Source organism: Budorcas taxicolor, chromosome 5 (genome assembly GCF_023091745.1).
Source record: "Budorcas taxicolor isolate Tak-1 chromosome 5, Takin1.1, whole genome shotgun sequence".
Classification (NCBI taxonomy): Eukaryota; Metazoa; Chordata; class Mammalia; order Artiodactyla; family Bovidae; genus Budorcas; species Budorcas taxicolor.
Genome location: NC_068914.1, coordinates 132256604 through 132400782, shown reverse-complemented (window position 1 = coordinate 132400782; position 144179 = coordinate 132256604). Strand labels below are relative to the sequence as shown.

The 144179-nt window shown below is 38.8% G+C and overlaps 4 protein-coding genes and 1 non-coding gene across 5 annotated transcripts; 4 read left to right on the top strand and 1 right to left on the bottom strand.

The window, feature by feature from the left end:
• Positions 1–14497: 14497 nt before the first annotated feature.
• On the top strand, positions 14498–21750 carry IAPP (islet amyloid polypeptide). The gene is made up of 2 exons (XM_052641548.1): positions 14498–14583; positions 21561–21750. The coding sequence occupies exons 1-2, from the start codon at positions 14498–14500 to the stop codon at positions 21748–21750; spliced, it is 276 nt and encodes a 91-aa protein (XP_052497508.1).
• A 38497-nt stretch (positions 21751–60247) lies between these two features.
• Positions 60248–85721, top strand: PYROXD1 (pyridine nucleotide-disulphide oxidoreductase domain 1). Its single transcript, XM_052640210.1, has 12 exons — positions 60248–60331; positions 63230–63310; positions 67866–67985; positions 70454–70582; positions 73976–74049; positions 77112–77272; positions 78383–78483; positions 79761–79896; positions 80761–80873; positions 81739–81861; positions 83794–83931; positions 85111–85721. Exons 1-12 carry the CDS (start codon positions 60248–60250, stop codon positions 85357–85359), a joined length of 1509 nt encoding a protein of 502 aa, XP_052496170.1. The 3' UTR covers positions 85360–85721.
• A 329-nt stretch (positions 85722–86050) lies between these two features.
• RECQL (RecQ like helicase) lies at positions 86051–121021 on the bottom strand. The gene is made up of 15 exons (XM_052640209.1): positions 120970–121021; positions 117279–117326; positions 108909–109106; positions 107863–108042; positions 101445–101551; positions 97502–97700; positions 95488–95654; positions 94071–94152; positions 92838–92986; positions 92633–92750; positions 91982–92120; positions 88601–88692; positions 87251–87470; positions 86805–86934; positions 86051–86203 (listed from the first exon to the last, which is right to left on the bottom strand). Exons 2-15 carry the CDS (start codon positions 117292–117294, stop codon positions 86051–86053), a joined length of 1950 nt encoding a protein of 649 aa, XP_052496169.1. The 5' UTR covers positions 117295–117326; positions 120970–121021.
• LOC128049176 (U6atac minor spliceosomal RNA) lies at positions 116154–116279 on the top strand. The gene has a single exon (XR_008199536.1). It is a non-coding gene; the product is annotated as a U6atac minor spliceosomal RNA (small nuclear RNA).
• A 202-nt stretch (positions 121022–121223) lies between the features above and the next one.
• Positions 121224–134139, top strand: GOLT1B (golgi transport 1B). Its single transcript, XM_052640840.1, has 5 exons — positions 121224–121352; positions 128551–128642; positions 130238–130416; positions 131188–131269; positions 133387–134139. The coding sequence occupies exons 1-5, from the start codon at positions 121328–121330 to the stop codon at positions 133423–133425; spliced, it is 417 nt and encodes a 138-aa protein (XP_052496800.1). The 5' UTR covers positions 121224–121327; the 3' UTR covers positions 133426–134139.
• The last annotated feature ends 10040 nt before the right edge of the window (positions 134140–144179 follow it).

The window sequence follows — 144179 nt, the reverse complement described above, 5'->3', positions numbered from 1 at the left end:
AAGTAATATTATTTATAAAGTGTTCCTAAATATAAAACAAAAAATGTAAATAAGGCTCCAAAGAGCTAATAATCTCTTGAACCAAAATGAACAGTAATATTGTACAGAGGGAAACAAGCTTGGTCTTAAAGCTTCTACAGTGTGGCTGGTTCCACAGCCTCTTTCTGTACTTGCCGGTTGTTTCTCAGGAAAGAATAAAGTAACAACAAAAACAAAATCAAACCTGGGTGGCTTTAGTAGGAAATAACACACGATTGCTCTGATGAATCTATAATGTTCTCTTTGTTCTCCCTTTCCATTTAGCTCATACTTGAAAATCTCTAAACAACTTGGCTCCTTCTCAGAGGTTTCCATCAGTCCCAGCTTCCATGCTGTCAGACCTGAAGGAGGGCAGGGTGCAGGACCCAGGGGCTGCAGGACTATGTGACTTTTCTTTAGGAATCAAAGGGACAGTGCTGAAAAGTCAGTAGAGAGGAGTAAGCCAAGCTAATGGTCATTCCCACTGGATCATTCTGTCATTTGTAAGCAGCTCCTCTCAGAAGGCCCATTGTCTTGTGGCTTTAGTAAAGTTATAGTTTAACTTAACCTTTACATTGGGTGCCTCCATGCTTCACCAAACTCCCACCCAAGCACTCCTCTCAAGTCTTTTGATCACACAATGTCTTGTCTAACCTGCTGAATTTTTTCTTAGATTGAAGAAGTAGGAATGAAGAATAAATCACGAATGATTAAAACTTTTCGCCAGCTTCCCCTTGCGAGCTGACTGCATGAACAAGATAGCATCTGAAGAAAGATTCCAAGTCAACAAACCTGCACACAGTGGGAGATAGTGAAGAATCTGACCTTTTACCTCAATGATTAACTAAGATTATCTCTTCTTTTTTCCCTTTAAAAAGTTTCATGGCCAAGCAGAATCTTTGAAGTTGGTTCCGGGCTCAGCAGTAAAGAGCCACTGCATCTGCCTGCAGTGCAGGAGACACAGGTTATCTCCCTGGGTCAAGAATATTCCCTGGAGAAGGAAATGGTAACTCACTCCAGTATTCTTGCCTGGAGAATCCCATGGACAGAGGAGCCTGGCAGGCTACAGTCCACAGGTCACAAAGAGTCAGACACACTGAGCATGAGCACTGGGACTCAAGTTTGCCTTCTCCCCAGGTTGCCAGCCTCCTGAATCAAATAACCTTTCCTTTTCATGACAAATAGATGGGGAAACAGTGGAAACAGTAACAGACTTTATTTTGGGCGGCTCCAAAATCACTGCAGATGGTGACTGCAGCCATGAAATTAAAGACACTTGCTCCTTGGAAGAAAAGCTATGACAAACCTAGAAGACATACTAAAAAGCAGAGACATTACTTTACCAATGAAAGTCCATATAGTCAAACTTATGGTTTTTCCAGTAGTCATGTATGGATATGAGAGTTGAACCATAAGGAATGCTGAGCACCGAAGAATTCATGCTTTTGAGCTGTGGTGTTGGAGAAGACTCTTGAGAGTCCCTTGGATGGCAAGGAGATCCAACCAGTCAATCATAAAGGAAATCAGTCCTGGATATTCATTGGAAGGACTGCGATTGAAGCTGAAGCTCCAATACTTTGGCCACCTGATGTGAAGAACTGACTCACTGAAAAAGACCCTGAATCTGGGAAAGATTAGAGGCAGGAGGAGATGGGGACGACAGAGGACAAAATGGCTAGATGGCATCACTGACTCAATGGACGTGAGTTTGAGCCAGCTCCAGGAGATAGTGAAGGACAGGGAAGGCTGGCGTGCTGTAGTCCAAGGGGTCACAAAGAGTCAGACACGACTGAACTTTCTTTTTCGACCAACACTCATCTCTTAAATATTGGCTTTCTAGCTGAAAACAGCTGAACCTCCATTTTTGGTAACAATGTGACAGTGAAAACAGAAACTCAAATTTCCCTCCTCTCAAATTCCAGCCTTAACTATATGAGTTAACTCCTTTACCTCTGTATAACTGTCCCAGGTGTGGCAGCTTTGCTGTGTGATGAGTAGAGGTTAGACTCTTCCCCTTGCCACTTTTAAGGTGAACCTGAAAGAGCTGTTCAACAACAGACTGGTTCCAAATAGGAAAAGGAGGACGTCAAGGCTGTATATTGCCACCCTGCTTATTTAACTTACATGCAGAGTACACCATGAGAAACGCTGGGCTGGAAGAAGCACAAGCTGGAATCAAGATTGCTGGGAGAAATATCAATAACCTCAGATATGCAGATGACACCACCCTTACGGCAAAAGTAAAGAGGAGATAAAAAGCCTCTTGATGAAAGTGAAAGAGGAGAGTGAAAAAGTTGGCTTAAAGCTCAACATTCAGAAAATGAAGATCATGGCAACCAGTCCCATCACTTCATGGGAAATAGATGGGGAAACAGTGGAAACAGTGTCAGACTTTATTTTTCTGGGCTCCCAAATCACTGCAGATGGTGACTTCAGCCATGAAATTAAAAGACACTTACTCCTTGGAAGAAAAGTTATGACCAACCTAGATAGCATATTGAAAAGCAGAGACATTACTTTGCCAACAAAGGTCTGTCTAGTCAAGGCTATGGTTTTTCCAGTGATCATGTATGGATGTGAGAGTTGAACTGTGAAGAAAGTTGAATGCCGAAGAATTGATGCTTTTGAACTGTGGTGATGGAGAAGACTCTTGAGAGTCCCTTGGACTGCAATGAGATCCAACCGGCCCATTCTGAAGGAAATCAACCCTGGGATTTCTTTGGAAGGAATGATGCTAAAGCTGAAACTCCAGTACTTTGCCCACCTCATGCGAAGAGTTGACTCATTGGAAAAGACTCTGATGCTGGGAGGGATTGAGGGCAGGAGGAGAAGGGGACGACCGAGAATGAGATGGCTAGATGGCATCACTGAGTCAATGGACGTGAGTCTGAGTGAACTCCGGGAGTTGGTGATGGACAGGGAGGCCTGGCATGCTGCGATTCATGGGTTGCAAAGAGTCAGACACGACTGAGCAACTGAACTGAACTGAACTGAAAGATTCAAATGCTCATCTGTGAAAGCTAATGTTCTCTACTTCACAGGGTTCTCTGAAGATGAAGTTATGTATTGGACAAACATATTGGAACACAATGCCTGACTCGAAACAGTTTCTGAAAGACACACATTTCTAGTGACTACTTCCCTCTTCCCCATGGACTCACCTCTCCATTATGTTCATGACCTCATGGCCTCCCAGTCCTTCGCGGACATGATACCAACATATCTTATCTTTTCTCTCTCCTGTCTCACCAAACTCTCCTTTCCTGATGAAAAGTCGATAAACATTCATTGATTATATAGTTAGTAAGTGCCAGGCATTTTTTTACATGTTATCTTAACCTAACCCTAACCTCTCCTGGAGCTATCAGTCTGTCTCTCTTCCCTTCATGATGAATCCTCTGCCATGAGACTACAATAAGGGAATCCATATAAAGGACTATAACTGGGGGGTGCTCAGTGCTTGGTTTGGACAGGCATAGTGTAATGGGATAGCATGACAGTCCTGAAATGTTACTGACATAGATCAATGGATCTTAACATATTGAGAATCAAGTGTTTTTTAAGACTCTGATAGAGGAAAATGGCCTCTATTTTCTCAAAAATGTGAATTTGAACATGCAATCTAAATTTCAAGCACAGTATCTAGACAACCTCCTTTATACAAGACAAGATTCAGGAGCTAGACTAAATCTGAATCCCAGTTCTATCACTAAATCCCTCTCTAGTCTAAAAGAGGCCGGGGGGGAAGGGGGGTGTGCACGGCAGGTGTGTGTGTAAGGATTAAACAAGATAATATACATAAAGTGCTTGGATCAATGTCTGATAAAATTGAGCACTGAAAAATATATTTCATTATTAATATGACAGAACGAAGCCCAAACATATCTATTACATCAAGAAATTCATGGGCTTAACTTGCTTATTAAAGCAAAGATATTTTTCCATGTAATTCTTGAAACAAATCTCAATATAGGCTGTGTATAAAAGACACACTAAATACAAAGAGTAAAATTAAAGAATGAGCAATGATATTCCTAACATATGCAAAAAAAAAAGAAAAGAGGGGAAAAAAAGCAAAAGTCATGATCATAGTATCTGACAAGGTAAAATTCAGAGTTAAATGCAGTATACAAGACATTGAAAGGTACTTTAAAGGTACTAAAGAAAACAACTTAAAGTGAAAACACAAGTGTTACACATTTTTATGCACCCAGTGGAAGTAAGGAAATTTCATAAAACAGAAAATGCAGGAGGTGCAAAGATAAACAGGTAGAGGGGATTCAAGTAATAGGAATTCATTTCTTTCCCCAGTTCAAGATAGAGAAAGATGAAAAGCATAAGAAAGGATTTAGAAGATTTAAATAATGTTTTCAATAAGGTAGATGGTATGGATATGTATTGAATTTTATACCTGAATTGAAGGTATGACTCTTTCTAAGTGCTTATGGAAGTTCTACTAAAGCTAATTATGTATTACATCACAAAAATATTAATAAAGTCTAAAATATAAGTAGCACAGAAAACATTGCTTGACCGCAAAATAATAAAAGAAATTCCTTTACTGAGAAAACGTTTTAAAAAACAGAATTAAAGGAGAGAATATAAGACATACTCTTGCTGAGAACTACCTGCAGAACCATGCTTCTACAGCCAAGACTGTAAAGAATAAACCATGTGGAATTTGGTAGGAGGGAAAGAGAAGAGAGTTGATCCAGGCCTGCACCCTTAGTGGAGGACCCAGGAGAGGGAGGGACATTACAGGGAGCAGGGGGCTTAAGCTACATGTTAGGAACCCCAGTCCTTGGGACTGACAGTGGGAAGACGAGCACTTTTGATGGTTTGAAAATCAATGGGGTGTTGTTGTTCAGTCACCAAGTCGTGTCCAACTCTTTGCAACCCCATGGACTGCAACATGCAGTACAGGGAGGGCTATAGGAAACCAAAACTCCATTCTTGACCAAAACTCCATTCAAGCAAACATACTTGCTCTGAGTCCCAGCACAGAGGCAGCAGATTGAAAGCTGCCAGGGGTTTTGGCCAGCCTGCCAGAACTACCCCAGTGTGCATTTCAGCCTGCACTGAACTCCAGCGCCAGCCCCTTTTGCTCCAACCCTTCTCCCCACAAGGCAAGGATCACCATTGCAGATGCAGATGCACACCCCAGGGAGGAAGCAGAGCCAGCTCAGGACCATCTCTGCCTACAGCCAGGACAGAAGTGTGGCTCAAATTCCTTGGGCCCTGATTCTGCCTCTGACCAAGGCAGAGACCCAGAGCCAGCTAAAAAAAGCAGCGTCAGTCCCTCAGGGAACCAGCCCCTCCCGCAATAGGACAGTGACTGCCATTGAACCTAGGACATATCCTGGCTGGTACCTGCCTCCAGCTCCAGCCTGTCTGATGCAAGCCCTGGTAGGAAATAAGAAGAGAATGTTGGAAAAGTCATTTTTCACTTAGGGACTTCAAAAAGGATGTCAAGAAAAAATGACTACTATGTATAGCAATTCTAGATTGCTCTGCAGCAGAATGATTCTGTAGTACAAAGCAGTAAAAGTGTTTGTGTGTCAGAAAATCACCCAACTTGCTAATTTGTACCTTTTTGCCTAGAGAATAACTCACTTATGTCTTCGTGGTTGAGTGTGTCAACTACAAACAGCCACTTGCCAAGAGCATTTGCCATCTGCCTCTGCAGAGATTCAATCTGTGCTACTGTCACTGTTGACCTTTGACATGCCCTGAAGAGAGTCCAGGGTGAAGAATGAGGCACTCTGTGCTCCAGGGAAACAGGTGAAACAGGTGTTTAGATAGTGAGATATCATCAGGAACTGATTTCATAATCCCAATCCTTTGTTGGAGAAGGGAATGATAAACCACGTCAGTATTCTTGCCTTGAGAAACCCACGAACATATGAAAAGGCAAAAAGATAGGACACTGAAAGATGAACTCCCCAGGTAGGTAGGTGCCCAATATGCTACTGGAGATCAGTGGACAAATAACTCCAGAAAGAACGAAGAGACAGAGCCAAAGAAAAACAACACCCAGTTTTGGATGTGACTGATGACCGAAGCAAAGTCTGGTGTTCTAAAGTGCAATATTGCATAGGAACCTGGAATGTTAGGTCCATGAATCAAGGCAAGTTGGCAATGGTCAAACAGGAGATAGCAAGAGTGAGCATCGACATTTTAGGAATCAGTAAACTAAAATGGACTGGAATGGGTGAATTTAACTCAGAGGACCATTATATATACTACTGCGGGCAAGAATTCCTTAGAAGAAATAGAGTAGCCATACTAGTCAACAAAAGAGTGTGAAATGCAGTACTTGGATGCAATCTCAAAAATGATACAATGATCTCTGTTCGTTTCCAAGGAAAACCATTCAATATCACAGTAGTGCAAGTCTATGCCCCGACCAGTAAAGCTGAAGAAGCTGAAGTTGAATGGTTCTATGAAGATCTTACAAGAATTTCTAGAACTAACACCCAAAAAAAAAGATGTCCTTTTCATTATAGGGGACTGGAATACAAAAGTAGGAAGTTACGAAACACCTGGAGTAACAGGCAAATTTGGCCTTGGAGTATAGAATGAAGCAGGGCAAAGGCTAATAGAGCTTTGCCAAGAGAATGCACTGGTCATACCAAACACCCTCTTCCAACAGCACAAGAGAAGACTCTATACATGGACATCACCAGATGGTCAATACTGAAATCAGATTGATTATATTCTTTGCAGCCAAAGATGGAGAAGCACTATAGAGTCAGCAAAAACAAGACTGGGAGCTGACTGTGTATCAGATCATGAACTCATTGCCAAATTCAGACTTAAATTGAAGAAAGTAGGGAAAACCACTAGACCATTCAGGTATGACCTAAATCAAAGCCCTTACAATTATAGAGTGGAAGTGACAAATAGATTAAAGGAATTAGATCTGATAAAGTGCCTGAAGAACTATGGACAGGGGTTCATGACATCATACAGGAGGCAGGGATCAAGACCATCCCCAAGAAAAAGAAATGCAAAAAAGCAAAATGGTTGTCTGAGGATGACTTACAAATAGCTGTGAAAAGAAGAGAAGCAAAAGGCTAAGGATAAAAGAAAAGATATACCCACTTGAATAGCAAGGAGATATACCCAAAGAATAGCAACAAGAGATAAGAAAGCCTTCCTCAGTGATCATTGCAAAGAAATAGAGGAAAACAATAGAATGGGAAAGACTAGAGATCTCTTCAAGAAAATTAGAGATACAAAGGGAGATAAAGTTAGAGATACCAAGGGAAAATTAGAGATACCAACATTTCATGCAAAGAAGAGCACAATAAAGGACAGAAATGGTATGGACTTAAGAGAAGCAGAAGATATTAAGAAGAGGTGGCAAGAATACACAGAAACTCTATACAAAACAGATCTTCATGACCCAGACAACCGTGATGGTGTGATCACTCACCTAGAGCCAGACATCCTAAATGCAAAGTCAAGTGGGCCTTAGAAAGCATCACTACGAACAAAGCTAGTGGAGTTGATGGAATTCCAGTTGAGCTATTTCAAGTCCTAGAAGATGATGCAGGGAAAGTGCTGCACTCAATATGCCAGCACATTTGGAAAACTCAGCAGTGGCCACAGGACTAGAAAAGGTCAGCTTTCATTCCAATCCCAAAGAAAGGCAATGCCAACAAATGCTCACACTACCACACAATTGCACTCATCTCACACCCTAGTAAAGTAATGCTCAAAATTCTCCAAGCCAGGCTTCAACAGTACGTGAACTGTGAAGTTCCAGATGTTCAAGCTGGTTTTAGAAAAGGCAGAGGAACCGGAGATCAAATTGCCAACATCCATTGGATCACCAAAAAAGCAAGAGAGTTCCAGGGAAATATCTATTTCTGCTTTATTGACTATGCCAAAGCCTTTGACTGTGTGGATCACAATAAACTGTGGAAAATTCTGAAAGAGATGGGAATACTAGACCACCTGACCTGCCTCTTGAGAAATCTGTATGTGGGTCAGGAAGCAACAGTTAGAACTGGACATAGAACAACAGACTGGGGTCAAATAGGGAAAGGAGTACATCAAGGCTGTATATTGTCACCCTGCTTATTTAACTTATATGTAGAATACATTATGCAAAATGCTGGACTGGATGAAACACAAGCTGGAATCAAGATTGTCGGGAGAAATGTCAATAACCTCAGATATGCAGATGACACCACCCTTTGGCAGAAAGTGAAGAAGAACTAAAGAGCCTCTTGATGAAAGTCAAAGAGGACAGTGAAAAAGTTGGCTCAAAGCTCAACATTCAGAAAACTAAAATCATGGCATCCGGTACCATCACCTCATGTCAAATAGATGGGGAAACAGTGGAAACAGTGGCAGACTTTATTTTTTTCAGGCTCCAAAATCATTGCAGATGGTGACTGCAACCATGAAATTAAAAGATGCTTAGTCCTTGGAAGAAAAGTTATGACCAACCTAGACAGCATATTAAAAAGCAGAGACGTTACTTTGCCAACAAATGTCCATCTAGTAAAGGCTATGGTTTTTCCAGTGGTCGTGTATGGATGTGAGAGTTGGACTATAAAGAAAGCTGAGTGCCGAAGAATTGATGCTTTGAACTGTGGTGTTGGAGAAGACTTCTGAGAGTCCCTTGGACTGCAAGGAGATCCAACCAGTCCATCCTAAAAGAGATCAGTACTGGGTGTTCATTGGAAGGACTGATGTTGAAGCTGAAACTTCAATATTTTGGCCACCTGATGCAAAAAGCTGACTCAATTGAAAAGACCCTGATGTTGGGAAAGTTTGAAGGCAGGAGGACAAGGGGACGACAGAGGATGAAATGGTTGGATGGCATCACGGACTCAATGGACATGAGTTTGAGTAAACTCTGGGAGTTGGTGATGGACAGGGAGACCTGGTGTGCTCCAATCCATGGGGTCGCAAAGAGTCCGACATGACTGAGCAACCGAACTAAACTGTACTGAATCCTTTGTTGTTTAGTTGCTCAGCCGTGTCCAACTCTGCCACCCCCATGGACTGCAGCATGCCAGGCTTCCTTGTCCTTCACCATTTCTGGCAGCTTGTTCAATCTCATGTCCATTGAGCTGATGATACCATCCAACATCTCATCCTCCATCACCCCCTTCTCCTCATGCCCTCAATATTTCCCAACATCAAGGTCTTTTCCAACGAGTCAGCTCTTTGCATCAGGTGGCCAAAGTATTGGAGCTTCAGCTTTTGTATCAGTCCTTCAAATGAATATTCAAGTTTAATTTCCCTTAGGATTGACTGGTTTGATCTCCTTGCTGTCCAAGGAACTCTCAAGGGTCTTCTCTAGCACCACAGTTCGAGAGCATCAGTTTGGCAGTGCTCAGCCTTTTTTATTGCCCATAGCTTTGAGTATATGAACCTTTGCAGGCAAAGTAATGTCTCTGCTTTTTAATACTCTGTCTAGGTGTGTCATTGCTTTTCTTCCAAGGAGCAAAACTAATCCTTGCATCTCCTTATAACTAGAAAAGCACTAAATCCTTTCACGGTGACATCAGCTCCTCGTCATGATTCTGTTTAACTCCCCCTTCAGCAAAATCATATACATTGACCTTCCCCAACTACATCTTTGGAGCAGTTTCTCAGAGGTATTTGAGGTGCTGTTTTCTGGGCTGCTGTCCTCATTTTTCCCTCAAATAAAACTTAACACATTGTGCATTTTTTTAGTCAACAAGCAGGATAACATAAGTATCATTTGACACCATATAGCATAGATTTACAGAGAAGGCAATGGCACCCCACTCCAGTACTCTTGCCTGGAAAATCCATGGACGGAGGAGCCTGGTAGGCTGCAGTCCATGGGGTCGCTAAGAGTCGACAGGGCTGAGCAACTTCACTTTCACTTTTCACTTTCATGCATTAGAGAAGGAAATGGCAACCCACTCCTGTGTTCTTGCCTGGAGAATCCCAGGGAGAGGGGAGCCTGGTGGGCTGCCATCTATGGGGTCGCACAGAGTTGGACACGACTGAAGTGACTTAGCAGCAGCAGCAGCATAGATTTAAAACACATTTCTGAGACTGTTTTTGGTGGCTGAAGTGGTACAGAATCTGCCTGCAATGTAGGAGATGTGGGTTTGATACACGGGTCAGGAAGATCTCCTGGAGCAGAAAATGGCATCCTACCTCAGTATTCTTGCCTGGGAAATTCCATGGACAGAGGAACCTGACAGGCTATTATTCATGGGGTTGGACACGATTGAGTGACTAAATAACAACCATCTTTACACTATGTGTGGCAATCTGTTAACAACATACTTTTAAAACTATATAACAACATAAAAAATGTTTAGAGAAAAGTAAGTCATAACCTAGTATTCTAACACAGAAACTTGTGTTCTATTTTCATAAGCAAATATTGTATATAAGAACAATTTTGTTTCTTTTATTTTATTTATCACTAATTTGTATCTTCTGGTGTTTGACTCCTTTTAAAATTTTTATAATCAGAAAGATAATCAGTAAACAAGACATTTTGAAAATTAAAAATATATGATTGTCAAAGTTTTTTCAATTGTGAGCACACACAAATTTGGTCAAAATAGAGATTATTTTTAAAGACATTTAAAAAATCTTTTACTTTTTAAAAATGTTATACAAAGCCCATGCATTCATATTATCCTCACCTGGCATTCATCTTTGTGCTCAATTATCCTTCATTTGTTCCCCATACATGATCCTTTCCACATCGTGCATGACTGTGAATGTGATTTGTATTTGTTTATTTCTCTCTCTTAAGACTAAGCTTTCATCGTCTCTCAACTGGAATACCGCCTAGTCTCCCAACAGATGTTCTATTTTCACTCTTGCCACTCTCTGAGCCATTCCATACACAGCAGTCAGGCTGATGTTTTAAAGATGAAGAAGAAAGCAAGTCACAGCCCTGCTTGGACCCCTTCAATAGCTTCAGATTGCTCTCTGAATAAATCCAAGTCTTAAACTCAGCCTCTGAGCCCTGCATCTTCAAGCTTCCATTATGTCTTCGGCATCTTTCCACCCCTCGCTCATCCTTCCCTTGGATTTGCACACGCTGCTTCTCTTTTTCCCAGCACTCTCTTCTTGGTTCTGTCTCACCGTTTAGGATTCCACTTAAATGCCGCCATTTTTCTTTCTCTCACCACCATATTCATTCTCTCCACAGTACTTATCATTTGTAATTGCATATATACTTATTCACTTGCCTGTCTTTGTTTCCTCCCCAGGCTCTAAGCTGCATGAGATCAGGACCTTTGCTGTGCTAGAACGTTCCCTTTCACAGAACAGGCCCTTGACCAATCCTGACTGAATCAATGAATGAGTGGAATGTACAGTAGGGCAGTTTTTCTCAAAAGCTTGCAGATAGCCACAGAAGAGATCTGTTTTTCAACTCATGTTCTGATTCAGTAGATCTGGGATCTGGCCTGAGATTTGGTGTTTCTCACAGACTCTTTCAGTTGAGTTCAGTTCAGTCACTCAGTCGTGTCTGACTCTTTGCGACCCCATGAATCGCAGCACGCCAGGCCTCCCTGTCCATCACCAACTTCCGGAGTTCACTCAGACTCATGTCCCTCGAGTCCGTGATGCCATCCAGCCATCTCATCCTGGGTCGTCCCCTTCTCCTCCTGCCCCCAATCCCTCCCAGCATCAAAGTCTTTTCCAATGCTCAGCTCTTGGGTGATGTCAAAGCTGCCAGTGCCTTATTCACATTTTGACTAGCAAGGTCAGAGGGATTATAAACATGAGTGATAGTGGTGTTTGTCCTTATGATCTGGTAAAGAAGTTGCCTCAGAAAAATTATCTAAAACACCACGACTACCATGACTTTCATTGGTACAGGAAACTGTTTGAAACTGGTGTCAACGTTGACCTTACCCCGACAGTACACAAAACCAACATAAAGAAATGTCTAGCTATAATAAAATCATTCAGAGTTATAATAAAACAAAAAATTTACAAGAAGCAATTGGTAATTCAGTCTATAGGAACAGAGATGCTTTTTTCACAAAGCAATAAATATCATGGGACAGACAGATGGAAATTTGAATTTCATTTTGCCCTTGAGTAGTTGTGCAACCTTAAGTAATTTATATTCTCTGGATCTCAGTCTCATGACTTATCAATCAGGGCAAATGATATCCACCTTAGAGGTGAGCAGATGAAGTGGGTCTCTCATATCAATTAAATAACTGTGCCTAATATCTGGTAGTCCTTATTAGGCTCCTGTCCCTTTCTTAGGTAGAACATTTTCCTTATAACATTAATTTCCCACGGGGAGAGAGAATCCATTTTTGAGTGTATGTTTGACACATTTACCATCTCAGAGGGAAAAAAAGAGTTAGGAAAACAAATAACTATGTAGGTTAAAAGCAAACATTTTGGTTTAAATGAACACTACACTGTGAATTAGAAAAGCAAAGATCTGGTCCAGGATTCAACACAAACTAAATGTGAGACATCAGACCATATTATTTGACACCCCTGGGCCTCTGTATTATTTCTAAATCATTGTATGTGCATACATGCCTGCTCAGTTGCGTCCATCTCTTTGTGAGCCCACCGATTGCAGCCCACAGTCCGTGTCCGTGGAATTTTCCAAGAATACTGGGGTGGGTTGCCATTTCCCACTCCAGTGGATCTTCCTGACACAGGGATCAAACCCACATCTCCTGAGTCTCTTGCATTGGCATGCAGACTCTACCACTGTACCATTTGAGAATCTCCAACAGTTTCTAGCAAAGAATTGGTAAAAAGAGGTGATTAAAAATATCAACAAATATATTTATTTGCAAAGAATGAAGCTAGGGACATTGAAGCATCTACTTGAATTCAAATAACCCCAAGGGCTTAATTCCATGAATATTCAATAGTATATTAAGGTATAAAGGCAAGGTATATAGAAAAAAAGACACAGAAGAGGATTGAAAGCCATTTATAATGAAGCAGGAGGGTTTGGGTTTGAAGCATAAAAGCAATCATTTCCAATACACAAATTCATTTGTCAGCATTTAAATAGAGACAGATAACTTCACAACCCTAGTCAAGCAGTTTTTTCACTCACTTTTTTCATTATTACATAGAAATATTATAATTATTTTAAAAGATTTATTTTTTATTTTCTCCAAATTGTTCCTGTTTTCTGTATTTCTAAGACATATTTAAGTTAATATTCTAAGTTATGACAACTTAAGAACATATATAACAACTAAAATTCTGTCAGTGAAAATTGGCATGTCTGTATAATCTAGAAAAGATGGAAGTTTTCCAAATAAATTTTAAGTTCTCTGATTTCATATATTTCTTTAAAACTGAGTAATATAGTCTGAGGGTGTTTATGAAGATCTTAGGAGGAAAGAAACTGTTTTCCAATCTTTGTTCTAGTTACCAATGAATCTGAAATTTCAGTATTTTTTTTTTTTAATTCTGAAAGGGAATGTAAAAATCACATGATTTAGAAGACTAATGATTTCCCGTAAGAAAATAACCAATGTATTTTACAAAGTGTACACAATGATTTGGGGCTTCCCAAGCGGCACAATGGTAAAGTATCTGCTTGCCAATGTGGAAGACAGAAAGAGATGGGGGTTCAATCCCTAGGTCCGGAAGACCCCCTGGAGGAGGAAATGGCAACCCATTCCAGTATTCTTGCCTGGAAAATTGCATGGAAGAGGAGCCTGGTGGGCTACAGTCCATGGGGTTGCAAAGAGTCGGACACGACTGAACATGCCACTCACACTACTAGAAACTTCTCTTTAATCCTTGAAAATTCACTCTGGTATTTTACAAAGATGGCAAATTCAAACTTCTGCTGTGTGCGACACACCATTAACTCCACCAAGATACGTTGTATCTGCTAAGTTAACATTCACTGATGTGTTAGTTTAATAATGACCCACCTGCTATTCCTATCTATAAGGCTCTTTCTCTCTGTAGGGATGGAAATTAATGACAGAGTCTCTCTGAACTGTCTGATGTCAGAGCTAGAAAAAGTGTGAAGGGTATATATGAGCTGGACTACTGGCTAGCAGGTTGTGGGGTAAATGCTCCAGTGGATGCAAGCTTGGGGTTTTATTTGAAGCTTCCTTGCTAACAAAGGCATTTTCTGATATTGCTGACACTGAGACACTAAAAGGTAAGGAATTTTCTGTGTCTAGAATACTATTATTTATTTAGCATTAGAACAAATTTGGGATTAAATGTATGGCTTATTTCAAAGGAAGACTAAAGAGATAATGTATAATGATATCAATTTTCTAGATTGTTTTTAGAAGGAAACTGGGTAAAGGAAAATTTTGAAAATATTTGAAAATTGCATGAGCAGTCTGAGCTGTATCAATAAAATTATGATCCTTGGAAATTATGTTTTTAAAAGATGTTTTAAAGTAGGCTCTAGTTTAATATGTCATTAAACAAAGCTACAATAGATTTCTTGATTTTAGAGCTGAATTATTCTTTTCAGAAAATTTGAGAAGCAATGGGCATTTTGAAGCTGCCAGTGGTTCTCATTGTGCTCTTCATTGCGTTAAACCATCTGGAAGGTGGTGGTAAACCCACTAAAAGGTTAGTAACTTGAAAATCCTAGTTTCTTTTGAAAGTATGAAAAAATTATAATCAAATACTGCTATGTAATTAACAGCCCTTGTGCCATTAGATTTCTAAGTCATATTTAAGAATAGAACATTAAGCTCTTCCACTGTTTCTTAAATTATATGTTCTTTAAAGAATAAAGTCAGTCTGATAAATCTCTCTGATGAAATTTCTGACAGACAGGAATGGATAGTTTCAGCTTTGCCAAGAAATATGCTATTGGAACTTAAAGGAGCAGAACCAGAACACGAAGCAAGAAAACCCAAAAGGTAGTAACTTCTACTCTACTAATTCGATTCTCAAGCAAACTAGGAGAAACTCAAAGTATATATTTTATATGAGGTGGAATTTTGCTGTGTGCTTATATAGACATTTTTCTCAATTCTGGCAATATCCTGAACTTTCACATCTCTTTCTGGAAATCTAACTAGGAAATAATCAAGTGGCAAATTAAATCTGGTAAGAAGTTAAATTTAGAAGATCCAGTTAAAAAGTCATTAGTCTTTAGGGGATTCTTTCTATATTGCTAACTGCTCTGCTAATGAAACAGAATTATAATTAAAATATTATTCTTCATGAGACTATTTCCAATATGCTGTAAATATAAAATAATATTACTTGAAAATGTTTTCAACAAGTAGCATGTGCATCAGGATTTTTTTTTAAAAAGCTTATTTTGAAAGGTGTCATTTTATTTGAATGGTAATTTTAAGGAATTTTAAAAACTGTGAAGGGTGAAAATGTTTGCAGTATTTACAACTTTCAAGGGGAAAGTTTTTAAAACTGTTATTATCCATTTATTAAAAGAGTCTTAAGTCCATAGGTATACATATATTCCCTCCTTTTTGAAACTCCCTCCCATCTGCCTTCCCATCCCACCCCTGTAAGCTGATTCATGTTGAGGTTTGACAGAAAACAGCAAAATTCTGTAAAGCAATTATCCTCCAGTAAAAAATAAATTTATTTTAAAATGCTATATTTAAAAAGTCTTAAGTCCAAATTCATGTATATGTCATAAATAATATGATTTGCTTGTGTCTAAATTGGTTTTGACTCTATATGGTTTAATAAAACTGAATTTAAACTCTCTTGAAGACCAAGGAGAATAAGTTTATTCATGAAAAATCTTTGCTTTAAGTCATGTTAGAACTCTTCCCATAGAATTATTGGCATTTTGTCTCTTTTCCTTCTGGGTGTTTTTTGTTGAGGTGGAGGTCCTTTGGTGATACATACAGGTTTCTAAAGCACCTATGTGTAACAGATTGTACACATAGTTTTTTTCCCTTTCCTTTCAAGGCTTACCTAGTTTACAGGACATTCTTCTCAGAACTGACTGTAATGTTCAATTGGTTTTCTCCTAGATAAAAGCAATTTTAAACCTGCCATGAAGTTTCTGGTAAACTAGCAGAACATTTGAACAATGACAGAAAAATTAGTGATATTATGTCTATTTCTGTAGTAGTCTATAGTATTTCTGTCTATATCTTGATCTTTTCTTTCATTAGATATATTCATCTGCTAAATATTTTTACCCAATATGTTTTTAAGGAAATTCATTAATTATGAGGTGAGTTTCACTGAGAAATAGAATAACACATAATGTTATTTATCAACGATTATATTTTCATGCTGGTCTCACAACCTTCCTGAATTATTAGAAATATTTATAAAACATTCATCAATTACTTTTCAGGAAATTGAATTTCCTGGAATCAGTATATTTGGTCAGTTTTTTGAGGAGAGAGGAAGAATTTAACATTTTGAGCCATTCAATCATATAATATTCTATACAGCTCATAAAAAGCTGAGAAAGCCTATGTAGAAAATATCTCAAACTATGAACACCTTTAAAAAATAAAGCTGATGAAGATTTATTCTTCAGTATTGTGTTTTCACAAAAATCAGTCATCTCATCTGAGATCTTTTTCAACTTTTATACTTGCATGGGATGGGATTAAGAAGTAACAGACTTTACAAACTATACCAAAACGTGGTTATATCACTTGACACTCATGAGTGAGGCAGAAAGATCCCACACTTGCCCACCAACTTTTTAAGACTCAGTAGTAAATAAGGTTCAGTGGTATCTGCCTGGCAGATAGTAAGAGAGCAACCAAAAGGATAATTACATGAGTTTCAAGCTAGAGTCACTGAACGCTCCCTTTAGAAACTCACACACTTCTAGAGACAGCTATTAAGAGCTGGGATAAGGGACCCATTTAAAAGCTGTTTCAAAAGCCCCTGAAACTGAGATGTTTTTAAAGAGAGACAATTTAAGTGTTACAATTTGGCCTATAGTTATCACTGTTTATATTCTCTTCTTATTGAACTATAGTTGATTTACAATGTTGTGCTAGTTTTTCATGTATAGCAAAGTGATTCAGTTATATATATACATATATACATATTCTCTATATATATTGTTTTCTTTTTTGTGTTCTTTTCCATTATGGTTTATTACAGGATATTAAACTTATTTATGAAACAGAAACAGATTCAGACATAGAAAACAATCTTATATTGTGAGTGAGGGATAAACTGGTTTGAGATTAGCAGATACACACTACTATATATAAAATAGATAAAGAACCAAGTCCTACTGTATAGCACAGGCAACTATATTCAAGATCATATAATAAGTTATCTTAAAGCCAAGAATTTCCATGTGTGTGAATGGTCATAGCTTTAAACTAGTGTTTGTTATTAGCTGGTGGGTAGGCTGGTAGGCCATGTCTGCCTGGTAGTCAATGAGGGAAAATACATAAAAGTTGGGGTGTTGGGCCTTTCACTAACCAACTCAGTCAACTTTCTTCATCTTAATGATAATTTAGGGTGTATCCTGACTATCACATTTACAGAAAAATTCCTGTTTGGGAAAGCAGTTTCACAGGTATGAAACCAAAAAACATAAAAGTTCTTCATATTTCTTTAAAGTAGAATCATGATCCTCCTAGTTAACTCAAATTAGAGAATATTTTAGTGAGAATAATTTTAAATCCTATTACAGACCTTGAGACCAATTATCAAACATTCACCAGTTATCACTGAGCACAAAGAGTATTTCACATTCTGTTCAAGGCATTCACCAAATATATCCTGGAAAAGAAATCCCTTTGAACCTTCTCAATTTGACCCACGTTTCTTTTATTACTTTAAATTTATTAGTTTGAAGTGTTTGGGTCAAATTCTGATTACTACTGTTTTTCAGAAAAAGTTTATCACCTTTTAGAATTGAATGTTCAGTGTATGAATTGCTGGTTCAATCTTTATAGGAGCATTAAACCGTTCTTTGAAAATGCACATCGGCCATGCTTACCACACATGAAAAAGAAAGAGTTAAACAGATAATATGAATAAGACTGATATATAAGCCAGGGAGTTAGGTTTCTGTGGGCTTCCCTCGTGGCTCAGTCGATAAAGAATCCTCTTGCAGTGTAAGAGACCTGGGTTCAATCCCTGGGTCAAGAATAATATCCCCTGGCAAAGGGAATGGCAACACACTCCAATATTCTTGCCTGGAGATTCCATGGACAGAGGAGCCTAGCGGGCGACAACCCGTGGGGTTGCAAAGAGTCAGATATGACTGAATGAATAACATAAACAAATTAAGCTTCTAGGTGTGTTTCCTTTGCCTGAGTAATTGGTTTGTCAGCATATACTCACACTCAACAGATACTCAGTTCATGTAATTCTGTAAGAAAAATTTTCTGTGGAGAATATCTGAGAGTATAAACCATAAAGTTTCACACGAGTTTTTAAAATATTTACTCTTAGGCTATCTCTATACAAAGATACAGACAATGAAGTACTTCCCATACAAAATAAACACATTGAGATAAAAGCCATCACATAGTGCTTCAAATTATGTATATACACTGGCTTCTGGACATTGAGTTTTTAGCCTCCTACCAGTATCTCTCTCCCACTTTACACTTAATTAAAATTTAACCAAGATTTTGGTTTTTATAGGAGCTGAAATTTCCCTAGAACTCCTAATAATCAGCAAAAAAGCAATTATTGTGTCTGTTTCCAGTACACTAAAACAAAAGATGGTACAAAAATATAGGATTGATATCCTACCTAAAGAAACTAAAGACCTATATATAGAAAACTATAAAACACTGATGAAAGAAATCAAAGAGGACACTAATAGATGGAGAAATATACTATGTTCATGGATCGGAAGAATCAATATAGTGAAAATGAGTATACTACCCAAAGCAATTTACAAATTCAATGCAATCCCTATCAAGCTACCAGCCATATTTTTCACAGAACTAGAACAAATAATTTCAAGATTTGTATGGAAATACAAAAAACCTCGAATTGCCAAAGCAATCTTGAGAAATAAGAATGGAACTGGAGGAATCAACCTGCCTGACTTCAGGCTCTACTACAAAGCCACAGTCATCAAAACAGTATGGTACTGGCACAAAGACCGACATATAGATCAATGGAACAAAATAGAAAGCCCAGAGATAAATCCACACAGATATGGACACCTTATCTTTGACAAAGGAGGCAAGAATATACAATGGAGTAAAGACAATCTCTTTAACAAGTGGTGCTGGGAAAACTGGTCAACCACTTGTAAAAGAATGAAACTAGATCACTTTCTAACACCCCACACAAAAATAAACTCAAAATGGATTAAAGATCTAAATGTAAGACCAGAAACTATAAAACTCCTAGAGGAGAACATAGGCAAAACACTCTCAGACATAAATCACAGCAGGATCCTCTATGATCCACCTCCCAGAATTCTGGAAATAAAAGCAAAAATAAACAAATGGGATCTAATTAAAATTAAAAGCTTCTGCACAACAAAGGAAACTATAAGCAAGGTGAAAAGACAGCCTTCTGAATGGGAGAAAATAATAGCAAATGAAGCAACTGACAAACAACTAATCTCAAAAATATGCAAGCAACTCCTGCAGCTCAATTCCAGAAAAATAAACGACCCAATCAAAAAATGGGCCAAAGAACTAAATAGACATTTCTCCAAAGAAGACATATGGATGGCTAACAAACACATGAAAAGATGCTCAACATCACTCATTATCAGAGAAATGCAAATCAAAACCACAATGAGGCACCACTTCACACCAGTCAGAATGGCTGCGATCCAAAAATCTGCAAGCAATAAATGCTGGAGAGGGTGTGGAGAAAAGGGAACCCTCCTACACTGTTGGTGGGAATGCAAACTAGTACAGCCACTATGGAGAGCAGTGTGGAGATTCCTTTAAAAATTGCAAATAGAACTACTGTATGACCCAGCAATCCCACTGCTGGGCATACACACCGAGGAAACCAGAATTGAAAGAGATACATGTACCCCAATGTTTATCGCAGCACTGTTTATAATAGCCAGGACATGGAAACAACCTAGATGTCCATCAGCAGATGAATGGATAAGAAAACTGTGGTACATATACACAATGGAGTATTACTCAGCCATTAAAAAGAATTCATTTGAATCAGTTCTGATGAGATGGATGAAACTGGAGCCAATTATACAGAGTGAAGTAAGCCAGAAAGAAAAACACCAATACGGTATACTAACACATATATATGGAATTTAGAAAGATGGCAATGACGACCCTGTATGCAAGACAGGAAAAAAGACACAGATGTGTATAACGGACTTTTGGACTCAGAGGGAGAGGGAGAGGGTGGGATGATTTGGGAGAATGGCATTCTAACATGTATACTATCATGTAAGTATTGAATCGCCAGTCTATGTCTGATGCAGGATACAGCATGCTTGGGGCTGGTGCATGGGGTTGACCCACAGAGATGTTATGGGGAGGGAGGTGGGAGGGGGGTTCATGTTTGGGAACGCATGTAAGAATTAAAGATTTTAAAATTAAAAAAATAAAAAACTAAAAAGAAATATATGGGATTGATATAAATAAATTCTATAAATACTAAGAAGTTAAGATACAAATGAATTATTTACAGTTTCATTTATGACTTATCCTTAATATTATTATGCAATTTTTCTAGGTGAATGAAGGAACATGATGAATACTAATACCATTGACACAAAAAGCCTTTTGGTTTTAACATTTAACCTATCATTTAAATTGTTGAAAATATAGGAACATAGTACATAGCAGGGACATAGTAATCTTCATGTATTTATGCTCATAGTAATAGAATTCCCACACTACAGTAGTTAGAGTGCCTGAATAGGTGATAAGTTTTATTCCCTTGAAATAATACCTGACATCTCTCAACACTGTCAATTCAGTGAAATCAGGAAACTTAAAAATTAACTAACACTGCTTAATTCTTGTTTGAAAGGTATGAGAAATGAATATATATATATATATAAATTCACATATTCCAGATTACATGCATAATTTCCAATTCAAGACCTTTTTTATAAATTTGGGAACTAGATTGGTGGTGACGGTTTAGTCACTAAGTCATGTCCAGCTCTTGAGACCCCATGGACTGTAGCCTGCCAGACTCCTCTGTCCATGGGATTCTCCAGGCAGGAATACTGGAGTGGATTGCCCTTTCCTTCTCCAGGGGATCTTCCCAACCCAGGGATCAAACCCAGGTCTCCTGCATTGCAGGCAGATTCTTTACCAACTGAGCTATGAAGGAAATAGATTAATCAACATTTAAAAGAATATAAGACAAAAAACTTTTATTATCATTATCTGGAATATATTCTGAATTGCCAAAGAAAAAGATTACACTGGGAAATTCAACATTAACTATAACGGAGGGTTTGCTATCTGATTTGTAAGCTGCATCTTCAAGGTGTCCAGAAACTCGATCAAATCATCCAAGTATTTTGCAAACCAAAACACTGAGTTACTGACGTGAAGACGTTTCCTTTCATTTTCATCAACATGAGATATTTGATGTCACAGAGATAGTTGTATCCAATCCTAACTCTAAGTTTCTAACCTTTCATATTTGTTCAGTGTCACCAGTCATCAGATGGAAAAGCGGAAATGCGGCACTGCCACTTGCGCGACTCAACGCCTGGCAAATTTTCTAGCTCCATCCGGCAACAAACTTGGCGCCATTTTCTCACCTACGAAGGTGGGATCCAATGCACACGGCAAGAGGAAAAAAGTTGAGATCTTAAAGAGAGAGCCACTGAGTTACTTAGCCATTTAGAGGTCCGTGCTCCTCTACAGCTCTTGTTGCTTTAATGTATTATATAACTACTCCAGTGATTTCCTTTGTTATTTAACAGTACCTCTTCCGTTAGTAGAATGAATATATGAATCTCTGCATCCCATGTTTGTTGCTAACGCATATAAAATGCCATGTTAAGAATTGCTTATATTAATACTGATTAAGATCCCATAATAAAAAGGCAGTGTCTTTAAAAATGAAATGTTCTTGCTGTAGTGTTTATTTTTAAAATACTTATTAAACGTTGTTTCTTTTGCCTGTGTCTTTATGACCTACCTGAGTTTGAGAAAATGGTTGTTGGAAACCTCATAAATTGATAAACTTGATACTTGATCATTGAAACTTGATAAACTCGATAAATTATTAGACAGCTAAAAATAAAGTTATGATTATAAACATTAGAAAACTAGCAATTGTAAGTATCCTTGTTAAGCAATCCTTTTTTGCATTAGATTTCTGAAATGATGTAAAATGCCATTTTGAAAAATAAAAGCCTACTGCTGACTCAGTCAAAATATTTTTTTTAACTCTGTTTTTTGTTGCATTTGCTGGTATGAAGAGTTTACTTACAAAATAAATTAAAGCATTCTCCTAACTCAGTCAAAATACTCTTTTTTAATTCTGTTTTTTTGTTGTACTTGCTGGTACTAAGAAGTTGCTTCAAAATTTAAAAAGAAATGTCTCTGTACACACTGCTATATTTAAAATGGATAACTAACAAGGACCTACTGTATAGCACATGGAACTCTGCTCAATATTATGTGGTAGCCTGGATGGGAGGGGAGTTTGGAGGAGAACGGATACATATATATGAATGGCTGAGTCCCTTCGCTGTTCACCTGAAACTGTCACAACATTGTTAATCAGCTATACCCCAAAACAAAATTAGAAGTTTAAAAATAAATAACTAAGACAAAAAAAGAAACAATGTCCCTGAGAGTTTTATTGTCTGCTATTATCAGTGAGCTTATATTAAATGTATATGCCCTTTATTCTGTTTAAGTGGCTTTCAGCAAATCTTAGCCACATTTTTATACAGAGTACTACAAAATCAATATGTATTCCTGTTAATTCTGTCTTCATTTAAAAGACTATAGACTTCTGGAAATTATGTACTGTATAGCAACTTACTGTCTTTGTTTAATTAATTGGACTTTTCTGGCAGAGGTTCCATGTGTGTGATGCCCCCCCCTGACTTTTTTTGAAGGAACATGCGATGGCACCCCACTCCAGTACTCTTGCCTGGAAAATCCCATGGACAGAGGAGCATGGTAGGCTGCAGTTCATGGGGTCGCTGAGGGTCTGACACGACTGAGCGACTTCGCTTTCACTTTTCACTTTCATGCCTTGGAGAAGGGAATGGCAACCCACTCCAGTGTTGTTGCCTGGAGAATCCCAGGGACGGGGGAGCCTGATGGGCTGCCGTCTATGGGGTCGCACAGAGTCAAACACGACTGACGCGACTTAGCAGCAGCAGCAGCAGTACTAGAAATGAAATGAAATATTATGCTCTAAGTCAAATCCTACAGGGTATCTGCTTTTCCCTGACTGTGAGTTCCATAATTTTGGAAGCATCATTAACTCATATCAATGGCTATTATGCTGCATTATGCATTGCTCAGGGCTCAGCTTTTATTTTAAAAAACTAAAAAAAAAAAAAAAAAAAAATTTCAGTCTTAGTGAGAATCCAGCTCACTGACTTAACTGCTACATTAAAATTGCTCCTCATAAAATTTACCTTAGATTATCATCTTTAGAGTTTGTTATTGTTGTTTGGTTGGTTGGTTTTTTCTCAGAGGGGAGGTATAGAGAAAACAGATGTTAGTTATAATGATTTTATGTCATGAATCGCATATTGAAATGAGTGATTGAATTCTATTTGTGATATTCAACTATTAGCCCCCTTTCAGAGTGGCTATAAGCTCAACATTTTGAGAATTCCATGGACAGAGGAGCTTGGCAGGCTATGGTCCATAGGGTCTCAAAGAGTTGGACACCACTGAAGCAACTTAGCACACATGCAAGGTACAATTAAATTAATCTCTTAAACTTAGTCAGTTAAAAATTTTCCCATAATAGTCTACATTAAATAACAGCATTGCATCTCACATCTATATCAACTCCCCAGTCAAGCCTGGTGGTCTGCAGACCATGGGGTCACAAAGAGTCGGATACAACTTCACTTTCACTTTCACTTTCAACTTATCTTTTAAGAGTTAATTAAATTTTAATGAGCTCATATAATAATCAAGGACATTGTATATAGCAGTACACAATTCCCAGGTATAAGACAAGAAGAATTAACATATAGTAACCTAATGACTTCTGGTGCTAAGGAATAGGATAGAGTTAGGGTTACTATGTCACTTCTCCAACCAGGAGACTTTTGAGAAGGAAAGAGTTTATTACATTGATACAATAAATATAAATAGTTGATGTTATTATAAAGTTTACTCATTATATTTATTAACAAAGTGAAACATTTGAGCACATTCAGCATTCTTTCCATCGTTGGTATTCATAGACCAATAGAAATCTTCATATATAAAGGTTGGGAATGCCTTATGCCCTGGAATGTAAAAAATACTTCCCCCGGCCTCTCATAATTACCCTGTGAAAATAATTAGTTTTTCTTTATTGATGTAACTGGTGATATCAACAGTAAATATTTGTGACTAAGCTTATTCCAACTCTTCTTATTGTGGCTGTGGCACATGAAATCATAGGTGCTACTGAGTAGCCTTCCAAATACTTATGTACATGCTACAAATTAAATTTTATTGAAGATTTAGAAATACAAATGATCCTATGTTCCCTGTTGCAATACTGACCCAGAACAAAGAATTTACTTTCTAAAACTTCCAGAAATTCTCTTAAGCATTGTGAGAGAACATTCTGCAATAAGCCTCTTACTCCTCTGAAGCCTGAATACCATTGTTATTCAGTCACTAAGTCATGTCCACCTCTTAAAGACCCCATGAACTATAGCACACAAGGCTCCTCTGTCCTCCACTATCTCCTGAAGTTTGCTGAAATTCATGTCCATTGAATCAGTGACTCTATCAAACCATCTCATCCTCTGTCCCACCCCCTTCTCCTCCTACCCTCAATATTTCCCAGCATTAGGGTCTTTCTTTTCCAATGAGTCAGTTCTTTGCATCAGGTAGCCAAAGTATTGGAGCTTTAGCTTTAGCAGTAGTCCTTCCAATGAATATTCAAGGTTGATTTCCTTTAGGACTGACTGGCTTGGTCAAACCAGTCAATCTTGAATATCATTACCTGGTAATATTATGCTGAAATGAAAGAATCAGTTCAGTTCAGTTCAGTTGCTCAGTCGTGTTAAGAGTAGAAATGCCTGTGAGTCTAAACCTCCTTTGGCTAAGTGCAGGGAGAGCTTTTCATATAAAGCAGGAGAAAGTTTTCTTTTTCTATCCATTATCCTCCCTTTTACACACACAGAACCCACAGTGATGGAAAAATCCATCTTCCTTACACTCACTGAATGTGTAATAGATACTGTTAGTGTTCACCAACATCCTCTTCTTCCTGAGCATACAAGGGTATGTAGTTCTCAGCTCCCTCATATTCAGGGCTCATTCTGGCCAATGAAATATTAGCAGAAATGATGTGTTTCACACCTAGACTGACACAATATGTTAAAAAAATCTATGGGAAAATTTTCAGTCTTTCTCTTTCCTTTGCTACTGCAGTTCCTGATGAGTGTCCCTCTAGCTGGGACTCTAAATGGCTTCATGGAGAAAAAGATTCCCTCTCATCTGTCTTGGACATGGAGTGTGACCAAGAAATAAACTTATGTGACATTATCTACCGCCTACCAAAACACACACACACAAGAACCAAAATCAATCAGCTAGGTAACCTTCATGATACCTAACTTCCCTGTTAATACTTTTCTCCTGACTCCATGATATCTAATAGTAGCAGAACCATTCTTCCAGTATAATTCAGCCTTGAATCTTGAAATTATCACCAAGTGCTCTAATGCCTTGTCCCACACATTCAAATTAGTCTTCAAGACACAGGTACTCTAAAGTACCTTCCTGTTAATAAGACACGGTCCTCCTTTCTTCTCCTGGTGCCAGTAATATAGCTCCAGTCCTCTTTACTGCAAGCCAGGACTCCTGCAACAGGCTGCTAAAATAGTTCTCCAACTTCAATCGTTACTGCTATTCTATACATTGATACAGAACAAGTTCCAAATGCACATTTCTTACTGAATCAATCTTTCCATACAAAATTTTTCAAAGCCTTGTTATTATCTACAAAAAGACATCAATTCTTTTTGCCTGACATTTAAGTCCTTTCACAAAATAACCCCTGTCCTCTTTTCCAGCTTCTCCCCACATCATTTCTTTTCCTATTCCTACGCTGAACCAAATTCTCTGGTTGCTTTAGTTTCTCTTTAACTGATATCATCACATTTCCTCTTATTTCCCAGGCTCTGGCTCATTCCTCCATTCCCTCCAAATTGAACAACTATCCCGTGGTGCAACCTTTTGAAGTCCTTCAATAACAAGGTCAAGAATCTTTCATCATTGCCCTACTGAATATGATTTCCCCACTCACTGAGCTCTCCTCACACTGTGAATATTCAAAAGAAGTTTGATATTAGAGTATTATATTATTAGTATTTTATTTTCATAAAATACTGTATTATAATTATATTATTCCTGTATTATTTGTGTGAATGACACAGTACTCTGCAATACTGCTAGGTTCCTAAGGACAAGAGACTGGAACTTAGTCATTTTCTATTCCACACATTACTTCACAATCAAGAAGTTAAGCCTATCTACATAATCTGGAGAAATTTGGACTACTTGAGCACTTCCCATATTCTGTTCTTGATATTGTGCTGGCATACAGCTAAACAACCCATCTTCTGAAAATAACTTGATATTTACCACTAACATCTTTTGGTTGACAACAAATCAAGCAACTGTGCTTTCTAAACATATCATAAAGATTATAGAACACATTATATCCCAGTGGTGTTTTACCATGTAATTGATAAATTGCTGTGAAATGTATCTTCATTAACAGGTTTTCTTGATTTGAAATATGAAACCATTTATGAAATGAATACCATCTCCAAATAAACTAAATATTGTACTCTACAATATTAAATTCTATAGCATAATTATCAAAATAAAGATTCTAAATTTTCATAATAAGTAGGATTAAGTAAATTCCATAAATAAAGGGTTTTCTGGGGGAATGAGATAGGAGCAAATGGTCATGTTTCTCACTTTATTGGAAAAACAGTGCTCTTGCACTGGAAAAATTATGTATGCTAGCATACATTCCTTCCCCTTGATTGATTTACAATGCAAGTTTAATTCATGAGCAAATTTTATAAACAAAATTCAAATCTTTGCCTATTGACAAACTCTGAAAATTAATTTTTGATCTTTTTTGTGACGAGAAAGTGATACACATTGGTCAGTCATCTACATGCTGCTCTTTATACTTTTTGAGAAAGTTTCTGCTTTGAAACAGCTATTAATAGAGCACAATGAGATATCAAAAAACACAGTGAGTCACAGTTCAGCGAAATTTTCAACAGAAGAAATAAAGACACATAACACACCTGAAATTCATTTGTTATACTCAAACATGCCTTAATAATTAAGCTTAAGAGTTATGATCAAACAAGAGAGAAATGGATTAAGCAGTCATGACAAGTATATTTATCAATTTAGAAGCCAAACAAAAGCTTAGAGTTTACATATTGACAACCAAATGTTTTTCTGTGAAAAAACTTGTGAATGAGTTAAAATAGCTTTATCATTTGGCTTGCAATTAATATTCTTAAAGTTACAAAGATTGTCATACTCTATATTATCTGGAATTAGGAAAACTCTCAATTTCTTAGAAAATTAAATTATGCTGTGACAGTTATCACATAGCAACTAATATTAATAGTTTTCTTTGTATACTTAGGGAGAAATCCTTTATTATACGGTGACTTTTTTCTGCTAAAGAAATCACTGAGTAACAAGATTCAGTGGAAAACTTCATTGTGCGTTCAAGGTCTGTTCTACTTCTGGGCATCTTCTAATGGTTTGAGATACAACTTTGCTGGGATTAAGTAAACAATGGTAGCGTCTTCAAAAATTGCAGTCAAATTCTTCACCTCTTCTTTATTGTATAAGAGGTGTCAATAGCACTCTTGGTCATTTCAAATCTGCTATTTCTTCATGCGGCATCCCTAATGGCTCAGATGGTAAAGAATCTGCCTGCAATGCAGGAGATCCAGGTTCAATCCCTTTGTTGGGAAGAGTCCCTGGAGAAGAGAATAGCTACCCACTCCAGTATTCTTGCCTGGAAAATTCCATGGACAGAGGAACCTGGCAGGCTACAGTCCATGTGATCTCAAAGAGTCAGACACGACTGAGCGACTAACACTTTCACTTTCATTTCTTCATAATGACAAGCGTAGAAATGCTTATGAAGTAGAAAAAAAAAAAAACAGTATGAACCAGAGATTTGAGTTTTGATGTATCATTATTGATCCAAAGTTTTTTATATGTCTTAGGAAAGATACTATATTTCTCCTGGGATGGAGTAGAAAATCTTTTTCTTTCTCAGAGGAGGGAAGCACCATTTTGCTGTTAGTTACCATGCTTTGGCGGAGAAGGCAATGGCAACCCACTCCAGTACTCTTGCCTGGAAAATCCCATGGACAGAGGAGCCTGGTAGGCTGCAGTCCATGGGGTCGCTAAGAGTCAGGCATGACTGAGTGACTTCACTTTCATGCATTGGAGAAGGAAATGGCAACCCACTCCAGTATTCTTGCCTGGAGGGACAGAGGAGCCTAGTGGGCTGCCATCTATGGGGTCGCACAGAGTCGGACATGACTGAAGCGACTTAGCAGCAGCAGCAGCAACCATGCTTTGGAAGATGAGAGATTTGTGTTTGTTCTACAGCAAAGCGGCTTGGGAGAACCAAGCGACAGCCAGTAAAGGTGTATCCTAAATGTGTATGTAGCCTGGAGTCACATAGACTTGGGTGACTATGATCAAGTTACTCTGGACTTCTGTCTCCTCTTGCGTGACATGAACAGAATAATAACTCAGAGATTGCCTGCTGCTGCTACTTTAGTCTCTCAGTCATGTCGGACTCTTTGTGACCCTATGGACTGTAGCCCACCAGGCTCCTCTGTTCATGGGGATTCTCCAGGCAAGAATACTGGAGTGGGTTGCCATGCCCCTCTCAAGGGGATCTTCCCAACCCAGGGATCGAACCCAGGTCTCCCACATTGCAGGCAGATTCTTTACTGTCTGAGCCACCAAAGAGATTGGCAATGAGGAAGAAATGAGATTGTGTCAGTGATGAGAATAGCTAAGACTTTGGCTGCAAATTTGCCTTACAATAAATGCTGGTTCCCCCTTTCTCCTTGTAGAGGAAGGTCCCTCTTTCTCCCCGGGATGTGTTTCCCACAAGGGTCACCTTGCCACAGAACATGGCATTGGATCACACTTTGGAAGAGGGTGGTATCTGCCCACTGCAGAGCTCAGGAAGGTGTTTGAGGGAGCAGTTAATATATTCTTTTAATAATAGAGATTCTACCCTACCTTTGAATTCCCCTTTCTATTTTTCTATCTCAGCTTGTACTTGGCAGGATTCCGATGGTACCAATTAATTTCTGAGCCCCAGTGCCTTCCCATTTAGAGCTTCATTTATGGTAGTCTCACTATGTGCCAGATGCTGTTTTAAACACATTCAAATTCATATGCATTTACTCCTCATAAAACCCTGTGAAATGAAGTTATTTCCAATTATGAAATAAGCTGCGATGATGTAATGAACTGCACAGTGACTAAGTAATAATATATTGCACATTTGAAAGTTGATAAGAGGGTAGACTTTAAAAGGTCTCATCACAAGAAAATAATGTGTAACCATGTTTGGTGATAGATGTTAACTAGACTGATGGTGGTCATCTTTATCAACATATATACAAATCAAATCATTACACTGTGAAAACCTGAAACCAATTTAATGTTATATGCCGATGATTGTTCAATAAAAATACTATTATTGTCACTATCTTACAGATGAAGAAACTGAGGCTTTCTGACCTTGGGTAAATCATTGCACCTTCTTCTGCCTCAGTTTATACCAAATACAAACCAAGTCAATGGTGGAGCCAAGATATTAACCCAATTATTCATCATTCCATATGTTTGCTTAGTACCTCTTATGTGCCAGATACTGTTTAAAGTTTTGGGGATGCCTCAGTAAATGGAGAAGGAAATGGCAACCCACTCCGGTGTTCTTGCCTGGAGAATCGCAGGGACGGGGGAGCCTCGTGGGCTGCTGTCTATGGGGTCGCACAGCGGACACGACTGAAGTGACTTAGCAGCAGTAAATCAGACTGACAAAATCCTCTGTCCTCATGGAATTTACCTTCTAATTTTAGGTGGTGATAGTGTGTACCAAAAGCATACTCTTAAGTCACTATGCTATAACACTTTCCCCAGTCACAGGGATTTGTAAAAATCTCTCATCTTCCTTTCACAACACTTTGAGGAAAATGAGAAATCAGGACAGAATTAGGAGGAAAAATAAGTCGCTGTTTTCTAAGTACCATCTACATGCACTTTATATATATTCTATTGTTAATCCTCATAAAACTCCATCAAGCAGGTATTGTTACACTATTAACTGATATAAACCAAGGAATAAAAAACAGGCTGATGTAAAAATTTCATTCTGAATAGATAAGAATAAGAATAGATAAAATGACAGGGATTTCTTTGCCTTCTCATAACAAGCCATGTCTGTCAAAATAAAGGATAGCATCTATAAAAGAAAACGAGCTGATTTGTCCCAGATCACACAGTTAATAACGGTCATTCTAAGACTGGGACTAGGTTTATCAGACTCCGAAGCCCGGGCAATTTTGCCATATCATGTCCAAGCAGAAATCTTTTTTTCTTACTTCTACTGTGGCTTATTTTGTGTAGAACCCTGCCAAATCAGTTTGTCTTAGAACTGGACAAACAAGTCAGGCAAAAGAATAATGGGGTAAAAACTGTGTTCAGGATATAAAGAACTTGTGTGCTGTTGAAGATAACAATCTTTACCTAGTGTCACATTTTTTCTTGTTTTATTTTGTTTTATAAAGTTTCAACTGAAAGTCTGAAAAATCTAATACACTTATCAAAATTTTTCAATGCTGAAAGATTGCTCGAGGCTTATCTTTATTCCCCTTCCCAAATCCACTTGAGATTCTCATACTGATCTTTTTTTTTTTTTAATCAAAGTAGAGTTGTGGGCTTCCCTCGTGGCTCAGTGGTAAAGAATCCACCTGCCAGTGCTGGAAACAGGTTCAATCCCTGGGTCAGGAAGATCCCCTGGAAAAGGAAATGGCAACCCACTCCAGTATTCTTGCCTGGAGAATTGCATGGACAGAAGAGCCTGGCAAGCCATAGTCCATGGGGTTGCAAAAAATCAAACATGAATGAGCAACTAAAACAATAATAGTTGGTGTACAATGTCATGTTAATTTCAGGTATAGAGCAAAGTGATTCAGTTATACATAAATATATGTATATATATGTATTCTTTTTCAGACTTTTTTTTTACAAAATATTGAGTATAGCTCCCTGTGCTATATAGTAGGTTCTTGTTGGTTACCAATTTTACATGTAGTAGTGTGTATATGTCAGAGAAGGCAATGGCACCCCACTCCAGTACTCTTGCCTGGAAAATCCCATGGATGGAGGAGCCTGGTAGGCTGCAGTCCATGGGGTCGCTAAGAGTCAGACACGACTGAACGACTTCACTTTCACTTTTCACTTTCTTCCATTGGGGAAGGAAATGGCAACCCACTCCAGTATTCTTGCCTGGAGAATCCCAGGGACAGAGGAGCCTAGTGGGCTGCCGTCTATGGGGTCACACAGAGATGGACACGACTGAAGCGACGTAGCAGCAGCAGCAGTGTGTATATGTAAATCCCAACCTCCTAACATATTGCCTTTTCTATTGAGACTTTCATTTCTTTGTTCTGTATACCTTTAAGAAAATTTTCTTTCATGGCTCAATGAAAATTCTACCAAGTGAATAAGCCCACTTCCAGTAGCCAGTCCATGAAAGTCCTTCCCATGGAACTTTAGACTACATTTCACACCCCTCACTCGCTCACTTCCACACCTCAGCCCCTACAGTTTACTCACCTTGCAATATCCTCCCCTCACCCTGCTGGAGTTTACACCCAGGTTTTACACAAATGCCACAGTCTCCAAGGAACCTCTCCTCTTAAGTTACATAGACTTTTATCTGTATTACTCTTCCGATATCAGTTGATTAAAACATTCATTCAACACATGTCTATTAAGCTTGCATTGGTATTTGATACACTTTTAGTGGCTAGAGTTTAGAGAATATCATGAAGTTTACAGATTTACCCTGTATTTTTGGTTATGTATGCACAGGCATTATTTTCTCATCTAGCCTGTAATCTAGGACAAGGATGTGTGAGTTACCTTGGTAATCCCCACAATATTTCAATCCCAACTTTGCACATAACAGGCACTCAATCAATTTTGGCTGAATCAATATATTCTATGAATAAAGCACAAGAAAATGCGTGAGTGAACTTCAGTGTAAAGTTCTGATATCACACAATGATGATGCTGATAGAGTATGACATTTTATAATCTCTTAGTAAAAAAATAATAATAATTGTAGGGTTATATTAAAGATTAGGAAAGAAATACATGAAGTGTGGGGCATGTCTCTGGTGTTCAGTCAGTGGTAACTATTCTGGCCATAATAACTCTACACAAACAAAAAAATGATATAATATTACATGGGTACTTTTGTTATTAATAGGAAACCAGACCAGAGGATTTAAAAAGAGAGAGAAATGGGGGGAGCATAAAAGTGGGTAACAAAAGTGAGCACAAAATAGCATGGGGAAATGGTCAAAGAAACAAAAAGAGAACTAGGATAATGACAATAATCTGTCCAAATCTTAAACAGGATTGGTATCACTGGATACCTTTCCTGCTCCAATAACCAATGATGCAAAGGCATTTGTCCCACACCATCGCATCTAGAATTACAAAATCTTTGACAGGACTACACAAGATGCAGGTTCTGAAAATACCCCCTCTTTCTTCCCTGTGGGAACATTCCTTGTTACTGAGAACAACAGTTATGCTCAGTAAGAAGTGTCACACAAATCCTATAAAGGAAATCTCAGACAATGCAGAAACAGCACATCTGGTAGAGATTATCTGATTTGTAAGTAGATTAGAAGAGTAAGAGCAAATTCTGAAATGTCTAAAGGGATAGAATTTCAGCAACTGGCAATGTTACCTCCTACATAGCAAGTCATATATTGATGGATTCAATACTTTTAAAATTGAAGTCATGGATAGGCATTATAAGAAGGAAAATTAATTTTATCAAAAAAATTGTAGACAAATTTTTAAAAATCTTTCTTAAGCAACAAAAATTTACTGTATAGTACAGGGAACTGTATTCAGCATCTTATAATGACCTATAATGGAAAATTATCCTTAAAAACTACCAAAATATATTTGTTCCATACCACCTAAAACTAATGCAATATTGTAAATCAATCACACTTCAATTTAAAAAACTATCATGACCCTTTTTTTTAAAGCAGTATCTTTATTTTTTGGCCGTGATTAGAGGCTTGTGGAATTGTATTTCCCCAACCAGGGATCTAACCCAGGCCCTCTGCAGAGAAAGCAAGGAGTCCTAACAACTGGACCACTGGGGAATTCCTGTAACTGTCTTAACTTAATTAAAATTTGGAGATTTTTACATTAAAAAAAAAAATCTCTTCTTCATCTTCAAGGGTATAATGCCCTGATTATCCTATAAATGTGTGAATATAAGGCATACATAAGTGAAATGATGGAATACTGTCAGCTTACATGAAGGCTAGGAAGCTGTGGTCCCAATTATAACTGTGATAATAGTAGATTCTGTGTGTGTGTGTTCATGTGTGTGTGTACGTGTTAATCTCTCAGTTGTGTCCGACTCTTTGTGACCCCATGGACTGTAGCCCGCCAGGCTCCTCTGTCCATGGAATTCTCCAGGCAAGAATCCTGGAGTGGGTTGCCATTCCCATCTCCAGGGGAGCTTCCCCTCCCAGGGATTAAACCTGGGTCTCCCGGCAGATTCTTTACCATCTGAGCCACCAGAGAAGCCAAAAAAAGTAGATTCTGGATTGTAATAATTCAGTTTCTTTATTGAACACATACCTCCACTTTTGAAATATTAATTATCTGAATAACAAGCAGGTTTCAAGAAGAATTCATGACCCAAATTAACCTCCCAAACTTCCTACAACTTGAAATTCATTCTTCTGCATTTTAAAAACTTTGTAGTTCAAGAGTCTCTTATTGAAAGACAAATCCCTCTTGACAGGGAAATGTTTATCACTGTTACTAATGCCCTAGTTGAAATCACATAACAGGAGCTGAGAGCAAAGGCCTAGAAGAACGGAATGCACTCCTGCAGACACACACACAAAAAAATGATTAGGGAAGAAAGGAAGAGAGCTATAAGGAAAAGAAAAAGGAGCAAGGAGGAAAAAGGCATAAAGCAGCCTTGATTACCAATCAAAATACCTGTGTTCGTGCATGGGGGCCTACATACATTTGCATCCATTTCCCTGCAAACAGCTATGCCTGAACAATATTGAAAGTACCAGTTGTTCTCTGGTTATGAAAATCCTAAATGTTAACCTGGCCAACAAGGTAGAAAAGGCGAGCAGGGCAAGAGAAAAGAACAAGACAAGGGAAATCATTTGTTTCTCTGAAACGTCTTCAGACTTCCTCAGACAGTATTGCATACTCAGGAACTCTCTGTTTCCAGAGTCCCTCCTGCAGAAAGGATACTGGAAAATAAAAGAGGCTATGAAACAGAACCAAAGCCTTTGAGTTCCAGGATAATTGGAGTCTTACTTGAAAGTTTCTGGAGCTTTATTTGAATTTGAGTTTAAGAATAATAACTGTCTGTACCAGGACAGATTGTCTAAATGTGTTCAAATGTTATAATATTAAAAGTACAATTAAGCATTCTAAAAATTCCCAGTTGTGCTTTTGAGAGTAAAATATCAACAAGATGCTGAAAACTACTATGGTAAGAGTATAGTGGGAAGGGCAGGGTTTTCAAAATCAGGCTAACTGACCTTTGTTAAAATCCTAGTTCCTTTTCAAAACTTTATATATATTTCTTAACTTCTTTTAGCCTCAGTTGCTTCATTTATACATGAAAATACATATACATGCGTGTGTATATATATATATGTGTGTGTGTGTCTTCTTGGCAGAGATATGAAGATAGATGATTCATGAAAAAGTCTCAGAATATAATTACACCTGTCTCAGCCACATTTAACAAATATTAACTGTGATTATTATTCATTAAATTCTAGAGTATGGCATTGACCAAAGCATGAGATATTAAAAAAAACTATTCAACTTCACTACTGCCACATGTGGCCCCATTTTGATTCTAAGACTTCTGAGTAAAAAATAAGAAAAAAATAAACCCAGGTCAAGGCTTTAGGAGAGTCTAATAGCTACAACTGGGAAAATCTGCAGGTGTAGGATTAATCTTCTAGAGTGTATTCAAATGTAGAAAAGACCCTTCTGTACTTAATCATTGTAAACACCATAATACAACAATCTGATGCACAGAGGATCCTGGTGGGCTACAGTCCATGGGGGTCACCAAAGAGTTGGACACAACGTAGTGACTAAACGACAATGTATGCTTAAATGTGGCTGTCTTAAGACATGATGTGCCAAAGCTCTTTAAAATCTTTTAAATCTTATATATCTCTAGTACATGTTGTTCTTTTGTTACTTTTGAGTTTTTTAGGAGCTGCTGCTGCTGCTGCTGCTAAGTCGCTTCAGTCATGTCCAACTCTGTGCAACCCCAGAGATGGCAGCCCACCAGGCTCCCCCGTCCCTGGGATTCTCCAGGCAAGAACACTGGAGTAGGTTGACATTTAGGAGCTAAATCACCCAAAATGGATAATGCACTGCTTTGCCACCAGGAATGAGCTTGGGCTATGACCAGTAATCTGAGGCAGATTGTCTTCCCATCTGTAATACAGGAAGGCAATAGGATGTAACATTTACCTGTCTGAAAATAGTTATAATCATTAGAGTTACTTTTTATAATATGTTTTATCCAGAAATTTGCCCCAGAAAAACTTACATCTTAGTGTCACCTATACACTTTTCTTTCTAGCCTTTCCTAGGACTATATATTTAAAACTTAATTTACCCTTAAAATTATCCCCAAATGTGACAATAGCTTCCAGATACATTGAGACATTACTAGGCTAAGGTCCAATTTAGCAAATGATCAGCGTCCCTACCAGAAAATAGAAACTTCAAACGGAGTTTACCCTCTGCCCTCTTCCTTTCACATATGAACAACTCATTCTGCCATATAAATAAACAAAAGATAAAATAGCAGATTCAAAGATAGAGGTTCACTACTTGTATATGTTTCTGACATTTCTGAATTTATTCATTCTGAATGAATATCTGAATTCACATCGGTAGTTCAACCAACTAGCCTCATCTAGCCTGGGTTTTAACAAGATTTACAGGGTAAAGAACAGGAGCTTAGAAACCACAAATGACATAAGCTCGCTGGTAAACACAGAGATAAAAGGAAGAAAGTGGATAGAAAAAGAAACCAGAACTTTTTCAAAACGAAGTGCCTTGTATGGACTTTTCATAAATTGTTGTATTTCATATGCTGTTGGGCTTCCCTGATAGCTCAGTTAGTAATGAATCTGCCTGCAACATGGGAAACCTGGGTTTGACCCCTGAGTTGGGAAGATCCCCTGGAGAAGAGAAAGGCTACCCACTCCAATATTCTGGCATGGAGAACTCCATGGACTATATAGAGTTGGATATGACTGAGCAACTTTCACTTTTCCCATTTTAGAATGCAAATAAAAATTACACCATCTCACTAAAATCATTATATTATATTCTCATAAAAGTAGATGAAATGATAGATTATTGCTATCAAAAAATTTCTAATTTGTGAAACAAAAATGTTGGTGAACCAAGCCAATGCAGAATTCAGTCTACATTTTTTCATACTTGTCCTACATTGTCATTTACTTCGTATATTTGGAATACTGAAGCAGCTGCTGTCAGCATTTGAATTAATTCTAACACTGAAATCCAAGTGACCTAAATTTCTCTGAAGCATCAGAAACTGCCAAGAAAACATCTTGATAAGTCTTGTTAGGCTTCCTAGATCGACTAAATAGGAGATATGTAAATCTCTTGCTGGATCCTAAAAAGATTAGACTTCCACCTGGCATATAACAAAAAAATGAGATGATTGATGTAAACTGCCAGTCTGAGAGCCTGACATGTTTCAGCTGCCTCTATTGCTAACAAAGTAACTGAAAAGTGAAGTTGTCAAGCTTGAGTTTCATCTTGTCCACATCCTGCCTCTAAGTATCTAGGAGACAAGAGATGCGGGTTTGATCCCTGGGTCCGGAAGATCCTCTGGAGAAGGAAACGGCTACCTACTTCAGTACTCTTACTTGGAAAACCCATGGACAGAGGAGGGTTCTGTGGGGTCACAAAGAGTCTGACGCAACTGAAGCAACTTGGCACAAGCAAGACATTTTCTACTTTCTATCCTCATTTCAAACACAGGACATGTAATTCTATTTATTTATTGACTTCTGAGAAGTAAATGGCTATTTTGAAGATTTAAAATTCTATACTCATTGCTGAAATCATCATAAACAGGTTGCTTCTGTTTTCTATCAGCTTCTTCCAGCCTCTCCCCATCCCCATAACACCCCTCTCTTCCTCCTCAGTAGAACAAGCCTGGCTTTGTCTCCTGCAGAGTTGAAACTTGAAACTTGTAGGAGTTGGTGTGTGTGTGTGATGGGGGTCAGTGTGGTGGTTAATAAAGCAGGAAATGCCATCCTTGCCTCCTTTGGCCAGGATTCATATTTGAAATTGACGCTCTCTGGTGGCCATTTTCAGGGCTCTTGGGCGATCCCACCCCTCATTCACCATCTCTCACCTGCAGTGTCCTGGCAGGGTAAATGCACCTCCGCTAATTGATCAGGAACGATTTCTCCTTCAAATTTCGAGGAGCAGCATACACGTTTAGCCTCTTTCTACTGGGATCTCAGCATTGCTCCATATAATCCAGTCCAGATGTAAGACAGCCCCGAACTAGCTCTGGTTGACCCACAGTTGACTGGGACGTTGCTCCTTTTTGAACATAGCCCTCTCTTCTTTCCACCTCCTTGCAGGTGGATCCTCCCACAACCTTTTAAACTACTTCAGCAGGAGTTGGACACCAATCCCTGTGTCATCCAAATTGCAGAGGACAGATTAACCACTCACAGCGAATTTCTTAAAGTCATGCTTGCTCACTGGGCTTGAGTTTGAGAGAAAGACCGCCCCCATCCTGCCCTGAAATCAAAAAGGATGGTAGGAAACTGCCATGGAGATACTAAAACCATTGGTAACATTAGTCTGATTAGAACAGCACGTTCTGAGCCAAAAAACAAGCACATGGGTCACTGGTGCAAAACTGAGTCCATTACAACATCCAGTAAACCAGAAAATGTGTATACGATAGATACATTAATAATAGCTCATCAGGAAAAAATAGAGCTTATTTAATGAATGATAGTGATATCATAATTGAATCACTATCTGAAAAGAAAATGGACTGCTGCTGCTGCTGCTGCTAAGTCGCTTCAGTCGTGTCCGACTCTGTGCGACTCCATATACGGCAGCCCATAGACTGCTAGCCCTGTCTAAATATCATGTTTAAAATAAAAAAAGCAAAGGATGAAAGACTTCAATGTAAAAACATATATATATATACATATTTTTTTTTAATAGAAAAGTGCTAGGATTGGAAAAAAATTCTTCGAAAAGACCAAAGAAACTTTAAGAAACTATAATGGGAAAAGTTCTCAAAGTTGAATTCATCATAATACAAAGTAAACAAAGGCAAAAAAAATTACCATAAATAATGTTGGAAAAACAGAGATGGAAGAAATGTTTAAAATATATATAAGAAGCAGGAGGTTATATCGCTAATATGAAAAAAAAAGCTTCTACAGATTGATTTAAGAAAACAAACATGGGTATGGACTGAGGTTCATAAAAGAAGAAATGCAAATAAACAAAAAATGTATTAAAAGCCGTTTATAAAAGATGCTAAGTCTCACTAATAGACAAGGAAACACAATTCAAAACAACACAATACTCTGACTGTTTCATATAATAAGTTAACAAAATTTTAAAGAATTATAATATTCAACATAACGGGCTATAGAAACAGTAGGGTTGTGAATTACAGCACACATTGTTCTATAATTTCAGTTTTGGAAATCTGCTCTATAGAAATAGACATATTTCAAAGAAAAAAAAGTAGGCCAAGAATGACTGAGACACATGTGCTGACCTAGAGGAATACCCAGAGTACACAGTTTAAATGAATACATATCTAATGATGATCCTATTCCTGTGAATAAAAGTAGGGGAACACACGGATATAAATTCATGCCATTATATTTGTTCTATATATTTTTACATGTAAAAAGATATTCACCAAGTTGACTTTGTCTTTTTACACTTTTTTTTTTGTGCTATTTGGCTTTAAAAAACTAACTTTCTCATTTTTGAATTTTGAAAGAAAATTCCAACAAAGTGTGTGTGTGTGTGTGTGTGTACATCTGTGTAGTACAGTATAGTATAGACCACTAATGCTCTAGGATTTCATGGGAGGGAGACAGGTATATGGAAAACATATGGCTTGATCAAAACTTGAAGGATGAACTTGGAGGAACTGGATAAACAAAAAAGAAAACAAAATAGGAAATAGAAACAAAATAGAAAGAAAGCAGGAAGGAAATATTATCTGGCTCATTTAGACTCACTTCAGATATTCTAAACCACTGGTAACTACGTATTTGAAAAAAATCAATATATTTCATGATTGAAAATCAGCATCTGTATTTCCAGATTTGTCTGTGAACAAGTAATAGTGCTACTATTACACGATCCTGCATTAAATAGAATTGGTGTCACTATCAGGAAATTAAAGACAAATTAGAAAACCCAAGGAGTCTTATATTTCTCAGCATTAAGTCTACCTTTTACTTTTTGCAACCAGAAGTGATAAACTGCAACCCACAACAGCCCAAATAAATGAACTTCCTTTACCTTAGCATTCACCATCACCTTCATTCATTGCTGTCTCTATACTGTAAGATAATCAGACTTTTTAAAATTATATATTGAGTAACCAATATGAATTAACATCTGAATACATGTAAGCTGGAGCTTCTTGCTCTCCAGAGAATCAGAGCTGGAAATAAAAGAATCTCTGTTTACCTAAGTTTTAATCCTTTGGTAAAATTTCTTTGGCTCTGAAGGCTGCATGAAACAGGTGAGAGAAAAGATTAGTCAACTGGAACCAGAGGCTCCTCCTTTCTGTGTTGTTTTGTCCAAACAGTTAACCCTTACCTGGCCAGAGCTCTGACTATGACATTGTGTTCAGAAACTATAGGAAAACTCAGTTAAAGTGTTCACATTAATAAACTAGCTGAACCTCTATTCTGAGTTTTTCCTTTTGTGCTTTAAGAAGTCTTTTGTAAATCAAAGAATTACTTACTGATTTACTCATTCAGTAGGACTTACCTGATAGCTCAGTTGGTAAAGGATCTGCCTGCAGTGCAGGAGACCCCAGTTCAATTCTTGGGTTGGGAAGTTCCCCTGGAGAAGGGATATGCTACCCACTCCGTATTCTTGGGCTTCCTTGTGGCTCAGCTCGTAAAGAATCCACCTTCAATGCAGGAGGCCTGGGTTCTATCCCTGGGTTGGGAAGATCCCCTGGAGAAGGGAAAGGCTACCCACTCCAGTATTCTGTCCTGGACAATTCCATGGGGTCACAAAAAGTCAGACTTAACTGAGCAACTTTTGCTTTCACTTACTCATTCAGTAAAGTAAGACGCTAATATACTAAGCATGAGTTCAATTTCTTGTGTGACTGGAAAATGTAAGAAAAGATAATATCACAAACAGAAACTTGAAGAACAGAGTTGTTTTAGGCAGGAACATTCATTTCTACTGGGTGCCACCACTATCTTTGAACAGTTGACTGAGGTGAGAAAAACACCATTTACCAATTATTCTTATGATAACTTTCTACCTGGGCTTCCCAGGTGGCTCAGTGGTAAAGAATCCGCCTGCCAACACAGGAGATGCAAGGGGCAAGTTCAATCCCTGGGTTAGGAAGATCCCTTGGAGAAGGAAATGGCAATCTACTCCAGTATTCTTGTGTAGAGAATCCTATAGAAAGAGGAGCCTGGAGGGCTACAGTCCATGAGGTCATAAGAGTAGGACACAACCGAGCAACTGAGCACACACACAACTTGCTTGCAGAATTGGATGAGCGAAATATTAGGGACAGTGTCCGGTGCTAAGGTGGTCTTATCCAAATGGAATCTGAGATGAAGTTTGAAGCATAGTTTGGACTGATTTGTTAAAACAGGGAAACATAACACAAATGTATTGTGATGCTTAAAAGTGCCAGCTGGATCCAGCTCCAGCACTGATGAGTTGTGATCTTGAGCAAGTTCATTAACCTCAATTTTTTATCTATGCTATGGGATAGTTATAGCACTAATCAAAAAGAATTGCTGAGATCACAGTTCTTTCTTTCAACAAACACTTGTTGAGTGCCTATTCTATGCCAAGGGCTTCCCTGGAGGCTCAGCAGTAAAGAATCCGCCTGCAATGCAGGAGATGAGGGTTCAATTCCTGGGTCGGGAAGCTCCCCTAGGGGAGGGCACAGGAACCCACTCCAGTATTTTGCCTGGAAAATCCCATGGACAGAGGAGCCATGAGGGCTACCATCCATGGTGTTGCAAAGAGTCGACAAAACTGAAGCGACTTAGCACACATTCTATGTCAAACGCTATTCTAGGTACTAAGGATATAATAATAAGCAAAGTAGTTTAAAGTTCGATGCATGATACAGGATGCTCGGGGCTGGTGCACTGGGATGACCCAGAGGGATGGTACAGGGAGGGAGGTGGGAGGGGGGTTCAGGATGGGGAACACGTGTACACCGGTGGCGGATTCATGTTGATGTATGGCAAAACCAATACAATATTGTAAAGTAATTAGCCTCCAATTAAAATAAATAAATTTAAATTTTAAAAAAGAAAAAAAAAATTTCTACTTTGTTAATTCTGGTTAAAGGAAGGATGAAAATAAGCAAGTCAACATAGTAAGATTAAGAGGGACTCTTGGGACTTCTCTGGTTGTCTAGCCACCTTCCAATGCAAAGGATGTGGATTCGATCCCTGGTTGGGGAACTAAGATCCCACATACTGCGGGGAGCCCCTGGGCCGAAAGGAAGATCCCGCATGCCACAACTAAGACCCAACACAGCCAAAAATATAATAAATACATTTTTTAAGAAAAACTCCACTGAAGATGAGTTCACAATCCAAAACCGTTTAAAAAAAAAAAAAAACAAGTAGTTCTCTGTGAGATTTTTTTTTTTAAGACCAAAAAAAAATTTATTCCTTGTAATGAGAACACTTAGGATTTACTCTCAACAACTTTCATATAACATCCAGTGTTACTCAGATGAGTCATGTTTAACCTTACATCCCTAGGACTTATTTATCTTATAACTGGAAGTTTATACCTTGAACCACCTTCGTCCAATTCCCCCTCTCCCCGACTCTGAACCATTTTGAGTTCAGATCGGTAGCTCCTGTCAGCTCTGATTTTGCTCTTTAAAGCCACAAAACTACTCCAGTCTCTCTTGCAGCAGCTCTTCAAATATTGAAGAGAGCCATCTTGTCATGTCGTCCCGTTTTCTCTCACCGTATTAAAACTTTGTACTTCCTTCAGCCCCGTCACAGCAGTGTGTCAGGTCTCTTGGACATCTGGAGAGAAGCTTCGGTGGGTCAGTGACCACCCTGAGGCGGACCCAGAAGGCGCGAGGGTTCCAGGAGCGCTGTGGTCCGAGTCCGGTGAGCCAGGGCTCCATCACCTCAGGCCAGGTTATAAATCAACACAGGTTCAGCAAACCTTTCTACACAAATCATCAGCTTCTCCGCCTCCTTTCTGGAAATCAGAGACACTCTGAACAGAAACGAACAGCTTTAGTGAGATTTGGGGTGAAAACTCATCTCTTGAACTGTTGAGAGGAATCATCCTGTGCGGTGACCGCCTCAGGCCGTATCCTCCACTAACGGCTCAGGCAGAAGGCAGAGGTAAGCTCCTACCACTGAGTCAGACAACCTGACCCTGAATATAGGAGCATGGCTTTACTTTCTTTCAAAGCCTGATAACTGGCCTTACTTCCTTCAAAAACCTAATGACTTATCATTTTGAAAATAGCAGTCCAACTCTCCTTACTCTTGCCTTCCTCCAAGATTTTATTCTCCCGCTTTTTGTTTCATTTTACCTCTAAACCCAAACTTTTCCCCCACCTACAACCTTGCATTTCCCAATTGCTTTTTGGCAGCACAAAGAGCAGATGATAAAAGAAATCCACAGATCAGCTAAGTACCTCCAAAAGGATCAAATATCTGAATGTTGAGAGATCTTGAGTTCTATAAGAGGGACTCTTTTCCCTTCACTAGACCTATTTAATAAATACATTTTAAAAGGTAGAAGATGTGTATATGTGTGTGTGTAAATACTCAACAACCAAATCAATTGCAACATTTTTTTTCTACCTAAATACCATTTAGTAATTCTCAGATATTTCTTGTACTGCTCCTTAGCCTCAGAAGGTGATATTTCTGCCACTGTTTCCAACCTGTTTAAGCAGTTTGAGGAAAGATGGACACAAAAATATCTGCCCACCTGCAGCTCTGTGGACAAAAATCTGAGAACTGCTTTGAAAGTGAGAGGGGGTGGAACAGGAAGTGCTCTGATCCTTCTGGTCACCTCCATTTCCAGAGTAGAAATGGAAATTCCAGCCTTTCCTTTCTCCCAAGAAGCCCCAAGTGGCAGAGTTGTTTCCTATTGTCTGGTAATGATGGTTAATATTTATCGACTATTCCTTCTGTGCTACGAGCCATTCCCAGAATAGAAGTGTATTAACTCATTTAGTTCTCTCAACAAATTCATCAGGTCACTGGGACACATAGGCAAGCTTTAATGTCATCAAGATCAGATGGCTGGGAAACTGAAGAGGAGGGATTTAAAGCTGAGTTCTGGCTGCTGAGTTCCAGCACTTCAGCTTCAGAATCACACACTGCACTAACTTTCAAGAGCTGACATTAAGTTAGCAAACAGGTGGGAAAGAGTATTACAATAATTTTGCAGAGATTTGTATATTCTGTTTCCTTCTTACGATGCAATATGTATACACTCTTAGAGTGTTCAAAGCCTTGGAGAATCATACTTCTGAAAACATATGAGTTTTTACATTTTAACTTTTATCATATGAAAACATAATCCAATTGCCAATATTTACCAATATCCCAAGACACCCCTTTCCCCTGCCTGAACCATCCCCTTCTCCAAACATTTCGCCCATCCACTATTTCTCCATCTTCTGGCAGGATCATCCAGAGGTTTTATGAAACAATTTAACCAGATTATTTTTAAAAGGCATAAATGTCATTGTGCATGAATGCTCAATCACATCTGACTCTTTGCAGCCCCATGGATTGTAACCCACCATACTCCTCTGTCCATGGGATTTCCCAGGCAACAATACTGGAGTGGGTTTCCATTCCCTCCTCCAGGGGATCTTCCCACCCAGGGATTTAACCCCCATCTCCTGCATCTCCTGCATTGGCAAGCAGATTCCTTACCACAGAGCCACCTGGGAAGCCCTTTAAAAAATAAATATCATGAAGAGAAGCAAACAGCATGGTATATATTTGGTGGGATTATCTGGGAAAACCCTTGAGGAGATAATACTTGAGCTTAAATTCAGAGGTTCGGGGCACAATAAAGGACAGAAATAGTATGGACCTAACAAAAACAGAAGATAGTAAGAAGAGGTGGCAAGAATACAAAGCACAATACAAAAAAGACCTTCATGACCTAGATAATCATGATGGTATGATCACTCACCTCGAGCCAGACATCCTGAAAAGAGAAGTCAAGTGAGTTTTAGGAAGCATCACTACAAACAAAGCTAATGGAGGTGATGGAATTCCAGTTGAGCTATTTCAAATCCTAAAAGACGATGCTGTGAAAGTGCTGCACTGAATATGCCAACAAATTTGGAAAACTCAGCAGTGGCCACAGGACTCAAAAAGGTCAGTTTTCATTCCAATCCCAAAGAAAGACAACACCAAAGAATGTTCAAACTACCACACAACTGTGCTCATCACACATGCTAATAAAGTAATGCTCAAAATTTTCTAAGCCAGGCATCAACAGTATGTGAACTATGAACTTCCAGATGTTCAAGTTGGTTTTAGAAAAGACAGAAGAACCAGAGGTCAAATTACCAATATCCATTGGATCATAGAAAAAGCAAGAGAGTTCCAGAAAAACGTCTACTTCTGTTTAATTGATTATGCCAAAGCCTTTGACTGTGTGGATCACAACATACTGTGGAAAATTCAAGAGACAGGAATACCAAAAAATCTTACCTGCCTCCTGAGAAATCTATAAGCAGGTCAAAAGCAACAGTTAGGACTGGACATGGAACAACAGACTGGTTCCAAACTGGAAAAGGAATATATCAAGCCTGTATATTGCCACCCTGCTTATTTAACTTATATGCAGAATACATCATGTGAAATGCCAAGCTAGATGAAGCACAAGCTGGAATCAAGATTGCCAGGGAGAAATATCAATAACCTCAGATATGCAGGTGACACCATCCTTTTGGCAGAAAGTGAAGAGAAATTAAAGCGATTCTTGATGAAAGCGAAAGAAGAAAATGAAAAAGTTGGCTTAAAACTCAATACTCAGAAAGCTAAGATCATGGCATCTGTTTCCATCACTCCATGGCAAATAGATGGAGAAACAACGGAAACAGTAACAGACTTTATTTTCTTGGGCTCCAAAATCACCACAGATGGTGACTGCAGCCTTGAAATTTAAAGACTCTTGCTCCTTGGAAGAAAAGCTATGACCAGCCTAGATGCATATTAAAAAGCAGAGACATTACTTTGCCAACAAAGGTCCATCTAATCAAAGCTATGGTTTTTCCAGTAGTCATGTGAGAGTTGGACTATAAAGAAAGCTGAGCGCCGAAGAATTGATGCTTTTGAACTGTGGTGTTGGAGAAGACTCTTGAGAGTCCCTTGGACTGCAAAAAGATCCAACCAGTCCATCCTAAAGGAAATCAGTCCTGAGTATTCATTGGAAGCACTGACGCTGAAGCTGAATCTACAATACTTTGGCCACCTGATGTGAGGAACTGACTCATTGGCAAACACCTTGATGCTGGGGAAGATTGAAGGCAGGAGGTAGGAGGGGACGACAGAGGATTACATGGTTGGATGCCATCACTGACTCAATGAACTTGAGTTTGAGCAAGCTCTGGCAGTTGGTGATGGACAGGGAAGTCTGGCATGCTGCAGTGCATGGGATCTAAGAGAGTCAGACATGCATGAGCGATGAACCGAACTGACTGAAGTGACTTAAACTGCCATGAGGGTGACTCATGTGACTCAGGGACTCTCTCTCTGAGCCTGCCCATGTGTCTATTTACCCATAGTAAATAGATACTCATAGTTTCCTCTTAATAAACTACTTGCTTCACTCTTCCCTTCCTTGTGGAAATTCTTTTCTGCAAAGTCAAAGGGCCAGGGCCCTCGCCACTGACTACTGGTCTAGAGGTTAGGCTCTGGTGCTCTCACCGCCAGGACCCAGCCTCAATCTCTGAGTGGGAACCCAAGCCCAGCTCTAAGTCATTGCAGGCCAAGGCCATGGGAGATCATATCCATGTGTGGCTGGCATCCTTGGGTTTGGCAATAATTCTGAGATCACAGTTGTGTCTTTGAGCTGTATGGTACAGAAGCTTCCCTCAGAATCTATACATGCATCTTATGTCTCTTTGAATATCAAACACATTGTAACTATTCCTCTTATGCCATTGCACAAGTTCTTTCCTCATTGTGAGCTATAATGAGTCAGACATGGTTCATAATTATTTTCTGTGCTCTATTTTTTTTTTAATGTGGAAAACTACCCTATTAGGGGAAAGGGTTTCTTTTTCTTCATGTGGGAAAAAATTTTTATTTTAGGGACCTCAGAAACAGGGAATTAGATTAATCACACTCATTCTTTCACAATTTGTTCTCATCATTGTCCACACGTGGTATGTTCTTATTCATAAGATCTAGAATAAACTACATCTAACCACATGGTTTCCCCCACCAACCTACTTCCTGTTTTATCCAACCCAAGGTAACCACCCACTTGAGCCTTTGTTTTCATTGTGAATCTTTTATCCTTCTCTTGCTTTCATTTTTATATAATTTTGCATGTGTCTATAATTCTGAAGGGTGTGTGTCTGCATGTACCTGTGTAGGTATTTAATTTGTTCTAAACTTTATAAAGAGCTTCAGGCTATATGTAATTTGAGAGGACTCAAGGTTTTCACTTATTGCTATGATCCATCAATTTTATTGTATACCATATAATCCAAGTTAATTTGTTTGTATGTGTATGCATGTGTGTGTGCGTGTGCACATGTGCACACACGCGTGCATGCATATGCTCAGTCATGTCCAACTCTTGCAACCTCATGAACTATAGCCCACCAGGCTCTTCTGTCCATGGAATTTTTCATGCAAGAATACTGCAGTGGGTTGCCATTTCCTACTCCAGGGGATCTTCCCGATCTAGGTAGGGCAGAAATTTTTGTCTGTTTTATTCACCGATGTATCCAAGTGACTGGAATATGTCTGACATGAAGCAAGTGTTCAGTAAATATTTGTTGAATGAATAAATGTAACAAAAACTTTCAAATGACACTAGAATGGGCATACCAATTTGCATTTGCATAACCTAAAAAAGGCAGAGGAACCAGAGATCAAATTGCCAACATCCACTGGATCATGGAAAAAGCAAGAGAGTTCCAGAAAAATATGTATTTCTGCTGTACTGACTATGCCAAAGCCTTTGACTGTGTGGATCACAATAAACTGTGGAAAATTCTGAAAGAGATGGGAATACCAGACCATCTGACCTGCCTCTTGAGAAACCTATATGCAGGTCAGGAAGCAACAGTTAGAACTGGACATGGAACAACAAACTGGTTCCAAATAGGAAAAGGAGTATGTCAAGGCTGTATATTGTCACCCTGCTTATTTAACTTATATACAGAGTACATCATGAGAAACTGCTGGGCTGGAAGAAACACAAGCTGGAATCAAGATTGCCGGGAGAAATATCAATAACCTCAGATATGCAGATGACACCACCCTTATGGCAGAAAGTGAAGAGGAGCTAAAGAGCTTCTTGATGAAGGTGAAAGAGGAGAGTGAAAAAGTTGGCTTAAAGCTCAACATTCAGAAAACGAAGATCATGGCATCTGGTCCCATCACTTCATGGGAAATAGATGGGGAAACAGTAGAAACAGTGTCAGACTTTATTTTTTTGGGCTCCAAAATCACTGCAGATGGTGACTGCAGCCATGAAATTAAAAGACGCTTACTCCTTGGAAGAAAAGTTATGACCAACCTAGATAGCATATTCAAAAGCAGGGCCATTACTTTGCCAACAAAGGTCCATCTAGTCAAGGCTATGGCTTTTCCTGTGGTCATGTATGGATGTGAGAATTGGACTGTTAAGAAGGCTCAGTGCCGAAGAATTGATGCTTTTGAACTGTGGTTTTGGAAAAGACTTGAGAGTCCCTTGGACTGCAAGGAGATCCAACCAGTCCATTCTAAAGGAGATCAGTCCTGGGTGTTCATTGGAAGGACTGATGCTAAAGCTGAAACTCCAATACTTTGGCCACCTCATGTGGAGAGTTGACTCATTGGAAAAGACCCTGATGCTGGGAGAGATTGGGGGCAGGAGGAGAAGGGGACGACAGAGGATGAGATGGCTGGATGGCATCACCGACTCGATGGACATGAGTTTGAGTGAACTCCAGGAGTTGGTGATTGACACGGAGGCCTGGTGTGCTGCAATTCATGGGGTCTCAAAAAGTCAGACACGACTGAGCGACTGAACTGAACCTAAAAGTACTCCTCTTAATTCATTTTATTATATTTTTCATTATAAAAGTAAAACATGTTTTTCAGAGTACCTTCGGGTAATTTTGATTTATACAAACTTCTGAAACTGAAGAAATATATTCAGATTCAGAAATTGACCACATTAAATCATTAAATCGAATCCATGATAACTGGGAAGAAAACAAAGCCACCACTTGGAAACCAGTTATATTTATATAGCTACCCCAATCAGATCCAGGCATAGAGTTAAGCAGATAAGCGTCTAGAAGTAGATATACAGGTATTAGGCCTCCTGTATAGGTGGCTCAGTGGTAAAGAATCTGCCAGCAAGGTAGGAGTCAGAGGAGACTCAGGTTCAATCCCTGGGTTGGAAAGATTCCCTGGAAGGGCATGGCAACCCATTCCAGTATTCTTGCCTGTAGAATCCCATGGACAGAGGAGTCTGGCAGACTACAGTTCATAGGGTCACAAAAAGTCGGACACAACTGAAGCAACTTAGCACGCATTTATTATAAGTATTAATTATAAGTTAATCTGTTCAGTGGCCTACTTCCTGTTCACTGTTAATCAGCCTCAGTGTGAAAAGGGTAGCAAATCGAAATCTATGTCTGATAAAATATGTCAGGCCCTCTCACAAAGTAAATTTATCAAAAAGATTTATTTAAACTGGATTTGCAGGAGTGTGGTCAGGAATGGCATATGGAAATCAGGTTGTCAGCAAGGCCCCAAAATTATAAATTACATCATGCCTACAGCAAAATTTTCGAGATAAATCACAGTGAGAAATGTCACGATAAATCAGTGAACTCCTTTGAACTAAGGAGTGACTTTTACACTTACTTGATTTTGCAAATGTGAGACTCTGCACTTTCAGTGCAGCAGGTGTGTGAGTTTGATCCTTGGTTAGGGAACCAAGATCCCACATGCCTTGCAGAAAAAAAAAAAAAAAAAACACAAGATAGGATGTAACAGGAGTGAATCAAGTGTTTCTCTTCTAACATACTTAAATAACAGAGAGCCAATGGCACCCCACTCCAGTACTCTTGCCTGGAAAATCCCATGGATGGAGGAGCCTGGTAGGCTGCGGTCCATGGGGTCACAAAGAGTCGGATATGACTGAATGACTTCACTTTCCCTTTTCACTTTCCTGCATTGGAGAAGGAAATGGCAACTCACTCTAGTACTGTTGCCTGGAGAATCCCAAGGATGGAGGAGCCTGGTGGGCTGCTGTCTATGGGGTCGCACAGAGTTGGACACGACTGAAGTGACTTAGCAGCAGCAGCAGCAGGTTTAGGATTATATTCAGCAATAAGCACAAAAAACTAACAGTGACTTAAACATTTAAAGATTTGTTTGCCTCAAGAAACAAGAGAGCTGAAAGTATGCAAGCCAGAGTTTAAAAAGTGGCTCAATAAAGCTTTTAGTGAAAGATATTTCCATTTGTTCCTTACATATCATTAGCAAATATATCTTCATCTTCATACTTTTGATCTCATGGTTACAAAATGGCTTCTCTACCCCTAATCTCATATCCAGAGTCTGGAGTTTTCCAGATGGCTCAGCAATAAAGAACTCACCTGCAGTTCAGGAGACACAAGTTCAATACCTGGGTTGGGAAAATCCCCTAGAGGAGGAAAATGGCACCCAGCTCCAGTATTAATGCCTGGAAAATCCCATGGATAGAGGAAACCAGCGGGCTACAGTCCACAGGGTCCCAAAGAGTTGGACACAACTGAGCACACGTGCACATCTTCCTGATGACAAACTTTTCCTTTCATGAGTACCTTTCAAGATACAATGAGAACATTTCTTGGTGTTATGCCAAAAAACAAGTGTTTGTTTTGTTTTGTTTTTTTAATGTGGGTCATTTTTAAAGTCTTTGTCAAATCCGTAACATTATTGTTTCTGTTGTTTTTATGTTTTGGTCTTTTGGCTCCAAGGCATGTAGGATCTTAGCTCCTCAGCCAGAATGGAACCTGCATCCCCTGCATTGGAAGGTGAAGTCTCAACCACTGCACTACCAGGGAAGGCCCATAAAAATGTTTTACTCAGCTGTTCTTTCAGCTGTCATCCATACAAAAGAGACCTGGTCTGAACCAAAGGAAAAATTGGCTAACTTTCTTCTCCCAAGTCTAGACACGAGCATTTCTTTTTTCACTTTTAGCTTGATGCTTTAGGTAAGCACATTCACTGTGAATCAGTGTGGTCACAACATATGAATTTTATTAAAAATCATTTCAACAGCTAAAATTCTAAAGTTTCATAAAAACCTTCAAATGATTTCAAGACTAGAGAAATTTACGGAAACGTCATATAAATCTGCCTTTATTTAATGAATGGATAATGCAGTATTTGGAGTATTATTTAAACAACAAAGATTTGTTTTTCTTTTCAAAACAGATAAAATTAAGAGCTACAACCTTATTTCTAATGTCGGTATTTAATATTTAATGAAGTAAATTAGTCATTCACCTGATAGCATAATTTAATATGTTTTTCTCATTTGGAGGGGAAAATATACTTTACTTTCTTTATACCTTCATTTATTTTATGGGAAATACTAGTGATTTCAATAAACAAGTATAAATACAAAGTATTGTTTGTTTATAGTCCTTTAATATAATAATTGGCTATGGAATGTATGTCATTATTTTTGAGAAAACAATCAGAATTTCTCTTATCTTCAATGTAGCTGATGTTAAAATGTTCCATTGCATGCTAAAATAGAAAATAATTAAGTAATAATTCCTTCGAGTGCTGTCCAGTAATTTTATATGTGAAAAGCATAGAAATTAAATAAATTATATGGAACTTAAGTAGAAACATTTTATTCAAAAATAGCATGAAAGTTATAAGGTTGAATCATAATAATATTTGTTATTTAGAGTACATGCAAAATATATGCAAATTGTGTTATAATACCATTTCACATTCTGAAAGACATCTTTTAGAAGTTTTAATCGTGACTCAAAAAGTTTAAAAGACTAAAGAGAATTCCCAATTTTCTATAGTAGAAAAAAAGATATGGATAATAAGAAGGAATTTATATTTGACTCTGGAATTGCCTTGTGTGCTTATAATTTAAGAGTGTTTTCTGGTGATAAGGATTGAAATTGAAACTGAACCATGAGCTCCATCTTATAGCCTGAGAAGAGCTTGGAAATTTTATAAACCAATCACAGAGAGTCGGAAATCAAAAGAGAAAGGCTACCTATTTTAGTAAAGAGCCCAGTCTCACTTTCAATGTTGGACTGTAGACAGCTATCAACAGCCATGCCTTACCTATTCCCCTTCTGCCCTACAGAGAGGCAAGCTAGGGAAGTTGGGTGTGCCCATCTTTGGCAATCGGAAGAATTTTTTTTTATGTTTTTATTTTTTTAATTGGATCTTTTTTTTAATGTTATTTTGATATCTAGCAGTCCAATGCTTAAGGCTCTGTAGCACTTCCACTGCAGAGGGCGATGTTCTACTCCTGGTCAGGGAACAAGATTCACAGCCAAAAAAAAAGTCAAACAGTTTCACTTGTTAATCTATGACATCATGTCTTTGCTGAATTGCATAGTAGTTTTTGAACACTGGAATAATATTTCTTCCTATCTTTGTGCTATTCGCAATGTGCCACAAATGATCACTCAGAAACAATATTAATAAAATTTTCATTTAATGCATTATTAATACTTTTCCCACCACTTTCTTAAGTCCAAGCAATACAATAAAACAATGCCTGATTTGCATCGTTTGTCATTTTACAGGGTGTAAATCAACATGATATCACTGAACGAGTCACTGGGAAAAAGTGTGCAGTATTACGTTATATGATATCTTCACCATATGGATAAAATAGAAATAATCTCAAGAGTAGATAATGATAAAATATTGATAATTAGGAAATAATGAGCTTTGAGTATTCATTTCTTTTCACATAGTTCATTTAATTATACATTTATATAATTTAGTATTTAACAATGGTTGTATTAACAATCAGTTTATACAATTCCTGAATTTTTAACAATCAGCTCTCACAGGACAATGACCCCAGCACACCACTGATTCATAGCTGTTCCAGTGAGATAAGGTCTTTCCTCCCCTTCTCTTTGCCAAGCTTCCAATTTTAAAGCAGCTTAATACACCACCCGCTAAGTTGGAGAAGAGCTGGGTCAAGAAATCAAAAATAAACCCACTTTGACGGCCTGCAGCTAGGTGAAGCTTTAACTGGATGAGAGTCTGGAGTTTTGATGGGGCTGCCCCTATGGTTCAGGGTTAAAGAATCCACCTGCAATGCAGGAGACACAGGAGATACAGGTTCCATCCCTGGGTTGGGAAGATCCCCTGGAGGAGAAAACGGCAACTCACTCCAGTATTCTTGCCTGGAAAATCCCATGAACAGAGGAGCCCAGCAAGCTATAGCCCATAGCGTCCCAAACAGTCGGGCACGACTGGGCACACAAGCACTAGAGTTTTCATAATAAGCAGCACCGGACTTTGAACACTCAAGAATGCTCAGAAAGGCTCTGAGGCCAGACAAGGATTTAATCTGAAGGGTGAGAAAATACGTTCACAGGAAAAGTGGTGGGAAGACTTTTTCCTTTGCATCTTCTCTTGAAAGTTCAGCTTGTTCAATAAAACAAAAACAAAGAAGAGATTCTGAAAAGAAAGATGAATCTGGTTTAGATTCACCTTGGACTTGAGGACACTGGGGGAACCTCAAGAAGATATCCAAGAGCTTTTAGAGATTTCAGGTTTGACGATTCAGAGTAATAATATGATAAAAAGACATTTGAGAGTTAAAAGTATTTAATCTCAATGAAGTTAGGGATGTCAACAAAACTTTTTGATCAGAGATATAGACTGTTCAACCTCCCAAGAACAGAGAACTTAACCAGTGATCCTACTGTGGCTCCTACAGTGCTAGAAAGTTTAATACATCATCTCATCTATACTTTAAAACAACTCTACAAAGTACATCTTACGCCCACTTTGCCAACAAGTAAACTAAGGCTCAGATTCAAAAGTAACTCATTTAAGATCCCATAGCTAAGGAAATGCTAGATCCATACTTGATCTCAGGTCCTCCGATTCAAAAGCTGCTCATCATTACCTATAGCATGAAATTTCCTTGTTCTTTCCCAACATTCAGTCAGCTCAATAAATTAATCTTTATTGACTCTTTTTGACCCCATAGACTGCAGCCCACCAGGCTCCTCTGTCCATGGAATTCTCCAGGCAAGAATACTGGAATGGGTAGCCATTCCCTTCTCTAGGGAGTATTCCCCACCCAGGGATTGAACCCAGATCTCCTGCACTGTAGGCAGATTCCTTACCCTCTGAACCACCAGGGAATCCTCTTATTTTAGACTTTTTTTAAAAAAATTAGTGTGGTGAAGAATGGGTAGCTAGGTTTTCACTTCAGTTCAATTCAGTTCAGTTGCTCAGTCGTGTCCAACTCTTTGCAACCCCATGGACTGCAGCACACCAGGCCTCCCTGTCCATCACCAAATCCCAGAATTTACACAAACTCATGTCCATAGAGTCAGTGATGCCATCTAACCATCTCATCCTCTGTCATCCCCTTCTTCTCCTGCCCTCAATCTTTCCCAGCCAACGAGCCAGTTCTTCGCATCAGGTGGCCAAAATATTGGAATTTCAGCTTCAGCATCAGTCCTTCCAATGAATATTCAGGACTGATCTCCTTTAGGATTGACTGGATGGATCTCTTTGCAGTCCAACGGACTCTCAAGAGTCTTCTCCGACACCACAGTTCAAAAGCATCAATACTTGGGTGCTCAGCTTTCTTTATAGTCCAACTCTCACATCCAAACATGACTACTGGAAAAACCATAGCTTTGACTAGATGGACCTTTGTTGGCAAAATAATGTCTCTGCTTTTTAATATGCTGTCTAGGTTGGTCATAACTTTTCTTCCAGGGAACAAGTACCTTTTAATTTCATGGCTGCAGTCACCATTTGCAGTGATTTTGGAGTCCCCATATATAAAGGTTTAATATGCTTTAAAAGTTAGAAATGACCTTTATGAAAATTTAATAAAGTAGTAGTAAGATAAAGAATGTTTTATTTCCTTCAGTTTTTCAGATTAATCTTGACGTCCCCAGGTATTTTTTTTTTCCTTTTTTATCATCTCTTTCATTTACCATGCTCACTTCTGCCCTGAAACTTTTTGTACTTCAGATATTTCCCACTTAAGTTGCCAGATCATTCCTTTTAACTTGTTCAAATTCTAGTGGTTTCTTTGAGGTTCAGTATAAATCCTACCTACTTTATGAAGCTGTCCTTGTCTGCTTCACAGCCCTCTATTCTTTTCTACCTTTAAGCACACACCATAATATTTAGTAACAAACTGGTATTTCTTTCACTCCTCCAAACAGCCACCAAATTGGTTTGCCATTTACTCCTAAGCTTCCCAAAGAGAGTTAAAAAGGAACTGACTGTCTTCTCTGCTCCTCTCCTACCCCTTGGCATTGCTACTGCTTAGTCGCTTCAGTCGTGTCCAACTCTGTGTGACCCCATAGACGGCAGCCCACTAGGCTCCTCTGTCTCTGGGATTCTCCAGGCAAGAATATTGGAGTGTAGTGCCATTGCCTTCTCCCCTCTTGGCATTAAGCTTCCCTAATTTCTAAACTATTTTTCTCAACAGTTACCTCTTCTCCAGCCTCTACATATTCCTGCCTTCTCTGAGGAATCCATGTTCCAAAGTTATCTATATCTTAATTTAAACCATTCCACACACAGAGAGCATTTATGCCTACATCAATCAGCAATGACTAGAGACTAGATCTATAACTGGACCAGATCTATTAGGGTTTAAAGCACAATTTCCTCCTTCTAGAAATGCTTTGTTTGGTTGTCTAAGTTAGTAATAGGACTTAGAATCACTTAACTGCCTACAATTTGATTAAATCAAAGCACAATCATTAGAGATACCAGTAAACAGCTGTAACTACACACATTAGGTTTTCCTGTTTATATAGGTTGTTTATTTCCAGAGTTTAATGAATTAAAGGAGGATTGATAATTGCCAGTTTTGGAGTGAGCTGTTTAGAGACATAGTTCCTTCTTAATATTATAATTTAATTCAACCCCCAAGGGAAGTATTACATGAGACAGCAAAGGTAATAGTAAATAGTATAACAATGTAAATAGTGAATAATAATGTGAATATAGTAAAAGAAGTTTTTTAAAATTACATTGTGAATATTTAATTCAGCCTTTATGCCCCAACCAGTAATGCTGAAGAAGCTGAACTTGAACGGTTCTATGAAGACCTACAGACCTTGTAGAACAAACACCCCCAAAAGATGTCCTTTTCATTATAGGGGACTGGAATGCTAAAGTAGGAAGTCAAGAAACACCTGGAGTAACAGGCAAATTTGGCCTTGGAATGTGGAATGAAGCAGGGCAAAGACTAATAGAGTTTTGCCAAGAAAATGCACTGGTCATAGCAAACACCCTCTTCCAACAACACAAGAGAAGACTCTACACATGGACATCACCAGATGGTCAACACCGAAATCAGATTGATTATATTCTTTGCAGCCAAAGATGGAGAAGCTCTATACAGTCAGCAAAAACAAGACCGGGAGCTGACTGTGGCTCAGATCATGAACTCCTTATTGCCAAATTCAGACTTAAATTAAAGAAAGTAGGGAAAACCACTAGACCATTCAGGTATGACCTAAATCAAATCCCTTATGATTATACAGTGGAAGTGAGAAATAGATTTAAGGGCCTAGATCTGATAGATAGAGTACCTGATGAACTATGGAATGAGGTTCGTGACATTGTACAGGAGACAGGGATCAAGACCATCCCCATGGAAAAGAAATGCAAACAAGCAAAATGGCTCTCTGGGGAGGCCTTATGAATAGCTGTGAAAAGGAGAGAGGCAAAAAGCAAAGGAGAAAAGGAAAGATATAGGCATCTGAATGCAGAGTTCCAAAGAATAGCAAGAAGAGATAAGAAAGCCTTCTTCAGCGATCAATGCAAAGAAATAGAGGAAAACAACAGAATGGGAAAGACTAGAGATCTCTTCAAGAAAAGTAGAGATACCAAGGGAACATTTCATGCAAAGATGGGCTCGATAAAGGACAGAAATGGTATGGACCTAACAGAAGCAGAAGATATTCAGAAGAGGTGGCAAGAATACACAGAAGAACTGTACAAAAAAGATCTTCACGACCCGGATAATCACAATGGTGTGATCACTCATCTAGAGCCAGACATCCTGGAATGTGAAGTGAAGTGGGCCTTAGAAAGCAGCACTATGAACAAAGCTAGTGGAGGTGATGGAATTCCAGTTGATCTGTTTCAAATCCTGAAAGATGACGCTGTGAAAGTGCTCCACTCAATATGCCAGCAAATTTGGAAAACTCAGCAGTGGCCACAAGACTGGAAAAGATCAGTTTTCATTCCAATCCCAAAGAAAAGCAATGCAAAAGAATGCTCAAACTACCACACAATTGCACTCATCTCACATGCTAGTCAAGTAATGCTCAAAATTCTCCAAGCCACGCTTCAGCAATATGTGAACTGTGGACTTCCTGATGTTCAAGCTGGTTTGAGAAAAGGCAGAGGAACCAGAGATCAAATTGCCAACATCCGCTGGCTCATGGAAATAGCAAGAGAGTTCCAGAAAAACATCTATTTCTGCTTTATTGACTATGCCAAAGCCTTTGACTGTGTGGATCACAATAAACTGTGGAAAATTCTGAAAGACATGGGAATACCAGATCACCTGACCTGCCTCTTGAGAAATCTGTATGCAGGTCAGGAAGCAACAGTTAGAACTGGACATGGAACAACAGACTGGGGTCAAATAGGGAAAGGAGTACATCAAGGCTGTATATTGCCACCCTGCTTATTTAACTTCTATGCAGAGTACATCATGAGAAATGCTGGACTGGAAGAAACACAAGCTGGAATCAAGATTGCCAGGAGAAATATCAATAACCCCAGATATGCAGATGACACCACCCTTATGGCAGAAAGTGAAGAGGAGCTAAAAAGCCTCTTGATGAAAGTGAAAGAGGAGAGTGAAAAAGTTGGCTTAAAGCTCAACATTCAGAAAATGAAGATCCTGGCATCTGGTCCCATCACTTCATGGGAAATAGATGGGGAAACAGTGGAAACAGTGTCAGACTTTATTTTTGGGGGCTCCAAAATCACTGCAGATGGTGACTGCAGCCATGAAATTAAAAGACGCTTACTCCTTGGAAGAAAAGTTATGACCAACCTAGATAGCATATTGAAAAGCAGAGACATTATTTTGCCGACTAAGGTCCGTCTAGTCAAGGCTATGGTTTTTCCTGTGGTCATGTATGGATGTGAGAGTTGGACTGTGAAGAAGGGTGACCGCCGAAGAACTGATGCTTTTAAACTGTGGTGTTGGAGAAGACTCTTGAGAGTCCTTTGGACTGCAAGGAGATCCAACCAGTCCATTCTGAAGGAGATCAGCCCTGGGATTTCTTTGGAAGGAGTGATGCTAAAGCTGAAACTCCAGTACTTTGGCCACCTCATGCAAAGAGTTGACTCATTGGAAAAGACTCTGATGCTGGGAGGGATTGGGGGCAGGAGGAGAAGGGGACGACAGAGAATGAGATGGCTGGATGGCATCACTGACTCGATGGACGTGAATCTGAGTGAACTCCAGGAGTTGGTGATGGACAGGGAGGCCTGGCGTGCTGCAGTTCATGGGGTTGCAAAGAGTCAGACACGACTGAGTGACTGAACTGAACTGAACTGAACTTACACTTATTATTTACTGAAAACTTGGGAAGAATGTTATTTTGCCAACATGATGACCAACTCTATGTGCAAGCATGCTAAGTGGCTTTAGTCTGCCACCCAGTGGACTGTAGCCCACCAGTCTTCTCTCCATAGGATTCTCCAGGCAAGAATACTGGAGTGGGTTGCCCTGTTCTCCTCCAGGGGATCTTCCCAGTCTCATGTCTCCTGCATTGGCAGGTAGATTCTCTAGCACTAGCACCACCTGGGAAGCCCAGAGAAACTTTCTGCTGCTGCTGCTAAGTCGCTTCAGTCGTGTCCGACTCTGTGCGACCCCATAGACGGCAGCCCGCCAGGCTCCCCCGTCCCTGGGGTTCTCCAGGCAAGAACACTGGAGTGGGTTGCCATTTCCTTCTCCAATGCATGAAAGTGAAAAGTGAAAGTGAAGTTGCTCAGTCGTGTCCGACCCTCAGCGACCCGTTGTACTGCAGCCGTCCAGGTTCCTCTGTCCATGGGATTTTCCAGGCAAGAGTACTGGAGTGGGGTGCCATTGCCTTCTATACTAGAGGAAATCTTTTCTGAGGTCAAAATTGTAAATGGAAATGACAGCTTCTCAAAGAACAATTCAGTAGTGTTGTTTTTGTCTTGATCAACGTGTGTATGAAGAATGTGATTCCAAAGTACACAATCTTAGCTTGCTAGGGAAAGGGTAGGGAAGCACTATATTCCCTCTACCAGGAAGAGTTTAAGAACTGAAAAGTGAAAGTGAAGTCGCTCAGTCGTGTCCGACTCTTTGTGACCCGGTGGATTGTAGCCCACCAAGCTCCTCCGTCCATGGGATTCTCCAGGCAAGAATACTGGAGTGGGTTGCCATTTCCTTCTCCAGGGGATCTTCCCTGATCTTCCCGATCCAGGGATCAAACCCAGGTCTCCCGCATTGCGGGCAGACGCTTTAACCTCTGAGCCACCAGGGAAGCCCACTTAAGAACTGAGGGTATACTTAACTTCTGGCGGGAAGGAACAGTGAGAACTTCAGAGCAGTTCATTTATTCGAAGAACCCTCTGACCTGCAAGAACACTAGTCTATAGACAATAGGTCAAGAGATGGGTTCTCTTGGCAACCCATCTACTTTACTGTGGCTTTTGTTTTATCTTTATAAAATCTACACATAAATGCTACATTCAGCTGTGGTGACAGGAAGGCAAAGCCCTGCAATCGATGAGCTGCGTTTTGGCTTGGGCAAGAAACCACAGCCGATACGCGAAGAGACTAAATATGAGCTCCCCGGGCACCTGTAGCTCGACTTTTCAAAAAGTGCGAAAAAGCTAAGTGTGAATTCCCAGGCATCCGTAGCTCGGCTTGTTAAGAGCGCGGAGGGACTAAGTGTGAGTTCCCAGGCACCCGTAGCTCGAATTCGCAGGAGCATGCGCCGAAAGCGGACGTCCTGAGCCGGTCCCTTTCCGGGAGGGCAAACATTTCCGGCTTCCCATTGTAGTTCTCAAACCACTAAGAGGATGGAGGGTCCGTGCTCGCCCCCGACGGCGGGGAAGTTCGTGGTGGTCGGCGGTGGCATCGCGGGTGTTACCTGTGCGGAGCAGGTAAGGCGGGCGCGGAAGCGATTTCGTCTCTCCGAGACCCTGGAGGCGCTGGCGCTCGAGGCTCCCTCCTGCGCCCTTTCCCCTAGTGTTTCTTCCAGGTTGCTTTCACTGTTTCCCTTTTCCCTACCCACCACTTCCGTTTCCTAGGTATTAGAGACTCTGTCTTGGCTCTCAGAGGATGTCCTTAGTACCCGGCAGGCTTCGGCTCCGGTGCAGGGACGAGGAATGGCGAGCAAGTCATTAGGGGAAACCCAAAGCCGACTGAACCTGGCTGTGGTCCTGGTGATGCCAGAGCAGATGCGAGAAGAGGGATGGGTTACGACTAGGAAGTACTTGGCCAGAAAATTCCCCCTTCTTAATGACGTGATTGAATCCAGCTTCTTCATAGGTGTCCACGTCCTCAGTGCATCGTAAACAGATTATAAAGAAGTCCTTACGTAAGTTTTGTATACTTTGGACTCCCAAGATAGAAGAGATGTCATCTCCAGTAATATCTTGTAAAACAGCCGACAAGGGCTTAAGTGAAGCGAGGTGATGCTTTTTTGATTTATAGTACACAATCAGACTACATACACACGTATGGAATTTTTACATGTATTTTACATGAATACATGTATTCCAAAAGGGTCTAGGTTATTGTGTTGGTAAAAAGTAAATATAAGCAATCGTTGAAGTCATGAGAAATTAAGTTTTTTTCCTTAACTTTTAGCCTTTGGATGTGTGTGAAAGTGAAGTCGTTCAGTCGTGTCTGACTCTTTGCGACCCCGTGGACTGTAGCCCACCAGGCTCCTCTGTCCATGGGATTCTCCAGGCAAGAATACTGGAGTGGGTTGCCATTTCCTTCTCCAGAGGAACCTTCCCGACCCAGGGATCGAACCCAGGTCTCCCGCATTGCGGGCAGACGCTTTAACCTCTGAGCCACCAGGGATGTGTGTAGATTTCATTTATTCATCAAGTAAACACCTATAATCCAGATACTGTACTAAGGACTGATTAGACTGGTACTAACAGAACATGGTGCCTCCTTTTTGGAGACTCAAAGCCTAGTGAGTAATGTAAATAAATAAGTAAATCATTTCATCAGTGTGTTCACTACCTTAGGGGTGCCTGTGGAGTTAGTAAGGAGTGAATTAGGGAAGAAGTGCGCTTTCTCACAGGAGATATCCCTTTGTCTTAGTACAGTCATATCTCATTTTATTGCCCTTTGATTTATTGTACTTCACATAAATAACTTGTTTACAAATTGAAGGTCTTCAGCAGGCCTGTGGAGCAAGCCTTATTGGCACCCTTTTCCAACATCATTTGCTCATTCGTGTCTCTCTGTCTTATTTTGGTAACTACCACAAAATTTCAAACTTCTAAATTATTACTCTATTTTTTATGGTAATCTTTGATCAGTGATTTTTGATGTTACTGTTGCAAAAAAGATTGCAAAAAGATTAACACTCACTGAAGGCTCAGCCGATGGTTAGCATTTTTATCAATAAAGTGTTTTTTAATTAAGGCATGTACATTTTTTACAACACTTTCAGAACACATTTTTATGCACACTTAGTACTGACAACAGTGTGTAGTATAAGCATAGCTTTTATATGCAGTAGGAAACCAAAATTCTCATGTGATTCACTTTATTGCTGTCTTCACTTCATTGCAGTGGTCAGGAACCAAGCCCGCAGTATCCGTTATGCCTGTATAGAGGAATAAATAAGAGTTTCCCAGGTAGACCAGAAAAAACAGATATTCCAGAGGGAGGTAGCAATGTAATCTCAGGTGAAAAAGCATAGAACCATCTGGAAGCAGCAAAACTTAAAGTATATGGTGCTTGGGGAAGGTGACCAGAAATGAAGCCAGGAAGACTGGCAGGAACTTGATCATAAAGGATCTTTTAAGTCATGCTAAGAATTTAACAAAAACTTACAAGTAGTCAAATGATTGTGACCAGTGGAATAACATGATCAAATGAAAAATTTTGAAAGATTATTAATTACAGTGTGTTTGGAGCAGAGGAAGCTGGTCAATATGAGACTGGAAGGCCAACTTGGAGGTGATATTAGTAGTATGATAATAGAAACAGAAAGTGAGGAAATAAATTACAGAATATACATAGGAAGGGAGAGATTGATAATGTCAGACATTATAAAAAATTTAAGTAAGGTGGTACAAAAAAGAATAATGGATGTGTAGGTGAATGAACATGCTCAGTTGGTGGTGTTTGTTTTTTTTTAAGGTTTTTACAATAACATTTATTTCTTAAAAGTTAATGTGCATAACAGGAAACCAAAAAGCACAAGCGAAAAACAAAGTCTTTCCTAATCACAAGCAGAGACAGATCAAGATAGATGGAGTTACAGAGCTGCAGGGGTTAAGAAAATCCTTTCAGGAAGTTTAAAGTGAGCAAGAAAGAGTTTGTAGCTAAGGAAGATGATGAAACATTGGCAGATTAAGCCTCCGGATTTGATAAGACTCTCAGAGTCTATACTGAGCATTTGGGCATTTGGAAGAGTAGGCATGCCAAAGCACTTGGGAAAGTTGCTAAAGTTTTAAGCGTTTTATTGGAAGCTTGCTGTGATTTTATTCTGTTTAAGACAAATGAAGTTATTTTGCAATGAAGAGAAGTCGGTTTAACTTAATTAGGAAGGTAGTTCCTTCTCATCCTTTTCATGGTAATTGTTAGAGTGTAGTATAAATGTATGTTTCATTTTAATCAATATCGGAGTTGAACGCTTCTCACCACTACTCCATAAATATAGCCAAGACCCAGGATAATGGAGACCTTTAAAGGGAGAACAGTGAGTTTTTAGTTTCCTAAGTTAATAACATTAAAATTGCATTATCTGTCTCACCTCTCTATGTACTAATATTTATTTATCATAATTTTCCTTTCTTTTTTTTAATAAGCTGGCAATTAATTTTCCATCAGAAGATATTCTCCTGATAACAGCTTCTCCTGTTATTAAAGCAGTTACAAATTTCAAGCAGGTAAGAACCATTATATAACTTTCTTGGTGTTAATTTTCAAAAACTGCAATAACTCACATAGCAGTTAGTGTAATTGTAGTATTTTAATTGTGTAACAAATGCACTTTTGGTACTCATTTTCAAATCATAGCTCAAAGTTTAGAGTTGTTCACATGAAATACCCAAAGCACCTGGAATGTATTAAATTTCTGGTTGTCTCTCTTCTTTTCCTCCCCACTCAGAAGTATGTTTCAGAAAGTTTCTCTTTTGAGGAAGGATGTTATGCACATCTACATATGAATGCAAATATACATGTATATCTTTATTATAAGTGTGTGTGTATGTACAGGTCAGAAGAACACTACCTCTGAGCCGAGTTTACACTTGCAGATAATTAATGCTTCAGATGTGTAGTAAGCATCTTAGAACACTTTGTAGTTCCATGAATTTATTTTACACATAACATTATAATAGCAGTCGAAAGAGCATTTGGGTCATAGTATCATGGAAAAGGAGACTCCAAACATTTTTGATCTTGTACCTCACCTGTTAAAAACTTTTGCACTCATATCTTAATATTTTAAACTACATACATGTACTGCAGTGCTATAGTTCTGAATATTATAGGGCCTATGCAAAAAATAAATGTATAAAAGGTGAAAAACATAAATCTTTCCTTCCCATACTACAATGAAGACTACTCACTTAGTCTTTGATTCAGTACAAGTTTTCCCTTATAACACTCTGATGATGGAATTTTTTTTTTTTCCTTTTGGCATTTTGTATAGATTTAATCTTGAAATAAAAGTGAAGGATTTGATCTTAGGGAGAAAAAGCAATCTACCCATCTCCCACAAACACACTTTTCCAATCTTGAAGTGTGTTTTCTAGAAGTTCTTAATAATATTGTCTGTCAGGGAAGGGATCAGTATACAGTTAACCTACCCCATTTTCATACATAAATCCCTAAGATTTACATAAACTCCTAAGACCAAGGGTAATTTAGTGCCATATGTTGCACTTTATAACCTGCCTACAGATAGGTAAGATATCTTAGTACTTAGGTATAGCCAAAAGAACTATGTGTGGGATTGGGAGAACCAGAGAACAGATTAAACAGGCTTTTAATTTCTAAAAGAAAAAAGCATAAATTCAATTATAGGCTGTGAGTACATTCTTAGAGAGAGATGTATATCTGAGTCTTCCAAGTACAAGTGTTGTACAGTAGAAAGAGAAAACTTGGGTTCTAGGCCTAGCGATTATCTACTGGCTGTGTAGCCTTGACAAATCTCGGTACCTGAGTTGCATCATTAGGGTAATATCTTCCTTGCTTACTCAACAGGGTTGTGAGCTTAAGATGTACTAATATATGTGAAAGTGCATTGAAATAGCAAATGTCTTTTTTTTTTTTTTTTTAGTGTATAGAAGTTAGAAATTGCATTCCTTTTATCATTTCTTGAATATTTAGATTACCATTATGCTAGGCATCCAGGATATGGAAGTTAAAAAGTATAGACCATACTTCAAAAAGTCACTAATGGTTATCGGTGTGGTTAGGGGAAAGAGTGGTAAAGAGGGATTTTGACAGTTATTCTGTATTATGTATTATTTATTTGTTTAGTGTTAAGAATAACACATATTCATGACTTGTATAATTTTTAAAGGAGAAGAGGAATTCATAGTAATTCACATTTATGGAGTACTTATTATGCCGTACTTCTAAATGTTTAAGTGTAGTAATGTATCTAATTCTTAACCCTGTGAAGTAGGTTGTTATCCCCACATTACAGATGAGAGAAATGTGTCACAGTGAGGTTTGGCTGGTTTCCAAGTATATTGTCAGGTTTGAATCCAGACACTTTGACTGTAGAGCCCGGATGGTCAGTTTCTCAGAATGGTTATTTTCTACTGGGGTAACAAATATGCAAGAAAAGTTATCATACAATTTGATCATTATCCTGATAGAGGCAAAAAATTAGGTCTTATACCAATATATTTCTATTTATACATACTGAACTTTGTGAAAGAACGCCAAAGCCTACCTTTGGAAGTTAAGGAAGGCTTTACATAGGAAATTGCATTGAAATGAGATTTAAAGAATAAGAAGGTTTTACTGCTTTTGCAAGAGATCAAGTAGAGTTTCAATTAAGAGGAGTAGTCAGATTCTATGGAATGCTCAGGTAAGATGATGGTTGGAAAGTGGTTAGTTCTAGTATAGATCATTGGTGACTTTCAAAGAATTTATGCAGTTTTGAGAAATTAATGGGAAGTAATTCTAAAGTGACAGCTGAACTTTTCTCTATTGAAAAAGTTGGCTATGAAGGTAGAAAAGATTTAGAATGGCACAACAAAAGGACATGAGGTCTAGCATTAAGCTGAATTTTATTCTTTTAAGGTAGGAACTGCTTGAGCATGTTCACCTGTTGAGATTAAGAAACCAGTGGGGAAGCCTGAAGATGAAGGAAAGCAGGGAATATATAACAAGGAAGGAGTCCTGAGGAGGTGAGAGGTGATGGGATCTGGATCACAGAGCAGTGGATTGACATTGAAATAGTGGGACTGGGTCAAGGAAAGTGGACATGAGCAGAGAAACATCTAGATAGTGGGAAAGTAGTCAGAGTTCTTCGTGGTCTCTGTGTGTAAGGTGATTTGCTGAGAATAAAGAGGATAGAATAAGTTGGGAAACATTAGAATGATGAGAGTTTGAAAAAGTCACTGAGGAACTGAAGTATGTTACTAAGATGTTATTGCACTTTTCACTGTATTTGCACTGATGGTATAAAAGTAGTGGTAGCTACTTACCCTGGTAGCCATTGTATTCTTGACTGCCACACAGTTAGTGGGAAAAATAAAATAAAAGCCATTTTTTAAAAATGTTACTTTTATTAAATCTTGACTCTTGAGTGTGCATATTTTTAATATTCTATGACATAATATGTACGCATAAAGCATTTCTGCATATGAAGAGTATAACATTTTCTCAAGGAAAAGCAGTTATATACTTGCTGAGTTACAAGATGAACTAGCTACTGTTTTCATGAAATATCACTTTTACTTGAAAGAACAACTGACACCACTGTGGCCATTCACTCATGTTTGGAAAATGAATGAAGTGAGCCTGTCGCTTCAAGAAACCAACCAATGATATTTGTTGCCAATATGACAAAATTAGAGCTTTCAGGCAAAAATTAGATTTTTGGAAAACTCATTCTTCACTGTGAGCCTTATAGTACTTAGCCTTTTCTCATGAGATTGGTGATAATAATGAATGTGATTTTTAAAAAATATTTATTGATATGAAATGTGTCAATATTTGGAAGATCTCTGTAATTTTGAGAACCAGTATTATCTGATGTGTGCAATTACAAGATAGACTTGTAACTATCAAAGTGCAAGATAGACTAATGGATTTCACAGTCCCAGTATGAAAAGTTCTTGATACAGTTTCAAATTCTCCTTTCATCTAATCTTTAAGAAACCATCACTTGTTGAGTTTCAGTGTAACATCAAGAAGAATGTACAGTAATCTGAAAGGGCTACAAATCTGTGTGAGGCTAACTCTCTTCATGTACTTCAACCAAAACAATGGTGCAATGGTTTAAATGTAGAAGCGGTTTGAATGCAGAAGCAGATACCCAGCTAAATTCTACTAAACCAGACATGAAAGAGATTTGCAAAAATGTAATACAGGGCTGCTTTCTCAGTTTGTTTTTTTAAAAAAATAGTTATTTTTCATTAGAAGTGTATCACTTTTAACATGTATTGGATTTGCTATTGTTACTTTTAATTAAGAAATATTTAAAGTTTTTCTCCATTTCAATGTCTAATGCAACAGATATTGCTGGGTCTAACTGAAAAACACAGAAGCTCACTGGGGTCCTCAGTTGGTAAGCCTATAAAGAGGTCTTGAGACTAAAAGTTTTGAGAACTGTTACAGCCAAGCAGCAGTATTTCCAGGCAGCTTTTGAGGGCAAATACTAGTCTATAACGTGTGTGGGTCTTCTGTAGCAGACTGGGTTTACAACTAGAGAATAGACGTAATTTGGTCTGTGGTTGGAAGTTTTCAGGGTAATTAATGGTTAAGGATAAGAGAGCAAGAAAGTAAAGGATTTGGAGAAAAGATGAAATGATCCATAGTGGGATCCTAGTGGGATAGGACAGAAGATGAGTCCAAGAGGAGGCTGACAATTTTGAAGGACAGGAAAGAAGAGTCCAAAGGTTAGCTCACAGTAACGTTAGCTAGTAAATAGAAAGAGAAAGCTACAAGGATAAAGAAATAGAGAAGCTGTTTGATTAAACTGTACAGAAGTAAGTAGTGTTAGCCTTCATTTTACAGGCCAGGAGACTAAGGCTCAGTGACTTCCTGACTCGCCCATGAGTGGCAGGACTAGTATTTGTGTTTAGGTCTAAAGATACGGAGTCTAGCCTTCTTTCTACTGTGTATATTGCAGCTGGCCGACTTTCCTGTTTTATGAATGGGAAATAAATAGTGTATAAAAAAGAAATGAAAGTATTTTATTATTTAAAATTCTTAAAAAATTTAAGTATGCATTTTTATCTCTTTTGTCTCATATAGGTTTCTAAAGTATTGGAAGAATTTGATGTTGAAGAACAACCAAGTACCATGTTAGAAAATCGCTTTCCCAACATTAAGGTTATAGAGTCTGGAGTAAAGCAACTAAAGAGCAAAGAGCATGTATGAGGACTTTTTCTTAATGACATTTGCTGTTGTTGAATCTTAGCGAGAGGTCTCACCTGCCTTCCTTTGACCCCACCTGTTGCACTACCACCCAAGTCCCTGGCATGTAAATTTTAGTGACGTTCATTCCCGTATTAGAAAAATGTACCCTTTTTGTGAGTTTTTTAGGGATATATCATTAGTTTAGGTTAGCATTTTAGATTTTACATTTCAAACGAGCATTAACATTTGTATAGTGTTCACTGTATTCTGTGACCTGCATTAAGTGTGGGGTACAGGAGCAGTAATAGCAGAAACCTGCTCCCAGCAATTCTCACTGTTACAGGGAGTACAGACATGCATATGTTTAATGTTGAAATATTATCAAAGCTCTGGTATTAGGTGTTTAGGAAGACCTCACAGAGTGAGTAATACTGAGCTATGTTTTAAAAAGGTAGGTGAAGTAACAGTTCTCCACGTGGGAAAGGGCATTCCTGGAAGTGGAGACTGCATGTTGAGAGACCCAAAGAGAGGAGAAGGGGCGTGTGGAGAGAGAGCCTGTCAAAGGGGTTGGGGTATGGATAAGGAAAGGATATTGGCCAGCTAGGCCAGAGAAGTGAGTAAATAGGATTGTGAAGAACTTTTTATGTCATGCTAATAAACTGAGTTCATTTTATCATCACTGGATAAATAGCAAAGAGATTCTAAGTGGAAGAAGGGTTGATAAAATATTCTTCTAGGAAGATCTATCTGACAGCAGTGTCAAAGATAAACCAGAGTAGAACAAGTAGCCAGTAACCAAATTAGAAGGTGGTTATAACAGTCCACAATGATGTAAGGCCCAAGCTAAGGCAGTCTCAAGAAAGGCACCTTCTCAGTCTCAGATGTCAGGGAGTCTCCGTGTCATACGATACACAGTATCTTCACGTGGACTTTTAGGCACTAAGATGGGAAGCAGGGTTTGTAGTTGTTTCTCTGAAGCAGCTCAGGTTTGAGTTCTCCCTTAGGGAGAAAGCATTATGCGTCATGTTTGAAACAAATAACTTGACAGGAAAAAATAAAAGTAAGAAAAAGGACTGAGTTTCATGAGAAAAATTTTACAAATCTGAATCCAACCACCACAGTAATTTCCTAATATTTGTAATGGTAACACTTGTTGCATAAAACACCCATGTCAGTGAATCTGCACACTGAAGTAGGCTCAGAAGTATACAAATGAATTGTGAGGGAGCTTACATATTAGGGCACTTGAATGAGTCAGAGTGCCAAATGTTTCATGTGAAAAGTGTCCTGTATGATATACATGTCTGCCTTCTGTGATCCATCCTTCATATTCTTCAGTGAGTTAGAAATGATGTGTTTACCTTTTTGTCTCCAAAAATGTAACAGTAGTCGATGAAGAGGTTTCGTGTTTGTTTTTATAGTACCTAGGTGGAAATAATTTTTTAAATTTGGTCAGTGCCTATAACTTCTATTAAAATTGTAACCAGGTTATCTAAAGGAAGACTTGTATAGCATTTCTGTATGATTATACTCTGTTGGTTTATTGGTTTTATGTTGTATTTGTTATATAGCTGAAGAGTTAAAATGTGTAACATATTTCAGTGGGTATGTACTTCGCTATTTGCCAAATTTTATAAATCAAACACAAGATACAAAGATTAACTCCTAAAACCATTCCAGCAGAGTCTGACATCTCTCACAGTAGCACATGCTTATGTCTCTCTGCTTTCTAAATGCTACTTTTACATGGATACCCATTCAGTATTAAGAAACAAAAAACCGTGAATCTCTGATATGTATTTTTAGACTCATCTAAATTCACCAATTAAAAATTAATATAAATTAAACCCAGTACATGCTAGGATTTAAGGTTAACATGTTTTTCACTTACAGAAAAATATAAAAGAGCATGATGTTTGCTGGTAATGAGATTGTATTTGTACTTACAACTATAAACACTATTTTTCAGCTCTTCTGAATTTTTAGATTCAGAAGCTATCGTTACCTCTTCTACCATTAACTATTCCTCTGCACCCATAACAGATATTATTAAGGTCTGATATGATTATAATCATGAATCTACTTATAATGATTCCTTTTGAGATTAGAGTGTTTATCAAGGAAATGTTCATCAGAATGCTCAAGTTAAAAATTTCTAAATGTTTAGTCTTTAAGGCCCACATACCTTTCCAGACATGAAATTCTCAAAGTTTTATCCAAAATTCTGTGGTAATGTACCTTTTTTTTCCCCCATGAGAAAAGGACTAGTTTTCATCAGATTTCTTAGGTGGTTCATGGTTCCAAAGGGATTGGGCATCACTGGCTTAGAGAGCACATTCTTGTGCTTAGTTAGCTTTGTCAAAGTATTGAGTGCTGCCAAGAGGCAACCTTCATGTATTTTTTGCTTTTGCCTTCTTGAATGTTTCAAAATTGTACTCGTGTATAAATGTTTCCCCTCTATTCATTGCTGTACGGTTTTACAGTGCATTTTAACTGAAGATGGCAATCAGCATATTTATAAGAAGCTGTGTCTGTGTGCTGGAGCGAAACCAAAATTGATATGTGAAGGAAATCCTTATGTGTTAGGAATCCGTGATACAGACAGTGCACAGGTAACATTTGGGTCATGGGAAAGAAACATGAAGACTTCTTAGATGTTTTCTGCATTCGAATCAAAGTGCTATACTTATAATGTTAATTTCTAAACTGCAGCAGCGGAAGAAAGTCTTCATGACTCATAAACCAAAAAGTAGTATAATGTTCTAGTGCTGCCAATTTGAGTTTAGTTTTAGTTGATAATTTAGGGCTTCTCTGTGGCTCAGATGGTAAAGAATCTGCCTTCAATACTGGAGACCTGGGTTCAATCCCTGGGTCAGGAAGATCTCCTGGAGAAGAGAATGGTTACCCACTCCAGTATTCTTGCCGGGAGAATTCCATGGATAGAGGAGTCTAGCGGACTGCAATCCATGGGGTTGCAGAGAGTCACACACTGAGCAACTAACACTTAGTTAATAATTTATCTTGTTTTTTATTCATGTCCTTTCTCTTTATGTGTTATCTCAGGTATAATGTCTATGCTGAAGGTTACAACTTACATTCAGTTCAGTGCAGTCCCTCAGTCATGTCTGACCCTTTGCGACCCCTTGGACTGCAGCATGCCAGGCTTCCCTGTCCATCACCAGCTCCCAGAGCTCACTCAAACTCATGTCCATTGAGTCGGTGATGCCATCCAACTATCTCATCCTCTGTCATCCCCTTCTCCTCTTGCCTTCAATCTTTCCTAGCATCAGGGTCTTTTCTAGGTTGTCAGTTCTTCACATCAGGTGGCCAAAGTATTGGAGTTTCAGCTTCAGCATCAGTCCTTCCAGTGAATATTCAGGATTGATTTCCTTTAGGATTGACTGGTTGGATCTCTTTGTAGTCCAAAAGACTCTCAAGAGTCTTCTCCAACACCACAGTTCAAAAGCATCAATTCTTTGGCGCTCAGCTTTTTTTATAGTCCAACTCTCACATTCATACATGACTACTGGAAAAACCATAGCTTTGACTAGACGGACCTTTATTGGCAAAGTAATGTCTCTGCTTTTTAATATACTGTCTAAGTTGGTCATAGCTTTTCTTGCAAGGAGCAATCATCTTTTAATTTCATGGCTGCAATCTCCATCTGCAGTAATTTTGGAGCCCAAAAAAATAGTCTCTCACTGTTTCCATTGTTTCCCCATGTATTTCCCATGAAGTGATGGTACCAGATGCCCTGATCTTAGTTTTCTGAATGTTGAGCTTTCAGCCAACTTTTTCACTCTCTTTCACTTTCATCAAGGAGCTCTTTAGTTCTTTGCTTTCTGCCATAAGATGACACGCTTTCTGTTGTCATCTGCATATCTGAGGTTATTGATATTTCTTCCCGCAGTCTTGATTCCAGCTTGTGCTTCATCCAGCCTGGCATTTTGCATGGTGTACTCTGCATATAAGGTAAATAAGCAGGGTGACAGTACACAGCCTTGACATATTCCTTTCCTGATTTGGAACCGATCTGTTGTTCCATGTACAGTTCTAACTGTTGCTGCTTAACCTGCATATGAATTTTTCAGGAGACAAACCACACCTATTCTACTCTGATTGGGAATATGTGATTTGCATCCTAAATGATGTAATGATCTTTTTCTCAAAAGGCAAAGCATGTCCAAAACTTACTTCTTAGCAAATAAATTAATATTCAGAAGATCTTTGTGATACAGAATCCTAGAACTGAAAAAAGATATATGGTTTGTTCTGCTCAAGAACAGTGATAAACTGTCCCAGAAAGGTGAAATTCTACCTTCAGAACTTTTTGCAACTTCTTTTGGTAATTTATTTCAGAATTCATTGATCCTTATTGCCAAGAACATCTTCTTGATTCCAGTCACAATACTCCTGTCTTACCTCAAGCTTACTGTTGTTCTGTCCTGTGAGGTAGTAATTTTATATTTACATAATAAGATTTCACAGCATATTAAAAAGCAGAGACATTACTTTACCAGCAAAGGTCTATCTAGTCAAAGCTATGGTTTTTCCAGTGGTCATGTATGGATGTGAGAGTTGGACTATAAAGAAAGCTGAGCGCCAAAGAATTGATGCTTTTGAATTGTGGTGTTGTGGAAAATTCTTGAGAGTCCCTTGCACTGCAAGGAGATCCAACCAGTCAACGTTAAAGGAAATCAGTCCTGAATATTCATTGGAAGGACTGATGCTGAAGCTAAAACTCCAGTACTTTGGCCACCTGATGTGAAGAACTGACTCATTGGAAAAGACCCTGATGCTGGGGAAGATTGAAGGCAGGAGAAGGAGACGACAGAGGATGAGATGGTTGGATGGCATCACCAACGCTATGGACATGAATTTGGGTAAACTCCAGGAATTGGTGATAGACAGGGAGGCCTGGCGTGCTGCAGTCCATGGGGTCACAGCGTCAGACACGACTGAGCAACTGAACTGAATAAGATTGCATCATCTGTAAAATCGATAGCAATTTGTTTGAGCATATTCTTAAATAGGAATTTTAGAGAATACTAGAAGAACTGGATTTTGTTCTTGTGAACATTTGAGGTTCATATTATGAAGGATTGAGTTCATAACTATGTTACAGTGACATCCTCTATGTACATGAACTTATCAGTCCTCATGAAAATCCTGCGGCAGTCATTACTCCCACTCCACAGAGAGGAAACTGAGATGGGAGGACTAAGTAGAGCTAACAGCTTTAGCTGTTCAGCTGTCATCCTGAAGCAATGGGACTTTTCTCTACTTCGGAAAGTACCATAAGAATGATTTCTGGTCACTTTTTCTCCAAGCTCATTGTGATCTTTTTTGGGGGGAATGGGAAGTGGAGGCATCAATTAGCTGTTTTACAATGGTGATAACATTTTAAAAACAAATACTAGATATTATGATGTGCCTGCTACTCCTAACAACTTTATCTGCATCATCTTACTTAATGCTCAAAAAACTTGGAGGTATAGTCACTTCTTACTTTGATTTATAGTTGGGAGGACCTGAGGTGCAGAGAGGTTAAGCAGCTTGCCCAAGGCCACCCAGTTAGTAAACTGCTGGAGCCAGGGACTCTACAGTCTGTGCTCTGAACCACTGTGCTGCTGTGCTCCTCATTTCTGTACGTTCTGAGTGACTGCAGGGAAAGTGTCGACTGAGGGACTAGAAGGACAGGAAGAGTCCTGAATCCAGGATGTAGCTCAGTGTCATGTTGGTAAATTGACTTGGTCCAGTAGTTGGGAATGTAGTAAGCTAAAGACAGAGCCTCGTGCTCCATTTGAGTGTAATGACATAAAAGGCAAAGAAAGCTAGAAGAAGCGTTGCTATAAAGGCAATCTGGGGTGAAACATAGAGGCAACATTTATTATATTAATCGGGAGGGTACGTCCTGGCAGAGAGGGAAAGAGATTATCAGTAAAGCCTCTTGCTTCAGGCGTTGCCCATACTACAAAACAGTTGTCGTTTTCTTTTTGATACAGGAATTTCAGAAGCAGCTTACTAAAGCTAAGAGAATAATGGTCATAGGGAATGGTGGTATCGCACTTGAATTAGTGTAAGTACATGTTTTTTAATATTATGTGAGGATTGCTTTGTGACTCATGTAATTATTGGTAGACCAGAAAATATCTTGTTGTCCTGAAAAATCAAAGATAAGGATAACTGTTTTTCATACATTCCCAAGGAGAAAATCCACTTCTTTTTTTTTTAGCTTTTATGAAATAATTCATAGTGGAGAAGGTAAATTTATGAAACATAAAGAGTTTCAGGAAAGCTTTTGGTCTCACTGACGACTAGTTAGATTTGACCCATGCATGTGTTCTTGTAAGCATTTACTATATTGAAAAACAATTTAAATACGTACACCTTTAGAGAGTTCTGCCTGTAGTCCCCATAACTATTTATTGCTTATATCCCATCCTGCTTCGCTCATTTACATTACCCGCCTGGCCATGAAACCCAGTGTTTGTGAGTTTCTGTTTCAAGATACGTGGTATTCCCACATAACGGGAGTAACTCTTGGTTTCTGGAAGTTTGGGGAATGTGAACACCTTAATATGAAATACTGTCATCTTAATATGGTGTTTACAGTTTGAAAACCATTGAGGAGTATCCTGCTGTAGTCTCCAGAGCATTGATGCACATTCTTTGTGATTTTATCCTTCCACAGATGGCAGACATGGACTAGTCTAGATATTTTTCGGGCCAGAAAGTTGGGTCTGGCTACAAAGAGGACAAATTTATATCCAAATAAGGAATCTGCCGAAACCCTGTCTTTGCTCCCTTTCATTTGTTCCAGCCCTGAGACTAGGTTTTTGCCTCTCTTTAGAGGACGGTGAATCTCAGTGGAAGCCTGTAAGAGTTCTTGGATTGCCTGAGTATGAGCATTGGCAGTCATTAATTATGAAATTTGTGGCATTGTATGGAAAAATGCAAAGAAAAAACTAGAGTCAAGACCAAATGGGCCAGAAGAGGGAGGCATAGGTTTATTGTAAGAGGAGCTTCAAATCCTTACATACACATGACAGATTTTTCTCCATCAGTTATCACCAAAAGTGGAACTTAATACTATTATTAACATTGAAAAGCTTGCTCACATTCAGAAAGTTTCCAAGTCTCACAATATTTAATCTTATTCTTTATTTAGGTTGTAGTTTGAAGACCATATACTTGGATAAAATTGATAATTTTATATTCAGTAAACTCTGATTGTTTAAGTGCCTATGTAGTGCTATTCTCTCGGTTTAGATTAACTGAATGATTAGGCTTTTTGGTCTTAATGAAAAATGACATATGCAGACTCTGATGCTAATACTGATTTCTTCAGTATGCCTTCATTTCAGCTATTATCTCTGTTTGCAAATGTAGGTTAATCCTTTCTTTTTCAAGCAGACATAGTTTTTCATAATTCCACAAAATGTAATACTTCATTGTTCTCTGGGTTTTTTTTAAGTGGTTTTAAAAATTAAAGCAGAATTTCCCCAAAGTGTGATGATACTTTCTTGCTTATGCATCTTTCTGAGGACATTATTCATAGGATAAGAGGATTAGAGGGCATCCTGTGAAGTACAGCACTTCCAGGAGTTATTTCTGGTGGTTACTTATAATAACTATGACCCACTGGTCAAGCATCAGTATTTTAAGCTATACTGTTGTGTGTTACGTTCCTACATTATTTTAAAATACAAAAAAAAAAAAAAAATTGTGTGTAAAATTGGAATATAAAAGTTATATGTATTCTGCTTTCTGTTTATCAGCAATATTATATGATCTGAGCAGCATGAGATGTAGAATGTTCTCCAGATAATCTGAAATTTAGGAACTATTAAGTACACTGCTGGCATAAGAGAGGAGGAGAAATAAAGGCCCACTGGAGAAGGCAAAGGGCTCCTTTACCATACACCAAAAAGCATGAACATCAGGTGACCTGGAGTCAGATGCACTAAACATTCTTTCTTCTATCATCAGCTTATCTGTCAGTTAGCCTTGGAAAAATCATATAACCTAACTATATTATGTCACTCTGAGAAATAAAGGTGGTTAACACTTTTTACCATAAATGGATGTTAAAAACCAGTGACATTAACACACTGATTACCATTGCAGTTTCAAATAAAATCCTAGTATAGTTAGGATGACCATATATCCTGTTTATTCAGGATTGTCCCCATTCATTTGTACCAAAACACGTATTAAGAGCAGATAAATTATAGTGAACTCCAGGGACTTTGTGGAGTGACTATTAAGAAAACCACATTCTCAGTGTCCAAACCTAGAAATAAAACTGCTAAAGCCCAGAAGCTCTTGCTACCTCATGAACATTAATGGAAGGTGGTTTCTATATACCTTGGGCATTCCTGTTTTCCTCTAAGATCCTTCATTTTTCTGTGATCTGGGTCTTTCTTTGGCTAGATGTCTTGGAAATTTCTTAGATGAAAGGAATTCATTGCAGGGTAATCATTTCCTATACAACAAAGTTAAGATTTTCATTGTAACTCTCATTCTTTCTTTTTTCTCTGTCCTTCCATAATGTGCTTTGAATACATAATAAAATATTTGTTCGAAAAGAAGTCAACTGTCTGAATATTGTAGCTATGTCATCCATCCTTCCATTACTGATTACACTGTAACTAGATAAACCAGGCATTGCTCACTCCTGAGAACCCTGGGGGACATTCATATAATAACTGTGTTTAGAAATTGAACCCTTTTAGGTGATATTCATTAAAAATTTTATCTGCTATTCAGGGCATATGTGTGCATGCTTTGTCGCTAAGTCGTGTCCAACTCTTTGTGACCTCATGGATTATAGCCCGCCAGGCTCCTCTGGCTATGGGATTCTCTAGGCAAGAATACTGAATTGCCATTTCCTCCTCCAGGGATTCAGTGTATATATTTGTCATGTATATGTTCTCTAAATAAACTTTAAATTTCCCTTATTATTATACTTTAACTCTTATTACCCTGAAACGGTGTTATATTCTGTTTAATAGTCATTCTCAGTTTGCCTTAAAATATTTTCTTTACTCTTGCCCTAAGAGGTAGTTGTTATTTACCATACAAAGATTTCTTCTTACACTTTGAAATTGCTCTAAGTAACTTTCATATTCCTTTTAGGTATGAAATTGAAGGCTGTGAAGTAATTTGGGTCATTAAAGATAAAGCAATTGGGAATACTTTCTTCGATGCAGGAGCAGCTGAATTCTTGACTTCAAAGCTCATTGATGAAAAACCAGAGGCTAAAATTGCACAGAAAAGAACCAGATATACAACTGAAGGTAAGTATGGCGTCTAGCTCATTCATTCACAGATGAGACTTTACTTTTTAATCATATAGAAAAAGGCTATAAGAAAATTTAGCAAAATATTTTGATAGGACTATAGGTAATACTTATTTCTATTTCTTTATGTAACTTTTAAGATTATACACACACACATATATATATATGTAGGATATATTTTTTATGAAAAGTATGTATAACTAAAACTGCAAATTTAAAGTGAATTAAATAAACCAGAAGAATTGATGCTTTTGAACTGTGGTGTTGGAGAAGACTCCTGAGAGTCCCTTGGACTGCAAGGAGATCCAACCAGTCCATTCTGAAGGAGATCAGCCCTGGGATTTCTTTGGAAGGAATGATGCCAAAGCTGAAACTCCAGTACTTTGGCCACCTCATGCAAAGAGTTGACTCATTGGAAAAGACTCTGATGCTGGGAGGAATTGGGGGCAGGAGGAGAAGGGGACGACAGAGGATGAGATGGCTGGATGGCATCACTGACTCGATGGACGTGAGTCTGAGTGAACTCCGGGACTTGGTGATGGACAGGGAGGCCTGGCGTGCTGCGATTCATGGGGTCGCAAAGAGTCAGACATGACTGAGCAACTGAACTGAACTGAACTGAAATAAACCAGCCCATCTACATCTGTGCAGGCAGATGCTACAGTTCGACAACACCTAAGTTTATAAAATGCAGTGAGTTTAAAAACAGATACAGTTTTTTAGTTTAAAAGAGGTTTTTTTTTTTTTCTTAAACTTTGGCTTATAAAATTGAACAAGAATTTTGCAAGTTTGGGTCACACTAAAAATTGACAAAATTTTCAAAATTTAATGTCTGATTTTCTTACTCTTTATATTAACCAGTGATTATAACATCCATGAAGCACTCTATATGTGTTTATACACAACAATTGAAAGATTATCCATTTTGTAGCTGTATATCACAAAATATTAAAGTAATGAATAAAATAATATAGATAAGTTTAGTCCCGCCGTATGAATGTGTATATGAGAATTATTATGTTACCTAAAATCTTCTGAACACAAACATAATTCTCTGCCTGACAGTTTTTGTATCCTTTGGATTTTGAACTGAGTTTGTCTCCTCAGGATGGAAAAAGGAAGTGCAAGCCAGAGCTAATGCTGGTAATATAGGCAGTGCCTTGGGACCAGACTGGCATGAAGGGCTGGATCTTAAAGGAACGAAAGAGGTATGTTTTCATATACTGTTTAGACATATCTAAATTCAATTTTAAATTCTCAAACTGTTAACGACTGGTTATTAAGCCTTTAGTCAAAGAACTGGCCAAGTCATTTTCCTTAAAATCCATGGTGTTAAGAATGGACTTGGGGCCAGTTGGCTTTATAGATAGACCTCCATACACAGTCTTTAGTAAACATACCTGTCCTATTTTAAATTAATCTTTTCTCAAAGGTCTCTTTGGATGCAGTCTATTCTAAAGATTATTAGATTCTAAATAAATTACATATTTAATATCCTAATTGCATAAGCAGATGAATTGCTCTTCCTCATTTTATTTGTTTTAGTTATTTGTGGTTAAAAGACTATGTATGATATTTAAATATTGTAAGAAATACATATACAGTCTTTATTACTGTGTATGATTTCTTTTCAGCCTTTGTTAGGTTGGTGTGGGCCTGGCTTCACAGTATATCAGATTTGTGTATATCAAATTTTGTGATGGAAATCACACAAAATCATTTATTCCTGCACCTTCAGGTCCTACAATTAATGGTATTTTTAACTTGCAACTTCAGTTTAGTTCAGTGAATATTTGTTGAGTATCTCCTGCCTAAGTGGCACTTTACTAAGGTTCTAGAATATAACAATTGGGATATGTCAACTTACTTTTTAGTCCATAACAGTTATAATTTAAAAATATATACAGGGCTTCCCTGTGGCTCAGCGGTAAAGAATCTGCCTGCCAATGCAGGAGACACTGGTTCGATCCCTTATCCAGGAAGATCCCACATGCCGTGAAGCAACTAAGCCTGTGCTCTAAAGCCCAGGAGCCTCAACTACTGAGCCCACGTGCCCTGCAGCCTGTGCTTCACAACACGAGAAGCCTCTAGTGAGAAGCCTGTGCACTGCGACTAGAGCAGCCCCCTCGCGCTGCAACTAGAGAAAAGCCTGTGCAGCAACGAAGACCCAGCAGGGCCGAAAATAAATAAATAAAACCATGTACACGTGTAATTATTGATGAGGCTTCTATCAGAAAGTATGCCCTTAGTGCTGCCTGCCAATTCAACTCTTGATCTCTAAAAACTAAATGAGTTTCTGCTCACTCTTTTCATACACAAAATTAAGAGGCATGTTTGGGAGCATTAAATGTGTTTTCACTTATACTATAAGAATTTTTGGGTTTTTTTTTAGTTTCTGTAAGTGTATTATAATTTTTTTCTTCATCATCAATAACCCATCCTTCTTTCTGGAAATATTATGGTGACCAGTACTTCTTTATTTTAGTTTTCTCATAAAATTCACATTGAAACCATGTGTGAAGTAAAGAAAATTTACCTTCAGGAAGAATTTAGAATTTCTGAGAAAAAGTCCTTGACTTTTCCAAGAGACCATCATGATCAGTCAGTTACTACTGACAAAGGTAAGTGATGAAATAAGAAAAAATAATCACTTATTTAAAAAGAAGACAATTTTGCTTTATTGTTATATTTAAAAACTCTATACTTCCATATAAAATTTAAATGTGAAAAGATAAAACCATAATAATGTAAATCATTTCATTTTCAGTACTTAACTCTTTGCAATTTCTAATAAATTAAATTTTATAGAGCTTAACATTTTATGCAGGGCTCATTGTTTGACCATCATACCCCTGTGAATGAATTAAGAGTTATCTTGTAGATCAAGACAAAAAATAAAAACTAAAAAGCTGATGCTCTTAGAGTTGAAGTGACATCCTCAAAATCAGACAGATTGAAATCTATAAGTTGAAACTAAGGTACAGATCTCCTGAAATTCCTATTCTACATTCCCATGAGAACTACTCTATGAAATATATCTAAACCTCCCGTATGAGGTATCCCATCGCTCTGAATTCTTTGAATTTTTTCATAGGGAAAGGGATTGTCTGAATGTCACCAATAAGGGAAAACTTTGAAAAATGAGTAACCTACTTGGACTAAACTCTTGATGGAGTATAGTTTATTAATAAAGATTTTTAAAGAAATAATTTATAAAGTGATTATCAATTTACTTTGTTAGAATTTGTCTAAATTTGAAGGAAAAATGTTTAGAATGCCTGCCATGGTTTCGTGATTATACCCAAAATAAGAAGATGTAATTGGTCATATTAAAATTGTTTTAGCAAATGTACCTTGTAAATATTCTTGTTTTAAAGTCAAATCTTGCCTCGTTCAATTTTTCTTTGTTCTAGTCATCATATTCACATAATGTTACAGGCTGTTGGTGGTGATTACACTTGAGAACAAATTTTTTTTTTTTTAAGAGATATGGCCTGTATATGTGGAATTGACCAATGAAAAGATATATGGCTGCGATTTCATTGTCAGTGCTACAGGAGTTACACCAAATATAGAACCATTTCTCTGTGGCAACAATGTAAGGTGAAAATTTTTGTCTCACTGTGAACATTGCTAAAGTATTAATTATTTGTGAAGATCTCTAATTCTCTAGCATGAACATTGTTCATTTGAAGCCTGGCACAGAACTGTAATTTAAGATGGCTGGAAACAATTTAATTTATATTCATGTCTTCATGTTTAGTATTTTTTTACTTTCAAATCCTTAAGCAGTTAACATCCCGGCATTATTTAAGGTGACATAATGCACGCTTTATTTATCTAAATGTTGTTAAGAGACCGATGTGTATGCTAAGTCACTTTAGTCCTGTCCAACTCTTTGCTACCCCGTGGACTGTAGGCTGACAGGCTTCTCTGTCCCTGTGATTCTCCAGGCAGGAATACTGGAGTGGGTTGCCATGCCCTCCTCCAGGGAATCTTCCTGATCCAGGATCGAACCCGCTTCTCCTACGTCTCCTGCATTGGCAGGCGGGTTCTTTGCCATTAGCGCCCCCTTGGAAGTGGGCCTCAGAGACTGATACTTCCTATGAATTCTTAAAGAGTGATTCTTTTAGAGAAACCAGCATGTATTTTTTGCTTTTTAGCATTTGAAGCTTGTAGTAACTGAGGAATATTTTTGTAACTATGAGTGGGGTGGTCATATGTTTATTGGCAGTTTTTGATGTTCTAAGAATTTGAAGTTCCAAGAATGCTATGGGTTCATCTTCAGTAGGAATTTGACTGACTGGAAATTCAGATTAGTTGTCTAAACTTGGCAGCTATTTCACTTTCCTCACGAAAAGTCAGCATATCAACATGTAGAAATCTGACTTGTTCTTTTACTTCAGAACGAAAGTCGTGCATGCTTTTCCCTTCCCCACATGCTTATGAGGAACATTGTTTAGTTTGACGTAGGCGAAGACGGTGGACTGAAGGTGGATGACCACATGCACACGTCCCTCCCTGACATCTACGCCGCGGGTGATATTTGCACGGCCTCCTGGCATCCCAGCCCTGTCTGGCAGCAGGTAAGCCGGCATAACCTGATCACAGGTGTTTATCAGAGAGTCCATCTGAAAATAAAGGAGCTGCCACAAGTAAATGCACCTTTCTGGTTTTCCAGTTTTTCTGCTTTAAGTGGGAAGCTATCAGAGGTTTTTGGGGGCTTTTTTTGGTCACAAAAACAACAAAACACTAGTTTTTCCCTTTTGGTAAGGTATTATGTAGTGATGGAATAGACTGGGATGTCTTAATTTTAAAAAGAATTATGACTGTTACTTTGTTTTTCATGATGCTCACCAGCAGTGTCCTGTAGAACTTTCTGTGATGTCAGATACATTCTGTACTTTTGCAGTGTCCAGTCAGGTAGCCACTAGCCACCTGTCTACTAAGCACTTGAAAGGTGGCTGTGACTGAGGAACTGAATTCTAATTTTACTTGTAATTAATTTAAATAGTTATGTAACTAGTGGCTACGATTTAGGACAGCACAGCTTTAGATTAAAAAAATAGCACAGAGATTATAAACCATACATTGTTTCTGAAGATCTGTTGCCTATGGGAATTACTGAAAGAATGTTCCCATGGTAAACAGCCTTCCTCAGCCTAACAACCCCTTCCACCTGGATCTAGACTTCCCCTGCTGTCACAGTGTTGCCTGCCTCGTAATGGTGGGGCAGAAGTCTTAGAGGAAGATGCTCAAGACAGTGGCCAGAGGTGGTGTTGTTTTAGGAGGAGGAGAGTCAAAGGTAGATGTTACAGATACAAGAACCAGTCAACACACTTATCTTGGTGATACTCCAGTAAAAAACAAAAACCACTTAACTTGATGAAAGCCCAGTTCCACTGGTAGGGCTGTTATTCATTCAGATTAACTGGAGTGTGAAGCAGTAGAGGAATTAGATGTATTTTAAGAATCAGCTTTATTATTTTTACATACATCAGAGATAGCATCAGCAAGAGGGTGATGTCAGCCATATTTCTAAAATGCTTCAAACTAGCTTGCTTTCAGTTTTCTCTACAATGACATCCTATGTCGTTTTTATGGCATACCTGTCGCAAACTCAATTAGGAATTGGAGTTGCTGTTTTGTTGTTGTTAACATTTCAGCCCACTAAGGGTTAAAGCCGGGCTTCCCTGGCAGCTCAGCTGATCAGGAATCTGCCTGCCATGCAGGAGACCCCAGTTCAGTTCCTGGGTCTGGAAGATACCTGGAGAAGGGATAAGCTACCCACTCCGGTATTCTTGCCTGGAGAATCCCCATGGACAGAAGAGCCTGGCGGGCTACAGTCCATGGCATCAAAAAGAGTCAGACACGACTAAGTGACTAAGCACAGCACAGCAAAAGGGCTGAAGTCAGGGAATATGTAAGTTACATCCTTCATGTGCCTCATACTCTAGTACAGGAAAGAAATGTCCGGAAATAAACTGGTGTTTCTTACTTTGAGTGACTCTAATAAACTCATCTCGTAATTTGCATAAGCAGTAATTGTTTCACATAGTCCAAGACACAAACTGAAGGAACTTGGAGGCTAAAATGCATTAGGAACAGTGCAGCAGAACAGTATCGCAGGCCACTTCTGTTGGCCGTTCTCCAGTTGTTACCGTGCTCTGCAGGCTGCCTTCTTACTTCACCAGACCTAACCTTGTTTAGAGAGGAGACTGAATTTAAAAAAAAAAACAACTATCACTTCTTTCAGAAATTCTTAAAGCTCATATCCATGATTATCATTATTTTTTGCACACAAAAAGACATTAGTTGCCACACATGAGGTATAAGAATTATCAAATACCAGAAGCAGTTGGTTAGTGTGACAGTGATCCAGTCAGTTACCTAACAAGCTAGGTGTAACTGTTCTCAGGGACTGTCATGCACTTTAAGGAACTGTACTAGGTTAAGGTGGTAACATTTTTCAAATAATGATAATGAAAAATTAAATTGCATGACCTTCTTTATTTCAGATGAGGCTGTGGACCCAGGCTAGACAGATGGGATGGTATGCAGCAAAGTGCATGGCCGCAGCTAGTGTAGGAGAGTCCATTGACATGGATTTCAGCTTTGAACTTTTCGCTCATGTAACAAAATTTTTTAACTATAAGGTAAGATAGATAGACAGATATTAACAGTACCTTTCCTGCTTGTTAAGTCTTATAACTAATTACAGTCATTTAATTTTCTCACATGAATAAGAGCTTAATCTGGTTTTAATCACTGTACAAAAAGTGACAGATTTCCTCATTTCTTACAAACCCATAACTGGTATTATTGCTGGAGGTTTTCCCAGTGGCTCAGAAGGTAAAGAATCTGCCTACAGTGCAGGAGACCTGTGTTTCATCCCTGGGTTGGGAAGATCCCCTGGAGAAGGGAATGGCAACCCACTCCAGTATTCTTGCCTGAAGAATCCCATGGACAGAGGAGCCTGGCAGCCTACATACAGTCCACAGCGTCAGGCTTCCCTGGTGGCTCATACAGTAAAGAATCCACCTGCAACGCAGGACACCTGGGTTCAATCCCTGGGTTCAATCCCTGGGTTCGGAAGATCCCCTGGAGGAGGGCATGGCAACCCACTCCAGTATTCTTGCCTGGAGAACCCATGGAGACAGGAGCCTGGTGGGCTACAATCCACGGGGTTGCAAAGAGTCGGATACGACTGAAGCAACTAAGCATGGTCCCTCGTCATCTGATAGTCAGACCTACCTTCTCACTGAACTCGTGTAGTTCAGGGGGGAAAAAAATCTCTTCCAGATTTGTTCCCTGATGGTACATTTCTGAGTTTTATTTGAAATTCAGTCCTCCTTTGTGAAGGGAACTAACAGCTATTCATACTCAAGAATGAGCAGGTACTACCCTCTACGTATTATTTAACCCTCTTTACCTCACTTAGGGGCAGGTTTTTTCCTCCTCATTTACTGACAAGGAGAAACATACACATACAGATATATACATAAATTTCAGAGAGATTCAGCAATTTGCCCATGAAAGATCTAACTCGGTTTCTTATTCAGCCTTTAAATCATGACTCCAGGCTGATGTAGTCCACGTCCTACATGTTTGTATATTCACTAGGTATTTTTAATGTTCATGTACGTTGTATGGTAGTGTCATCTGTAGAGTAAATGCATACTGTACAAATGTTTTCTTTGGTTCCTTCTAAATGGCACTTTCAACAGTAAAATTTTGTGATTAGATTTCCCACTCTAGGAAAACACAAAATAACTGTGTATTTTGTTTCTTCTTAAGTACTCACTAAAATAACATTTTTATATTTCTCTATATAGGTTGTATTACTGGGAAAATACAATGCACAGGGCTTGGGTTCAAACCATGAACTACTGCTGAGGTGTACCAAAGGGCAGGAGTACATCAAGGCCGTCCTGCAGAACGGGCGAATGATGGGCGCTGTCTTAATTGGTGAAACTGACTTAGAAGAAACATTTGAAAATTTAATTTTAAACCAGATGAATCTTTCAGCATATGGAGAAGATCTGCTGGATCCAAATATTGATATAGAAGATTATTTTGACTAAAAAGGGCATTTCAAGAGCTACATCATGTTCCAAATAAGATTTAAAAAGTCAGAGGATTACACAGATTTATGATGACCAGCTGAAGTTAAAATAATTTATTTATAGGTTTTTTTTTTCCTAACACAAAACTGACCACTAATTATGTAAAGATAAGTCTGAAGTATTCATTTCTGTGTTTTCAACTCAGAGACAGTCATTTGTGATTTAGCTTTGAAACAAATTAGCTTGTTACCTACTTAACCAACAGTGTGGTGTCCGGTTAACATACCAGAGCCATTCTTTGACCGTGAAATGTCAAAGGCAGGCTATGGTTTCAAGACGCTTACCGTTGTAGCCTTTGTAAGCCAGTTGTGTGAAAAGAAAAATACAGCTAGTTGTGACAAGGCATAAAGAACTTAACAAAGTTACATGAACTTAATCTCTTATGTATTTTACATTTAAAGGGTTTTACAATAAAGTTAATTTATTTTTCCTGTTTCATACTGTAAATTTATGCAATTCATGATCTCAAGACATCAGAATGTCTCAAATTCTCAAGTTTTCAATACTTCAGAGATAAATTCTGAAAATGTAGCTCCATATGTATAAAATATTAATGAAATTGTCTTAAAATTAAACTTCTGATTAACTACAAAACTAATAGTGTATCCATGCATAAGTTATTTTCTTGGAAAATTTAGAAACACTTATCTCATGCATTATCAATTTTTCTTTTCTTAGCCCCTGTATTCTTACAATCCGGTTGCTGAAGCATGTTTGCAGATCTCTTCAGGAAGTTACTTGGAGTTTTTTCTTTCCTCTTTTTATCAGTTCCTTCAGAATGACAAGTTTGAGGTGATTCAGTCTGCAAAACAACAAGACAAACACTGGTTAAAATTCAGCTATTTCATTTTCTCAGGAGATTAATATCGAGTCCTTCTATATTAATCAGCTCTTTTAAGTGTCCACTGGTCTTGTTTTCATTTTCAAATTTCTTCCAATATAAGCCCCATCTTGAATAGGAAAGGCTGTGCTGTCAAGACCATCAAGAATACCTGACGTGTCCTTGGACACACTGGTGCCTGCTGAGCTTTTGCGGGCTGGAGAGCAGTTAGTTTGTGACAGGGGTTTTCAACTTCTGCTGCACAAGCTAACTTCTCAGCTAGCACTGACCACAAGCAAGGTCATGAGAACAGGGTGCATCGTAACATCAGACATTAAAATGGAGTCTTCACATTCCAAAAGGTTGGAAACCCCTAGTCTTTATTTAAAAACTAGTCTAAATTCTTCCACTTAATACCTCTGCAGAACACAAAAGTAGGTTTTCTCTCTTCTATACCCAGATTCCAAGAACACTGACTGATCTCTTCTGTGTTCCACTGGACCCAGAAGAGAACAAGTTAAAGAAAAGCAAGACACAGGCTTTAATGTCTTTTGCAAATTAAAAATTGAAAATCAGTAATCACCCTGAAACAGTTCTGCGTGGGCTTCTTTACTCTCATGGTAATAACGTGTGCCTCGTTGTTCAGAAGATTAGCTTTAGGTCCTGCTTTCAAATATGAAATGGTAGCATAAGCTGTAAAACTGTAGTCTTCTCTGCAGGAGACAAAGGCCAACAGTCAGGCTTTGAGAAGTTGCAGACAACAAACTGAAATTTATAAAAAATAAGTAATTTTAACTTAACATTGATATGAAATAAAACTTTTAGTATAAAAATGCAATAAAGTATTGTACTTTGCTGCTGCTTTGACATATGATAATTAAAAGTTTGAATTTGTTTACTAAGTAAATTTTATAGAGTGTTTAAAAGTTCCTATGAAACAACCACTAAACCATTTGTTCTGTTGTACTTATATAAAAATGAGACTCAGGAAAGACAGCATGAGAGGGCAAGAAATGGGTCTGTATATACTTGAGATACTGCTGTATGAGAAAGTGTGCAATGATTTTCTCCAGGTCTTCACGAGGAAGTGTGGGAGGAGCAAGGCCTGCTACTCTCAATTTTGAGGCACCCTTTCCCATCCAAGAGTCGATCAGTTTTAGTGGAGTGAGCTTTTCATTCAGGTCCTCGGCCTGTTTCAGGATCTTAATAAGATCCCTGCAGTATGCAGTTACATTCTTTCTTTCAAATGCTGTAATGAAAGAGACATGGTTAAAGATGAACGAAATTTTGAAATTAGGGCAAGGATAGACTGTCCTAAGTGGTTAGACTCGTTTAAAAAATAAGTCATCCAATGTAAGCCACCCTAAACACTGGTTTGTTCCTGTGTTCTGAATTAAGACTATTGCTCAAGTCTCTTTTCATTAGATTAAGCTATAGTCTCTCTAAGACACGAATTTAAATGATATACAAAAAAATAATCTGTTTATTGGAAGGTCTTTGGAGATGCTCTCGGAACCAAAAGGTATCAGCCAGACATGATTATGACAAAAACTTAGAGGTGTTTACAGGAGGGTAAGTCTCTTCTACATATTTACCAGGTTTAGACTATCATATTGAGTCAATCTGTTCTTCTTGTCTTCATATTTAATGATGCATGCTCATTAAGCAGTATTCTGACAACCAGTGTGGCTTCCTAGGGACTCTAGTTTCATGACAAGAATTTCCTGGACAGTTATTCGCATCTATTGACATGAGCACTCAGATGTATTTATCAGACTCTTGTTAATTTGGTCAGTATAAAACAGTCTAGTAAACACAAATAATTTTCTCTACCTGCAAAGTTAAAATTGTCGTGCCCGTCCCCCATCAAGGCATCAGAACTCAGTGAGGAATGGGTTAGTCTAGCTCATCAAACACTATGCATACATACAGAATTTTTAAAAGTGAAAATACAGCACCAACACTACTAAACTAGTGTCTTATGAGTGACTGAATATTGTCTGGATCAAAAATGATACACTATAATCTCTATTTTGTACTAAATTTCTCTCTTCAGTCAGTGACTATACTGGAGATTATTACAAGAGGTTAGCATTCTCATATATAAATAGTATTTCTAATCAGAGGGATTTTAAATGTTTCCCTTCATTTCTTAAAAATTTAACATCTCAGTGTAGCAATATAAAATACATGCATACACATAATAGCTTTTAATTTTATTTGTACTTGTTTCAAAACTTTGTGTCACTACTCTCGAATCTGAGAAATTCTATTCACACCTTGCCAATTCTTTCACATCCATTTTGAGTGTCTAATACTGCCCTCATGTAGTCCTAGTTATAAACATTAGCTTATAGAAATCTAAAAAGGACAACTCACAAATCTCTTTACAGCAGTTATCACACATTTTGTTACATGCTTCTGGACTCCATACTTCATCAAAATGTTGAGCTATCAATACACGGCGACATCTGCAAACACATTAGAGATAGGAATTACCCCTATTTCAAAATACAGGGTTATATACTGTTACTAGTTTCCTGTTGCTGCCATAACATTAACACAAACTCGGTGGCTTAAAACAACGCAGATTTATAATCTTACATTTTTATAGGTTAGAAGGTTGACATGGGTCTCACTGAGTTAAAATCAGTAAAAGCAAGGTATTGGCAGGGCTGGATTTCTCCGAGTGGTTCTAGGGAAGAATGTTTCCTTGCCCTTTCCAGATTCTAAAGACTGCCTGCACTCTTTGGCTCATGGGCCCCCTTCCTCTATCTTCAAAGCTAACAATGGGTGAAGTTTTCACATCACTTTGACATCTTATTCCTCCTTCCACATTTAAGAACCCTTGTGATTATAGTGAGTCCACCCAAACAATTCAGGATTATCTCCCTATTTTAAGATCAGCTGACTACAACTTTAAATCCATTAACTCCCTTTTGCCATGTAAAGTAGCATATTCCAGAGATTCAGATGTGGACATCTTTGGAAGACTACTACTATGCCCACCATATGTAATAATTTTTTCCATATGTTGTTAGTGTAAAAATAACTTCTATGCACTGGGAAACCAAAAGATTTGCATCACTACCTTTATTACAATTTTCACTTGACTGCAGTGGTCTCAAACTGAAACTGCAATATCTCCAAGGTATACCTGTGTTAGAGAATCTTCCTGAGAACAAAGCAGTTTCCTGTATTTCATAGTATCATTTTAAGTCTAAGTCCCAAAATATGCTTCATGAGGGCCTATTGAATACCTAAGGACATTTTCATTTTCTCATTTTTTAAATTTGCTGTAGCATTAATAGGAAAGAAATACCATTTTCTATCACTAATTACTGCTTACTTAAAAAATTTTGAGTCCTTATAATATGGTAGGTAATAAGACTACAAAGATGACTAAGAGTAAAAATAGTAATTGTGAAGGAAGAATACAAATGCAAGATTGTTAAAATGCATTTGGAATTAAGATAGCAAGTTACATCATCATGTATATAGAGAAATTGGTATATATAAACGTTATGGTAACCACAAATCAGAATTCTATTATAGAAACCCACACAATAAAGAAAAAGGAATTCAAACACTAAATTCATCAAACCACCAGAGTAAAAGAAGGAACAAAAAAGGTCTACAAAACCACCTCAAAACAATGAAATGGCAATAAGTACATACCTATCAACAATTCCATTAACTTTAAATGGACTAAATGCTCCAACCAAAAGACATAAAGTGGCTGAATGGATACAAAATCAAGACCTGCATATATGCTGCCTACAAGAGACTCAGCTCTAAAGACACACATAGACTGAAAGTGAGGGGCTGGGAAAACATTCCATGCAAATGGAAATCAAAAGAAAGCCAAGGTAGTAACACTCATGTCAGACAAAGAAAGTGAAAGCTGCACAATCATGTCTGACTCTTTGCAACTCCATGGACTATACAGTCCATGGAATTCTCCAGGCCAGAATACTGGAGTGGGTAGCCTTTCCCTTCTCCAGGGGATCTTCCCAACCCAGGGATCGAACCCAGGTCTCCAGCATTGCAGGCAGATTCTTTACCAACTGAGCTATAAGGGAAGCACCATATCAGACAAAATAAACTTTAAAACAAAGACTGTTACAAGACACAAGAAGGACATTACATAATGATCAGGTGATCAATCCAAGAACATATAACAACTATTAATATATATATATACACACATATATATACACACCTAATACATAAATATTAACAGACATAAAGGGAGAAACTAACACAATAACAGCAAGGGTCTATAATATTTCATTTACATCAACAGATGATCGAGACAGAAAATCAATAAGGAAACACCTGCATTAAATGACACATTAGACCAGACTTGACATAGATAGACCATTCTATTCAAAAATAGCAGAATATATTCTTTTCAAGTGCACAAGGAACATTAACATTCTCCAGGATAGATCACACGCTATGCCACAAAACAAGCCTTGGTAAAGTTAAGACAAGGAAATAATACCAAGTATCTTTTCAAACCACAATACTATGAAACTAGAAAGCAACTGTAAGAAAAAAATTGCAAAAAACTCAAAACATGCAGAGGTGAAACCATATACTACTAAACAACCAATGAATCACTGAAGAAATCAAAGAAAAATGCAAAAATACCTGGAGACAAAGCAAAAACACAACAATTCAAAATCTATGGAATTTAGAAATAGAGTTCTAAGTGGGAAATTTATAGCAACACAAGCTTACCTCAGGAAATAAGAAAAATCTCAAACAACCTAATCTTACACTTAAAGAAACTAGAAAAAGAACAAATAAAAACAAGTTAGTAGAAGGAGTTAATAGAAGGAAGGAAAGAAACGAAGATCGGAGCAGAATAAATAAACTAGAGAGTAAAAAAATAATGGTAAAGATCAATGAAACTAAGAGCTGGTTCTTGGCACAGAGTCTAAACCACTGGCCCACCAGGAAAGTCTCAAGTCAAACAGAATTAATAAATCTTTATCCATCAAGGAAAAAAGCCCAAGTCAATAAAATCAGAAATGAAAAAGTTGCAACCTACACCAGAGAAATATGAAAGATCAAAGAGACTACTATGGACAAATATTTGCCAATAAAATGGATGACCTAGATGAAATGGACGAATTCCTAGAAATGCACAATTGCCAAGACTGAACAAGGAAGAAATAAAAAATATGAACAGACCAATTACCAGTCATGAAACTGAATCAGTAATTTGAAAACTCCCAAGAAACAAAACTCCAAGAATAGATGGCCTCACAGGTGACCAAACATTCAGAAAAAAGTTAACAGTTATCTTTCTTTAAGAAACAGAATAACTTTTTTCTTTTTCTTTTTTTAGACTTAAGATACTATAGTTTTATTGTTGTACAATTTTTAAAGGTTACTTTCTAGTTACAAGTATTACAAAATATTACCTATACTCCCTGTGTTGCACAATACATCCTTGAGCCTATCTTACACCCAAAAGTCTGTACCTCCCACACTCCTACCTCCTCCCGCTACTCTCATCACTGGTAACCACTAGTCTGTTCTCTGTATCTTAGAATCCATGTTCTTAAATCCAGGCATTCTGCAGGTTCATGTACTGGTTTCTACCCCTTCAGACATCTTTTATTGGTTTACACTTGATGTGTCACCAATGTATTTACTCACTTAAGTAAGGACCCAAGAAATGCCACATGCTTTCATGTTGTGCTTGGTTTTAACTGACAGAAGCGACAAAGAAACTGTGTGGCTTACTTGTGTATGTTTTGACAGTAGGACACCATCTCATAAAGCTTTTGTTGCCCCACGTTTTCCATCACCACCATTGAACTGATCCTGAATATGTCTCCAAAGCCATAATACAGAATGCAATCTGCTTTCGTGTCATCTCGACCTGCAGTGGGAAGCATCTTCAGATTGCACAGTTACTTTAAAAAGTCAAACATGCAAAAATAATAAACATAGAATTTGCTGGTGATATTTCAGTCTCAATAGATCGTATCTAGAAATTTCAGACAGAGATGTAAAAGTTAATTTGTAACAGCTGTCCCCAAATTTTTTAAAATAGGACTGAAGAGAACAATCAACTTTATTAACTTAAAAACCTGTCCATAAATAATCCAGTTGTTCAAATTATAAACTTGAAATAACTAATTCAAAACTCAGGAAACAAAGATGGATATCAAATTATCTTAGCAAATATAAGAAGAAATAATTGATTACACTCCAATAGAACATAAGGAAAATGTCTCCATAGGCAAATAAATATAAAACTTCAAAGGACTTCATTGTTTGTTACAAAAATACTAGCCAATAAAGAGTTAAAAATACAGTAGTAATAAATATCACTTACAGTGTTTTTAAAGCTCTTTTAAAAAATTACTTCTGGGTATGAGTTATACATACCTGCTCGGCCACTCTCTTGGTAATAATTTTCCATAGATTTACTCATTGAATGATGAATAACAAACCTCACATCTGGCTTATCAATTCCCATACCAAATGCAACTGTTGCCACAACTACCTAAAATGTATTAACATTGTATATATTAATTAAGCTAAAATATATTTAAAGGTGAATTAGGTTTTGATTAAAGATCTATTAGTTAACCTGAATTTCATTCGCTGACCATCTTCTATGAACCTTGGTCTTATCTTCTGGTTCCATATTGGCATGGTATGAACCTGCAGGAATCCCCAGTTTCTGTAAACTAATTGTAACTTGCTCAGAGTCTTTCTGAGAAAAGCAATATATGATTCCTGTAGTAAAGATGTCAAATGGTTAGATATATATACATAGCACATTCCTGGAAATTTTTTAACTCACACACTCAAGATACTGGTAATTACAATGCATGGGGAAAAAAAGAATTATGAAAAATTCCAAGGCCCTGAACACATACTGAGTTTCCAGTATAACTCAAGATTTGATCAGCAACTTGCTCTAGAGCAGTAACGAGCCTGGAGCCACCAGTTTAGGTTTCCATTATCTTAGTTCTCTCTGCAACTTTATCTTCCACTACATGGTATTTCTCAAACTGATGCTTCATCCTCTACAAGATGTAAACAAGTGGGCTGTGAAAAAAGAGTTCCATGTGCAAATGAGTTTGGGAAGCACTGCACTGAACAAAATTAAATAGGTGTCTCTCTCTTTTGCAAGGCTGGTTAGAACTTCAAAGGTGCTGATATACCCTGTGACTCTGTGGGAAGAATAAATAACCTGCAGACTTTCTCAAGCTTATTTGACCCTGGAACTCCTTTTACCCAGGGCACCCACTAATATCAACTGGCAATCTACAGAATAGTTTTGAAATACAACTTTTATACCAGTTCTTTGCTTTAGTAACACCTGTCTATGCATTAATCCTGGAACATGTTATACACAATCTCAACTCCATCTACACTCATTCAGCATTTACTTTTTATATTTCTTTACACTTAACTTTACACTACATTTAACTCATTCAGCATTTACTTTTTATATTTCTTTAATGTGTCCTTTATTATAAGAAAACTATATTTTATATCCCTATAGAACATCATTGCTTAGCCTTCAATCTTATACACAGTAGATACTTACTAAATTTGTGCTATTGATAACATTATGTCATTAGGTCTATTCTAATGCAATTAAGTGTAAATAAGCAAATCAGTTTCATGACTCTTAAAATCTGTGTCATTAGCAAATGCCAACCCGATTTCTAAGATCACCAAGCAAATTAATTTTATCATGATATTTTCAAGTATGCTCTGCCATGCATTAATCTTTTTTCAGTGAATTGCTATAGTATTTGTTACTTTTGTAAAGTGCTCAGTCTTTATAGTTGGTTTGTTTCCATATTACCTGATTGCCCCTTGTATCTTCCATTAATGAGCTTTACAATGTCCTCAATAAAATCTTCAGTGTTTGAGGGCTTCTGCCGAACCTAAAAAAAGTTAACTTATTAAGAAGTAAATTAATGAGTGCCATTCATGTGGTTATTTACTTACAACTTTCAAGGTGCCATTCTTTCTTGGACATGGTGTTTTTTCCTGTCATTCTTTCATTCATTTCATCTGACCCTGTCACCACCCAGACTCTTCTTGATCCGTAATTTTTAATTCACCAGAGAAGAGGAGGCACAGAAGCAATGAATAACTTGTAAACATGGAGACTTTTTTATTTTCTGACCCTACTTTTGTAAAAACATAAACCATGGCACAAATAACTATTCAGTAAGAACTCAGAAAAATATTAAGTCTATCCTTAAAGGATTGCAAAGTAAAAACAGCTGTGAGGTTATTTAACTTGCAAGGTTATATACTAAATAAAATCTAAATAGGGAGTATTAGCCGGAGAAGGCAATGGCACCCCACTCCAGTACTCTTGCCTGGAAAATACCATGGAGGAGCCTGGTGGGCTGCAGTCCATGGGGTCGCTAAGAGTCGGACATGACTGAGCGACTTCACTTTCACTTTTCACTTTTATGCATTGGAGAAGGAAATGGCAACCCACTCCAGTGTTCTTGCCTGGAGAATCCCAGGGATGGGGAAGCCTGGTGGTCTTCTGTCTATGGGGTCACACAGAGTCAGACATGACTGAAGTGACTTAGCAGCAGCAGCAGCAGGGAGTATTAGCAAATCTTTAAGGGTATAATAATTTTGCATTATTTCATAATTAATTTTATAGAGATGTCATTAGGGTCCTTGGTTATCTTTTTCATTCTTTTGGCTATGCCATGCATCAAACCCATGTCCCTGAATTGGAAGCAGAGTCTTAACCACAAGACCATCAAGAAAGTCCCAGGCCCCTCAATCAATGCATGCTTTCTCTCCATCCTTACACAAAAAGTGTGTATGCAAATTTAACAAGGCAGTTTTTTCTACTTAACCAAGCGAAGGATTTAATAGCATAAGATATACAAAAGAAGCATTCATGAATAAATCTGTTTATACTCACCCAATTTTTTAAAAACTTTTGAACATAACTGTGACTCATGTAAACAGACATAATGAAAAAGTAAACTTTGAAAAGACTGATGCTGGGAAAGATTGAGGGCAGGAGGAGAAGGGGACGACAGAGGATGAAATGGTTGGATGGCATCACTGACTCAACGGACATGAGTTTGGGTAGGCTCTGGGAGTTGGTGATGGACAGGGAGGCCTGGTGTGCTGCGATTCATGGGGTCACAAACAGTCGGACATGACTGAGCGACTGAACTGAACTGAACTGAAACTCTGCTGAAATCCTTCATAAAATAAACTGACATAGAATTACATACCTCATAATAGAGATTTGGTCGATTAAAAGAAGCCGTGAAAGTAAAACATTTTTCGACGCACAATATTTTCTGAGCATCCTTCAAAACATGACTGGTCGCTGTTGCAGTCAGTCCAATTAGCGACGCATTAGGGAACTGCCGCTTCAAGATACCAAGAGCCTTATAATCTGGGGGAAAAAAAATACAGAGTAGCCCTCCTCCTATTCTTTCAGGAATAAAAAAAGACCCATCTTTTAGGCAGATCATCAAGATGACTGTGAGTTTATTTCCACAGCCACCTGTATCTAATCTGCCACTGCAGCCTAGCCTTTTTGACAGATGGGCTTTACTCTGCTTTTATAACTGGTTCTTCAGAAACAAGCACTCTTAGCCACAAGTGGAATGCCCTGCAAAATGTCTCCAGGAAGCTAAGCACTGGTCTACACCTGCTGGACAGCGGATTCAAGAGGTGGAGTGGAAGCAGCCACAGTGTTTGAATTATGGCAACAGATAAAAGATAAAAAGACCATCTGTCAAAACCCTTCTACCACAGACACCACCCAAGAGTGTTAAACTCAGACAAGAAAATGCTTGGTTGTTATAGAACCCACTTCACGGAAACTGCTCTGGGCTCATATTTATCCTATACATTGAAATCACTAGCTATGTTGTCCGTGAGTACACCCTCAAGTAGTTCAACTATTTGAAGAAAAGTGAAAAAGAAATGTTGTAGAAATGGCTCAATGTTAAGGTCAAAGGCTACTATAACAACAGGAAGGAGAAAGTTATCTGTTTGGAAAGTTATGAAAGCCCAGAGTCCAGAAATAAACCTACATATATATATAGTCAATAAATCTTCTACAAAGGAGTCAAGAATATATAATGGGGAAACAACAGTTTCTTCAATAAATGGTGCTGGGAACACTGGACAGACACAAGCACAAAGAACAAAACTGGACCCTCATATGACACCATACACGAAAGTAAACTCTCAGCGAACTGGAGACTCGAATGTAAGATCTGGAACCATAAAACTCCCGGACAAAAACAAATGAGATAAGCTCCTTGACATCAGTCTTGGCAATGATTTCTTGAATCTGAGGCCAACAGCAAAAACAAAATGAAAAAAACAGGTGGGGTTGCTTCTAACTAAAATGCTTCTGTCCAGCAAAGGAAGCCATTAGCACAATGAAAGGCAGCAGAGGGAACGGGAGAAAACATCTGTGAATCATGTGTCTGATAAGAGGCTACCTAAGACACAAAATTCATAAAGAACTCATACAGCTCAACAGCAAAAAAAAAAATGGATTTTCAGATTTCTCTGCATAGAACAAGTTTGAGCAATCTGTTTTAGGCTAAGACTGTAAGATTATGCTGGTGGAGCAAAGAATAAGGTTACTAAAGTATACCACAGAACTATAACATTGAGGAGTTCACTGGGTGTAGATCCTAAAGTGAGTGCTGAAGATACCTAAAACAACGACTAAAAGAGACAACTGTGAAGCAGAAGCAAATTCCTCAACAGATATGAAGGAGAATCCAGAAATCAGTAAATCTTTACGGCTAAAGATGACAAAGTACAGTATATACACATTTCAAAAGATAAAGGCAACTGGACTAATAAGCACTACCATGGTGGGTGGGGATTAAAGAGATTGAAGATTCTGCCTCTTGGCTCCTCTTGTATTAAGGCAAGAAAAAAATAAGTAATGATTACCTAAAAAGATAATTTTAATGGAAGCAAGGATTTGCATCATGTAAAGCTGAGTAAGAAGAGAATCCCTAGCATCACGGAGTTTTCTAGGTAGAATATACATGTGTGTGTGCACTCTGTCATGTCTGACTCTTCGTGACTCCATAAACTGCAGCTCACCAGGCTCCTCTGTCCACGGCATTCTCCAGGCAAGAATACTACAGTGGGTTGCCATGCCCTCTTCCAGGGATCCACCCAACCCAGGGATCGAACCCGTGTCTCCTGCATTGGCAGGTGGATTCTTTACCACTGCGCCACCTGAGAAGCCCAGAACATACATACCAGGTCTGAAATCGTGTCCCCACTGGCTACAGCAATGAACTTCGTCTACAGCAATTCGGGTAAATCTCCTTGCTTCATAGGCTTTTTCTAGTCTTGACATAAACATTTTGCTTTTTGCAATTTTCTCTGGAGTCACATAAATTAGCTTTAGCTTGGAGTTTTTATTTACCATTTCAGCATGAACCCATTTCACATGCTCCTATTGAAAGGAAATATAGACACAATGATAGGAGAACTGAGCCAACAGAATGCCAATACTCAGTGGTAAATGAAGATGCTCATTACTCAGAAGCAACAGCCTTGGGCTACTGTAGCAGCAGATGCTTACTTCATTAAAATTAAAATGATGTCCCAGTACTGAGCTTCATGGTAGCTGTGCAAATAGCATTTTAGATATTTATTTACATTCAGACAATTGATAACAGAATAATCAATATCATTTGACAAAAAAGAGAACACAACAACGAATATGAAGACACTCCCAAAAGCATTTACTCCATGAAGGCATAATTCTAAATTTTTCACAATAAATGCCAAAATGTAAGCTAAATGCAGTAAGTATGGTGATAAAGACAGGTTTTATTAATTTTAATCTCATATTTGAAATCATCTCATAGATCTGATTTCATAGAACAAAATCTATTCTTGATTAGATACTTTAATGATGTTATCAAATCTATTCATAATCTATTTAGGTTTTACAAAGTATCTGATTCATCATATCAAGATTTTATAATTATGAATAATTAAAATGAGATTCTATATATCATGTATTATATATAATTAGAATACATCTTAAGAGGTAACAGCTATTTGGTTCTTAGTGCTGTTGTTTTCCATAATATTTAGTACACTGGATGTTGTATTTTCCCTTCTAATCTAATGAAGGATCAAAAGAAGTGGTGAATGTGAGAGAAACAGAAACTCAAAATGCCTTCATCATCCCAGCAAAGCAGTTTGTTAACTCCTCAAGATATTCCTAGTTTTGTTAAGAAATGGCAAAGTGTACTAAATACTTCAATTGGTCTATATGTCCCAGAAATTTTAGAGGAGCAAACATCTGAGGTATTGCCTGAGAAAAGGATGCTTAAGTCACTCAGTCGTGTCTGACTCTTTTCGATCCCTGTGGACTCTAGCCCGCCAGGATCCTCTGTCCATGGGATTTCCCAGGCAAGAATGCTAGAGCAGGTTGCCATTTCCTCCTCCAGGGGATGTTCCCAAACCCAGCAATGGAACCCCATGTCTCCTACACTGGCAGACAGATTCTTTACCACTGAGCCACCTACAATTTGAACTGCATGGGTGCACTTACATGCAGATTTCTTTCAGTAGTAAAGACTACAGTACCACATGATCCACAACTAGCTGAATCCCTGAATGCAGAAGGCTGACTATAAGTTAAGCACAGACTTTTGACTGTGTGGACAGTTAAGGCCCCTAACCCTCACACTGTTCAAGGGTCAACTGTACTTTCCATTATTATTACTCTCTTTTTCAATTTTAAAAAAGTGCAGTATGAGAAGGCAATGTTCTCCCTAGATTCATTTTGTTGAACTAGAAAGCACTTAAAATGACACAAGAGTTTAAATAAATTAAAACTATTTGGGAAAGACTAGAAGAACCAGAACTTCTTGAAGACGTGGCTGATTTCAGGTCTGGGAAGAAATACACAAAATGAGCATGACGTATCTTAGAAAAGAAACCAAAGACTCAAAAGCCAGGAGTTAGACTTAGGGGCCAAGTTCAATAGACTCTCCCTACCCAAACACGGGACTACTTCAACATTAAAAAAAAGAATAACCATGGCTGGAAAGACATCAAACATGTTAAAAATCCATAGGCTTAAAATGATACTTGGAAAAAAAAAAAAAAAGAATTTATTGTCCACCTTTGCAGAATGCTGAAAAACCAAGTCTTTCCATAATACTTGAAATTTCATTTCCATAATGAAAACTGGTAAAAAAAAAAAAAAAAGGGAAAGAACTTTCAATCTTCAAAGAATAAATAAGGAAAAGGTCCTTTTTTACAGAAAAAGTCTAGCTAATTTAAGAAGTGAGAATTAGAAATCACCATCTTATAACCCCCTAATTAAATAATGCTCTAAGGCAGGCAATTATTATCAGCAGCTGTAGCCTGCCAGGCTCCTCTGTCCATGGAATTCTCCAGACAAGAATACTGGCGTGGGTTGCCATTCCCTTCTCCAGGGGATCTTCCCAAGCCAGGGATTGAACTGGGGTCTCCTGCACTGAAGGCAGATTCTTTACCATCTGAGCCATCGGGGAAGCCCCCCAAAAACAGATAGAACTTTCAATCTGCAAAGAGTTAATAAGGAAAAAGTTCTTTTTTACAGGAAAAATCTAGCTAATTTAAGAAGTGAGAATTAGAAATCACCATCTTATAACCCCATAATTAAGTAACGTTCTAAGGTGGGCAATTATTACCAGTGGCTACTAAAAGCCATTAAATGAAAAGTTGATCGAGAACTTGATAATTATAGCGCAGGCAGACATAAGGTGACCCCACTGATCAAACTAACATCACACAAAAAAATAATAACCAGGTGTTAAATACCTCCTGAGTGATACCAGGAGTAAGTATACTCTTCCAGCAAAAAAAAAAAAGCCCAAATTCAGTCAACTTTTAGACTAACTAAAAGTAACAAATGGAATAACATCACAAGGATACAATCAGGAAGAGACAGAATATAGGAAACTTAAGGACCACAAAAAAAAAACCCCACACACACAAGAAACCTAAACAATAATTGCACAAGAAACAAACAAGAAATAAAAGGAACCTATGGAAATATCAACCAATACAGCATAATGCATGAATCTGGACCATGATTTTAAACAGATAATAACATTTGATGAGACAGAAATCTGAGTATTTTTATTTAATGGTTTTAAAGAACTAATACTAAATTGTTAGATGTGATAATGGCATTTAGTTATATTTTTTAGTTTTGTTTTTTTTTTTAATGTTAGAGATACATACTGAAGAAGTTACAACTAAAATGGTATGATGTCTGGGACTTGTCTCAAATAAATAAACCAAGGGTGGGCAGGGAGGGAAATTGGGGGTATACAGATGAAAAAAAAACTGGCCATATGTTGATCACTGTTAAAGCTACTTAATAATTTTTATACTATTTTATTTCTGTATATTTTGAAATTTTTTAATAATATGTTTTTTAAAAAAGAACACCTGGGAAATGCTTTATTGTACAGATAAAGGTAAGAGAGTCCATTTCCAAACAAGAAATTCTACAAAGTTGGGAATCTTGTTTCTAATTCATTTTTTGTATTTAATTCTATCCCATAATCAGAAATTCTTCCTCACTGTTTTAGAATGGATACTATGAAACCAGTCAGCAAACTTTCAGTAAAGTGCAACATAGTAAACATTAGGTGTTGTGGTCCATATCACAACTCCTCAACTCTGTCATGTGTGAAAACAATCAGAGGCTACACATAAAAGAACCAGCATGGTTCTGTTCCAATAAAACTTTATTTATGGTCACTGAAATCATATAATTTTCACACTTCATAAAATTTCACACTTTTAATTTTCACACTTTACTATTCTTCTTTTGATTTTATCTTTTTGCCATGCCATACAGCATGCAAGGTCTTGGTTCCCAAATCAGGGATCAAAACTGTGCCTTCTGCAGTGGAAGTGTAGCATCTTAACCACTGGGACTGCCAGGAAAATTCCACTGCTGATTCTTTTTTTAACCATTTAAAACTATAGAAACTAATCTGAGCTCACACACCATACAAAATAAGCAGTGGGCTAGCCTGATCTATGAGTGGTGATTTTTGATTCCAACATAAAGTTACCAGTTTTCTCTTTTATAAGCAACTCAATTGTAGCTAAGGTTCCTACTTCACTGAAGAGTATAAATTAAAAATAAAATACAACAAAAGCCACAGGAGCATACCTTAGAACTAGAAGCATTTAACATGGTAGCTGAAATTCCTAATTGTTTCAAAACCATTAACTGGTCTTCCATAAGGGAGATCAGTGGGCAAATCACAAGAGTAAAACCTAAAAAAGAAAGAAATCCACCTTACATTTCATACCACCACGAGAGTAAGTTTCAACCATTTACCTTCTTTACTGTAACCTGAGAAATCTGTATGTAGGTCAGGAAGCAACAGTTAGAACTGGACATGGAACAACAGGAGTTGTTCCAAATAGGGAGAGGAGTACATCAAGGCTGTTTATTGTTACCCTGCTTATTTAACTTATATGCAGAGTACATCATGAGAAACGCTGGGCTGGATAAAGCACAAGCTGGAATCAAGATTACAGGGGAAAATATCAGTAACCTCAGATATGCGGATGATACCATCCATATGGCAGAAAGTGAAGAACTAAAGAGCCTCTTGATGAAAGTGAAAGAGGAGAGTGAAAAAGTTGGCTTAAAACTCAACATTCAGAAAAGTAAGATCATGGCATCTGGTCCCATCACTTCATGGCAAATAGATGGGGAAACAGTGGAAACAGTGACAGACTTTATTTTGGGGGGCTCCAAAATCACTGCAGATGGTGACTGCAGCCATGAAATTAAAAGACACTTGCACCTTGGAAGAAAAGCTATGACCAATCTAGACAGCATATTAAAAAGTGGAGACATTACTTTGTTAACAAAGGTCCATCTAATCAAAGCTATGGTTTTTTCAGTAGTCATGTATGGATGTGAGAGCTGGACCATAAAGAAAGCTGAGCGCCGAAGAATTGATGCTTTTGAACTGTGATGTTGGAGAAGACTCTTGAGAGTCTCTTGGACAGCAAGGAGATCCAACTAGTCCATCCTGAAGGAAATCAGTCCTGAATATTCACTGGAAAGACTAATGCTGAAGCTGAAACTCCAATACTTTGGCTACCTGATGCGATGAACTGACTCATTGGAAAAAACCCTGATGCTGGGAAAGACTGAAGGCAGGAGGAAAAAGTGACGACAGAGGGTGAGATGGTTGGAGGGCATCACTGACTCAATGGACATGAGTTTGGGTAAACTCCGCGAGTTGGTGATGGATAGGGAGGCCTGGCATGCTGCAGTCCATGGGGTCGCAAAGAATCGGACACAACTGAGAGACTGAACTGAACTGACTCTGACTTGTGGCCCTGCTCACCAATTCAGACTGATTTTCAAAGCAGCTTTAGCAACATACCACCTATTTCTTACCTTCATTATTACAGGAAGTAAATATGAACAAATGATAAGCCAAACAGATGTAAGATTATACAGAAAACTCTCACCTTATCCAGTCCTATAAAAACATGGAGAGATATTATCATTTAGAACTTACTCTCATTCTTGACAATCAGTATTGGTAACCTCAGTAAAATTACATAAATCAAGTCATATACTATCCAGTTACATCAGAAAAAAGTTATTCCAAAGCTTTCCAAAATTTTGTTGTACAGGAGAAACTAACACAACAAAGTAAAGCAATTATACTCCAATAAAAAGAAACAATGAAAAAAGTTTTTGATAAGCTACAACAGAATATTAAAAAAGGGTGTGTGTATGTGTGTATACATATAAAAGTGAATCACTTTGCTGTACAGTGGAAAATAACAACACTGTAAATCAACTATACTTCACTAAAAAAAAGCTTTCCAGGGACTCTCCTGGTGGTCCAGTGGTTAAGACTGTGCTCCCAATGCAGGGGCCCCAGGTTCAAGCCCTGGTCAGGGCAATAGAACCCATATGCCACAACCAATGATCCTGCATGCTGCAACTAAAAAAATAAAAATAAAAATCCCATATACTACAGCTAAGACCAGCACAGCCAAATAAATAAATAATTTTCTTAAAAAAAAAAAAAAACGCTTTCCAAAGCAAACACAGCACCTTGTACCATCCAGAATGACAGTTACATAAGCATCCGTCCACTTACTGCACAAGATTAATTCAGTCTCAGCAGAAATCAGTTAAGCGTTTATTGACTGACTCAAGTTCTGGTAATAAATCCCCTTTCTGCGAGAACTGAAATTGTTCACAGCTGAGAGAGCTATTTAGGTTGCTAAAATCTTGTGGTCTTAGATTTCCATAGTTTGTTCCTTAAAACACCCTGGGATAGAGAGCAGACCAGTTTCAAAAATATATTCAGATTAAGACATGATCATGGATTTCACCCTCTCAACTAGTCCTCTTTGCTGTATTCTCACTTTGTCCCTCTTTACTGGTACCTTCTCATTGTATTTAAATACGGTCAGTTCAGTTATGTCAGACTCTTTGCGACCCCATGGACTGCAGCACGCCAGGCTTCCTTGCCCATTACCAACTTCCAGAGCTTGCTCAAATTCATGTCTATCGAGTCGGTGATGCCATCCTACCATCTCATCTTCTGTCATCCCCTTCTCCTCCCACCTTCAATATTTCCCAGCATCAGGGTCTTTTCAAATGAGTCAGCTCTTCCCATCAGGTGAGCTTCAGCATCAGTCCTTCTAATGAATATTCAGGACTGATTTCCTTCAGGATTGACTGGTTTGAACTCCTTGCAGTTTGTGGGACTCTCAAGAGTCTTCTCCAACACCACAGTTCAAAAGCATCAGCTCTTCAAATATAGAGACTTGATCAAATACGGTCAAGTCTCTCTGAAACTTAAAGAAGTAATGGACACCTGATTCAGGGCCCCTTGGCTTTTTCCCTTCATGGCAATTCTCTCCCTAGAGTGTCTCTTTCACTGGCTCCTCTTTCTCATTCCTACTCACTCCCAAACAATTGCTATTTGGTTTCCACCCATCCATTTTGCTGAAGCTGCTCTAGCCAAGGTTATAGATGAGTCCCGTGTTACTAAATCCACTGGAACTTCCATGTCTTTATTTTATTTGACCTTGTGCCAACAGTTATCACTATTAACCACTCCCTACTTGAAGCTCTCCCTTCTCTGGGCTTCTAATAACACCAGTCTCCCGACTGTCCTCCTCCACTCTGCTACTCTGTCTCAGCCTTCTCTGCAGGCCCGCATTCTCTGTTTACCCCTAAACTCTTGGTGTTCTGGTGTCTGTTCTGGGCCCTCTTCTCTCACACTGCTCTGGATGATACAATTCACTACAATAGCCATCTCCACACTAAGAGCCTCAGACTCAGCAACCTCAGATCTCTCAGACCCAACCTTTCCACTCAAACTCAGAGGACAATTCTACCTGCATGTCTTGCAGGCATCATTAATTCAACAGACCCCAAATTAAATTCATCACCTTCCCTCTCTCCATTTCCAAATAAGTTCTTTCTCCAATGGCCCCTATTTCAGCAAATAACTTCACCCCATCTGTCTCGGCCTGAAATCTGGACAACTGGACTATCTCTTCTCCTAGGCCTGTATCTAATGAGCACTAAATCCTACCCAACTTCTCTTCTAAATATTTCTGGAATTCCTCCATCTGCTGGAAGTATCCTTCTGACAAGTTTCTCACCTGTTTAAGACCCTTCATAGCTTTCCATTCATAGAAGAAACAGTTTTTAAAATATCTTTAAAGACTCTTTCAGCAGGTCTTGCCACTCTCTCCCTGCCAGGTTACTGAATATACCAGTTTCTCACTTTACGTTGTTGCTGTTCAGTCATTACGTCGTGTCTGACTCTGAAGACATACCAGGAGTGCTGTCCATGGACGGCAACACACCAGGCTTCCCTGTCCCTCACTATCTCCCAAAGCTGGGCCAAGTTCCCGTCCACTGAGTCAATGATACTATCCAACTACCTCATCCTCTGCCACTCTCTTTACCTTTTGCCTTCAATCTTTCCCAGCATCAGGGTCGTTTCCAATGAGTCGGCTGTTCACATCAGGTGGCCAGATCATATTAGCTGTTCACATCAGCTGAAACTAGAGTTTCAGCTCCAGCATCAGTCCTTCCAATGAATATTTGGGGTTGATTTCCTTTAGGATTTGATCTCCCTGCAGTCCAAGGGACTCTCAAAAGTCTTCTCCAGTACCACAATTCGAAAGCATCAATTCTTTAGCGCTCAGCCTTCTTTATGGTCCAACTCTCACATCTGCACACGACTACTGTCAGATGAAAGACCATAGCTTTGAATATACAGATATTGGTCAGCATAGGAATGTCTTTGCTTTTTAATACACTGCCTAGGTTTTTCATAGCTTTCCTTCCAAGAAGCAAGTGTCTTCTAACTTCATGGCTGCAATCACCACCTGCAGTGATTTTGGAGCCCAAGAAGAGAAAATCTGTCACTGCTTCCTTTTTCCCCTTCTATTTGCCATGAAGTGGTGGGACCGGATGCCATGATCTTAGTTTTTTGAATGCTGAGTTGTAAGCCAGCTTTATCACTGTCCTCTCACAAATCCTGCTCCCCTGCATTAACATTCTCCCTTCCTCCTCTGTCCTTTCTGTGCCTACTTATCCTTTAGCTTTCAGCTCAAATACTACTTCCATACACACACACACACACATATATACACAGTAGAATATTACTCAGCCATAAAAAAAGGAATAAAATAATGCCATTGGCAGCAACATCAGACTAAGTGAAATAAGCTAAGCCAAAGACAAATGTCATATGATATCAGTTATATGGAGACTTTAAAAAAAATGATACAAATGAACTTATTTACAAAATGGAAATAGACTCACAGACATAGAAAACAAGCTTAAGGTTACCAAAGGAGAAAGGGTAGGGGAGAGATAAATTAGGAGTTTAGGATTAAAAGATACACAGTACTATCTATAAAACAGATAACCAACAAGGACCTACTGTATAGCACAGGAAACTATACTCAATATTTTAAAATAACCTTAAGGGAAAATAATCTGAAAAAGAATATACATATATATATATGTATTACTCAATCACTTTGCTGTATACCTGAAATTAACACATTGTAAATCAACTATATTTCAATGAAAAAGATATGATAAAATAAAAAATACCACTTCCTCAGGACAGCCTTCCCTAAGACCCCTAGACCAGATCTTTGCACTGACTTCAGTTCAGTTCAGTTCAGCTCAGTCGCTCAATCGTGTCTGACTCTTTGCAACCCCATGAATTGCAGCACACCAGGCCTCCCTGTCCATCACCAACTCCCGGAATTCACTTAAACTCATGTCTATCGAGTCCGTGATGTCATCCAGCCATCTCATCCTCTGTCGTCCCTTTCTCCTCCTGCCCCCAATCCCTCCCAGCATCAGGGTCTTTTCCCATGAGTCAACTCTTCACATGAGGTGGCCAAAGTACTGGAGTTTCAGCTTTAGCATCAGTCCTTCCAATGAACACCCAGGATGGATCTCCTTTAGGATGGACTGGTTAGATCTCCTTGCAGTCCAAGGGACTCTCAAGAGTCTTCTCCAACACCACAGTTCAAAAGCATCAAATTCTTCAGTGCTCAGATTTCTTCACAGTCCAACTCTCACATCCATACATGACCACTGGAAAAGCCACAGCCTTGACTAGATGGACCTTTGTTGCCAAAGTAATGTCTTTGCTTTTTAATATGCTATCTAGGTTGGTCATAACTTTCCTTCCAAGGAGTAAGCATCTTTTAATTTCATGGCTGCAGTCACCATCTGCAGTGATTTTGGAGCCCAAAAAAATAAACTCTAACACTGTTTCCCCATCTATTTGCCATGAAGTGATGGGACCAGATGCCATGACCTTAGTTTTCTGAATGTTGAGCTTTAAGCCAACTTTTTTACTCTCCTCTTTCACTTTCATCAAGCAGCTCTTTAGTTGCTCTGTACCCTTAGTGGTCCTCAAACAGCAGCATCAGTGTCACCTGAGAGCCTATCAGAAATGCAAGATCTGAGTCTCATAGTAAATCAGAACCTGCGTGTTGATCAGACCACCAGCTGGTTGCTATGCACATTAAAGTGCGAGAAAGCACCGCCGGACACTGTGAGTCCTCTAAAGGGCAAGGGCCACATACATTTGCTGACTCCAGTATCTTCAGGGTCTAAGACCACAGCTGACACTCCACAAAGACCTGGGGCTCGACTCCAAGCCTAATGATTCCTTTCCTAGGGCTTCTTCTCCTACACCATGCTTTCAAGGATGTCTCAGGAATCAGATAAAAGAAACTACTCTCAGCCTTTAACACAGCCTCTCTAAGTGACTTAAATATCTATTCATACATGCGCTCAGTTGTCTACAACTGTGTACAACCCCATGGACTGTAGCCCTCCAGGCTCCTCTGTCTGTGGAATTTTCCAGGCAAGAATCTGGAGTGGGTTGCCAGTTCCTTCTCCATTAAATATCTATTAGTGGAGAGACAAACAAAAAGTGCACTTGATTTTGGCAAATACACGGTTAGAAATATTTTTTTAAGAGTTAAAAATATATTCATAGAAATGATGTTTCTTCACCTTAGAATTAATGTTTATTAATACCCACCATCTGAACACAATGCTGGTAACTGGTAGCATAAACTCTTTCCCCCTCCTGTAGGCATAACGAGAAATACCTCCTTTCCAGACATTGTGACGTTAATAGTTTCGAGCTGAAGTGGCCTGAACTTCTGCAGTTTAAAGACATTTTGTAGAACATCTTTAACTTTACCAGACCATGGAAAATCTAGAAAGAGAATAACAAGTTAAGTAGAACTATGTAGGAATATAAATGAGACACAAATGTGAATGGCTGCTTCTATAATAGAGAAGAATCAGATCAATATATATAAGACTTTTAATACTGTGGATAATTTAATTTTTATAATAATAATTTTGAGATCAGTTTAACTCACGAAGCTAGGCAAAAGCAAATTTAATGATATATCATAAGAAAAAGTACATCAGAATAAAATGACAACATTTGCCGGTGAGAAATAAACTACAGAGGAGAAAGGTGCTTGGTCAGGTATTTGATAAATAGTCTGAATGTCAATCAGGGAATTCACAGTATCAGAAACCGCAAATACCATGAACCAAAGCTAACAATTATATTGACTTTTTGGTGTCAATATCTTGTTTAAAAAGTGGACAACACCGGACAACAAAGCCCAGAAAGCACTGCAATTCTGTCACGAGTTACAGTACTCTAAATTAATGATAAACAAGATGTTTGGCAAGATCCTCAATCAAGGAAGATTTGTTCACTAGGGCAGGAGAATGAACTAGGCTTTGATGAGGAGTTTGAATTTTTTTCTTGTTTAATTTCTTCTCATTACAACCGAGAAAATTGAGTTAAATAAATATCTTTCTCCAAGCAAATATGTTTCCAATATGTCAGAAACATATTTGGTCTGAACAATAAAGGCTTTCATTTAAAAAGGACGTGGGTAAAGGATGGTCTGCCTACTAGTTCCCTTGCCACTTAAGCAGTGGTCAGTTTCACTTCTAAACTATTGAAAAGCACTGACCCAGACACAATGATTCAACTCCAGTTCAAAGAAATGAGAGGAGACAAAACTAGCAAAGAGAAAAAAAAAAGAGAGAGCCAACCTTCTTTATTCCAAGAGGCAGGTGAAGAGTCACATTCACTGCTCTCCCCAGCTTCAGAACCCTCTAAACACAGCTTTATTCTCTTCGTTAGCACGTTTTTTTTCTGAATGAGCTCCTGCTGCCTTTCCAGAAGTTCCTGGATTTGAATGTCTACTGCATGTAGCTCACTCGTTATAGAATCCAGTTCCTCACTCAGAGCTACAAGGGGAGAAAAAAGATACAGTGACCAGAATTAATCACAATTTTAGGTTTCCTTATGATTGATTTTCTTGGTATTCCTCACTATCAACTGTATAAACTTAGTAGTCTAGAAGAGTGGTTAAGTGCAAGTTTTGGAGCCACCCAGACAGGAGGTATATCTTAGGTCTTCCTCTCACTGGCTAAGCGATCTCAGGCTACGTACCTTATACTTAACTGAGCCTCAAAATCCCTATCTGTAAAGTGGGGTAATACCTAGCTTTCACATACTGCTATAAAAAATTAAATGAGACAGAATTTTGAAAGTTCTTAACACAGTACCTGGTACACAGTTAAACATTTAATAAATAACAATTATTAATTTTACCACGGTGTGCTTCCTTGGTGGCTCAGCAGTAAAGAATCCACCTGCCAATGCAAGAGACGTGGGTTCAATCCCTGGGTTGGGCAGATCCCCTGGAAAAAGAAACAGCAAACCACTCTAGTATTCTTGCCTGGATAGAGGAGCCCGGTGGGCTACAGTCCATGCGGTCACAAAAGAGTCAGACATAACTGAGCGACTAAACAATAACAAAAATCATGTTGGAGGCCAGTGGTCCAACAATCTTCTAAATCACTTCAGTAAAATGACTAGACTTTAATGCAAGAGGAAGTTATCTAAATGTAATCCCCTAACTACTTAGCTATCATTTTACAAAAACATTTGTATTTGGGTTCATACTGTGACATGGTAAGGAGCTGGTGATTATAAACAAGATGACGTATCAGTGAAAAGAGAAATCAAGTGTGCTACTAAAATTGGCATTACAAGGGCAGCATAATAATTTATGAAGAAGCCTTAACATATGATACTAAACAATCCAAGTATTAAAGTCAAAATGAGGTTTCCTTTTACATCAGTGGAAGCTAGAAAATTTTACAGACATCCTTGCTGCTTTCTAAAACATCTGCCTGCTTTAATCAAGTGTCCAGTTTTAATGTCTTCCCATGAGATAAAATCGTATGGTTATGATTTAAAATAGGATGCTCTACTGTTTTTGTATTGTATCAACTGCTTGTGTGATCCAGGTTTAGGGCTGGCCACCAGTGACGTCTGTCTGAGATTTGGAAGGTGGAAATGAAAGAGCAGCCAGGTTTACAGTCGACATAAGGTCAGGCGCTGCTGCAGCTCACCTGTGGCTGATGTGCTGCTCACCGTGGCCGACAGGGGGCAAAAGTCAGTTCCTCTTGCTGTGCTCGGTCATGACTGACTGACTGTCACCCCATGGACTGCATGCAGCCTGCCAGGCTCCTCTCCATTCTCCAGGCAAGAATACTGGAGTAGGTTGTCATTCCCTTCTGCAGGGGATCTCCCCCAACCCAGGAATTGAAGCTGGGTCACCTGCACTGCAGGCAGACTCTTTACAGTCTGAGCCACCAGGGAAGCCCAACAATACACAGTAGTGAATGAAGCCAAATTTGTCGGGTGTGGATTCAATAAGAAGTTCTGGACTTAGTACACTAACTATAGTGGCCAGGAGTGGCTCTAATTCTTTACTTAGCCAACCCCAAAGATGAATATCAGAAAGTTCGGGATGGAATGACACAGGGGTAGGTGCCAATGAAATGGAAAGGCTAGAACTTTCTGGGTATACACTAAAGGAGAGGAACTCGAGGCTTAGGGAGATGGGAATGCTAGAGCGGTTGATCATCCACTCTCCTGCGCTCCCCCAGGAGGATCCAGGAGACCCTCCTTTTTCCAAGCCTGTGAGAAATGCATTCATGAGGGAATGAACCCCTGAAGAGGTCTGGGTTGGCTGTTCTCTGTAAGCCAGGAATGACCATGGGGAGTACTGCCTTTCAACTAGACTACCTGAATCAATGAGAATGATGATTTCTAAGACACAGGGGCTAATTGTCAGCAATTCAATTCATGACCAAAGGAAAGGCAGATGTGGTTGTCAAAATGGGCAACAGAAAGTGAAAGTGTTAGTCGCTCAGCCGTTTCCAATTCTTTGTGACCCCATGGAGCCTGCCAGGCTCCTCTGTCCATGGGATTTCCCAGGCAAGAATATTGGAGTGGGTTGCCATTCACTTCTCCAAAGAATCCTCCCAATTCAGAGAGGGAATCCAGGTCTCCTGTACTGCAGGCAGATTCTTTACCATCTGAACCACCAGAGAAACCCAAAGGGCAATAAGCAGAAGTAACACTTAGAAAAGTCTGACTCAAAAACATCTTTGGCACTGGCTAGGTGATCATGAAGTCTGAAATAGAAATAGATTATGTGATCTGTACAGGCAGAGTACAAAGGCCTGATTCTGGTGAACACATGTCTGATTTGAATTACCACAAAAGAATCATAGTCCTTCAACCAGTTCCCAGAAATGAGCCAATTTATAGATCCAAAGCTCCTTATGTAAAGTAGAGGTTGGAGCCCTTTGAAAAAGGATCCTCATATACAGCTAAAACTTCATGCAGTAAATCTTTCCACTATCCTTCTCCAGAGAAACTTAATCAAGGTAATTGTGTACCGGAAAAGGGAAAATAACTTCTCAGGAGTTCCTGGACAGCAACTGTAATCTGACAATTCCTGGAGAACTATAATGCCATGGTGACCCACCAGTTAGAGTATGGACTGAACTTGAGCAAAACACATGATCAATGCCGTTCTGCTCAGGCGCATCACACAAAGGGCTAGGAGGTCTGTTCTGTGGTTACCGCCCCAGCTCCAGCAGGTGTAATTAGAACATATACCCCCAGGTGGCGCTAGTGGTAAAGAACGCGCCTGCCAGCGCAGGAGACACAGAAGACTTGTGGAACCTGGCATCCCTGGGTGGTGAAGATGCCTTGGGAGGGCATGGAAACCCAATTCAGTACTCCTGCCTGGAGAATCCCAGGGACTGATGAGCCTGGCAGGCTACAGTCCATAGGGTCACAAAGAGTCAGAGATGACTGAGGCAACTTAGCATGCATGCATTCAGCAACTGGCTGGTTTCCTGACCTAAGAGTAAGGACTATTATGGTAGGAAGGACCAAGTGGAAGGCAGTAGCTTCTTCTTGTCGCTTCAGTCGTGTCCGACTCTGTGCAACCCCATAGACGGCAGCCCACCAGGCTCCCCAGTCCCTGGGATTCTCCAGGCAAGAACACTGGAGTGGGTTACCATTTCCTTCTCCAATGCAGGAAAGTGAAAAGTGAAAGGGAAGTCTCTCAGTCGTGTCCGACTCTTAGCGACCCCGTGGACTGCAGCCCACCAGGCTCCTCTGTCCATGGGGTTTTCCAGGCAAGAGTACTGGAGCGGGGTGCCATTGCCTTCTCCGGGAAGGCAGTATAAAGAGTGCTGACTACCAAAACAGTGAATAGTGCTGTTCCTCACACAGCCAGGACTCATGGGCCTGGGAAACAGGGCTGGAAACATGGCTCCTATTATCCCCTAGTGATCCACTAGTGAAATGTTTGCTTCCCATCCCTGAAACTCTGGATTCTGCTAGTCTAGAGGTTGGCCAGTTAGAACTGCTTCTACCAGGGGGAAAAGCAATGGTTCCATTTAATTGGAAGTTGATTACCACTTGGCCAGTTTGGGTTCCTCATGGTCAGGAAACCAAAAGGCAAAGAAAGGGGTTACTGGACTGGCTGGGGAAAATGATCCTGACTATTAAAGGAAACTGGACTGCTATGACACTGCAGAGGTGAGGAGCAATGTGTCTGGAATGTGGGGGATCCTCCAGGGCAGTGGTCCCCAACCTTTTTGGTACCAGCGACCAGTTTCATGGAAGACAGTTTTTCCAAGAACCAGGGTGGGGTAGAGGAGGGTATGGTTTCAGGATGATTCAAGTGTATTACATTTATTGTGCACATTATTTCTGTTATTATTACATCAGCTCCACCTCAGATCATCAGGTATTAGATACCAGAGGTCGGGGACCCCTGCTCTAGGGTTATCTTTTGGTATTCCCACATCCCCTGCTTAGAATTTATGGAAAACCACAAAAACCCATTACAAGCAAACTGCTAAGGCAAATCCCACCAGGCAAGGCCCCATGACCAAGTAAGCTGTTTGCTGAGAACAAAGGGATACAGAAAGTTGAAAAGGCAGTTACAAAATAACAGCTATAAGCACATGATCAGGTGAGACCCAAGAACTGGAATAGCTATTAAGCGTTTCTCCTCTATTCTGACATTCCTGTAGAAGACAAGTTTGGATTTCTCTTGTTGGTGGTTAGTTAGTTGATGAATGGATGGATAGACTGACCTTCTGGCTCCCATTCCCCTAAATCCTAAAATAAAAGGTGTTAATAGTTACTAACTTTGTATCTCAGGATTCAAGTTAGAAGATTATCACGGAGGATGTGCTTGAGCAAGAAAAGGAATGAGCATCATCCAAAGATGAATAAAGAGAATTCCTGTCCTCTTCGGGGGAGAGGATCTGTATACATTTGCTTGGACAAGACAGAGCTATGTCAACTTGGGAAGCCAGAGCTTTAGAAGGTGGAAGTGAAGCAGTAGCTATATTTTCCATATTTAAGAAGGGCAGTGCAAGGTCAGGTCTGGTGACCTCTCCAGCATGGGACAGCAGCTGGGCCCATGATTCTAGCTGCTGCTAGATATCCTTGGGGAAACAGAGGTGCCTGCAGTTCCTCTGGATCCTGCTGGTTCTCCTCCTTGGGCTTCTCTGAACACTTAGCCAGATCGTGTGTGACTCAACAGGGAAGGACGCAAGCAATTTGACAGGTGCTGCCTCACCTAAACTGGAGGCTTTGAGACAACCAGAGACTGGTCCAGCTTCTGGTGAGATTCATCTTCACAGGGAGCATTCTGTTTGGGCAATCCCCATAGCAGAAGCATCTTCTCTTCCTATCTACTGGCACCACTGATGCCAGGCCCATCAACAGACACAAAGAAAGAGCCTAAACACTTCCCAAATTCCCGCCAAGAATTCCTACAGTCAATCCCTCTTATCACTCACAGTGCTTCTGCTTCTTTCACTGAATCCCACCTAACAGAGATAATGTCAACCTGTGCTACAAAGTCAATATCACTGTACCCTGGACAAAGTCCTGATTGACTCAGGATATAAGACAGTCGAGCTAGTTGTAACAAATCAGGGTCTTTTAATATTTTTGTTCAAAACTATAACCATCTCTAATGCCAGCTTGGACAACACGTGACCTGTATGATGAGAGATGAGATTGAAAAGGGAAGGATTTCAATCATTCATCATGAAGAGGGCTTATTACTATATCTCACATGGTATTGAGCAGGGATCCTGCTCCTAAGCTTACAGCTGAGACAAGGGAGGTACCATTCTTCAGAAGCAGGACAGTTTCTGACAATCTCCCATACTGAATCACACAGTGAAAGGGAAGTGATTTACCACCAGGGAACCACCAAATCCAACTCAACAAACTATCTGAAGGCAATTTCAGAAGCATTTCAAATACAGGTCGACAAGCGGGTAGAACAATAGAAGAGGTGAGTTATTTGAAAGGGGTGAAATATTGTAAAAGCAATGATTTAAAGTAATCATCTCTTCTTAAATAAAATTGATCTATGGCATTATTCAGTTATTTTAAAATCATATCCCAGGGACTTCCCTGGTCATCCACAACAAGTTGAGAGTCTGCCTGCCAATGCAGGGCACACAGGTTTGATCCCTGGTCTGGGAAAATCCCACACGCCTCAGGGTAACTAAGCTCGTGTGCCACAACTACTGAGCCCGTGCTCCAGGGCCTGGGAGCCGCAACAAGAGAAGCCACCACAATGAGAAGACCGCATACCACAATGAAGAGCAGCCCCTGCTGGCCACAACTGGAGAAAGCCCTTGTGCAGCAACGAAGACCCAGTGCAGCCATAAATAAATAAACAAACAACTTTTAAAATATCATATCCTACTGAGAAAGAGTAAAGTCTTACTAAATAGAATAACTCACTGATGTGATCCAAAAATAACTATTTCAACTGAGGTAAGGCTTGGTTCGGTTCAGTTCAGTTCAGTCGCTCAGTCATGTCCGACTCTTTGCGACCCCGTGGACTGCAGCACATCAGGCCTCCCTGTCCATCACCAACTCCCAGAGTTTACCCAAACTCACGTCCATTGAGTCGGTGATGCCATCCAACCATCTCATCCTCTGTCATCCCCTTCTCCTCCTGCCCTCAATCTTTCCCAGAATCAGGGTCTTTTCAAATGAGTCAGTTCTTTGCATCAGGTGGCCAAAGTATTGGAGTTTCAGCTTCAACATCAGTCCTTCCAATGAACTAATCTCCTTTAGGAAGGACTGGTTGGACCTCCTTGCAGTCCAAGGGACTCTCAAGAGTCCTCTCCAACACCACAGTTCAAAAGCATCAATTCTTTGGCACTCAGCTTTCCTTATAGTCCAACTCTTACATCCATACATGACTACTGGAAAAACCATAGCCTTGACTAGATGGACCTTTGTTGGCAAAGTAATGTCGCTGCTTTTTAATATGCTATCTAGGTTGGTCATAACTTTCCTTCCAAGGAGTAAGTGTCTTTTAATTTCATGGCCGAAGTCACCATCTACAGTAAGGTTTAGCAACATCTATGAAACCCACACTTTTGTCTCTTAGTGATTAATACCTGGGTTAGCATTTAATATAACTTAAACTGTTACCATTTATTATTAAGCCTTAGGTTATTAATATGAATCATTAAGCTGTGAGAGATGAAGACAAAATCTATGTCACTATTTTTTTCACATTTATATTTAAATAAATTGTAAAGTTTTGGGGTGTGGAGAGGAGGATTCCATACTTAAGAAAACCACTCCTAGAAAGTTTGTTAAGAACCTAGACTTGTTACTCCACTATCAGTGCTAAGGTCATATTCACTATATCCTACAAAGAACAGGAAAATAACCACAGAATAAGTTCCTCCCCCCTACCATCCACCTCTTAACTGAATAAACAGCAAAACTTCACTAATAAGCACAAAAGAATCTGGTCAAGTTTATAAAAACAAACAATGCGAGGAAATACATCAAAATACCAAGAGAAGCTGCCTGGAAAAGGTAAAACAGACGTCTTTCTTTTATATTTTAAAAATATTTTAGTGTTGTATGAAAGGAGAGAAGGTTAGCACTCCCCTTGACAAGGATGGAAGAGGCTCTCGGGCCTGACAACACGCATACGGTTAAGGCATTGCCACCTACTTCATGGCATCTAACCACTGTTTTTCCTTTGGACTCTGAGAGAGAGGGAGAGGGTGGGATGATTTGGGAGAATGGCATTGAAACATGTATACTATCATGTAAGAAACGAATCGCCAGTCTATGTCCGATGCAGGATACAGGATGCTTGGGGCTGGTGCACGGGGATGACCCAGAGAGATGTTATGGGGAGAGAGGTGGGAGGGGGGTTCGTATTTGGGAACGCATGTACACCCGTGGTGGATTCGTGTCAATGTATGGCAAAACCAATACAGTATTGTTAAGTAAAATAAAGTAAAAATAAAAATTTAATTTAAAAAAGTGATATAGTTGAAAGAAAACATTAAAAAAATAATAATAAAAATATTTTAAATGATACCACTGAGGAACTTATCTTAAGGAAATAATCAAAGAAGTACACAAACCTTTTGATTCAAAGATGTTCAATGCAACTTTTTTTACATTTGAAAAATAAGGACAGCCTAAAAGTTCAAAACCAACACTCAAAGTGTTAATTCTTTAATTCCACTATAAAACAACAAAATACAGAGCAGTATTAAAAACAGAGTATTGAGAACATAAAATTTATATTACAGTATGTCTATATTCTTTATCTACCTTGTGTTTTTAAGAATCACATTACCAAATATTATGTAAAAAATGTGAAAAAATTTGTTGAAAACAATACATCTAAATGGTGCTCTCGGCATCAGTGGGGAGTGATGAAAAGTTCCGGAGATGGATGATACAAATGATGCCGCGCGTGCACTGCTCTTGATCGTCTGCTTAAAAGGAGCTAAAATGGTAAGTCTAAATATATTTTACAACAATAAAAAGAAACCTGGAAAAAAATCTATAATCAGAATTATTAAGACAAATATTTTCTAAATTTATTTTTATTTATTCCTACTAAAACTTTTTTTAAAAGTAGTTTAAGACTCACAGTAAAACTGAAGGGAAGGGACAGAGAAAACACGCAGTTAGAAAGAGAACGGAATGAACCACAAAATGGAATAATCTCCACTAACCTGAAATGGATGCCATTCTAAAGTCGAACTGGAAAGCCAAATTTCTCCCTAAAAGTGAAAGAAAAATCAGAGCAACATTTTTTTTTAAAAAGTACTGTTGATAATGCTCAATGATAATGTGTCATTACTGAGCACAAAAATGTTAGAAATGTTATAATGTTAAATGAGCACAAAAATGTTACTGTTATATACTGCAGTAACCTTTCAACAATACTACATGGTTCTTCCCACTCTACTTTTTATGGAGAATTCTCTAGATTTCAGAGAAGTAACCAAAGTCACACAAATATAACAACAAGCATGACACCAAAAACATTTAACAAACACCCAGCAAATACTTAGTGAAGTTGCAAAAAGAGTAAAGTATAGAGGTTCAACAGCTTTACCATTACATTATTGTGTGAGTTTAGCAAACTTAAAACAATCTGTTCCTGTCAGGCACTTTCCCTATCTGTAAAATTGGGATGGGGGAACCTATTTTACAAATAGCAAGTTGGATAGATTCAAATATCCCAGATGAAGCAAAACCCATTAACAAACTACTCAAATTATTCATTTAACATTTTACTGAATATTTGCTCTACAGGGTTACAATTGAGGCTCAATTTTAAAAGAGGACTTGGTATTCCATGGAAGGATGAGATTTCAGATGGAGAGAACACAAAGAGTTCAGAAATGGGGAAAAACCTGGTTTGTATTATGAAATATTTCTGAATGGTTAAAACTTTAGAGTACACACAAGCAAGTGAAAGGAGGCGAGTCTGGAGGGTAGGAACTTTATTTAGCTTATCCATAATCTCCAAGAAGACCTCTTCCAACTCTGAAATGGACAACCAACATTTTCTGAAACTAAGTCAATGTTCTCTGAAGGTAGCTTCAGCATCACCCTGCCCTTACTCAAATTGCTTACCCTATGCCCTGCCTCATGTAGCATTCTGAAGCCACCACTAGGCTGGAAAAATAGGTAGGGTCTTCTGTGACTTGCTAAGAAGCCTGAAAGAGTCACAACACTAAAATATATTTAAGTAGAAGAGTAAACCAAGGACTTCTAATTCTTTATCTATATGAACATGCCTTCACCATTTCATGGAAATATAATTCTCCTTCTCTGGACTGTAGGGCTTCCCTGGTGGCTGAGGTTAAAGCATCTGCCTCCAATATGGGAGACCCGGGTTTGATCCCTGGGTCGGGAAGATCCCCTGGAGAAGGAAATGGTAACCCACTCCAGTATTCTTGCCTGGAGAATCCCATGGATGGAGAAGCCTGGTAGGCTACAGTCCACGGGGTCGCAAAGAGTCGGACACGACTGAGCGACTTCACCTTCTCCTTCCTTCACCTGGATTGTAAGATTCTCCAGCAGGGCAGAGATTGAGTCTCTTCACCTCTGTATCCACGTAACCTAGTAAAATGCCTTGCATATAGTGAAGGCTCAGGGTGGCACTAGTGCCAGTACAAGAGATGTAAGAAACACAGATTCAATCCCTGGGTCGGGAAGATCCCCAGGAGGAGGGCATGGCCACCCACTCCAGTACTCTTGCCTGCAGAATCCCCATGCACAGAGGAGCCTGATGGGCTATGGTCTATAGGTCACAAAGAGTTGGACACGACTGAAGGGACTTAGCATCCAGGCACACAGGTTTGCTGAGATTGAAAGCAGAAGCTTTCTCCACTCTTCTGAAAGAATGTAATCTACAACTCTACAACCATTTCCCCCCACTATTTTAAACAACTCCTTTGATTATACCATTTTAAAAAAACTGCTTATAAACTCCTTCCCCAGATGATGTGATTTAATAGCAAAAGCTAGCTGAATGTAAAAAATGTTCAAAAATTAATGAGCTATGTATAGCAGGTCTGTCAGAAGTATACCTAAACACTGTTTAAAATCCAAAACAAAGGGAGATCAGCCTTGAAAATTCCCTGGGCAGACAAAACCAACATAGCCATACAAACAAAACTTAATTTAGCTTATTTTGAAAGACTAACTTGACCTGGGGCACTTCGCCTTTCTGCCTCTGGAAATCAGAAGCAAAACTCCCACTGTTTCCCAAGTTTGCTATGAGGTAACCACTATCCAATTCCGTATCTTTTAAGAAAATGTTAATACAACCAATCAGTGTGAAGAATAAATAGTCAATGACCTCTTACTAAACAACCTGCTTTATATAGCCCTGAGCCTAATTCCATGTTTCAATTTGAGATCTCTTGGTTGGCAAACCGTCTTTTTGGTGTATACACAATGAACTTTTACTAATTACCACTTCCATGATTCAGTGTTTTCACTTCTGCTATATCTGAACTTTCGGGAGCATCCTCAGGAAATACTTTGCAAGGTCTCAGGTCAGTCATACATGCCTGACATCAAGTGTTGCTGTTGTTCAGTCACCCAGTCATATCTGACTCTTTGCGATCCTATGGACTGCAGCACGCCAGGCCTCCTTGTCCCTCACCATCTCCCAGAGTTTGCCCAGGTTCACTGGTGATGCCGTCCAGTCATCTCATCCTCTGAAGCCCTCTTCTACTGCCCTCAATCTTTCCCGGCATCAGGGACTTGACACCAAGTACCAGAGGCTAAATCACACACACACACACACACCCCCTGGGACTTGACACCAAGTACCAGAGGCTAAATCACACACACACACACACACACACACACACACACCCCTCTCTCCGCCACCTCGGTTTAGATGCAACACATACATACACACACACACCCCCTCTCTCCGCCACACACACACACACACACACACACACACCCCTCTCTTCGCCAGCTCGGTTTAGATGCAACACACACACACACACACACACACCCCTCTCTCCGCCACCTCAGTTTAGATGCAACACACACACACACACACACACACACACACACACCCCTCTCTCCGCCACACACACACACACCCCTCTCCGCCACACACACACACCCACACCCCTCTCTCCGCCACACACACACACACACACACACACCCCTCTCTTCGCCAGCTCGGTTTAGATGCAACACACACACACACACACACACACCCCTCTCTCCGCCACCTCAGTTTAGATGCAACACACACACACACACACACACACACACACACCCCTCTCTCCGCCACACACACACACACCCCTCTCCGCCACACACACACACCCACACCCCTCTCTCCGCCACACACACACACACACACACACACCCCTCTCTCCACGACACACACACACACCCCTCTCTCCGCCACACACACACACACACACACACCCCTCTCTCCGCCACACACACACACACACACACACACACACCCTCTCTCCGCCACCTCGGTTTAGATGCAACAGCAATTCCCTCCGTCACGCTTAGGCTTCCCAATGAACAGTTATTGCAAATAAAAGGCTTTGGTGACCGAGTCTCCTGCCTCGAAAAAGCTGGTGATAAAGAGACCGACCGCACTGGAACGTGCCCCTAAAGGCCCGAGTTCACTAGAACTGGGCGATAAAGGAGAGTTCCATTAGAGGGGCGAGGGCCCCTGCTTCTCCCTCACCAACGCATTGGTGGAAGGAAGTGAACCGGCCTTCCCCATAGGCCAGGAAAAGGAATGTTAGCTCTTTCAAAGAGGTAACAGGGGCTACCCCAGAACCTCTCCCAGGTGAAGTTAAGAAAAATATTCCCCCTCCTCGATCTCCGACCCCAAGACCCCCCTTGTCTACTACTTACCCTTTCAGCCCCACTCCAATAAAAACTTCCCGCCACCAGGCTTGCCTTTCTCTCCAGCCGGGGGCATTCACCCTTCCGGGTGGGTCCTTTCAACCAATTGCAGGTACTATCCTTCTCTTATTGGTCAAGGGGTGTGGTCACCATTTGCGTCACTGAACAAGACCAGAGATTATTGGTTGATGTTGGGAGCAGGTGTAGCCAATAGGAAGCGGGTTTGAACCTAGGGTGGGGGCGGCTGCGTGTTTCCGGAAGACGTGGCGGCTCTTGCCTGGGCTGTTTCCCGGCTGCATTCTCTCCACTTCGCTCCACACCCAGGGCGCTCCGAGGTGCTATTGCCGCCTCCCTCACCTCTGCAGCCATGATCTCGTTAACGGACACACAGAGTAAGTACCTGCCCCGAGGCCCCGCCTCAAGCCCCGCACACACCTTCCCCGGTCTGGGTCTTGCCCGCCTTCCCCTCCGCCTGCCCGGGTCAATGAATGAAGCTCCGCGATGGGGGCGGTGGCCTGCAATACTCAGCTAGGACTGCGGGACCCTGGAGGAGCCGGGTGCTGAACTTGCGGCTGCGGACCTGGCGGGAGGGGAGAGTCAGTGGGGTCTGGGGAGACGCCCAAGCTGGGGAGGGGGAGCTTTCGCCTAGCGCGCAGGGGTCGCGCCGCTCTCACTTTCAGGAGGATGGGCGCTTTGTTCCTGCGGGCGGCCGCGAGAGAAAGTTTGATGCGCGATGCCAGCGGCCCACTCTTGGGGGTATTTTTACACTTGACATACTTGGGGTCCTCTACAAGTTACTGCTGGTTGTTTGGAGGCCGTGTTTTAAATGTCATCCATGATAGGCTCTTTTTGGAAATGTGCTTACGCTTAAATATTTTGAGTATTTGCTTTTTGCCACCACTGGAAGCAACCTTTTAAACATCCCGTGAAATAGCTTCACTTTTCTACCGGCTGCTGTCTTCCCAATTGTAAACTTTGTGTTCAGTTAAACGACTTCTTTCGTTAATATTGTATGTTGTGCTTTGTGGTATGTTTTATTATTTTAGCATCTTTCTGTCTGCCACAGAGTTCTCCAGCCTATCTTATCTCTAAGATTCATATTGCTGTCTGTTGTCTTTCAATATAAAATTTCCCTTTCAACATGAAATATAAAAGAGGTAGTTTTCTACCCCTTTTTGTCAGTGTTAATAATTTTGTATTTACATATCTGCCAACCCTGTGCTTCCTGTCTTTTGATGGTAGTGATAGTCTTTTTAATCTCACTTTATTTTATCTGCCATGCCTTTTTTTTATTCTGTATAACTTACTTGAATTTTAAAGATTTTTAAGAATTTAACAGTCTGTTGAAATAAAAAATAGAACTTCCTTTAAAAATGGCTTATTTTAAAGTGAAGTCGTAAGGTTTGGATTCAAGTCTTGACTAAGTTGAACTTCATTCACCAAGCTGCTTATAACTCCTGCACACACTGCCACCCCAGGAAAGGTCCCTCCCTTCCTCAGATGGAACTGTGTCTGCACCTTGAGTGCCCATTTTGGTGTATCTGTTCTGATCAGAGATAATATAGAGTCCTTTTCTGTTTGTAGGTTTTTATGTTTGGGGTGGTTTTTTTTGTTTGTTTGTTTAGTGTTATAATAAAACTACCTATTACATAAAAGCATCTCATATCAGTTTACCATGTGCTTTCATGTAAAATGTTTTCTTTAGTTCTAAGAGCCTTGTAAGGCAAAGAAGAATATATCTCTTGCATAAATTAAAGAAGGCTCAAAAGAAATCTAGTGTATAATCATGAGGAAAGCAAGAGAAACAAGACTTGATCCCAGGTCTGCAGGCTCAAAAATCTTTGTCCTTTTCACTGTACCCTGCTAGCATCTAAGAAGATTTGATGTTAAGTTTATTTGAAATCTATCTTAGAGGGATGCAATTTTCCCATAGCAAAAAATAGTTTCAACAGTAGATATTTATTATTTAGAATTATGCATTGATTTTTTGAGAGATTGGGTAGAATATTCAGAGCCTATTTTTGGTCCTCTTGACTGAAACCCAGAATTTAGCAGAATACTATACATAAATTGCTAGAATTTACTTCTAATAGTACTACTAATTACTCAGAAGAAGTACTTGGTCTCTATGTAGTTTTCCTATCTGTTAATACTCCTGTCTGAGTCTGTGATTATTACATATATATATTATTTACTTACCCTGTGCATATAGAGTCTCTTCCATTGAAGTCTTACGGGGACAAGTGCGAATTTACATCCTTTCAAAAACCAGAATGAGGGGGTTGGGTTGGAATATGGGCAGAATAGGCAGCATTCTCCTTACTTCATTACAGTGATGAAGAGGAGGAAATTAAACTTTTTGCTGCTCATTTGCTGAATGTTTTAAATAGATAATGGATGAGAATACAAAATGATTAGTGGACCAAAAGCTCTTTGGATTTCAACTGGTGTTTGTGTGTGTGTTCAACTGTAGAAATTGGCCATCATTCAAGTGACTTACCAAGATTATTCTGGGATCCCGATTCTGGGAGAGAGTGATCAAGTACTGGTCATAGTAAAAAAGCAATTCATGACTTTTTAAGGGAATTCTATAATCCCCTCCAGTACCCCGCCCCCAAAAAAACCCACAAAATTTATTGAGGAGGCTGAAGTGGAGCAGTTGCCATGCTACCGCTAAAGCTTTACTTCATTATGTCACATTGCCTAAATTCTACCATGATGTTGAACTGAGTTCTTTATTATAACATTTTCTCTTTTTGAAAGGATATAGACAGCGCTGCCTTGAAATGTCTTAAATAAGAAATCAAAAGTGCTAAGGTGATCGTCATGGAGTAAGAATATCTCTCCTTATCAAATTGCTACAATAAGCTTTTGATTTTAGATAAATTAGTTTTATTAGATTTTTTAAATTAGATTGTGCTTTAAAACTACACATGCCTGTGTGCATGTGCACATGCATGCATGCACATGAGCAAGAAGAATGAAATTTTAATAATGCGCAAGAAAATACGTTTATTTTCAGTCAGTTCAGTAGCTCAGTCGTGTCCGACTCTTTGCGACCCCATGGACTGCAGCACTCCAGGCTTCCCTGTCCATCACCAGCTCCGAGAGCTTACTCAAACTCATCTCCATTGAGTCAGTGATGCTATCCAACCATCTCATCCTCTGTCATCCCCTTCTTCTCCTGCATTCAGTCTTTACCAGCATCAGGGTCTTTTCAGATGAATCAGTTCTTCTCATCATATGGCCAAAGGATTGGCGTTTCAGCTTCAGCATCAGTCTTTCCAATGAATATTCAACTGATTTCCTTTAGGATTGACTGGTTGGATCTCCTTGCAGTCCAAGGGACTCTCGAGAGTCTTCTCCAGCACCACAGTTCAAAAGCATCAGTTCTTTGGCACTCAGCTTTCTTTAGTCCAACTCTCACATCCATACATGACTACTGGAAAAATCATACCTATAGCTAGATGGACCTTTGTTGGCAAAGTAATACCTCTGCTTTTTAATATGCTGTCTAGTTGGGTCATTACTTTTCTTCCAAGGAGCAAGCGTCTTTTAATTTCATGGCTGCAGTCACCATCTGCAGTGATTTTGTAGCCCAAGAAAATAAAGTCTGTAACTATTTCCATTGTTTCCCTATCTATTTGCCATGAAGTGATGAGACCAAATGCCATGATCTTAGGTTTCTGAATGTTGAGCTTTAAGCCAACATTTTCACTCTCCCCTTTCACTTTCATCAAGAGGGTTTTTAGTTCCTCTTCACTTTCTGCCATAAGGGTGGTGTCATCTGCATATCTGAGGTTATTGAGATTTCTCCCAGCAATCTTGATTCCAGCTTGTGCTTTATCCAGCCCAGTGTTTCTCATGATGTACTCTGCATATAAGTTAAATAAGCAGGGTGACAATATACAGCCTTGACATACTCCTTTCCTGATTTGGAACCAGTCTGTTTTTCCATGTCCAGTTCTAACTGTTGCTTCTTGACCTGCATACAGATTTCTCAGGAGGCAGGTCAGGTAGTCTGGTATTCCCATCCCATGTGGGCAACTTAAGACTCAGATTAGTAACTCATCCTTAATCACAGAAATGGCAAATGTGTGTGTGTGGAGGGGGACGGGTGTGGGGCAGGAGGGGAGTGGTGTGGGGTTTGGCTAGAATTCAAATCTAGTCCTGAGGCTCCACAGTTTATAACTTGGGACTGAAACATTTCACTGCTGTACCCAGTGCAGTCCAGCAAGAGAGGGTTGCCTCCAACATTTTTGCCAAAACACTAGCAGGTTAGTGCCAAATAGTCACTGATGTGAATGGGTCAAAAGGCTCAAACTGGCCTCACTGTTCCATTTTCTCCCCTCCAGTTCTTCCCTAAGCCTATGTATTCACAAGCCCTCTGGTTATTAAAGCACTATTTGGAGCTGCCCTCTCACCATCAGAATCGTACCCAGTAAAATAAACATGCTGTTCATGCTGAACAGTGAGGCCAGTTTGAGACTTTTGACACGTTCAAATTAGGGACTATGTGGCAATAATCTGCTAGTGTTTCAGCAAAAATGTTAGTGGCAACCCTCTCTTGCTGGACGGTACTGGGTAAAGCAGCAGAATGTTTCGGTTCCTGTTGTTATAGTTATAAGCTGTGGAACCTTCAAGACTAGAGTTGAATTCTAGCCAAACCCCACACACTCCCCTCCTACCTAGCACCCGTCCCCCTCCACACACACCCATATTTGCTGATTCTGTGATCAAGGATGAGTTACTAATCTGAGTCTTAAGTTGCCCACATGAAACATGGAGCCAGTAATACTTTTTAACCCCCCAGTTTTGCCAAAGGAATTAGGACATTTGTATAGACATCTCATGGCTCAGACGGTAAAGCGTCTGTCTGCAATGCAGGATCAATCCCAGGGTTGGGAAGATCCCCTGGAGAAGGAAATGGCAGCCCACTCCAGTACTCTTGCCTGGAAAATCCCATGGATGGAGGAGCCTGGTAGGCTACGGTCCATGAGGTCGCAAAGAGTCAAACACAACTGAGCAATGTCACGTTCACTCATTAAATGTAAAACCATATACATTGTCTTTCTTTTTCACTGCAGTTTTTAATAACATAACTGACATTATGTTAGTAACAAGCTGATTATATTAAACTTGAATCACCTAAAGATGCTTCTCCCAGAAGTTCAGCATATCCCAATACCTTTGAGTTTCATTTAATCTGATGTATTTAACTCGGGGGAGGGGGATCCTTTGGGAAGCAGTATGGCATGATGGTTAAGCACAGGGACTTTGGATTCGAATAGACCTGAGTTCAAATGCTTATCCAGATGTGTGACTTTGGGCAAATGAAGTCAATTCTCTAAACCTCAGTTTCCTCCATCTCTAAGATGATATAATGATACCTACCTTGCAATATTACTGGGAGAAATAAGTTCTGTAAGAGATGTGAAGCACTTCATAATGGCCAATTCATGGTAAATTCTCAGTATATAGTATGTTTATTGCCATATAATTTCCTTTCTGAAGAACAAACATCTCGACATGTCTCTGTTATCATTAGGACAACTTGTGAAAAAATAGAAATGGGTTGTATTTAAGTAACCCAGCTGCCAGTGATTAAATCTTAACTACTAAATAGTTACTTAATGGAATGTTACTTGCTCATTTGTCCATATTTTTCTCTCAGAAATTATGCCTGACATCTGAATAGTTATTTTGGTAAATTCTCCTGAAGCATTTAAGCATGAAAGTATCAGCCTCCAACTTTCATGAGAATTTATGTCCGTGGTGTACACTTTCCAATGTATTTATGGACAGGTACTTTGCTGACAAAGATCCATATAGTCAAAGCTGTGATTTTTCCAGTAGTCATGTATGGGTGTGAGAGTTGGACCATAAAGAAAACTGAGCAGCACTGAAAAATTGATGCTTTCCAAATGTGGTGTTAGAGAAGACTCTTGAGAGTTCCTTGGACTGTAAGCAGATCAAACCAGTCAATCCTAAAGGAAATCAGTCCTGAATATTCATTGAAAGGACTGATGCTGAAGCTTCAGTACTTTGGCCACCTGATGCTAAGAGCCAACTCATTCGAAAAGACCCTGATGCTGGGAAAGATTGAAGGCTGGAGGAAAACCGGTACAACAGAGGATGAGATAGTTGGATGGCATCACCAACTCGATGAACGTGAGTTTGAGTAAGCTCCGGGAGTTGGTGGTGGACAGGGAAGCCTGGTATGCTGCAGTCCTCGGGGTCACAAAGAGTCAGACACAACTGAGTGACTGAACTGAACTGAACTGAACCTGAATTCTTTTAGTCTAACTCTCAGAGAAAAAGGTAGCTGGAATGGGAGGCAGTCATTAACTGTAAATTGAAGTTGAGGATGTTGAAGAAGACACATGTAAATTTTCAACTCATTGGAACATTTTACATGGCTTAAATTTTTAAGGAGCTGTGACTTAGATTTTAGCTTTCTGGAGCTGAGGTAACAGATCAGAAATCACTACTGTGTATTTAAAATTGTATTTCCCCAAATATGGCAGTTTCAGTTCGGATCCATTGTTTTCTGCAGGTAGTGCTGCTAGGTTAAAGTAAGGATTGGTGACTGGTTTCCTGCAAGCTGTACTAAAATGAGCAAGGAAGTAATTTCATGGATTGTGCTTTGTAACATTAACAGACTAGTGCAACTGTAACCATAGAAAGTTAAGACTCTTCAGAAGTACAGATAAGTCTAGGGAATGTAAAGGCAATAAAATTATTAGTTTTATATAAAGAGTAAATAGAGCCTTAAAAGCTTATATTTTCCACTACTCTATACTCAGTACCTAGAACAGTTGCCAACATCTAGGAGTTGATCAACAATTTTTTGTTTCTGAGTGAAGAAGTAAAGACCCAGAATGTTAATATTAGGTAAAACAGTGTTGGAGAGATGGTTTTAGGACTGAGACTAAATGTGTGAATAGGTGCATAGTTGAGAGAGACTTATAGTAGATAAATGCATGACAAACCATCAGGAAGTCAAAGTGATGCCGCACCTTCTGAATATTAACTTTTAGAGGAGACAGCTACTTGATTCTCAAAATTTCTCGTGTTGCCATTGTGAGAAGCAGTGCATAATAGAGTGAAGTCTGTTGTACTGACGTCCTGTAGCATTTCTGGTAGGTTCAGCATTTTAAGAAGAAACTGCAGGTCTTGTGCATATAAATACTAGTCCTGGAACATAAAAGGAGAAGAGGGGACAAACAGTAAAAGTAAACCCATATACTATGTCTGAAGCCAGAAGGTTTCTTGGGAGGAAAAAAAATACATAACCAAAGGTTTAGAATCCTGATTCATCTTTCTCTATTATGGGTATGTTTGTGAGAAGTCTTCTGTTTCATTTAAGGAGCAGAAATTCTTAACTCATTTTAAATTTGAGAGTAATTTGCTGATGTTAATTTAAAATGTTATAGTTCATAAAGAATGTCATCATAAGTTAACCTGCAGTGTTGGGACCCATGTTTCCTTATCAGTCAAAAGAAAAACTGAAAATTTTTTCCTAGTTTACAGGGATCTGAATGTAACTTTATTTTTGCTCTACCCTTAACTGTATGACTTCTGTTGCAGAAATTGGAATGGGATTAACAGGATTTGGCGTGTTCTTCCTATTCTTTGGAATGATCCTCTTTTTTGACAAAGCACTACTGGCTATTGGAAATGTGAGTGTTTCAACATATATTTTAACTACATTCATAATGAAATTTTTACTTAATATAAATGAATTATTGCCAGCTGTAAAACCAGGGGAAGATAATTCACTGTTACTCATATGAAGATTCCTGTTACATTTTCTGTTTCCATCAGGGATGAAACTTGCAAGCTTACTGTTTAAATAAAAGGTAAACACTTAATGAGGCTTTCTAATCCCGTAACTGCTTGGTTAAATATTTTGATATGTGATTTACAATAGAGTAAAGTCAAGACTACCTCTGAGTAGTTCAAAGTAGATGATTTCATAGCCCCACGTCTTGGTAAATTTGTTAATGTTGTTTTGACTTGAAATATCTGAGATTTAACATTTACTTCAATAGCATAAGATGAAGAGTTTTTTAAAACCACTTCAACCTTTAAAATATATACCTCTATTAATAATTGGCTTGCTAAGAAAGGTGTGTATATTGTTTATTTGGAATGTGTACTCTCTTATCTGTGGTGAAGGCTGTGCAAGAGCCCTAGAAATTAGTAACCCTCTTTAAAAAAGTGTTAGTTGCTGAGTCATATCTGACTCTTAGTGCCCGCTCTTAGGACTGTAGCCAGGGTCCTCTGTCCATGGAATTCTCCAGGCAAGAAAGAATACTGGAGTTGGTTGCCATGCCCTCCTCCAGGGGATCTTCCCAACCCAGGGATTTACGGTCTGAGCCCCCAGGGAAGCCCAGTAATCCTCCTAAGAGGGCACTAAAGTCATTAAGGATGGAATAGTTTCAAAGTGTATATTAACATCGGACTTTTAATTGGATGTTGGAAAATACAAAGGATAACAAAATTGTTCAGAATTAATGTTTTAATAAACAATAACATCAACAGCATTGGCATCTCAGAATGTGAAACTTAAACATTAGGCTTAATAAATATTTGTGTGAAATATTTTTCTCTAAAGTACAGTAATGAAGAAAGGCAAGTATTTGGGAATAAAACCCGGAAGAAAACAAGTTTTTAGTTGACCACCATCTCTTGTCCATTGTCTGAAAACATACAGAATATATTTGAGAAGGCACAGCTGTATTTCATATCAGCTGCTCCCAGACTTCTGGAAGTAATAAAACTAGGATCTTCCTCCTGGGTTTGTGTGATTTCTTCTACTACCAAATGGGCCATGTCAGGTTTTCTCCCATCTGTAGGATCTCCTATCGGTCCTGATAAAAGTTTTCAGAACCGGGAGTCCCTTCAGTTGATATTTTACAGGCACCTACTCTCTTTCGCCTTCCGGTTCATCTTGTAAATTGAAAAAGCTGTCGCCATCTGGCTAAACCTGGGGAAACCACTGCAGGCGCAAACACCCATGGGTAATGCCTCATTTGTCTTTACTTCCCTTTTCTTCATCAGATCACAACAGAAGAGGGCTGACAGAGTGGGATGTAACCACCACTTCAACATGGTCCTGCCTCTTGTGTGCATTGGTGGCCTTCTCTGGCCAGTTGGCCACATTAAAAGGCACATGTCTTAAACATTTATCATATTTATTTTTGACCATCCTTTTCAAGCGTATACAGTGCATTTAACTGCTTAACTATGTTGCATTTTCCTTCTCTTGCAGGTTTTATTTGTGGCTGGCTTGGCTTTTGTAATTGGTTTAGAAAGAACATTCAGATTCTTCTTCCAAAAACATAAAGTGAAAGCTACAGGATTTTTCCTGGGTGGTGTGTTTGTGGTCCTGATTGGTTCGCCTTTGATAGGCATGATCTTTGAAATTTATGGATTCTTTCTCTTGTTCAGGTAACTCAACTATTTTATTCTTTCAGTAAACCATTATGTCAGATAATTATTACAGAAACCCAGATGTGTTTATCAAGTGCAGATGATTGCTTGTGTCAGGGTATAAATTAACTTGTAAAGCATTTTCAGTGCTATAAAGTTTACTTTGGTGGCATCTTAAGGCACTCTGTCTGTTTGCTATTTTCATCAACCAACCAGTGATAGATCAATCCAGCGTTTTAACATGTAGAACCTGATACTTCACAGGTATTGCCACTTGTTGATGCTTTCTTTAGTGCGTGCAGATGTTAAAAAATTTTGGACCAAATGCATTATTAGAGGTTTTGATCATTTAATATTTTCTGAATGCCACTTACCAAGTAAATAATAGTATACAATGTGAGAAAACACTTTTAAGTAAGGTTGATTAAATTACTTATTCAAGAAAGGTATATCATTTGTCTTCTATCCGCCAAGCACCCTATTGCCCACAGGAAACAAAAAAACTAAGTGCCAAATCTGCTTTAAGGAATCTCTCATTTCTGACACATGAAATAGACTGTAAAGGAACCAGTGGGATATAGTAGTAATGTGGTTATAGATGTTTATGCAGAATGTTACAGAGCACAACTAAAGAAGGGATCACACCCAGGGAGAGGGAAGAAATGGTAACTGAATTTTGAAGTTGCTTAAAAGTTCAAAATTTTAACAAGATTTCTTTTTATGTGGCTAACAGTCGGTTTTGGTGCTAGAGAATCTGTTCGTTCTAAGACCTTTTTCCCCCTCTCCTAGGGGCTTCTTTCCTGTGGTTGTTGGCTTTATTAGAAGAGTGCCAGTCCTTGGATCCCTCTTGAACTTACCTGGAATTAGATCGGTAAGTAATCCTATATTTAGCAACATATTTTTTTGAACCATTAAAATAAGTGCTCTCTGGGAGAAAGAATGGTTTGGGAGTTTGGGGTTAGCAGATGCAGACTATTATATTTAGAATGGATAAACAAGATCCTGCTGCATAGCACAGAGAACTATATTCAGCATCCTGTGATAAATCGTAACAGAAAAGAATATACGTATATATATGTATAACTGAATCACTTTGCTTTACAGCACAAATTAACACAATGTTGTAAATCAACTACAATTTTGAAATTGTTTAAATAAAATAAAAATTTTAAAGATAAATAATTGTTCTCTGATGCTCTTTTTAGAAATTTGAGGAATTGATAACATGATTGATATGTTTTTATTATGATATAAACAGTTGCATCACATAAATTGTGGTTACAATGAATAACAGAAAATAATCATTGCTAAACCTATAAAACCTGAAATTTGGTTTCACTGTATCCGCATTTAATGTTGTTTTCCTTTTTTCATGTGACTTGGATTGCTATGCTACCTTTCTCTTTGAGAGTTCAAAGCACCTTTCAATTAACTTTTATAAGAGCTCTAATTTTAGAAGCAATAATATAAAACACCATTATTTCTTACAAATATGTTCTCTCTTAGACTGTATCACCAAATGGAGTGTGTTGAAACAATTAAATAAAGCATTGTGATACTGAGAGTCAGATGATAAAATTCTGTTTCCAGCTCTGTCCACAGTTAGAACGGTCTTGTCAAATCTATATCTCCAGGGCAGGCCATCAACTTCTTATAGATGTTTGCAGATTTGCATAGTTGCTTCTAGAGATACTCCATAGCATGTATTGAATTCTCAAAGAGCTAAAGGATGGCTTTCCCACTAAGGAATAGGTACCACTGTAAGCCTGATCTCATTTCAGTTTTAGACTCAGAATCTTACAGCTCACATAACCTAGATATTTGAAGTTACCTTTGGAGAGAAAATGTGCTTTCTCTCCACCTAAATATGTCATAAAATTCTAATGAATCCATGAGTGCTAGTCACTTACTTGCAATAATATAAAATGCTGGGACCTAGGCTTATAGGGGTATATCCTGATTTCATTCACATTAATCCCCAAACTCATACAGTAGTCAGTGTTACTTATACTTAGAATGTCTTTTGAATGTACTAAAACTTCTAGTTATATAGAGTTGTACTTATTAATCATGTCCCTAATTTAAGGATTCTTCAGTATTTGCATAAATGAACATTCAGTGCTAAACATTTTGTTTTCTACTAATGCTTCATTAAAATAAATAAGCATTTCTTAATATTATTTTATTATTAAGTAAAAGTATGAATAGTGACATAAAGGGTTAAATAATTCCTACATTTTGATAGTATTATAGCCACTTGGGTTATGTAACTTAATATCTTCACTAATTACTTTGTTTCAACATCTGTTTGCATCACCATCTGGAATGCTGAAGAAAGCCCAATTGCTTTATATTTGGGGTGGAGTAATCAAGTAAATAGCCACTTACATTAATATGTGTTAAAACTTATGTTCTGTAATATCGATTTATGCTTGCATCATTAAGTCTCTTTTTAATGTCATTGCCACTTTCAGTCTGAAGTCCAGAATACACATTTAAAGTATTTTTAGTCAATAGCTGTTGTTAATTATTGAACTTAATGGAGCTAAATCTGTTTGTTCAAAGACTACATAGGCCCAGAAGAGATCCACAATAATGGTCAGTTGAAATAATATTATTGGGTTCATTAATGCATGAATGGCTGACATTTCAGCTTTTTTTTTTTTAAATTTTTCTTTTGTTAAGCTAGAAGCGTTAACTTCATTTTATCCAGTTTTTTTAATTCATTGTGTTGCATTTCTCGTGTTGCACTTTTAAAGTCATATGTATAACATGTCATGCAAAAACTCCTAGAAAAAAAATTTTTTATATACATTTATGTGTCAGAAGATGGTGAGTAGTACTGGATTAATCATTGTCAGTCATACCTTAAATTTCCACAAATCTTACAAAGCTGGGTTTTTTTAATCAACATTTAAAGAGTTGATGTGATATTTTTAAGTGCTCTAGGCTTTTTTTTTTAACTATCTGTTTTTCTTCTCCTTGCAGTTTGTAGATAAAGTCGGAGAGAGCAACAATATGGTGTAACAACCATTGAATTGAAGACTCATTTAAAATATTGTATTATTTATAAAATCCTTTGAAGAATATTCAGCACAAAATTAAATTACCTGAAATAGCTTGTAATGTTCTTTACAGAAGTTTAAAAGGTATAGCCTACAAAGTACCAACAACAGTTAACAAAGAAGCGATGAAAACAGGCTTCTAACCAAGTCATCTAAGAGGTCAGCAAGCAAACCGAAGGAGGTGAAATCTATGTTACATGCATATTGAAACTTTTAAAGGCCATTTTTATTATTTTCCCACAATGTGTGAAACACAGCCATCCATAGTGAACTGTATGTAATCCCTATTTCTTTCCTTCTTATGTTCAGGATGCAAGCATATCCATAGGCATTTCCTTTTTAGAAGTGTCCACTGCAATGGCAAAAATATTTCCAGTTGCACTGTGTCTCTGAAAATGATGCATGAGTTAGATTGGATTATGTCATTTTAATCTATTAAAACCAGGAAAACCCAGTGTTGATGTATGAATCCCTTTTTTTTTTTTTGGTAAGAATATGGTTAAAATAAAACTTTCATGGTTCTTCTGAATCTTAATATTTTAAAACCAGATAAAAATCCGACCTAGATATTCTTTGTTGGAATGTTGCAAAGGTCATTCTTTACTATCGTACAGTTTCTAAGTTACAGCTTACTCAGCATTTTTTCCTTCAGCAACACACTCTGGAAATCCTTATATTCCTTGGGACTCTCATCTGAGCATCTGTATCTTTCATGACACATGAGCATTTAACAGAAAGCCATCTTAGCCATGAAAGAGTCTGTTACAAAGCTTGTTTCACTGAATGGTGTGTTCTTTAAGATACTAAGTGATACAACCCAAGTGAGATTTTTCTGTGTCATGATCCAGTTTTTCCTTTTATTTTTTTAATTTTAGCAGTGGTGTATTATTTTGCTTTTCATACATTGAAATAACTACTGGTAATTTTTACTTTAAGATGTAACATGTTATAAGGTTAGATTTACAGCTGTTTTTTAAAGGGCTGTTCACAGAAGCCAATTTTTCCCTTATTTTCAGCATTTTCCTAACATAAAAATCCGTATGCATACTGTGTGTTTCATACTTGCTCTCTTCATCTTGAATTCGTGGAGAGACTCTCTGAGTTCACACGCTAAAGTTATTTTACTGTAATTAAACTGGCTATAGTTCTGAAAAACATGACACTACAAAAACGATGTGGTGTTTTCTCCACTGTTGCTGCTCGACAGGCAGTAAGTAGGAAGCTGTGGTTGTTTCCTCAGGAGTAGTTTTCCAAGGAGGCACCCTTTTGTAGATGTAGGAAGCCATGTCAAGAGTCATAGTATTATTTGTTTTACTATTAATGATTGTACTATTTGCTCATTTTTTTTTAACAGTCGCAGAGCTTTTTAATACATAAAATCATTGAAATTTGTGATTTTTTATTTACAAACATGTCTACAAGATATATTGTTGCCTATGTTATTAGTAGTTAAATCTCTTGATGCACAGGGAAGTCCCATCCTTGCTCATCTAAAGAACGAACGACTTGGTAGATAGTCTTAACGGTTCAGCCTTGTGGATTACTGTCTTTTCGGTACTGGCATTTGACTTATGACATAATCTGTGAACATAGATGATATTGACAAAATGAGACTCCTACCTCAATAGTTCATGGAATGATAAGAAACCTTTTGTTGTCTAATGTTCTTCAAAAAAGTACTATCCTCACTTGGAGAGTGTCAAATATCTACATACTTGGGGGACTGACTTATATAAGTTGCCCTGTGGGACTCTGTTATACATATTTTTGATTGACCCATATTATTTACAGTGGCTAGATAAGTCTACCTTTTTTAGAGCAAGAACAGTATCTGTTAATGTAAGGAGCATCTATATTATTTAACTCCTTTGTAGACATGAATTTCTATCAAAATGTTCTTTGCACTGTAGCAGAGATCTCTTTTTCAACAATCTTGTTCAGAAAACATTATTAGACAGAAGTGTATAAAGGATGTGATAATCTCCCAATAAGAATGAGAGGCTTGGAGCAGTTTTGTTTTTTCAAATGTGAGTTTGGGACTGCTTGGCAGCATTGTATGTTTCTTAGAACCATTGATGAGGCTCTATTTTTAAACATAACTTGTTTTCTGACAGAAAACACTGTACATCATATGGTTTCTTCCTTTCCAAAATTAGTCTTCTGTGACAAAAAAAAAAAGCATCAGTTATTGCTATAAAGGTGGAAGAAAAGGTCTGATACTACTTAGCCTTAAGTGTTTCTGGCATTGTTCAAATCTATTTTCTGTAACAGAAACCTATTTGGAATGTTTTTCTTTTCCCCTTATACATTGTAATTCCTGGAATACTGCTGCTTTTAAAAGTCTCACAGATTATATGATCTAACAATTGAATATTGTAAATACACTTGTCTTACTTCTCAATAAAAGGGTACTTTTCTATTAATTGGTGGTTGTCTCAACTTGGGCTGCTAAAACAAAATTCCACAGACCAACTTACACAACAGATATTAGTTCTCACGGTTCTGGATTCTGGGAAGTCCAAAATGAAGATGCTGGCAGATTCAGTTCCTGGAGAGGGCCCTCTTTCTAGCTTGCAGACAGCTGCCTCCTTACTGTGTCCTCACATGACATAGGAAAAGAGAATGAGCTCTCATCTCTCTTCTAATAAGGGCATTAATCCCTTCATGAGGCATCCCATCTTGGTCACTTCATCTAAACCCAGCTACCTCCCCATGGCCCACCCCCAGTGCCAGCATATTGGCGGTTGAGTTTTCAACGTATAAGTTTGAAGGGAACAAAAATTCAATCCTTAACAATGGTCAGATGTATTTTTATTATGAAATTCTAAAAATCGAGCATTGTACAATAACCCAACTTGTGTTTTAAGTTGATGGGTAAACAGTGGAAACAGTGTCAGACATTATTTTTTGGGCTCCAAAGTCACTGCAGATGGTGATTGCAGCCATGAAATTAAAAGACGCTTACTCTTTGGAAGGAAAGTTATGACCAACCTAGATAGCATATTCAAAAGCAGAGACATTACTTTGCCATCAAAGGTCTGTCTAGTCAAGGCTATGGTTTTTCCTGTGGTCATGTATGGATGTGAGAGTTGGACTGTGAAGAAAGCTGAGCGCCAAAGAATTGATGCTTTTGAACTGTGGTGTTGGAGAAGACTCTTGGAGTCCCTTGGACTGTGAGGGGATCCAACCAGTCCATTCTGAAGGAGATCAACCCTGGAATTTCTTTGGAGGGAATGATGCTAAAGCTGAAACTCCAGTACTTTGGCCACCTCATGCGAAGAGTTGACTCATTGGAAAAGACTCTGATGGTGGGAGGGATTGGGGGCAGGAGGAGAAGAGGACGACAGAGGATGAGATGGCTGGATGGCATCACCAACTCGATGGACATGAGTTTGAGTGAACTCCGGGAGTTGATGGACAGGGAGGCCTGGCATGCTGCAATTCATGGGGTCGCAAAGAGTCGGACACGACTGAGTGACTGAACTGAACTGAATATGCAGTTTTCTTTTTTATAGAAGGATCATCACATCTTTCATTTCCTAAGTGTTTAATTATAATCAGAAACAAGCTTAAGGTAAAACAAAGTGAGCAGTGAATTTAGAAATTGGTGGAGAAATGCTTATTTTTTTTTCTCAGCATGGAAGGAATATATAATATTTAAGTATTCATGACTTAAACTCAATGTCAGCAGTGTTTTGATCATAAACTTTAGTAAGGCCAAAAGCCACTGGACAAATCTATCAGTTAAGGTACACAATAAGTTTGTTGCTTCCGATCATTAAACCACAAATCTTGACTATTGTCTGTTGAACTGCAAGTCTTGAATCTATTATTAAATATCCAGTACATCTTTCTAGTAGTGAAGAATAGGGAGGCCTGGTCTGCTGGAGTCCAAGGGGTCATAAAGGGTCAGACACAACTTAAGGACTAAACAACATCTTTCTAACCTTTTCCTCTGGGCTAAAAGGTTCCAACCTCTGTGTTTCTGCTTCTTGTATCTATGTAGGAGGTTGGACATAGCATCTGCCCCAGATCCTTCAACTGACGCTTTTCCATGGCCTTACCTTTACCACCTAAGACCTGTTAAAGGGTCACCTCTGTTTAGGCCAAAACAGCAGGCCCTTCCATGTCCTCTCCTAGACCGTTCCACTTGTTTTGTATTTATATGGTTTGGGGAAAGACATTCTTGAGCTTCAAAGCTTAAGTAAAGAATAGTAAAGACATTGGCCAGTGAGTGGGGAGTTTTATTTTGAATAGTGGGCCTTCTCAGTGCCCTAATAAAGCTGGTAGCTCTTTGGGGAGTTAACTTCTTCCACCCCTTTGTGAGACAACTGGCCTATGGAGTTGACTGGCCTTCACAGAGAATAAAGCCAAAACAAAATAGGAATTAAACCCAGTGACCTCAACATCCAGTACCAAAATCCTCTATTCTGTCATCAGAGGTAATTTCTGTCTTTGGGTATCTTAATAGCCATATTGTCCAGGTAATCTTTCCCAAGATAGGAGCTGTTTGAAAAAGAGAAACATCATATGATATCAGTTATATGTGATTTCTAAAAAAAAAAAAAATTTGGTACACATGAACTTAGTAAAGAAATAGACTCACAGACATTGAAAACAAACTTACCAAAGTGGATGGAGTGGGGGGAAGGTAGATAAATGAAGAATTTCAGATTAACAAATACACACTACTATATATAAAATAGATAAGCAACAAAGACCTACTGTAGAGCACAGGGAACTGTATTCAGTATTTTGAAATAACCTATAACGGAAAAGAATCTGAAAAAGGTTTGATATATATATATATATATATATATATATATATATAACAGTATTAGTTTGCTGTGCCCCTGAAGGGCTTCTCTGGTGGCTCAGACAGTTAAGAATCTGCCTGTAGTACAGGAGACGTAACAGATACTAGTTCGATCCTTGGGTCAGGAAGTCCCCCTGGCGAAGGGAATAGCTACCCACTCCAGTGTTCTTGCCTGGAGAATTTCCTGAAACTAATATAACCTGCACCTGAAACTAATATAACATTCTAAATAAACTACACTTCAATTTTTAAAATGTACAAAATTAAAACAATTGTTTTCTAAAGGTAGGCGCTGTTGTGTGTGTGAACACAGTAATCACGATCTTGTAAGAATGCAGTTTAAACTTTGACAATGCTGTTTCAGTTGGGCCTGGGCACCCTGAAGTCGAATAGAAGAATTCAGATAACATCAGTGATGTGGGCAAAATTATCTCCATTAAATATGCCTTTTAAAAAAGTTTCAGAGACAAAAACAAGTATCATGTATATAAATATATAGAATCTAGAAAAAAATGGTATAGATGAACCTATTTGCAGGGCAGAAAGAAAGACCAGACGTTAAGAAGAAACATGTGGTCACAGGCCTATGGAGGAAGGGGAGGGTGAGACAAAATGGGAGATTGGGATTAACATACATAAACTACCGTGGGTGAAAAACAGATAGCTGGTGGGAACCTGTCGTACAGCATAGAGAGCTCAGCTCAGTGCTCTGTGATGACAGAGAGGGATGGAATGCGGGGCGGGTGTGTGTGTGAGAGGGAGGTTCAGAGGAAGGGGATATGTGAATACATACAGTTGATTCTTCTTGTACAGCAGAAACTAACAATATTGTAAAGCAACTATACTCCTTTTTTTTTTTTTTTAATGAAGGAAAAATAGGTTTCGGATCCAATTTGTCCAATAGCCACTGCCAGGTCATGTCAGCAGAATAAAATGTAATGTTTTTGTATGTCAACTGTTTTGTAATCAAATAAATGACTTCTGTTTTAGCCCATTTCTAGCTTTAGACCTGTAAAAATCTTTAACTTTTTGTGATTTAACAAAAACATTTAATCGGGAGTCAATGCCTTTTTAGAACAAATTTACCTTCTGGCATGTTACTTTTGATAAGACTAGAATATTGATAACACGTCAAGGCCATTCTGCTCACTTGTGCATATTATGCTGAAAATGGCAGCTTTGACGTAAAACATCTGCTTATGAATTCATTAGCGAACCTGTTATGGACAAAGCACATTATTTTTTTCCTTAAAATCATAATTTCAAAACACAGTTGATTGGCAATTTATTTTCCTGTCCCTCTTTCTAGAACCTTTGTGTGTGCTTGGTATGGAAAGGGGAAAAAAGACATTTTAGTTGTTTATTGATGAGTGATCAGTCACTTCAGTCATGGCCGACTCCTTTCGACCCTATGGACTGTAGCCTGCCAGGCTCCTTCTGTCCATGGGATTCTTCAGGCAAGAATACTGGAGTGGGAGTGGGTTGCTGTGCTCTCCTCCAGGGGATCTTCCCAACCCAGGGGTCAAATCTGCATCTCCTGCGGCTCCTGCATTGCAGGTGGATTCTTTGCCTGTTAAACCAGCAGGGAAGCCCAGTTGCTTGTTCAGTTCAGTTCAGTTCAGTTGCTCAGTTGTGTCTGACTCTCTGCAACCCCATGAATTGCAGCACGCTAGGCCTCCCTGTCTATCACCAACTCCCAGAGTTCATTCAAACTCATGTCCATCAAGTAGGTGATGCCATCCAGCCATCTCATCCTCTGCCGTCCCCTTCTCCTCCGTTGCTTGTTAGGATAACCTAATAACTGGGTTTCAGTTATGAGTTCTATTAAAATATAAATATAGTCTTCTTTTTTCTATTGCTTTTTCTTTGGAAGTTGCTACAATCCCTTGAAATTAATTTATAAAATCCTAAAACCTAATCTTTAATGTTAAGATTTTTCTCTAGATATGGTGGGAATCTTTTAGTCCTTAGTTTTTATCTTCCTCCTCTCCTAAACAGTCGAAAATGTCTTTAAAGCAAGAAAGAGCCAGAACCATGAGTGCAGTGAAGGGAGTAACTACTCCTTAAGTTTCTACCTAAAAACTCCTTTATATGTTTCATTCTCATTTACGAACCAAATCTCCTTTCTGCACATGACCATCAAGTCCAAAAGTCATATGCCCAAACCTCAATCTCTCTTGCAGAAGTATTTACAGGTAGATTGCATCACTCATTGGAGAAGGCAATGGCACCCAACTCCAGTGTTCTTGCCTGGAGAATCCCAGGGACGAGGGAGCCTGGTGGGCTGATGTCTATGGGTTCGCACAGAGTCGGACACGACTGAAGCGACTTAGCAGCAGCAGCAACAGCAGCATCACCCATCAAGCTTCAATCCCAAGACAAACTCGTCTGTTCTTTCTCTGTACGCCCTGATATTTCTATTGCTAGCCATTCTCCCAGTCATGCAGACTTTAAGCTTTCAAGTTTTTAGTTTGTGTTATCACTTTTTATATCATCTAAGATTTACTACTCAAAATGTCCAAGGGTCAGAATAGGATCCATCAGCATCACTTGGGAGTTTATTAGAAATGCAGATTCTCTGGCCCCATCCCATCTATACTGAATCAGAACACACATTTTAATGAGATTCCCAGATGATTCAAAAACACATTAACAAATACCTGCAGAGCACTACTCTGACATTTAGAAGAAAGAGATCATCTCTCTCATCCATGGTACCTTAGCACATGGTGGCCACTCTGATCCTTGTTCACTGTCTGCCTGTGTGTATAACTGTTTCAACTAAAGAAAGTGTTGATGAAAGTGAAAGAGGAGAGTGAAAAAGCTGGCTTAAAACTCAACATTCAAAAAACTAAGATCATGGCATCTGGTCTCATCACTTCATGGCAAATAGATGGGAAACACTGGAAACAGTGACAGACTTTATTTTGGGGGGCTCCAAAATCACTGCAGATGGTGACTGCAGCCATGAAATTAAAAGATGCTTGCTCCTTGGAAGAAAAGGTATGACCAACCTAGACAGCATATTAAAAAGCAGAAATATTACTTTGCCAACAAAGGTCCATCTAATCAAAGGTATGGTTTTTCCAGTAGTCATGTATGGGTGTGAGAGTTGGACTGTGAAGAAAGCTGAGTGCCAAAGAATTGATGCTTTTGAACTGTGGTGTTGGAGAAGACTCTTGAGAGTCCCTCGGACTGCAAGGAGATCAAACCAGTCAATCATAAAGGAAACCAGTCCTGGGTGTTCATTGGAAGGACTGATGCTGAAGCTGAAACTTCAATACTTTGGCCACCTAATGCGAAGAACGGACTTATTGGAAAAGACCCTTATGCTGGGAAAGACTGAAGGCAGGAGGAGAAGGGGAAGACAGAAGATGAGATGGTTGGATGGCATCACTGACTCGATTGGACATGTGTTTGACAAGCTCTGGGAATTGGTGATGGACAGGGAAGCCTGGCATGCTGCAGTCCATGGGGTAGCAAAGAGTAGGACACTACTGAGTGACTGAACTGAACTGTACATATTTGGGTCATAGCCCTTTGCCTTCTCCAAATTCCTTTTTGCAGTTCTCTTCCATATCATCAATTTTTCCTTCTCTGCCGATCATCTCCATCAGCATACAGGTTCTGCAAATGGTCATCAAAAGAAACCAACAAACCTGGTTGATTTAAGCAAAAGAGGACTTTATTAAAAGCACACTGCAGGTGGATCACTATCTCCTCAGCACTGCATGCAGGAATCTGTCCCTAGCGTTGTAGCCATTATTGCCCACACAAACGTGAGCACCCTACAACCACTGCTGCACCGGAAAGTGCTTCGCCCACTCCCCCCTTATTCCCTCCCAGCTCCAGTCTCCGTCCAAATGGGTACATCTGATTGGTGAAGCCAGTATCATGCCCACACTCTACCTGATACGGAGACTGGGAAGGAGTATCTGACAAGTTCAGCATCTACAATAGAGGGAGGACACTGCCTCCCAACAAAACTCATAATTTATAGGTTAGGGAATTTCAGAAATTCTCATCAATTAAAAGGATTCAGGTGTTATTGAAAGGTTAAGAAAAACAAATAATCCCATTTCTACCACACTCATTTATCTTTTTTCAAAGTTTATTTTTTCCTTCCCCCTTTCAGTGAAATTAAAAAAGGTTGTCCACACTTGTCTTTATTTCCTCATATCCTATTCTACCCAATCTAGCATCGTTCCTTAAAAGCCATCATATTCCCAAATCGAGCAGACACTTCTCAGCTCACACAGTTTAACCTTGCAATGTTATTGGATATTCTCCCAGCTCCCATCATCTTATGTTCTCTTGGAATTTTACTTTTTTCCAGTTGCTTCAGCTCAGCTTCCTTTGCTGAATTTCCCTCTGCTCAATCTCTCTATATTTGTTTTCAGAGCTCTATCTCTTCCTCTCTAACGCCATTCACTCCCTAAGTATTCTTTCAATTTCAATTTTTTCCTGGCTTAAAATTCTCAAATCTAATAATTCTTGCCTTTAGAAAAAAATCTACAGACTTGTTTGCTCAGCTCTAGAGTTTTGCATCTGCAACTGCTTACTTTGTACTTCTTCATGTATGTCTAATACATATTTTAATTTTAATATGTCCAAAGAGAACTCTTAATTTCCCTCTCTAAATTGGTTCCTTATGAAATCCCTCCAATTTCAATAAAGGGCTTCATCATTCATCTAGTGTTTAAGCCAAAAACCTCAGAATCATCCTTGATTTATTTTTCTTAAACTCTCATATCCCATTTATCTACAAGTCCATATTTTCTACTGCCCAAATTCATTACAGCTCTCCATTCCCTACAAGCACTCCCCTAGTCTAAGCTATCATCATCTTTTGCTTATTCCCAAACTGACATTTGAACTGGCCCATTTCTTCCTCTCCATCCTCAATTCATAGCACCCTCTCCAGACCCCCACACAACTTTGCTCCATTGATCACCTTCCTGTTCTTCAGACAAGCCAAGCTCTTTGCCATCCCAAGATTTTGCATTTTTCTTCTGCCTAGAATGTCAGCAATACTAAATCCATGCCAGCTTATCCCATCTGACTCCACCTTATCCTTCCAGATCCCTTTTGATTTTTACCTTCCCTAAACTAGCAGAAACTTGTCTTTTTGATTCATGTTTGTGTCCCGTGGGATGTCTGATACACAGTAGGCATTCCATAAATATTTGTTAAATAATTGAATTGATAATTAAGTGAATGACTGATGTCATATTCCACTGAGATTTTCTAACCTTTTCATTCCTATCCAAATGACTCATCTTTACTCACTGGTGGTAGCTTGATAGCTAGTTATCTAAGACAACTAGCTATCATTTACTTTTGTTCATTTACTTTTGATTCTGCCCGGGGTTATTAAAATTCTCTTTAATAATAATAATAATGCCTTGAAAATCTAGTAAGAAAACCAAAGGTTATGATGCTGATATACTCAGAATATCTCCTGGCTGATGTGGGCAGTAAATGATGTTCACCCATCAATCATTTTTCCACTTCCTGCAACTGAATCTCCCTGGAGGAGTCATCAGATGCTCTCAATCTTGAAGATTGACGGGAAGTCCCTGCAGACACCAACTCTATGCAACATCAGGAGGGATCCTTGACACTTAAGATTTAAAAGCACCACTCTCAGAACAAGATTTAGAAAACTCAGGCTACGTTCTAGTTATCGCAGCTTCTGGAAAGATGCGAAACATGAAGGTAAGGAAAAGTTTTATTTGAGACTTTTAAGCTATTTTATAAAAAGCTGTATAGTTTTTTTTTTTTTAAACTCTTTCATGTTTAATGTGTTTCAGAGTCAAACATTATGCCCTTAAAATATCAGATTCATTTGATTTTACAAAGAAAAAAATTCACTTATTCTCTTAAATCCTCGTTTGGGT

What these genes read in the sequence shown, in the direction of transcription:
- RECQL (XM_052640209.1), bottom strand. An exon ending in CCAAGAGAGTGGCCGAGCAG is followed by an intron (nt 92,121 to 92,632) that starts GTATGTATAACT and finishes TTCCCACTGCAG; the next exon opens with GTCGAGATGACACGAAAGCA. An exon ending in TACTGTCAAAACATACACAA is followed by an intron (nt 88,693 to 91,981) that starts GTAAGCCACACA and finishes ATGTGTTTGCAG; the next exon opens with ATGTCGCCGTGTATTGATAG.
- IAPP (XM_052641548.1), top strand. Translation starts at nt 14,498, where the DNA reads ATGGGCATTTTGAAGCTGCCAGTGGTTCTCATTGTGCTCTTCATTGCG. An exon ending in GGTGGTAAACCCACTAAAAG is followed by an intron (nt 14,584 to 21,560) that starts GTTAGTAACTTG and finishes CAGTGTCACCAG; the next exon opens with TCATCAGATGGAAAAGCGGA.
- PYROXD1 (XM_052640210.1), top strand. Translation starts at nt 60,248, where the DNA reads ATGGAGGGTCCGTGCTCGCCCCCGACGGCGGGGAAGTTCGTGGTGGTC. An exon ending in CAGTTACAAATTTCAAGCAG is followed by an intron (nt 63,311 to 67,865) that starts GTAAGAACCATT and finishes TGTCTCATATAG; the next exon opens with GTTTCTAAAGTATTGGAAGA. An exon ending in CATTTCTCTGTGGCAACAAT is followed by an intron (nt 80,874 to 81,738) that starts GTAAGGTGAAAA and finishes AACATTGTTTAG; the next exon opens with TTTGACGTAGGCGAAGACGG.
- GOLT1B (XM_052640840.1), top strand. Translation starts at nt 121,328, where the DNA reads ATGATCTCGTTAACGGACACACAGA. An exon ending in CACTACTGGCTATTGGAAAT is followed by an intron (nt 128,643 to 130,237) that starts GTGAGTGTTTCA and finishes CTTCTCTTGCAG; the next exon opens with GTTTTATTTGTGGCTGGCTT. An exon ending in GGATTCTTTCTCTTGTTCAG is followed by an intron (nt 130,417 to 131,187) that starts GTAACTCAACTA and finishes CCCCTCTCCTAG; the next exon opens with GGGCTTCTTTCCTGTGGTTG.